This window comes from Diorhabda carinulata, chromosome 7 (assembly GCF_026250575.1).
Source record: "Diorhabda carinulata isolate Delta chromosome 7, icDioCari1.1, whole genome shotgun sequence".
Taxonomy (NCBI): Eukaryota; Metazoa; Arthropoda; class Insecta; order Coleoptera; family Chrysomelidae; genus Diorhabda; species Diorhabda carinulata.
This window is the reverse complement of record NC_079466.1, coordinates 17,675,406-17,819,584: the sequence shown is the minus strand read 5'-3', so window position 1 is coordinate 17,819,584 and position 144,179 is coordinate 17,675,406. Positions and strand designations below refer to the sequence as shown.

General features: G+C 31.5%; 4 protein-coding genes across 10 annotated transcripts; 1 reads left to right on the top strand and 3 right to left on the bottom strand.

Annotated features, from left to right (window-relative positions):
• Positions 1–30,469: 30,469 nt before the first annotated feature.
• Positions 30,470–35,828, bottom strand: LOC130896243 (uncharacterized). The gene is made up of 3 exons (XM_057804193.1): positions 35,521–35,828; positions 35,345–35,467; positions 30,470–30,730 (listed from the first exon to the last, which is right to left on the bottom strand). Exons 1-3 carry the CDS (start codon positions 35,673–35,675, stop codon positions 30,550–30,552), a joined length of 459 nt encoding a protein of 152 aa, XP_057660176.1. The 5' UTR covers positions 35,676–35,828; the 3' UTR covers positions 30,470–30,549.
• A 342-nt stretch (positions 35,829–36,170) lies between these two features.
• Positions 36,171–41,496, top strand: LOC130896594 (28S ribosomal protein S28, mitochondrial). The gene is made up of 3 exons (XM_057804787.1): positions 36,171–36,469; positions 39,613–39,734; positions 41,211–41,496. The coding sequence occupies exons 1-3, from the start codon at positions 36,242–36,244 to the stop codon at positions 41,371–41,373; spliced, it is 513 nt and encodes a 170-aa protein (XP_057660770.1). The 5' UTR covers positions 36,171–36,241; the 3' UTR covers positions 41,374–41,496.
• LOC130896593 (sporozoite surface protein 2) lies at positions 41,370–96,208 on the bottom strand. Of its 4 annotated transcripts, none has more exons than XM_057804784.1 (11): positions 96,019–96,208; positions 66,088–66,230; positions 59,343–59,533; positions 58,014–58,185; positions 56,702–56,738; positions 54,509–54,636; positions 51,429–51,845; positions 48,189–48,630; positions 46,820–47,234; positions 45,118–45,339; positions 41,370–43,480 (listed from the first exon to the last, which is right to left on the bottom strand). In XM_057804784.1, the coding sequence occupies exons 2-11, from the start codon at positions 66,200–66,202 to the stop codon at positions 43,346–43,348; spliced, it is 2,274 nt and encodes a 757-aa protein (XP_057660767.1). In that variant the 5' UTR covers positions 66,203–66,230; positions 96,019–96,208; the 3' UTR covers positions 41,370–43,345. The 4 variants fall into 4 exon arrangements, with proteins under 4 accessions (XP_057660767.1, XP_057660766.1, XP_057660768.1 ...); XM_057804783.1 differs by having other exon boundaries at positions 96,045–96,208; XM_057804785.1 differs by having other exon boundaries at positions 48,189–48,621; positions 96,045–96,158.
• Positions 96,209–106,995: 10,787 nt separating this feature from the next.
• Positions 106,996–135,543, bottom strand: LOC130896368 (uncharacterized). 4 transcript variants are annotated; one of them, XM_057804396.1, is made up of 8 exons: positions 135,450–135,543; positions 135,287–135,391; positions 126,770–126,908; positions 121,848–122,023; positions 118,446–119,203; positions 115,437–115,590; positions 114,681–114,934; positions 106,996–107,295 (listed from the first exon to the last, which is right to left on the bottom strand). In XM_057804396.1, the coding sequence occupies exons 3-8, from the start codon at positions 126,898–126,900 to the stop codon at positions 107,209–107,211; spliced, it is 1,560 nt and encodes a 519-aa protein (XP_057660379.1). In that variant the 5' UTR covers positions 126,901–126,908; positions 135,287–135,391; positions 135,450–135,543; the 3' UTR covers positions 106,996–107,208. The 4 variants fall into 4 exon arrangements, with proteins under 4 accessions (XP_057660379.1, XP_057660380.1, XP_057660381.1 ...); XM_057804397.1 differs by having other exon boundaries at positions 114,579–114,934; positions 135,450–135,496; XM_057804398.1 differs by having other exon boundaries at positions 126,757–126,908; positions 135,450–135,494.
• Between the last annotated feature and the right edge of the window lie 8,636 nt (positions 135,544–144,179).

The following is a 144,179-nucleotide window of genomic DNA, read 5'->3' as shown; positions in this document are numbered from 1 at the left end:
GTTATCCCTTTAGCTCTCCTATTCTAGACATCCTTGTATGATTTCAATCAGTGATGATTTTGTTTGCTATTATTTCTCCTCAACCTCCTCTATTTATGGCTTCTCAGTCATCTTACAAATTACTGTGTTTTCTATACATACCTATACCTCAAAAACTCGAAAGTTGGAATAAATGACTACTGTGCCACAATTCGTGAACAAAGGAATATTCAAAATATTTGAAGAAAACCGTAACAAGCCGAATGGCATGTTACAGTCGTCGTGGAAAATGATTCGCCTTCTGCGATTGATCTCCCTCATAGCAAAAAAATACCATTCCACGTTGCTCTAATGGAACGATAGCAACATGTTCAGTTATCCCGAAAAACAAACGGCCATTTGGTTCCAAGTGCTTCGTGAACGAACAAATTTTATTGGATTCTGCTCGACTTGAAAAACCTAAAACAGTTGGTTGTTGCTTAGTTTCGGGTTTATTTGTAAAGCTCCATTATTCGTCTCCTGTCACGATCCTATAGATATCTTTTGAAGTACCATACTTGAAGTTTTTGAGTATTTTCTTTCATTAATCGACTCGAGCTTTTTTCGAGCTATTATATATCCAATGCGAACAAATATTTCTGACAGTCCAATGTTCATGCAATATTGAATGTATGCGAGTGGAGCTTATGCACAAGTAAGCCTTAATCTCACAGTATGTCCCATGATGATCTTGCAATATTAGTTTCCGCACAGCATCGATGCGACCACAATTGAATTGGGTAACTCAGCGAAAGTCAAAGCCAGTTGAGGGACCTACGTTCGCGATTCAATTCCATTTTTTGTCAAAATGAAGGTTTCAAGTATCTGTAAACAACTCAAATAGCACTCGCATGACAAAATCGTTCTGATAAAGTTCACCGTGAAAAATGTTAAATTTTATTATGGGAATGTCCGATTTGACATATTCAGATAATTATTACCATGTCACAAAACTCAAGTAGCAACCCTCGTAGATTACTGTACTGTTTTTTTTCATCTAATACCAAAATTCGACTCCATGATCTTTTGACTTTTGCTAAAACGATGTGATAAAAAATGAAGTTATCCTCCATTACTGTTCACTGAAGTGAAAATGATTGCATTGAGGTAATTTTCTGTATATGTGAATGAGATTCACCGCTTACATATGCCAACGCAATAATAAGGTTATCTTCTGTTCGCTTTCTATGTATCCTGTAGCCTCCTAGAGAAGTCATATTGGTAAACTCCTAATGCTCCGTCGAATAACTTAGTAACAAAACTAAACAGTGGCAAACTGTTATTTGCAAAGATTATTTGATTGCGAAACATTTCCAAATAAAGCGGTCTAATCGTTTGACATGTAAACAAGTCGAGCTCATTCGTATATAATTGGCGACTTTGGGAAATAAATAGAATTGTATTGTAGATAGTTTTTGTTTCATACAACGTAGGAAAAAGTATTCATTTCATACAGAGTGCAACAAAGCTTGACATTAAATTTGGCTTTCCCACGTTGCCAGTTATACTGTTTTCATTATACTAGCAGCCAATTTGATTTCCAAGACAAATCACTCATTTTACTGGAAACTCCTCAATAACAATACAACCATTAGTAGCATCATTTATCACAATTTAAGAGATCTATAATTGATAAGACTGGATTCTAGAAACTCTCAATCAACTCAATAAACGTTGTAATGTAATCTACGTAATCTGTAGATAAGCCACTACATTAATAGAATAAATTATACACAATCAAGTGCTTGAAATTTGTTTAGTTGTCAAATTTTTAACATCTTAATTCAATGAATTTATTGAATCCCATATTTCTTTAAACAAAATTAATTGAAACACTTTGTTGTATTCATCCTACAAAACATTTCTGAAAAATGTTTAACATCTACAAATAACACCAAAAGTTTTATCTAGACTTTATGTAAATATAAGTACCTATATTGAAGCGAAATCCCCAATAATATAATAATATACAGAAGAAGACACCAAAAGTATTTAACATCATTGACATCTTTTTGTTTTTTGATTAGTATTAAATCGGAATTATATAAATTTATTGAATTGTTGGTCATGCAAGTTACATAGTAATACTTTTATTATACTTATATATTCAATACGTTATTAATAGTATTTATTTAGGATGTAATCGCATTTATTAAGAACGTATTTTTTATTTGTAACAATGTTCTAAATAAGATTATTGTTATTGTCAAAGACGTTGATAGTGCAAGTTAAGTAGTTTTTAACTATAAAGATGTATTGTAAGAAGTCGAAGTAGAAGACAAAGTAAAGATATAGAACTCGCAGTTTGTGATCTTTCACTTTTAAATGAATTTGTGTTTCCAAAAATAAACTAAACTAGTAGAACTGTAGTGAGAAAAAGTGGAAAGAAATCAAGAACATTCCTAGGGACAGTATTTGATGCTAATTCTCCAGATTGTTCGACGAATTCTACCTAAAAGGCCAACACTTAATGTTCATCCTTGCCAGCAGTGATGAATGAAACTAATCTTCATATTTTACATATGAATATATAGTCAGATTCCTTTGCTTCCAATCCTAGTGACTTCTCGGCAGATATATAAACAGTTTTGGTTTCAAAATTAAGAAGAAAATAATTCAAATAATTTTAATCATTTAAATTATAATGAAAATACAAAGGCTCCTCCAAAATTCGTATTTTACAAAATTTTGATGGAAATCCAAGGGAATTGTATGATTTTATAACAGTTGCAGCGATATTATTGAATTTTCATTTTGATAGGTTGCCCGGTTCCGAGAATTTTTTGCTTCTATTGCTGCAAGGTGTAGCAAAAATTACAGGTAGAGCCGTATAAATAATTAAATAATTTCAATTTAAGAATATAATAATTGGAAAGATTTTAAAACGATTTTAATTGAAAATTTCGGTGATCAGAGAAATGAAAATTCTCTCATACGAGATTTAGTTATTTAAAGTCAAAATTATAATCAACAACCTACACAGTATTATCAAAAATCTTTTTCATTATAAAAATAAAAAACAAAACAGTTCTTCCAACAACAAGCGTTGACTACATTTCTGGCAGTCCTCAGAGAACCGTTAGGCTAAAAAATTAGAGCTATGAAACCCACTTTCCCATCTACTGCAATGCAGTGTATTCAAGAAGAAAATTACATCCGTTAATTTAAAAAATATATAACAAATATAAATATATAAATATAATAATTCATTCAATTCTTTAGCATCTACTTGATATCCTGAGGAATATAATATATATATATATATATATATATATATATATATATATATATATATTTACTTTTGGATTAGGGTATTGTTTGTAAGCTACTGCTTCAAGGTTTGTAAGGATCGTGATTTCTACAGCTTGGAGAGATTTTTCCACAAATATTGCTACTCCTCTGCTAGCTATTTCAGTATATATTCTGTTCTTGCAGAAGCTGTTAAATTGCCTGAGCGGTTCGTTGTTATTGTATTTGAAATTGGTTCCTTGAAGACAAATAACTTCACATTTGTGTTTGGATAGGATGGTTTGCAACATTGGTAAGTTGTTTTAAAAGCCATTGCTATTCCATTGTGGATTAGATGTGAGATGAGAATGCATAGAGAAAAGTAAAAAAAATATTGAAGTAAATTATTGGTTCAGTTAATTAATATTTGTTCGGGATTCACTATTTCTGAGAGGTCTGTTTCTGGTATGCTCATTTGTAGGTGAGAAAACAGTTTCTTCTTGAGTTTAGTGCATCTGCTTTTGATAGATCTGTGCTCAAAGAAAGGATGAATTTTTGTTAGCATGTCTATTAATGCAGCAAAACCATTTATGTAGTTCTTTATAATACTTGGATCACATGAACCAAAAAGGTCAGATATCTGGATGTGGTCCAATATGAAAGGAGGTTTCTGTAGAGATGTCTGGTTTATTTTTAGACTTTTTACTTGGCCTATTTGGTTTCGGAAATGAAGGTTTCTTAGGGTTCTCTGATTCGTTTCCTTCTGGTTAAGGAGGAGGCGTAATTATTTGCTCGTAGTTGCGTTTAATGCTGTTTTGCGGAATTTCTTCTATGTTTATGGGAGATACATTCTAGGAGTGAGGTGTTATAGGGGTTTCTGATGGGATCTCGGTGTGTACTTGGGGAGTATTGGCTTCGGTATTTGGGGGCTGACGGGAAGGTTGGGTGCGGTTTTGTGGTAGTACAGTTATTTGGGGTTCGTCATAAGGTTGTAATTGAGAGTTTTTACAGTTTTCTGTAGTATGACATGGTTTTTTGCATGTAAAACATAGTAGATGGTCTTGGGATTGATAAATCGGGTATTTGGATTGTGGATGGAGAAATGAAGATTTGTCTTCTGAAGCTGTAGATGTGGTTATATTCCGGAATTAAGGGGCTAATTTTGAGGATCGACATTGGTGAGAGTGTATTGAGGCCTATTTTGTTAAGTTCGTCAATTAGAGCTGATTGTGGTATGGTGGGGCAAACATTTGAAGGAGATGTTATAAGCTTTCGGGCCTGGATCGGAGTGTTGTTGATAATTATCAGCCCTTCATGATAGGTCATGAAGCATTCTACAATGTCCTCATTTGCGAGGTACATGTTTATTCAATTGTCAAAAAAAGAACAACCTCACCCATGAAATAAACTCCATCGGGTGTATTATTTGAAGAATCACTCGAAGAAATCGCCGCTTTTGGGCTTGTAATCTATTTTCCAGAAATATAATTAGTTCGAAATAATTTGGAATATCTTCCATTCCATGAATCTTGAATACGCGTTAGGTAAATTTTCCGCGATTTAGCTGGCAATAATTTTTGTGACAAATAAAGTTCGGAGTCAGACATTTCTTATTTCTAAGTATTGAAAATAACTTCTAACAACCGCTATAAGTACAACCTTCTGATTTCAAATTTCACATCGATAATTTTCAGAATTGAATATTGTGAAACAATTGTGTATTATACACGAGAAAAATTCTAGATTCTAGCTTTTAGTTTTTTTGTCTTCTCCACTGGGCGTCGGAAGTCAATCAAACCTCAAACTGAAATCTAGTACTTTTTTCCCTTGTATAAAAATATCAATTTATTATAGTTAATCGATCTGAAAAAAGTATTATTGTTTGACGAAAAGAACAAACGCGTTCATAATTAATCATTCTGGAAAGTGAAAAATGATTTCCGATATATTAACATGACAGATGTAAAAATCAATTCAATTGTTCTAAGAGCGTGTGGTGTTCAATAATGATCGTTATAATTTCTTATTAGTGTCATTCCGAAAGGCAGAGTTGGTTTAAAACAACTTTAATAAATCACCAAACTGACATTAACTTTCTCGTCATTGTACTTAACAATGTTTTCTACTTTTTAGTTTGATTTATGTTGATTAATTAGAAACGCGTGTTTCTCAATTATAATGCATTCCATCAAAAATATCAGGACTGTTGGCTTTTCATGAAGAGTATTTTTGTTAGAAAATAAGAGAAGTCCTTAAAAGTTCTTGGAGTTCGAAGTTTAGCTTATTCAATTCCCCAGTTATACCGCCTTTATTTCATTTTATTTTATTTCATTTCATTATAATAATAAGATCCAAGATGTTTCTAGTTAATGCTTTCTGTTTTTTGAATCTAGTTGCGTTATTCTGTTATTTGACCATGTTCAAAAAATTACATCATCGTATCTTCAACTGCAAATATGGGTACAAATATTGTGTGTAATCCATTTGAAATCCTTGTAGCCCCATGTATACTATTTAATTCACATTGTCGAAATCAATAAGCATTTGTTAAGTCTTTTGAGAGGAACTACCTCCACCAGATGATCGAACTGTTCTATTATATGACAGAATTTCTTTTCAAATGGGTCTTGAACGAAGAAATAGGAAAGGAAATAATATTTTCTGATTTCAATGTAAGAATGCGTGGTTTGGATTCAAAACTATCAATTCCAATTTCTAGTATTGGAATTGATTTCTCTCCATCAAAAATAAGGCCTTACCCGAAAGCTCCACCACGAAAATTGATTAACCGCCCTCAACGTAAAAGAAAATGCTGTGTTCTCACAAACACGCCAGAGAAGAACGAGTTACAAAAAGAACCCGGAGAAAAGTTAAATAAGACAAAGAAAACACAAAAGACTAAGAAGATTAAAGGAAAAGGCAAAAAATCGATGACAAAAGATCGAGAGAAACAGATAAGATAAAAATAGCTAAAAGACAAGGAATAGAAAAAGTAAAAAAGGAAGTTTTAAATTCTGATTCGGAATCTGAGGCCGAGGAATGGTTTTGTTTAGCTTGTGGGGAAAATTCAAACGAAAAGTGGATATACAATGCATTATATGTAAGATGTGAAATGTGCAACAGGAGATATGATCTCATTTGTTTGTCTCAATTGTGATTCTGATGAAGACTGATTGCATATTTCACCTACGACAATCAAAACACTGATTATTTAAGAAATTAATATTTTGTTACTGGCTGTGAGCTTAATATAGTTTAAGAAAGGCCATGTTTTTGACAATATTTGATTATTTTCCTATTAGATTAAGAATTAACTTTGTTATAACGTTTATAATGCTAAATAAATAAAAAGTCTGATTATTGAATCAGTTAAGATTATAAATGGCTGTAAGCCTAAAATTCCTTAATAGTTTAAATAAATAAAGAACATGTTATATATTTGTTTATTTTTGAATATTTTTTTTTTCAAAGGCGTTTCTACCAAAAACCGTTACAGGTTTGATAAAAAATTTATTTGGGATCGATAGTTGAATAGTTTCTAATTGGAATAGTACTGCTAGATTTCATAAATACGAAACATAGCCAAGAAGCGACAAATTGTTACAACTAGCCCCCCGCTCCCTTACCTACTAGCAGTGTAACAGCAATTCTAAACTCTAAACTGATCAATTATTTATTTTCATTAACAAACTCCATTCTTAACTTATTTATATAATAGGTGACTATTTTTTCTACTATTGTGATTTCAATATCTAGTTTTATGACAAACTAATGCACCTGGATCGTAAATTATTTGGTCCTGTATGTGTACAGAGAGTTTCAGAAAAACTGAAAAATATTTGGGGTCTGCTTAGTAAAAAATTTCCGTAACGTCATCCGAATTGAAGATAAAGGGAGTTGAAGCAAAAATAAATATATACATTTTTTATGATTTTGCCGTAACTACTGGCAAAATTGTATTGAAATTTCAAACGAATATGTTTTGGTAGCTGATGTATCCAATGAATTTGTTTATATGTCTGTCTCTCATAGAGGGCGTTAGTTACAAGTAGTATTGAACATAACTTTTTCAATATTAGATTTATTGAGCAAAATTTCAAGTGAAATTTTTCATGATTTAATTTTACACCAAATAGGTACTCTTGATAAAACTCGATACTGTGTATCGATTTCGGAATATTTAGATTTGAAAATTATGAAGAAATTCGGACTGAGGTCTATAATATTTCACTCAAATCCCTTCTAATCAGTATCGATTCTTGTTTTTTAAGGTTAAATAACTATGAGCACTAAGCCACTTTTACGGGACAAGGTATGTTTAACTCCCATAATATACACAATTGGTGTTTTATTTAGAGCCATTGAACGACGTTGTAGAGAAACAGGGGAATTTGAGACCCAAAAAAATAAATTCTGGTAGACCAAGAACAACGAGAACCATTAATGGAGAAATATAATTAAATTTAGTTGCTCAAAATCCAAGAGTTAGAGTAAGAAATGTGACAAGACAAACAAATACGTCTCCTCCAAGAAGAAGTTCTTGCCAGACGATATACCAGTTAGAAAGGATTTTTATCAAACATCACAAGAAAGGACAGCCCAGCCCTCAATCAATTTTTTTAAAATCATTATTTTTTCTGACGAGTCCATTTTACGCGACAAGGTTCGTTTAACCATAATGCACAGTACTGCAGTAATGAAAATCCACATGTCAAAAGGGTATCACATTACCAACACTCATTTAGAGTTAATGTTTGGGCAGCAACTTTAAGTAACAAATTAATAGGTTCTCACATTTTACCTGAAAATTTAAATGGTGATACGTATCTGGATTTTTAGAGCAATCACTTATTCGAGATACTAGAAGATTTAACGCTAAACGCTTAATGAAGAAAAAAACTTATATTTCTAGATATTTATTTGAGTTAAACTGGAAAATCAAATATATATTTTGATTTTGATACGTTAAAGATATATGATAGGGTAGGCCACAATTACAATAATAGAGGTCAATATTTCAAACAATATATTTATAGTAATAACCTTTTTATTTTAAGTCAAAAAATAAAAAACAAAAACAGAACAAAGTGGCATACTTTATATTATTTCAGTATTTGTACCCAAGAATTTATACACAGTAGCTAACGGGCGGACTTGTTAACTAAAAGCGGCTTTCAAGAAAAGTTTTTCTGTTGGGACCTAAATAGCCGAAACGCTAAATCTTGTGCTTAACTCTCGCTGAGGTACACGTCGTATATTGACTCAACTTTTCCCAAAGTTTTTTCTTTTAACATAACTCCCCGTGGTGCCAAATCGAAAGTCTCAGCTTTATGACTGAGATCAAGTATTAGAGTTAAGCAATAAAGCCAATTTGTTTTCTTATATCACTCAATAACTTTGTCCCTTACACATTTTCGACTTGGTTTCGATAAACATTTCCATCCATCCGTTTAACGCTATATTCTGTTTTGTCTATGAATCAATTCATCGAAACTATCACAGAAGGAAGGTATATTTACTCCCTCCCCTTCTCGACTAATTTACTTGTTAGTATTTCAAAGCTTACTTTAATACTTAACACTTGTCAATTTTTCAGATTATTAACCTCAACCCTGCTTGAATAAATCGTTATTTCATTAGTTCAGATAAAATTTAATTTCAAAGTAACCTCAAACATTATATGTGAGAAGTTCCACTTTTAAGGGCAATCTTAAACAGTACTAAAATTCGCAAAATTTATTTTTTAGAATTTCCTTTTTTCTAAACCTGTATATACGAGTAACTGAATATAATTCAGTTAATGGGTTGTCCAATCAGGAATTTAATAGTGTCTCTGCTGCCTTCTCCTTCGTTCCCACTAGCTACTACATTTGGTTTCTTTTTCCAATAGTATTATTAGCGTTTCAATCATATATAGAACTAGGCAATAGATGTGCAAGTCATCAGGATTTAAATCTGTAGTAGAAGTACCTCGACAAGTTCACTCATAAACTTTTAATTTGTTTTATTTTTATTATTAAAAAATTGAAATGATAGACGACCAGATCCGTTATGAAATACATACAGTGTCATAAGGTATAGATTGGTTATCAATTTATTATTAAAATAGAAATAAACAGCTTTAAGTATAATTATTCACGAAATTGATGGATGAAAGTGTGAACGTTTACAAATTAACAAAGCTAGACTAAAAATATCATACTACTGCTTTACAAAAAAGGACTACACCCTCAGGGAGGATATGGATACCAACAAGGTAACTTCCAAGAGGAACATCCATCAGTATAGGAGATGCGACAAGTCACTAAGAGGAGGACAAAAAAGAAACAGGGAAGATGACCAAGAGGAGACAAAGGACAAAGCTATTAACAAACGACTCAGTAGGAATTACAGAGAAACAATCCTTGAGAACCAGCAAAAAATGAACGAACTAAAACAATTGATTATTCTTTCCGTAACCAGTACCACACCGTAATCCAAAGGATTACCAAAAATGAAGAACAACAGCCCTAGAATCATTCAATAACATGGGAAATGATAAACATAACAAAACAAGATCAGAATGATCAGAGCCGAATCATATATACTAACATGCAAGAAATAAAAACGATTTTAATAGAAAAAGATCACCACAGCAACGCGAAGGCAGTAGTGCAAGATAACAAGAAAGAAACAATTATGACCATAAACCAAACCAACCAAAGTATACTAGCAACTGTTGAGGACCCCAACGAAATCAGAACTACCCTCTGCTTGGACATCGACGGAAGGCAGAACTTATGATCCAATGATCAATCTGAAAACAGGAAAAAAAAGCAGAGCGATGGACACCTTAAAAACAATCATAAGACTCGAATATTTAGATAAAATAATACTAAGAAAGACTAGAGGAATTAAATTAAAGGAAATTGAATGACAAATAACCATCGCATGCGGAAATCTACAATCCAGGAACGCCAAAGACTAGGGATTTAGTAATTATCCTAACAGGACTACAAAAGGGACAACCACTAGAAAAAATGAACCAAGAACTTGCACTACAAAATGAGTCAATTGCAGACAAATATAAAGAGAGCCTGCACAAACTTGAGATCCTAAAAAGGAAACAATGCCAAAACCCATGGAAATAAACATTATAATTTAAGGACCAAATAAACTGCTTAAAGATATAATCAAACAGGGATAAATATATTATGATTTAACAAAAATCCACGCAGAAGAATACTTAAGGGTCACCATGTGCTTCCGCTTTTGTGGATATGGATATGTAACTAAATACTGTACAAAAAAAATCTATCTGCTGTGAATGTAGTAAAATTGTCAAAAGTAAAAGATGCGAAAACAACCAATATAATTGCGCAAACTGTGAAATCATGAAACAGACCACTAACCAACGATGATGACCAACACACAAAAAGACGAAATTAAAATGACACTAAAAACGATAAAAAATAAAAAAAGTCACAGCAACTGAAAGTATAAACAAATAGATAATAGAAAATATACACAAAATAAAACAAAAACTTTTGACAAAACTCTACAACGAACTTTCCAGAAATAAAATCAAAAATTACCACACAGTTAATCGAAACTTTGACACCAAACGAATTAAAAAACCTATGCTTCCTACACCTTCTGCTGCCCTCAAAGCTCAAGTTTAGGGCCAATATTATGACTATTAATCATAGAGAGCTGGCTTAAAACAATGGATATGACACAAGTGACACCCGTTTTCCTCTTATACCATGTCCAGATAACAAAAGAAGGGTGAAAATTGTACATGTTTAAAATGTAACAAACTGAAATATCAACATAGTTAAATTAAAAACTGTAGAAAGCAATATAACTATAGTTTATTTCGAAAATGTTTAGCATTATGTGTCTTAAAGTGCTCGGTATTGTTGCAAATATTTTTATAAATATCGATTCATGTCAATGCTTGTCTCAAATTTTCTAGTCACTCCAATCAACAAAAATCGGGTAGGTATTTAAAATATATATACAGCTAGAAAATATTAAAAATTCAAAATCAATATAAATAATCCTTAACCTCCTCAATGATTGAGAATTGAAATTTCCAATCGGAAGATCGTAAATGTTTTTAGTTGAGATTTACATTATATTTATGGTCTTGTGACTGTATCACAGTTGTTAATTTTGTAACTCAACTCTATTAATTTAATCCGGACAACTGAAGGAATTTGTAGCGGAACTGATAAAACCTTTAAACTTCAAGATGCTCGTGATAACTTCTTATCGGAAGAAAACGACTCATTTATAAAAGTACGTAGCTCTTTATTTATTTTGTTACGAACTTGATGATCCGGTTGTATTCCAATGTTATGGAAGATAGAGTTTGGCGGCTGCGCCGGCTATTTTTTGTCACTTGTTTACCATATTTATTTGTCACCGTTTTTATGGAGACAACTACCTGACCCGATAAACGTTGTTCTCCCATATACATTATTTCTAAGAAATATTTTATAGGAAATATTTATGAAATATTTTGGAAATATTTGGACCATATTTAGGAAATATATTCCAAAATAACTAACACTGTAAGTTTGTGTGGATGAATAACACATCCTGACTGACTCATTCTTTAATTTAAGTATACAATAATGCGGACAATCCTTGTCCGGAGTACGGATGACTACATTGGAATGAGCATAATATTCAACATCAGACTCATACTTGAATATTAGTTGAAGGAATTAATCTAATGCAAATGCTCGAAGTTGCTTCTCGCCTTTCCAATTGTCTTTGTCGATTTCGTTCATTCAGTGCCTCTTGCGATTGTGATTCACATAACTGTTTTGTTTTGATGGATTTGTTCACCTGATCTTCGTGCTCTTATATCTTGCATGACTCTAGATTTGATTGTTCGACGACTCAAATTGGCTACTTCGCGTCCTGCTGGCATTGTTAATTGTACACAGAATATGGTTTTAGGAGACTGAAAGTAAACTGTTCACCTCTGAAGATAATGACCTGTATATATTTTGCTACAAAAGCTGTAATGCATTTTCATATGAACTATAAAACGCAGAATCGACAAAATGCTTGTATTTCCGGGAAAAAACTGAAAAATAAAAAAAAATATTGCATACGGTTTAACCTTTCATTCGCTATATTTGTGTGTTCAATTAAAAATATCAAAGTAACTACAGATCTACAACTAGTTTACGTTCAGAGCACAAACTGAACATCTGGCATTTACAAAGTCCTTATTCGCAAACATGATTTCGGATTGGCAACAAACGGAAATACTAATCAATCAACTACATCAAATCAGTTAATCAAATCTACCAGTGATATTTTGTTTTCGAAAAAATGAATGGGCAAAATGCTTTACTTCAAATATTGAAATTTCACTTTTAAATAACTGTTCAATGGTTAATGTAGGATTTAGCTTTTTCTTACAATTCATAATTATCTTTTCTTTTCACTTCAATTTATCTATATTATAACAATTGTATTTTATGTAAAAATTAAGATTCTGTGCTCTATTCGGAATGTGTTTTTCATAAATAAGATAAAAAACTTGTAATTACTTTTCTTTGCATTTTTTTATATAATTGCCTTGACAAATTTTGAGCTTTCTCGTTATTGAATGTTCTGTATATTTTTACCTGATAAAAACATTCTTTTCAAACATTTTCTTTGCCTCGTAATATAATCGTGTATTTAAATTAGACGCTTGTCCAAAATATTCTCTATAAAAATATGATAATTTCTAACTTTATTATCAAATTGTATTTCAATTTGATTGAATATTTTATTTATAAACAACTGTTTTTAGTTTAGTTAGCTTTAATCTGATCGCAAGCTTTGCAAATAGTCATTATATCAGACGATAATGTAATATACGAACCGCGATTATCATCATTATCATGATCTGCTTCTACTTACATATTGAAACTGAAACTAATACGCATAATCTATTCACGATCATGGGCACTAAACGGAATGTATAAGTGTGACAGATACATATATGTCTGCACCACAATGTCCCTTTTCCTACTAGCAAGATAGGAGGAATACATATTTGGTTAAGGGTATACTAAATAATATTGTCTAACTCTCCGTGGATTATTATATTTATAAGTTGTGATCTTTATATTTAGTCGGGAGCTGGCTACATAAAACGGCATCGATAAGGTACATGACGTTTGAGCTTGGAAACGGGGGGCCTGTAATTAGTACATCACCAAACGGCATTTCTGGCACTCTATACAGGTCGATATGAGAATACTCGCCGGTTTTCCTGGGCGAATATATGGACTGGAAAACCTCATATGGTACACGAGTGAAAACACTTGCATCGAGGGGTCCGAACCTTAAATGAGAACGCTGTAACAACACCAGAAGTTTTAGAGGTCGGAAAAGCCTTGCCAAAATTGACTGAAAGTGTCGGAAAATTCATCCTAAAAAACTACAACTTCGCCGCCGCGAAAATGGGCTTCTAGCTTTTTTTTATAAATTCATTTACAGCGATAATTATTAACAGATTTTCATGAACTTTTTAAATATCGGCGAACAGTTGCATCTTTGCGAAAAGTCCTCCAGTAATGTTTATCGGCTCATGGTGCCCCAAGAAACTTTGGAGAACGTTGGGGTAAGATGATGCTCGCTTCTCAGAAATCCGTTGACGTGTTCGCTCATTTAACGCGCCCATTCCATTTATAATTCCTTACGACATTTTTTGCACGCAATATAATAATAAAAGGATTCGATTTGAGCTGTATAAACAATATATAATTAAATAAAATTTCCTAGATAGCAAATTGTTGTGATTAGAACGAAAATAATCCATTATTGATTCGCAAAGAAACTAAGGCTATGAGCGAAAACTTTTAATTGCCGTAGCCTTTCACATATAGAATGACCCTCGCTGTACGACCCACCCTAAAAATTTTTACCCGAGCAAGTCAAAATTTTTGACATGGGCCTTACCACCTGACCACTTCGCTGCTGCCAGTCAGTTTGACGCTTGTACCACGTGAGGTTTTTCGGATGAATTTTCCGTTACTTTCGGTCGTTTCTGGCGAGGGTTTCCCGAAAAACTTCTGGCACTATTACACTGCTATTAGTTGAGAGTCCCACCTCACTTTCCACAAGGTTTCACTCGGGTTTTTCCCACGCATTTTCCGGCACTTTTGGTCACTTCTGGCTAGGCTTTTCCGACCTTCAAAACTTCTGGCGTTATTACAGCGTTCTTATTTGAGGTTTGGACCCCACGATCCAACAGTTTTCACCATATGAGGTTTTCTATCCCATTTTTTTGCTCGAGAAAACCGGCTTGCATTTTCATATCCGTATCTGTACAGAGTGCCAGAAATGCCGTTTAGTGATGTACTAATTACAGGCCCCCCGTTTCCAAGCTCAAACGTCGTGTACCTTATCGATGCTGTTTTATGTAGCCAGCTCTGGGACTATTTATAATATTCAGGGAATGATAATGTGAAAATAATTTCAGAGTTCAATGCATATCATAAAAACATCTAAATCTGACTTCGAGTTTGCAGTTAATTTCAATTGAAAATCTCTTAAGGTCATCTATTTTATATTATATGAAAAAAAAATTTCGAATTCTCATTCAGTTATTTTAATTTTGTGGCGCCTTTTATGTCCTGGGCACCCTACTTTAACGCTGCTATTGCCTCCAAAAATTATTCTCTCGTACTCAATTGAACCCATAAATCCTCCTACTCATCAAAGAGGCTACAAATTAACTTCAGTATTCACTGATGATTTTTCGAGACTTTGCATGGCTCACCCAATGACAAATTGAAGTAATAATGGTTATTGTTCTGAACTATTGTACGCGAAATCTATTAGGTCGTGTTCGTTATTTACGATCTAATCAAGGAACTGAACTTACTAGAGGCTTTACGTCTTGAATAAATTAGAAGTAGGTAACTTTGTATCGACAGTTCTGAGCAGTGCTGACAAGAACCATGGAAAATCTCACAAGAAACAATTGAATCTCGCTGGAAATTTCAAGATAAATGTACAAAGATTGCAGAATACGTTTTAATTATAAATTAGTTATGAATGGGTTAAAGATAAAAACATTAAAAAGTTTTGTACTCTCTACATTGTATAAAGTAAAGCAAGTCCCTAATATTTCAAATTTTGTTATTCACTTGCAATAAAACCCTCCGAACGAAGTAAACGTATCGCTGCGTCACTCGTCGCTCGTCAATTTTGCGCCATCAAAATATGGCATTACTTAGTGATTTAAATTATAGCATATGAAAAATTTTACAATGATGGCTGCAGAAGATTTCAAGAATATGATATGTTAAATAGGTCCTAGAATAGCCAAAAAGATACGGTATTTCGAAATACAATTCCTGTACCAGATTGCATGACTGTTACACTGCGCTTTTTAGCGGCTGGGGACTCGTACAGTAATCTACAGTATTTATTCAAAGATTTATTTTTAATATCATTTGAAAAAATGTTCTTCAATGTCATTCACATACAATATCTTCCATATGTATGGAATAAATAAATAAATAAATAAACGTGGAACAGGTAGATTTTTATTCTTAAATATTATCCCCCTACAACACTCCCTCTGATTTATAAGGACCCCTTGAAGATTTTGAATAAGAAAGAGGGTCGTGTGGCACCTTGGAAAGGAATTTCAGTTCTTTGTTCAGCAATATGGAGTTTTTTACGTAGAATGAAGATAATAATATCGCATAATATTTAGAATGTATTTTTTAATGCACCACCATTCACTTCTTGACAATAACAGAGGCGTAAAACATTTTGTACGACCTCAAGGGATATTTTATCAATTTCTTCTGTTATCCTTACATATAAATCAGCAATATTGTCTGGTCAAGCCATCAAAGATTTTTCCTGATATCTAGCAGATCAGAAACGAAAATACCTGATTATTTCTAAAGAATATTTTAATAGACTAGACAATATTGCTGATTTCAAAGTTAGAATAACGGAAGAAATTATAGTTCTTCCAATATCAATTGCAGATTATAAAAAATTATTATAAAAATCCTTTCCGACAATTTTGTTTGATTTACCATAGGGATAGATACCTACCTCATTTTATAAATTTATAATGATTATTGAATCATTATAAATTGGACGGCATTATACGCCGTTATTTAGACAGATGCACATAATTGTATTCCTACTTGGAACTTGGAAAAAAATAATTATTATACCTTGCTACAACTGAATATTAAATTTTAAAATGTAAATAGACGAGTGGAATGTTCCTGCCTGTAAGGGAGTTTGTTTAAACAGGGTGAACTGAGACGTGAACATTATCTTTCATTTTTTAATTTGATATAAGTGCCGTGCGTATTTATGAAATATTGATTGTTCCTCGCAAAACTATCTTCTACAATTGATATTGGAAGAACTATAACAAAATAACCCCTGAGGTCACACCAAATGTTGTACGAGAATTCCATAATCGCCTTGCTAATTGTCAAGATATGAATAGTGGTCATTTTGAGCATTTAATTTAATCGTGATGTACATTGAAAAATACATTAAAATATTATGCGACATTATTATCTTCATTCTACGTAAAGTTTTGTGAGAGAGATATAATCAAAATTTTACATTTCAAAAATTAATTTACTCAATTGTGATTGCACCAAATTCAAATAAACTTCATATTGCGGAATCCGTTTCCAACAAAGTGCCACGCGACCCCTTATTTCAACTGAAATTTTCGTGGACTAATAATTCAGAGGTGGTGCAGGAGAAGGATAATACATATTTTCATACCGTAAATTGTCAATTTAAGAATATGAATCTACCTGTTTCAGGTTTTTTTTTCACATAGTACATAATAACGTTAAAATTGAATTTATTGCATACATATAGACCGCATTGTGTGTTTGATTAGGAGTGGAGGGTTGAATTGAAAAGGAATGTAGTGAGTGTGATGTTTGACTTTGCATAAGAATTATATTAGAAGAGGGTTGGTGTGAATGAGATTGTGAGTTTAGGGCTATGCTTCGCAAAAGAATTATATTAGGAGAGGGTTGGTTTGCGTAGGAAAGTTGCGATTGTGGGGAAGGACTATGTGTAGGAACTATGTTAGGAGAGGGTTGGTATGAATAAGATTATGAGTCTGTGGCTTGGCTTTGCATAGGAATTATAATTAGAGAGGATTGATTTGAGTAAGAAGGTTGCGGTTGTGGGAAAGGACTAGGTATAGGGAATATGTCAGAGGGGGGTTGGTGTGAATAAGATTGTGAAAATGTGGAATTTTGATAACAGGCTTTCAAATAATAATTATGCAATCTTATGAGTTGTATTTCTAATTTGACATATTTTGAAACACTAAAAACAAAAACAGGTTTTAATGTTTGAAAAATATGTTAATAGGTTATTCTAGAGTAACAATGCAACCTGTGTGCTACTAAAACACTCATTCTCATGGTCTGAATTATTTGAAATAATTTTGAATCAACATTCTTCCTGCCAACCCAACTAAGCAACAAGTGGTAAGACTGAAATAATGAGCATAATTTGAATACCATCTTAGGTTAGGTTGGCGTTTTAGATATGCACAAAGTGAACCTTTCGATGTTTTTCATTAAAATTGCACATAAATATTATCAGCGTTGTTTTTATTTATCAACTCATGTTATATTTAAAGGGATTTAAAATAACACTAGGTACATCAAGTGAATAAATTGATATCAAGTTAATAGTTTATTAATTAGAACTCAAATTATGAAGATAATAATTAGGAATATGTAACTTGAACGGAATATTTGAGCTGTTTGTTTAAGAGTCGGTTTAAGAGTCTCGGTAGGCGATCGTGTTCGTGGTTACTAGCTTTAATGTTTGACGAAGTCTTACCACCTTTCAAAGTTTTCATTTTTCCCTCATAATTTATTACTAGGTACAAGAGGGAGTGTTTTCTGGTTTCAAGAAGGAAGAATTTACTCGAACTCAAATTAAAAAGAGAAGAGTGGTAATTAGAAATAAAAGTAAGTGAGAATTACCATCCTTCTGAATATTCCTTCTACTGGGAAAAACCGAGGTAATGAAGCAATTATCTAAAGATGTTCTGAAAACGAAGATTTCGCAAAATGAATTAGAAAAGGGGCCTTAGCAGATTAAGTAATATTAAACTGAATAAGTCGGCATCTTATTAAGATTCAAATTTTACAATTAAAACAAATATGATTTACAAAAGTGGACAACTATACGATGTGAAAAAATGTTTAGCAAGAATAGTTTAGACATGAGGGTATTATAAACACGATTCACAGGTAAAATTCTCGAAAATAAAATGAAACGAAAATTAAATACGAAATACTTAAATATTTGTATTTGTAAACATCCTCCCATAATCAATTCTTATAGTCTTCAAATTAATCATACGCTATTAGATAGCGGAATAGGTACTACTGCGACCCCTTTTGCATTGCGAACAAGAGAGGATTGCGCAGTATTCACTAGTACGGTACGTACTACACAATCATCACTTGGATAGCACTTGACAATTTTTCACAAAACCCTTTGAGTTGGTGGTATGTTGTCCTCCCTTAATAATACGGCGGCGCCGATCACAACATCAGGTCCGGTCTTTTCACGACCTTTTAATCAATTATTACTCCATCTTGACCAAAATCGCTGTTCAATTGCAACAGAATAGTACCGCATCGTATTGACGTTCACTTTTTATTTCACTTTTGTCTAAATTAATGAATAACAATGAATGATGATAAAAAAGAAACTTTCAGTCTTTGACATACGAATAACTATTACAACATTACGGAATATTGTTGTGATGAAACAAAACTCTTTTTCAACGAGCTCGGTCTTTTTTTATTTATTTTTACCCCTTTGCTAAATAATCAAACAAAATTTTCACCTTTGAAATATGAACATATTGTGGCTCATTGGCCAAATTACTGTCTAGGGAGTACGAGTGTATCTACTAGCACATACATACGGAAAACCTCACTCGAATTACGTTTGAAGTTATCCAAACATTCAAATTTATATTCAAAAAGTGAGAGAGCTTTTAAACAGCATTTATCAATCGCATCATACGTTACTCTTTTTGAAAACTACTGCATACTGGTTTGTTAAAAATTTATTTTATTATATCACGTTCTTTTATTATTATCGTTAAGTACAAGGGCACAAATTGTTTTAACCGTTTTTGAGTATTTTTAGTGAATGATGGTCTCTATATAGCTACTTTTCAAAAGTAGAGAACCATTTAAAATTATTTCATGGCACTGAGAAATTCCAGGATAATATTTGCGATTCTTCAATTGTTTTGCCTCGTAAAACATAATGTTTAATTAACACTTGGAATACTTTTTCGCCCTATTCACCCAACAACGAAAACATTTTTGTTAAATGATTATCAAAACTTATCTATTTGTCAGTTGTATGTGAAATTTTGATATCGGATTTTATCGGACCTACAATATAATCACCCTAACACAAATATTGATATGAAAAGTCGCTCTTCTGTCAAATTGTCCTCTGGTATAGTAATTATTATTTTTGCTTCAAGAAGTTTAAAAAATCGAGTGCCAATCTAGGATGATTCAGTCAAATATATTCAACATAGTAACAGATAAAAAATTAGGCTGACTTTTTTTGGGAGGGATGCATGAGACTATGAGAAAAGAGATGAATAATATCGGAAAATAAATGGAATGGTTATAAAAGCAGAGCAAACAAAATTTCATTTAACAGCACTTGGAACTTGAGGTTCCAAGTGCTGTTGTGTCTTGGAAATAAGTATAAATTGAATATAATGAAAAGCGTAGCTTTCAGTTTTCCTTAACTTGATGTCCAGGAAGCAAACATAGGTAAAAAATTGGATGCAATTAAATACATATATGTTTAAAAAATGCATATATTTTTCACTTTTTTTATATATGCCAGCCTACAGGCAATTTGCATAAAGAGAAAAAATGCTGCATCAAAATAAATTTGTTAAAAGAAATTCCAAGAGGAATTCGAAAAAGATTTATTGTACATTTTAGCAAATACAGGAGTGAATGTCGAAAAACGCACAAGTTAAAATGAGAAACTATTCGGATGTCATATGCCCTTGGTGAATTAGTACCGTAAATAATCTAAGTACTAAATTCTGTACCCCAGAATAAAATATATATTAAGTAACATTTTTTTAATTATTAAGGAGACGTAAATGAAGATATTGATATAATACAAGTCTTTAAGAAATAAGAATGCAGATATTTACTTAAAGAAACAGGTAGTGAGAATTCCAATATTTTGAACTTAATCCGTATGTATGTTAGAACAGGCATTCAAACCCTTCGAAAGCATTAAAACAATAATTAGAAATACACAATTAAAGTACGGATGAAATATTTATTCACTAAATTAATTCAAACAATAGATATTTGTACTGTACTACGTATACTTATATATGCAACAGTAGTTAACAATATAATAATAAATATCTTCAGTTCAATGAAATGTTCATTGAGTTGTGGATCGGCTGTTTCTATTTACAATCTTACCTCCAAGTTCATTACTATGTATTAACCATGAGTAAGAAAACTCTATAAAATAAAAATTGATAAAAATTTTATTATCGATTTTCACACTAGTCTCAACAGAATGATAAACAACACTGCTCCCACAATTCGAAGTATCCTTGGCAATCGTATTAACCCTTCATAACGACGGTAATAGCTTCTTTCACTTCTTCTAAACTATGATGGTTCGAGATGTGAATTCATCTTGGAAAATAAAAGGGCAATATCGGAACAGGGGACGGCGGTATCTTTTGAATGCCTTTTTAGGAAAGAGGGAAAATGAATATAAAAAAATGATCAATATTACCATCCTCACTTTTGTATGAGGTCCCTACCCTTTACTACCCATTGCTGATATTGTGATTACTTTCTAGATCATATTCGAATATCCGTATTCATTCTTAGTGAAGATGACCTATCTAGCTTCTGTCGTCACTTTGAATGCTTCAGAACAAATTCCTGCCGATATCTTTTCGCATTTGTTTTTGTTCATGATTGAGAAGTTTTAGCATATTGTTTGTGCCAATCTTCCGTTTATTTGAATACTCCTACAACAACAATATTTCTTCATATTTGATTAATCAGATAATGCACAAATTGTTGAGCGGCAGTTAGATGTAATTAGCTTGCATAAAGGGTCGACGTTCACGTTGCTACGAGTTTGAGCCGCCTCGCTTAGTTAAATACGAATATTTTTGATATACACTAACCGTCATATACCAAATTCCATTTGTGAAGGATTTACGAGGGTGTTTCAGTAGATTCCTCTTAAAATTGCATAACGACTTATTGACTGTAATGTGATGCACTCATTCTCGCCATATTACTGATATAGTTGATTGAGGAAACTACGCAACACACAAACTTCATTGTTACACCTCATATTTGAAATACTTTTCTCATAATTTCGTTTTATTGAGCATAATCGAGTAAATATCGTATATTCTTCGGAGCGATTGTATATAGGCTATTCATAGGCTAATATTTAGATAACGTCATTAATATTAGATCCATTTAATTCTCAGTTAACTGATAGCTTTCGTATTATTAGTTTGTAAGTTATAATATTTTGAGTAAAGGAACTTTTGTTAGTTTGAAAATATGGATGAAAAGGAATTTCGTGTATTACTAAAACATTGCTTCTTGGCAAAAAATACTATTGACGCCAAGGCTCGGCTCGACAAATATCATCTAGAATTTGCCTAAGGCAAATTAACCGTTGGAAAGTGGTTCGCGGGGTTTTAACTAGGTGGAATAGGCACCGAGGGCGATGCATGCAATAGACGTCCCAAAGAGGCTGTCACCGACGAAAGCATTAAAAAAGTACAGAATATAATATTGGATAACCGTAAGGTGAAGCTGATTATGATAGCTGAGACCCTAAGGATAGGAGCTCACAATCGACCTAAAACAACAACATAGAACAAAATTATGAGCCATTTCCATTGCGTGGAAACACTGATAAGTTTATGAAATCAGTATTTTGGAATGTGCTTGGTTTTATCTTCATCAAATATCTCAAAAATGGAGAAAACCATAAACTGTAACTGGTACGTAGCATTAATAGAGCATATGAAGAACGAATTCGCGGAAAAGGCCCCATTTGGAAAAGCAGTGATGTTCCAATATAACAATGCATCGTCTCACTAAGTTGCTTCCACATCAACTATATTTTTCAGATCTATCCTCCAGCGACTTTTTCGTGTTCTTGGACTTCCATAAGAAACTCGCAAGATAGAAATTCTGCGTCGATGAAGAAGTTAAAGCTAAAGAAAAATCGTAGTAATAAAATAGTATCGTCAATTTGTATGACTGCTATAATCATTCTATCGCCTTCCAAGGAAATTATATTGAATAATAACATCAAATTCAATTAAGAAAAAGATTTTTTCTATGCTAGCCTACCAACTTTTCATCTCACCTATTATACTTAATGTTGTCCAACGAAAATCCTAATTTTGATTCAACTACGAAAATATATTTCTTTTTTATTACACACAACTTTTGGCTAGCGGACCATTGCAGGGTTTTGGCTGCACTATTACTGTTTGGTTGTGTATTTATGTGTGCTTTTTGTTGTAGTTTACAATACATAAAAAACAGATTTTTTGTAACCCAGCTATTTTAGGTAAAGCTATCTACAAAGTTCATCAGAATTATGTCACTTTTATCTTTGTTTGAGCCCATGTCTGGAAAATATATAATTTATCTTCACCTGTTTCCGGTCCAAATCGTTTTCTCTACATTTCCGTGACAAGTTCTTATAAAGCCATTATTTAAAGCTTTTATGTTTGTTTACCACAAACTTTCATTGTGCTTTTCGTCAGTTTTTTTAGTTTTGCTTCCTTTATAAATTCGTAGAGAAGAGGGTCTTAACGGTGTTTCCTCCACAAAACGTCAATAGTCGAAGCCGCCAGTTATTCAAATATTTTTTTAATTTATGGGTTTACAGTCGCCTCAAACAATTTTTATTCCAGCGCCTTCGGTTTTTAATCTCGAACTTTTGCAATATTGGATGAAATTTTTTGGTTGGAAACAGATTTGATTTGTTATACTATAATTCATCAAGTTTTCTATTATTTTTTGGCTGGAATACAAAAATATCCAAGAATAAGTGTTTAACGTATCAATTAAAATAGAATAGCATATTTTCTCTTTCCTATAGTGTTAACAAAGCACTTTGACATTATCACTATTTGAAAAAAAGTGTAACAATAATAATAATTCATGCAATACAAACGTTTATCTTATTTATCTTAAACCACTCCCTATACTCAATAAAAAATATAAAAAATACCTTTTTATATATACACACCTGTAAATTGTTGATCAAATATTGAATACATATTATCCACTCAAGTAGTAGAAAGAGAGACTAAGAAGACCAATAATGAGAATACCACCTGTCAGATTTTTGTGTCGAAAGGTGGTAGGGAGTTTGGAGTTTTTCCAGGGTGACTGGAGCAGTTGCATTGGAGACTTTTGTGGTTTCCATTTTCTTCGGACAACGGGAGTGGAAAGCAGGGTGAGAGCAACCACAATTTTTACAGATAAGGTAATTAGATTTATTTCATTTATCGGATTTGTGAACCGATGTACTACAAGATTGACAGATAGGTTTAGCCTTGCAAGAATCTGCGGAGTGGCTGGTTGAAGAGCAACGGATAAAGTATTTGGGAACTGCGGGAATGAAGTTGGAATTTGAGGCTTGGCAGTAGTGCGAAAATTGATGCACTTGGTGAGGGCGTGGTGATAGGCTGTTTCGGAATCGGTGATTATCCGAAACATTGAGGTGGGTATATGAGTCGACCTGGCGATGATCCTCTAGAATTTGAGAGAGGTGAGGATTTCAGGAAATTCCTCGTCGGAGTAAGAGTGGTCTACATTCTTACAGACCAGGGAAAAGGTGTTTTTGTGTTTTGGAAAAGGGAGTTGAGCGCGTTGAGCGGAATTTATTTTGATGGCGTGAATTTTCTCGTTAGGATTTTCCTCGTCAACGTTTCGGGATGAAACGTGGAAGAGATTTTCAGGAGGGCGGTACCGTTGGGGTTAGCTTTGAAGAAGTTCATTTGTCCACTCAACAGCTCTTGAGTGTTGAGGTGATTGTAGAGCTTCCTCTGGAAGGTGAATTTTTAAGGAAAATTCCTCAAATCAAGGGTTTGAAGTTAGGGTAGGTGGGAGAAGGTCCGGACTTGTTGTTGGGGGCTCTGAGAGGCTGGGTTTGTGTTGGTGTTTGGAATTTCTGAGGTTTAGGGGTGTTTTGGATGTGAAGTTTAAGATTTTGGGGTGTTTGAGTGGATTGAGGTATTTGGGAATGAATATTTCTATTACTTTTTGAGATAGCGTCAAGACGGGTATAATTTATCTGTAGGATTTTTAAGAGGCAGATTTTTGTAATATCTGCGTGACACTAGTGGAATAGGATCTCGCGGAGGATGCAGGAGAAGAACTTCTGTTATTTTGGGCAATATTTTTCTGTAAAGTTCACAAATTCGATAGCTTCTCTTTCTGTTCTGCCAAAGAGTCTTTTTGGGTAAGTGTAAGAAAATCACGTAGTTGACGTTGTCCGTCAATTGACTGGGCTCAGATAGAAGAGGAGAAAATTCCTTGCAGGCTTGCTCCGATTTTGTATTATATGCTGAATAGCTCATTGGTCACTTTTGACAAGATTGTAATATTCTAAATACCTTTATGAATGTTTAATTCAAAAAAATAGACAAAATGATAAAAAAAGGCATTGATTTTGGAATATTCAACCGTTTACATTTACAATTACTCAAGAAATTAAGTATACCGTTTCATTCTGCTCCAGCCTTAAGATTCCAGTAAATAAGTACTGACAGGAAAAGCAATTCATGAAAACAATGAGAAACTAGTAGGAAATATTTCGGCTTAGTACTCTTCGTCTTGTATTGCTCTTCCAATGACAATAACGTATAAAATCGGTGTTAAGATCAATATAAATGTCTAGGGAAACTGAAAAAATATGCCATAAGCGAGGAAAAAACATTGGAATAATTTGACGACGTTATACATAATTAGATAAAATGGAATTAGTTTGGAAATGGGGTTTTTAGGATCAAAATCTGCATCATTTATATAATACCTTTCTCACAAATTTATTCCATTATGTAAATTTATACAAGTTAATATTAAATGAGAAAACACAGACAAAAAATTACCTATCCACAAGAGTGTTCCTATTAAACACGATACCAGAAGTGAACTGAGCCCGTATTGTACCCTTTTTCTGGAAAGTGAAGTTTGAAAGCCAACAGCATGAACAAAAATGAACTTTGTATTGATAAAGAATCCCCAATATTTGTAATTATTGCTCATATCAGTGAATGATTTCATTATATTTTTTTCCGGATTGGTGATACTCATAAAATATACGATATAACCCACAATATGCAGGTAAAGCAAATCTTAACTACTCCAAATGTTGTAATAAATTCATATTGTGGAAATAGACAAGCAAATATTATTGCGCAATAATTGTGCAGCATTTGGAAAAAGACAAAGTCGAGAAAATGTTCGTCATTATTCCTGTAGTCTATTTCAGAAATGTATAGAGCAATAAAATGGGGAATTCCGTCCAGTTCGGCTCAATTTCGGTGTCGGCCATAGGTGTAGGTCTTGAAATATTGTGTAGGTATTCCTTAGGTAGTAGATTGTACGTTTTGCGTTTAACATCTACCATTTAACCTTATGTGCCTCTGTCTAATTCCAACCCTATTTCAGTTTCGACTTAACCATGCGCCATAAGGGCAATGGTGCCTTACCCAACATTTTTAGACCTTTAAAGTATATTTATTTAGTTTACCAAATCAGTATTTGCTGTTAAGCCGTAGATAGTGTTCACAGTATTATAAAATTAGTAATAAAATGGCGATATTTACACCAACGAAAAGATGTTCCAATAATTTTCCACTATCAGTGAATGAAAAACTTTATTTTGAAAAGTCCACCGTTTTTAAATTATTGCGGAGGAGAAAGATAACAGGCAAAGTGATCCTTCCAAGAAAATTCCAGGCAGCCCAGTAAAAGTGTAATAAGAAAAGTTCACTCTTTTTTTAATTTTAAAGAATAAATACCCTCCCTAGATAAGATTTTAATGGAGCTTGGCCACTTTGAGAAATATGGATTTTGCCTAGAAAAAGCATAACCGCAAAGCACTTTTACTGGAAAGCGATGAAATTGTTTACTGGCGACGAAGTATAAAGCAGTACAGAACAGAGCAGAAGAAAATCTTTTATCTTGATGAGACGTGGATTAATGAAGGTTATACAGTACCAAAAATGTGGCAAGACAAAAATATAACCAGTGCTCGCCAATCTTTCGTGGAATGCCTATCAATGGGTACTAAGGTGCCTTCAGATAAAGGGAAAAGACAAATAATCGTCCATATTGGAAGCGAAGAGGGATTTTTAAAAGAAGGTTTGCTAACCTTTCAGTCGTGCCATACGGAAGATTACCACAAGGACATGCATTCGGATGTTTTTAAAGACTATTTTGGTGAAATTATAAAATATCTTCCGGCTGCTTCAGTAGTAGTTATGGATAAGGGAGAGAACAAGAAATTATTGACTGGTTAACCACCAAAAGTATTGAATTTGATAAAAAAAGAGCTATTAGCTATACCAAATTTATACAACATCGTTTTATGAAATACGCCGTGGAAGATATAGAAGAAAAACGTAGTGTAACTGTGCTACGCACACCGCCACATCAACTAAATCCTATAGAACGTATACGGGCGCAAGTGAAAGGATTTGTAGCAAGACACAATACGACATTCAAAATAAAAGACGTTAAACTACTGTTTGATCAAGCCATTAAGGAGGTGACACCAGAGAACTGGCGGAACGCAGTCCAGCATGTCATTAAAGAAGAGGAGAAAATGTGGGATCTTGACTACTTGATCGATCGGACCGTCGACCCGTTAATTATAACGTCAAGAGGAAATAACAGTTCCTCAGATGACGAAAAATATTATGATTTTTTATAATTTAATTTCTGTATAATGTATTTTTTGCATAATGTTAAAATAATATTCTTTCCTTTTTACGAGTAATTTACCGGCATGCCTTTGGCACAATATTTTCAGTGTTTGTGAATGAATAACAATAGGCTAAACCCATATATTGACCCCAACCCGGGTAGTACTACCTGTACTTGATAAAAAAAAATTTTTACAATGAAATCAATGCCAAATTATGCAAGTAGCTTAAATATTCGTTAGGTCACTCTGTGGTCCCTTTGCATACCTAATGAGATTTTATTACTTTATACATTTCTGAAATAAACTATAGTTTCTCTAGTTCGCTCTGTGTTCGTTTAACCAATATTGAAATAAACGAGGAAGAAGATGCTATATTTCCATTTATTAGAAAAAACAGTTAACATTCTAGTGTACTTTGTTTTAATGATGAATGAGAATTCTTCTAATACAAGTCGTTTCTCTGCTTTGTTCTATAAAGCCTAGATCTGGAATAATTTATGAGTACTGTTGGGTTACATCTCCGTTGACGTAGAGCCTCAAAAACGGACACAACAAATGTTGTTTGACTATTATTCAACTATTGAACAACTATTTCTTATGGTGTACTGTCATCATAACTCGTTTTCTCATGTATTCATACAATCATCAATAGCTTCAAAGATACGATTTTCTTTTATCCTCCTTGTTTCCAGCCACTTCTCGCATCCCAAATACTCAGGGCCGGATTAAGATTTATAAGGCCCGGGGCTAAAATAATGACGGGGCCCCCTTAAGGAATTCGAAAACCCGGAAAAATTCACAAAATAATATCAATACGTTAGATTTGTGGTATCAACACATCAAAAAATACAAAATGATTTCCAAATGATGGGGCCCTCTTGGACCTGGGGCCCGGCGCTATATCCCCCCAAGCCCCTAGCTTAATCCGGCCCTGCAAATTCTGGTTTTCTATAAAAACTATTCTTAATACTTCAATTTATTTATATATTACCTTATTAAGAAGTATGATTATCAAAACACTATTTGATTGATAAAAATAACTATTTTCAAGTTTCTTTTCGATTTTTCAACAGTTCTGAACAATCTACCACACTTAATTTGAAGAGTTTTCATATAATCCAACACATTTTAGAACAGGATTGATTAAGAGAGTTAAAAAGAGAAATTCGTCCATTTATGCTTATGATCCCATAATATCGGTTAATACCGACCAATCAATTTCATGGTTAGCGGGGAGAGCGCGGTCGTTTGCTCTCGGGTTTAACCTAGTAGACGTACCATCGCTTAATATTATTTATTAGATTTAAATCCTCGATTGATTGCACTCATATTTTTCAATGAAGATTGTCAGTTTTAGGTCCCCACATCCCGCGAGTTGATTGCTCGTTTTTCTGGAATAAATTATCCAGTCCGACCGTGTAAAATTTACGTTTGAAGATTTATGAATTGATGCAAAAGTTTTATCAATATCAATAACTATGCAATAAAACATAAAACTTTAATAATACTATCAATATTCAGCATTGTACGTTTTACGACTTACCGTTTTGGTAAAGAAGCTTGCAATGGAAATAATAATAATTGATCAAAACTGTCAGTGTAATTAATGTATTATTGTCTGTAATTAAATATTCAAAAAAGTGAAGATGATTGGCCATAATATAACTTTTCAAATACAGATATGGGAGATATACTTTTTGTATATACATAAAAAAATTTATTCGTTTTGTTATTGCAGAAAATATGCAGTAATCAACTACAATACAAACAAATCACCAAACTTTTTACAATATTTCAAAAAAAGTTATGCATAGAGCAGTGTTCGAATGGAGAGATAGTCATAGTTTGTACATTGGAAAGCCTCATTTACCCCACGAGAATTATTTCCACTATACAGGGCATTGATTAGTATAATAAAGTACAGTGTCTCCTTTGTCCTTTGAAATATCAATTTGAAGATTGATATTGAAATTATAGTCAATATTAGTTTTACGTAAATCAAACAAGAGTGTCTTTTTTATGTTATATTGAATGTTTTTCTTAACCACCAAGTCCTCCAAATCAAATTTTAAAAAACTTATGTAGTACTTACTTTTAAAAATTATTTACTTACTAACGTCGAGGAAATAGAAAATGTCGAATTCGTAAAAGTTTTACTATCAATATCATGTTTTCACTTTCAGTAATTTTCCTGTTTTCAATGTTAATTCTTTGATTACAGTCCTTTATATGCTTTCGCTAGCAGCTAATGGCATTATATCTTTACTGCACTTGATGCATATTGCTCTTTTTCCTACTTTTGATGAACGAGCTTTAGTCTCAGCATACTTAAGAAATTTCAAAATCGGATATTTCCTTCTCCCGTGAAATTATAAAATTTCCGGTTTTGTATGAAAATAAAGGTTCGTTCCAACCCATCAAAAAACCGTCCTTGGTACGGTGACGATTGTGCGCAATAGAGATTACGTGTTCCAACCGGTTATTTGTGTTCGAACCGAATTAGGGATCGTTTGTGAACCGTTTCAGGGACGGTCTTTTCGATACTTGGTTGATAACAAGTAGTGTTACAAGAACCGTGCAAAGCCGGAGTTTGCGCAGAAAATATCTATAAACGCTTCCAATAACCGTCCCAAGAACTGTCCAAACTAGCAGGTTGGAACAAACTTTAAATTAACTCTAATTCACAGCACAACGCGAACGCAGTATAGTTATTATATAACTGCAGGCGGCGAATCACCGTCCTAGTAGATAGGGAATCCAAGTTTGTCAGGCGTCAGATGCAACTGACTGCATATAATAGAATAGAGATGTGATGTTTAGTGTTAGGGACTAGAAATGGGTGTAAAACTCGTAATATTGATGGGCAGCAATTTGGTAAAAAATAATTTATAATATTAATTTTCTTGGTTGACCGATTTAAACGTGTTCCAAAAACGTTTTTTTTTTTTGAAAATAATTTCAAACTGTTTGAAACACAAAAAAAAGTTTTCAACAAAAAAAAACATATTTTTCGTTTTTCACAAAAAAATGTTTTTTTCCAACTCTGTTGTAAGCAGAAACAATAATACCTGTTTCCAATATGTTGTTAGCTTTTGAGTTCTGTTCTGTTCCAATTTGTAACACTTATACAATAAGCTTCGTAGAGGATCAAATTACAAATTAAACTAGGAAAAGGTGATTTTCTAAGTATTAAAAACGTTTATTGAATCCAATCTATTTCACATACTTTAAATAAATATAACTAGTCAAGAAAAACTATTATACTGCTTTATCTACCAACGAGTCAACATGTTCTGTGTAACTTCTCGCAATTGTTATCATTGCAAAACCAGATCCAATACCACAAAGAGTTCCTAAAGCTACATTCTGGGGTACAACACTTCTTAGAATTGCCCAAAACAACACTGAGCCCAAGGAGAATGTAACAGCACCAAAAGAACTGAAAATAAAATGGATTTATATTAGTTCAATATAACTACAGACCTAATAACACAAAAGAACAAATTGTATAAATTTCTAGAGTGAGCCAACATTGAATTTTTCACTTATTTGCCAAAAAGAACTGTAGCCACACTGTAGCCTAATTTACAAATAGTATAAGTTTACTGAGAAAAGATAAAATAAACCAGGAGCAAACTGCAATTAACTAATGGCAAATAGTGTTTTAATTTATTTTTACACCAAATTCTTTAATACAAAAATTATAAAATAATGATTTTATTTAATGAATTATTTGAATCAGATTTCTTTCTATACTAAGGTAAAAAGAAACATGACAATTATTCAGAACAATGGAAAAAGCTGTCGACAATTATATTAGCACAAAGATTCTGAAGTGGAAACCTCTCCGTCCCTATCAACTTGCATACCAAACAGGCAAATCTACGGAGACTGCTTTGGTACAATTGACAACAGGAATTCTGAACTATCTGACGAACAAAAAAAACGTAATATGTGCCTTCTTAGACATTAAAGGAGTCTTTGACAACACTCCGCACGACCCTGTTAAAAAAGCATTAGATGCGAGAGGAGTAGATAGGACAACCTCTAGATGGATGGCACAACTACTGTAGGGCTAAATGTCAATCCGAATAAGATATCTAATTTCCTTTACTAGGAAGAAAAAATTCAACCTCAAGCACATCAAGCTAGAAAGGCAAGTAATCGAGTGGAAAACAGAGGGGAAATATCTGGGACTCATACTAGACAATAAACTTCTCTGGAACAAACATGAAAAAGAGATAATCAACAAAGCCACAAAAGTCCTGATGGTGTCCAGAAACAATGCAGGAAGGAATTGGGGTTGTGACCCAAAGATCCTACGGTGGATGTACAGGGCAATTGTAAGACCAATCATAACATATGGAGCAGTGGTTTGGAGAACTAGAACTAGTCTGAATACCACGAGAAACAACCTCTCAAAGGTACAAAGACTGACTTACTTATGTGCAACCGGGGCCATGACATCTAGTCCAACAACTACACTAGAAGTGATTCTAAATCTCGTGGCAGAGAAAACATCACTTAGAATGTTCAGAGACGGATTCTTCAAAGAAAACCCGTTCCTAAATAATGATCAACCCTGGGACATGCCTCAGGACGTTACATCGAAAAAGTTTACCTTTGAGGAAAACTTCAACTCAATAATAAACTGTAAAAGCAAGTGGGACCAAAGCGCCATACTAGAAATGAACAGAAATGCCATTAAATGGTATACGGATGGATCAAAAACGGTTGATGGTACTGGAATAGAAGTGTACGGGCCCAGAACCAAACACTCTGAAAGTCTGGACAGCGCACCAAGCATTTGTCAAACAGAAATTTATGCAATTGAAAAATGTGTTCGGTTCAATCTAGAAAGGAACCGTCGCAAACAGGATATCATCATTCTGTCCCATAGTCAAGCAGCCAGAACTCTAAGTTCCAATATCATAAAATCCAAACTCGTTTGGGATTGCCTAGAAAAATCAAACAAGCTAGGAAAGAAAAATAAAATTACCCTACAATGGATTCCGGGACACACCGGAGCGAAGGGAAATGAAATAGCTGATAAGCTCGCTAAAGCAGGGGAAGACAAGCCCTTCATGGGACCTGAATCCTTCCGTGGTATCAGCTACAGAGCAATGGAAAAAGCACTGGAAAAGAATGTAGATAGGAGCAAAACAAATTATTGGGACAACCTACAAGGGCTGAGACAGGCGAAGACTCTTCTGGGAAACTATAACCAGAGTAAATCTGCAGAATGTATCAACCTAAGTAAGAGCAATCTATGAATATTAACAATAGTTCTATCGGGGCACTGTTGCCTCAATAAACACTTGAAGACGCTAGGTCTAGCAGTAGTATAAGAGACCTCAAATCCATACATACAATTTTACACTTGATTGTGGTAAGATAATAAATGAATTCATTTCTTGCGGCGTTACCTTCCAGAAATGGTATATATAATTATTTTTTCAATTATTTGACTATTTTGGTACATATTTGTGATTTTTCTTGATTAAAAATTTAAATAATCAAACAATTATGCCTCGTAGTTGTGTGGTTGGTGGAAAAGTGGATCATTTATTTACAGATTTAACATTTCATAGGTAAGTATGGTTATGTCGTATGCCAGGAAAATAAATTTGTTTATTACCAGTGGAGAGCCATTTTCTTTGTTACTATTATTGAAATATTTTGCAACTCTAAGCCGACAAAGATAATCCTCTCCTTTTTGCACTCAGTACTTGTTCACAATAATGTTGGATCGCTTTTAAATGCATTTTATCAACGAAATTGTGTTATTAGGTCTGTGAATATAAAAATACACATTAAAAAGTTTTATTAGTTTTGTAACAAAAAAGTGTTAAAAATTGGTTGGTCGCAACAAAAAAATGTGAAAAGGAGGAAATAGATAAGAATATTTTGTTTTCTTGTTTGGTATTTGAGAAGAATCTGAGAACTTCTCTTAAAATAACTAATCCATTACAACTACAATGATCAGTAACATATTATGTTTACTAATTAACAAATTTGTTTTTCGAATACAATTGGATTAATTTATATGAAACTGTATTTTGTTACTCTAAAATTGTCTAATTTATTCTAGTATTAGGATTATTATAACCAAGTGCGAAAGAGCTAAGCCAATCCACACTATTAGCAAAACGCCTCCATAACCTACTCTTGGAGAAAAATGGTTTTAAAATAAACATTTATCAAATCATCATTCATCCAAGATACACGCTGTTTCGGCAGTGTCAGATGCTCCTACGAGAGAGATCATTTTGGTTGATACAACTCCATTGAACTATTTCGACAAATAACTGGACGAAAGATTTTAAATTAAAGTATGCAGCCAAAAGCAGAAAGGAAACTGTTGTTTCATGTACGTTTAGTAGTGCTCATGAACCAAGAGATGGCGCTAAAAAGAAAACTTGAGTTGGCTATCTATAAGATGTGGTTCATCTATGTTTACCACTACCCCGACTTAGTGAGTTTCCCTCCTATATATAATGGTGGAAGAAGCAAACCCCACTTGTTATATAATACAAAAATTGTGTACATTTGGTGATGTCTGATTTTGGTCATGCCATGTCTAGTATAGCAACATTTGCACTTTTCATTGAAAAGATATCCAAAGAAATAAAAATCTTCAGAACTTCTAATTATATCAGTTTACTTAGTACTATCTACCTAATAGCCCTGCATTGAAAATATTCTTTTTTTTTTAATGAAACCTCCTCACCAAAGTGTCACTAGTGCTTTCACCTTATATGAGAAAAATATTAAGCAAGTTGACATTGAAATAACAAATTTATTAATGAGCAAACTTCATCAAAACTTTAGAATATGCTAATACTATGTTGCTTCATGGAAGTTATCTCCTGCATGAGATAATATAAACTTTCCAGGAAAATCCAAATGATATTTTCTCTCAAGTAAAGAAAATTTTTAATTCCAGCATTATAATAGAGATTTAACAATTAATCACTCATGAGTCTTTAATAGAATAGGATTTATTTTGAATACATGACACTTATATTAACTGGAAATATATCAATACTTTTAGTTAGTATAAAGTAATCTAAATACCTAGGATCACTTATTCGTAGAGAAAATATGGTATGTAAATGTCTACATATATAAAATACGAAACTAGCTTCTACCTATGTCTATTACACAGAAACCGTCCAATCAATATGCCCTAGGCAGGTTTTATTAGGAAAGCAATAATGTGAAGATGGTTTTACACCACTAAAATTATATATTATACAAATGTCCACACATTACGTCGAATTTCAACTTATTCGCTGAACTTTTATTAAGTAATTAATTGAAAAAGTAATGCCGAAAGTTGTTTGTTTTATATCTAAACAACATAAACCATCAAATTCAATGGAACCCCTTTAATTTAAAAAACAATCATATGTCATCTTAAAGCAAATTGCTAAGTGCTGCTGATTTCAATTTAAAAAATTCCTGTATTTAGCACAACAAATTATATGTACCTTGTTCCAGAGTTGAAAAATACTTTATTTTTAGAAACTAAAAATGTAAAATATTACATTATTAAAAATAAATACAAAAAACCACAATATGGAGGTCAATCCTAAGGTTCGATATGTTTTTACATGTCACCTCATTGACAATTAATTGTCCCTACACAACTAAATAGTTTAATAGAGGTGAAATCATTGACACCCATTAATTTTGACTCAATAGTCAAGTCGATAGAAAGTTATATGTATACACCAAGCTTTATAATCTTAAATGAATATAGAGTATCACACTTAAGCCTGCTAAAATATCTGGATTGAAAATAATTTTTCTAACTGGACTAATTTATAATTAGCAAGAATCAATTGTTAATGGAAATGTTTGCCCTATATAAATTAATTTGAATTACAACTATAAAACATTTCGTTTTCCATTGAAGTATCATTCAAAAATAAACTCTTACAAAATCAGATTTATTGTAGCATACCACTTTTAAAATTCTGATAAATTGATTTGTCGATTTTCTAACCTTGCAGGTAAACTTAAGATTTTCAAAACTTTGTATAATTACCTGTACAATATTTTATCTTTAGTTGGAAGAGCTTTTAGATGAGGTCTGCTGTACAAGAACATTGCAGAACCAAGAAGGGTTTGTCCAAGTAGAATATTTGTTACATCTCTTTTAGAAAATATTCTGAAAAATATAACTATTAACAATAACCAATAAGTGCGTTACAATAGTATTACCTTAACACTAATGACGGGTTCATAACATTTATGGATAGTGCTGTATAACTAATTACCCCCTGCAATGGTATATAATACGAAACCAAATTTTTACCATTTAATGGCTTTACTCCGAACGAATCGCAAAAAGAAACTTTACTGGAAGATGAAGACATTTTGACCGATAGGTATTAAAAAATAATTTCTATTTTTGTACTTGTCTTCTCAATAACTATAAATGTGATAAAAGAACAATATCTTCTTCTTTAACAACCTATGTTATAGAGGTTATCTATGCATTATACTACTATCACATGAGATGTCTTATGATGATTACAAAATTACATGTTTCTTCAAATACTCGCATAATGAGCACAAATTTAATTTTTGTAACTTTATTTAACACACAAATTTAATAGTAAAAAGTCAAATAAGATGTCATAAAATGAATGGGACAGATCTTAAAATATATTTTACAACAACCAACGTAACTAATGTCAATCACCCTAAATCACTATATTTTGTATAAGTGAAAATAGCAAATATGTAATACTAAGTATTACATAATATATGGAAAATAGGATGTGATTCATCTATGGTGAAAACTATTTAAAAAGTATACGTGCAAAATGGAAAACATAAAATCAATTGTAACCTATATATTAGTAAAAAACAGAAGATGAAAATTTGAGGTTAAGTTTTATTTCTGTTTATATTTAGTCTCCAATTAATAACTGTAATAATGTTTGCTAGGAATGTTAGCAAAATTGAATGGCTATATAAATCACGACCTCAAGTCCTATTATCTTCACACAATAAGTTATGCTCATCGGATGCAACCAAAGAGGACCATACAAAAAAGTCAGGATATGCACAAGCTTTTACAAAATTTGAGAATTTAGAAGGTGATATAAAAAGCAACACATCGCAAACTTTTGCATCATTACTAAGAAACTCCAGGTTGATGGACGTAAGTTATCATTTAGTCATATTATAATATAAAAGGCACATTCAGAATTTGAGAAATGTAATAGTGAAATTCCAGAAGTAAGTAAACTGGAATTGAATCTTTCTGTGGTCGACTTAATACTATCAGGTTTTTTCTGAGTTGGCAGTGCTCTGAAAGAAAGCCAGTGAGGAGGTGTAATATATTTTTCCTTAGATGCAAATACTTTTCCGATCTAATGGTATTAAAGTTCCTTGAGAACTTATGAAGTGATCAATAAAGTACTGCCAGAATGCTTATTTGTAGGTTTGTTTCCTCCAAAACTCTTTTAACACTTTAAGTGAAACACCAATATTTAAAACTGCTGGGAAAATGATCCTTTTGCAGTGATAATATCCTCCTCCATGGAGACGCTGATTTCCCTAAGTATGTTTTATAACTTTTACTTTTATGTTTCCAGTTTACTATAGACAATAGCAAACCGTCAAGCATGGATAAACATTCAAGCTTAAGTAGGGTGAGCCAAGATCCAGACTATGATACAAGAATCAATAGGATGATTTATGATGAAATGTCAGAAAATGAAAGTTCACTTGAAGAAGTGTACAATTGTCTACTGTGGACCACTAACCCGGGCTCAAGAAATGTGCCAACTGCAGCACAGAGCAAAATAGGAGATCAAAGGGCCATCTCGAGAACAATTCTACAAAAATTGAGGTGTTGAGGATGCTATTTGATAGTTGATTAATCAAAACTTGCAATATTAGAACTACTTTGGGGTCTTGGACAAGTAAATCAAATGACTGTGATACAGATAGGGTAGAAATAAATGCCTACCTTGGCTTACAACTACTTGCAAGTATCTTGAAAACTAACCATAAGGATATGACTTCACTGTCTTAAAAGATGTAACTAATAATACCTATTTTACATGCACAATGTGTTATAAATGCTATGAAGTTTTGACAGCATGTTTGAGATTTGGACTCTGATCACAAGAGCACACCACAAACAATCAAACAGTACCTACTTAACCTTAGATGAAATGTTCGTTTCTTTTTGAGGCTAAGCTTGGCATTCCCAAGGAATTATTAGCTAGTCCTGAATGACCAATGGGATCATCTTACTTTGCCTTCAATAACAACATAACTTTAGTTCCATTTGTACTAAAGAATAATAGGTCTGTTGTTCTAATCTCGAGCTTGAACAAAGGAAGAGAAATTGACCTGGTAGAAAAGAAACCTGGGGTCATTGTTCTTAGAACAAAACCAATTATGGTGTAGACCTCATAGAAATGAAGATCAAGATCAAACAGGAGAACTAGACTCTAACTCTGTTCTATAGGCTTCTAGTTGTTCGCACTTTCAATGCATTCATCTTGTTCCTTTCATAAAAAGACTTGCCACTGATAACAAGGTTCACGTTCTTGAAAGAACTGGTACAGGAGCAGCTCAACAAGAATCCTGGCCAAGTGAAATTCCCGATAATAAAATACAAAGAGGAAGATATACTGTTATTGCCCATTTGTGAAGAAGAGAAAGACAGCATATTGCTGCATTCTCTGCTCAAAACCAATTTGCCATAGAGGTAGCTTTTAAGGACTGTTTCGACTGTGCTCCTGGCGAAAACATGATTTTCAAAGTATTGCTATACTAGAGGTCTAGAAGATGGATTTGTAAAAAATTGATTTTTTTCCAAGTTTGTATTTACAATATAAATATGAATCTATTCTATGAAAAACAAGAAAGATACCATGATAAACCATCTCTGGGATCTCTAATCATTAAAATCTGTGATTTTTTGATTCAGTGAATTTGAAAATAACAAGTCTACTGGAATTTGAGTGTTCTGCTCATCACTTGAGACGTTGCTGGCAATGGAGAAAAAGCGCTCACAAGGAACAGTTGATCCCACGATACTCCAAATATCAAGGCTATTGAGTGAACATGGTATTGAATAGAGTTTTTTGTTTTTGCCATTAAAGTGTAAGATCAAAATTTAGGGGGATATCTGCCTGGGATGATAATTACATTCTTCGTTTAAGCCCTTTCCAGTGCTAGTGTATTACATGTAGAGAGTTGCTTTTTTTTTCAAGCGACGGAAAATAAGCACACAGCGATCTCGCCAATTTTAGGGTAATTAACTGTTTAACCGACAACACTGAAATATTACGACTACATCCAGCTAATTGTAAATAATTTTATAGTTTTCATCTAAACAGAAAAAATCGATTGTCAATTTTCAAGGGTGAAATATCGATTCACTGAATTGATTTAGTACAACATATCGATTTAAAAAATCGATTTATTTGGTCCGAGGAATCGATTCTTCGATTAATCGATTTCAGATTGCCTGTCTAGATAGAGCGGACATCTCAGTATTTAGAAAATAGACTAAGAGGTCATCAATATGATAAAAAAAATTAAACTGCATTAACCAACTATGAAATATAAAAAAAACATAGATTAATTATAAAGATTCAAAAAGTTTTGAAACGGAATTTTATACAGGGAAAAGAGAATTTTTAGAAATGGTTCACATTCATAAGAAAGAAAAAGGTAAAAATGATAAAATAAATAATTTAAGTAAAATTTATAGCTCTATTTATATATTTTTTGAAAATTATTAGAAAAAAATTTATTTTGTAAGACCTAAAATCAAGAACATTTAGGAACATAAACATATCAAGAAATAAGAAATTAAAGTAATTCAAATGTTGAGCCAACATAGGCTGAAATACCATAATCCTTAAAAATTAATACAATGTATGAAAACAATGTTTACTGCTCTTCTAAATATACAAACAATTCAGGAACTGTTTCCAGAGGACAATTCTAAAGGACTTTCGTGAAATTACGATTTAAAAACAAACACAGCATGAGGTAAAAAATTATTTGGAAAATACTTTTCATGAGGTAAATAACCAATTATCGACATTTGAAGATAATAAGATTAGTTATAATTCAATACACGTTATAGAAAGTACTTTATTTGATTTCCTTCTTTGTTATATTTGATGCATATTTGTACTGTAGTTATGCCATTATGTTATATTGAATTTCACCATTTATATATTACATTGATATTCCCGTATTATGTTCTTTGAAGTATTTTCCAATACTATATACATAAAGCACTCTTCGATTCTTAATTATTTTTTTATTTAGATGGGAGATCCAGAGGGAAAAATGGTTATTGGAAAAATATATCATATAGTGAATGACGATCTATACATAGACTTTGGATGGAAATTTTATTGCGTATGTCCTAGACCAAAAAATAATGCCAGGTAAGAATTATGAATAAAATTTATGAAATTAAATCTATTGAGACTATTGAAATTCTTGTCTAGCTACTACATATTCCAAGGGAATTTAATTTCTTCTGTTCTGACAACTTCTGATATAAGTTGGAGAATAATTAAATAACAATAAGTTAGTTCACTTGAGAAGTATAAAGTACAATAGTTTATTTCAAAACAAAATATCACAATAAATATGCTTGAGAATGGAAATATTCAATAATCTTATTATACAATCTATTATTTAATCTTTTAGCACCTAATACATTACTAATTAAGAAAAATAGATGAACAAAACGTTGACTTCGCAATTTATTTTTAATATGCGAAACTAAGAATAATTCATTGGGTGCCAAACAAAGACTGTACGGCGCGGATGGCTCATTAATTCGATGTTTTGGCTGTTCAAAAACGTTTTTGTTTGAACTGATTCAGACGATTGTTGTTAAGTTTCAGGTTCAGTGAGTGTAGGCAAAATTTAGAGGCTATACTGGGTGAACAAGCAATTCGAAATCGTTTATTTGTGATTTTTTTCTTCAGTAGGCCTAGGAATTAACAGCAGTAATCATTCTTAATGTTTTTCCCTTTTTTGAGTAATATGTCGTGTTTCACAAAATAAAATTTACTCACCTATTTTAATTTAGATGTATAATGGTAAATGCAGGTTTCATCTATCATCACTGTTTTGAATCTGTGCTAATAAACGGAGAACAGGCACTCTAACAACGTCGAGAACAAGAGTCTCACACCATTCGAACACTTAAAACCACTCAACATACAACGATAATGAACAGTAGCGTATCAATATTTATAGCATTTTTGTAAAAGATCTATTAACTATTTTCCCTTTTATACACCATCAGAAAGTCGAGATTTCATCGAACCAAAATCTTACCGACTTTCTAAAAAACTAATATTTTGATAAAATTTTCGATTGAAAATTAAGGTGCTTTTCCGATAGTAAGTCAAAAAAGGTGAAAAAATAGATATTTCAAATCAAATAAATTACAGTATATTTGGGACATGAAAAGGTAAATCTTCACTCAATTTCGTGAAAAAAGTGTTTCTTGTAAAAGGTAAAAATAAAAAACTGAAAACGTGGTATTTCATAAATTTTGAGGTTGTGTGAAAAAAGTATGAATACATAATTTCTTTTCATTACCCAAACCTTCCCTTCTTTTTCCGATGGGTTTCATGCTACTATTATTTTTTTTGTTCCAAAAATTATCGACTCTGGTCTATGTTGCAAAAATGACATAATATTGTCTTTAAAGGTCATATTTTTATTTTTCAGGCATTTATATTCGCTCAACACACTGTATTACTGTTGCAAAAATGCCAAAAAATAATCATTCAATGTCATATTTCTATTTGTCAGGCATTTGTATTCGGTTATATTGTATGGGATTACATTTCGTGTTGTTTAGAACACTAAAAGAACTAATTGGAATATTTTTTTTTCAGTAGTTACATAAGAGGCGCCAAAGTCAGGTTGATAATTAAAGATTTAGAATTATCATCAAAATTCTTGGGATTCGAAAAAGATTTGACTCTGTTAGAAGCTGACTGTCAACTTATAGGATTACAACAAGATAGAGGTTCGAGTGTACAAAATGTCAAAAATTAGTGTTTTAAATTATATATTACGAATAATAATTGTGAATTAGACACTTTTTTGTTAATTGGCAAGAATTTTGTTACAAATATCTACAGTATTTTGTGTTCATGTTAATATAAATCAAAAGCAAAACATATTATTTGACACCCCCTATATCAGAAATTATTGTTTATATTTCAGATTAAAAATGGAAGTTATCTCTTCAAATATTTTAGTAAATTGAAACGACAATAGTTCATTTAATACAAGTTCTCAAAACCTATCCTTTACACATTTTCCTCTGGAAACTAATCACGAATATAATTGAACTAATTAAATAAAATATTTATCAATATCAACAATGTTCTGATTCTGATTATTTGAGAGGCAAATGAATAAATCAACTCTTGACTGTTCAAAATTACTAATAGTTCAGCTAAATATCATTTCCACAGCTTTTGTAGCTTATTGTTTTTATTTGTCATGTTTTTATTTTATTTTATGATTAATATATGATTTATTTACAAGAGCAAGAGTATAAAGATAGGTTCATTATGCAATTTTTGACTAAACTGATTTTTTTGATTAGAAAATGTTCGAAAAATCTTCTGTCAAATCAAACTACTCTTACTAGATGTAATTTTATGCTCACCTAACTTATTTCATCTTTATTCAAAAGTTCATTATAAGTGGTAAAGTCAGTTGAAAAAATTAAGTTTGGTACATCATGTATCTAAGCCTACAGTGATATTTTTTTATATTACTCGAGTTTTTTATATCCAGCGTTCAACGTTGAAAATTACTCCACGAGTTTTAGAATTTTCATGCAACTTTGAACACTTGTTACGCCAATAAATTCAGGTTCATGGTAACAATTTATTAGTAATGGCTTATAAACTTTACCAAGTTTGTGGTTTGCAGATACCAATTTGAGATGTTCGTTCCAACCAATCAAAAAACCATCTTTGGTAAGGTGACGATTCTGCGCAATAGATATTATATGTTCCAACAGACTTAGGTATCGTTTGTGAACCGTTTCTGGGACGGTCTTCTCGATACTTGGTTAATAGCAAGAAACCTCATGAATATCCTTACAGGGGAAAGGTGAAGAGAAATTTTAGAATTTGAGCCACTGGGGAATAGGGTTGGGACTTCATTAGTTATATTTACCTAACATTTGAACCACATTTTCTCTAAATAAATAAAACGCAAAGAAACTAAGTTTTTGCAATACTTAGTACTTGGAAGCCAAAATTTGACGCAAGATTGTAGAAATACAACTTGCGGTATTGCATAGCTATTAGCTTCAGTAGTGGGGCCACATACCGGAAATCATATTAGAGAAAAAATGTCTTCGAAAAAAAATTCATAAATATTGAAAAAACAAATTGTTAAATTTCAATTAGAGTTCTCCGTCTCTAAAAAAATTTTTCATTTTATAAAATAACATTAAGACTAATTATTATTATTGATAACAAAATTAAGAAAAATTATTAATTGTTATACTATTTATAATTCATGTGGCCTACTTGAAAGTTTTACCAAGCTATGGTTTTTAAATCGTATAAATTTCACAATATCAGTAATCACCATTTTCAAGTTATCACAAAACTAAGTAAGTATTTAGCAACTACCATATTGAACTGAATTTTGGAGTGGAAAAAAAACATGCATAGTACAGAAAGTAGTTTTAAACAATTTACTCTTGTTCAATGCACAGTTAAAGGAATATTTGATGTGTTTTGTAAGATGGCAGTTATCTCTCGCTCTCCCCTTATTAAAACTTATTATCTTAACACATTCCAACAACATAATCAGTCAGTAGAAAATTGCAAAGAAAATTACCTGGATGTTGGTCTATATTCACTGTTCTTGAATGTTGACAAATATAGAACACAATAAGTTAATAAAATATTGTCGATTTCAATTTTGGTCGTATAAATAATATATTAAAATATTTAAGGCACTTGTGAATTCTTAATATAACATATTAACATATATTTTACAAAAGAGTACATGGAAGGCCGCAACAAAGGGGAAGGCACACTGGAACTACAGTTGCACCGCTGCTCATCTTGGATTTACTTTTGCTTTCAGCTTCATACTGATATTTTCCAGATCCTCTCGCATACGCTCCCTAAAAATTTAATTATAAATACACAAAATAATAATTGTTATTTATTGAAAAAAAATTAAGAAATTAATCGATAAAAAGTTCATTTTCATCTGAAACTATTTTTAATTAACAGACTGGCAGGGTTTTATATTGTGACGGGTACATTTACCAGCGCAGGTCAAAATTGAATATAATGAAAACTATAAAACATGACATCTATTATTGAGAAGCCGTGAAATGTGTTCTAGATATTACTGAAGACTTTAACTGTAAATGGACAGAAGTTTCCAGGCAGAAGTAATGTATTACTAGACACTAAAAGCCCACAGTAGGGTGGGTTAATTGAATACTGAATATACGCGAGAAATAATATAAGTAAACCGGGTGGTAAGGAAGTGATATCTTAGTGCCGTGTTTATTACTACATTGTTTGTAGTGTTGTAATTAGTGTAGTAAGTAGTGTAATAAAGTTTTAAGTATGAAATTAACTTTTACTAGTTTATCTATGATTCTTTATGTGAGTAATGTTACAATATTTAGAATGTGTTTTGGATATTTCAATAGGAACAGACATAATGTTTTAATTTAACTAATTTATATGCAGTTATTATTTTTTTTTTAAATTGGAATCAGTTTTTGAGTTCATGTGCAGAAAAATTATAAATTCTTTTTGTCAGATACAGCTGTTTGTCAAATGGTCTTTGTTTATTTCTATTAATTACAACTGAGATTATAAGTTTTAAATTAATCTCCAAGAAATGGTAAAAGAACAACGAGGATATACGAAAAAAGTGGAAAAATTTATACAAAACATCATAATAGATAAATGCTTTTCACTTATTGAGAATAGTTTATCGAATGATTCAATATACTCCTCCACCTGTAGGATGACAACAATTTTGCCAAATAATAATACAAAATGACAATATTTTAAAGTGAAAATTATGCCATCAACAAATGTAAGGAAAAATTTAGTTGAACTTAGTATTTAAGATTCTTTTTCGGATTCAAGTAGTTATCTTGGAAATAGTAAGAACAATTTCATATGATTTATTATAACATGAGACTCTCACAGAGCTAAATAGGCAAGTTTTCATTAATATTATGTCCAAGGTTCCACATCCATATTGTGCAATAAATGTTTCTATAAAACAAAAATAATTGTATGAAACGTTTCCTTGAATTGGATTCAAGATTGATAATTTCTATGAATCTATCAAAAAATGAGCAGAAAGTATATAAGGGCTTTAAGGAATATATGGGTTTGTCATATATCATTTGTTTATTCATTGCCTATTTAGAAACGTTACTGTTTTCAATTTTATTGGAAAAATAACATAAAAAATAATCCTTCATTCATATTACACTCAAAATATTAAACTTAAAATCTATTTGAATGTTTATAATGTAAAAAGCAAAAAAAAAGGATGTAAACGAAGCAGATATTAAAAATGCTCACCACGTTATTTTTGCAAGCTTGAAATGGTAACGTGACTGAAAAGTTAATAGACTAATCAAACAAAATATCACAAGCCCAGACAATCACAAATTTGATGTGATTTTGACTTTTTTTATGCATTATGCACAGTAACCAAAATAATGAATTTGTTCCATTTGACTTTCCACACTATATATTTTCAAGCAAAGGAAATATTTACCTGACTTCTCCATGCTTCTCCACCTTCTTCATTTTTTACAAACATTTCTCCTGGTGGATAATAAACTGGAGGTCCAGCAATATTTTTGGATTTTGGTGGAGGTTCTTTTTTTTGTGAATCCTCTAATTCTGATGATCTTTGCTTTAAGTTTTCCACCTTTTTTTGTTGAGCTATTTCATGTTCATGTTGAATAAAACCTGCATTCAAAGGACTGGTTGGAGGCTAGAAAAATTTAGAAAATATTAACCTAAAATTAGACAAAACTTTAATTATCTGTCAATTTTGATGCGAGTGTGACAAATTCCTTGAAAACTTATTTAATTTTATTTTAATACGTTTAAGTTTAGAAAACACAATGAACGCGGGTATTGATTATGAACTGAAATTTAGGTTTATAACTTGAAATTCGACTGGCAAATTTTGCACTTTGCCTTACATGTAGCCGCAGAATATTCGATTCCTTCTAAAATAATATCGGGGGATCTTCGAATATAGGCACCCTAGAGACTAATACAGACTATTTCATAAGTGAACCATATAGAAAAAAGATAGACAAAAGTTGCAAGGGTATGAAGGTTAACTTATCTAGCCCTGCTCTAATATATCGTCGACTTTGTCGCAAACCTCGTTATTCCATGCACCGAATTTTACAGTAGACACCAAAAACGTTGAAAAAAATTGAATGAAAACTTGACCAGATATAAAATTTCGAGAAAATAAAAGAAGATAAACAGTACAAGTAAATTAACACGGAGTGGGATTAAATTCAAACAAAATGGAGATCTGGAATAGCGAGGTCAGAGTTAGAGTAGTAGCAAGAGTACTACAACTTTTTTTATCAGACGATTTTTATTGATTGAATTATTAGCTCAAATGATCGGATGAAGCGATTCAGGAATTTTGCCCTTGTTTGCAGAATGGCTACTGATCGCGAGGAACGTTGCTCGAGGCTATGGGCTACACAAGAGACAGATATTCAACATCTCGATCGATCATAAATTATTGAATGAGAGGTATATTCAAGGGTTAGTGAATCCCATTTTCAAATATGAAAATGTTACGTCGTATATAACAAGGGCTTCATGACATTTTTCTTAAGACGCTAACATTGCCCTGCCTGGTCACTTGATTTGTTGCCCAATAAGTACGTGATACAATGAATAAGGGTCTAATTAATTTCTAAAACCTGGTAACTTATACGGATACAGGAATCTTGCGACGATTTGCCACAAGAAGCTATAGATTACTCTTGGTCCATTTTTTTAAATTTTAATAACAATTCCTTATTATTATACGTACTATTGAATTTTTTATAAAATTATGTGTATTACAATTTTAATAACCTCAATAGAAAGTTTGCATACGCACCTATCTAAGCTAATAACGCCTACTAAATGAGCTTATATTCCGAAATATCTCCCCTAGCCAGTGGTAATGATATTATGAACTGACGCTTTATTAAACTGGTGAAGAAAGTGTCATGTAGACTAATCTTATAAATTTTAAGAATTCTGGCATTTTAACAACCAATAAGGAACATAATCATTGGAATCTCTAGATATATCAAATATATGAAAAATGATGTAACACCTGCGTGATTATTTATATTCTACTTCAAATATATTCCAATCATGGGAACAACAACGACGAAACTTATGTACATTTCAGAATACAATCATGGTTTTAATAGCTGTCAACTTACCTCGTTTCCTATTGTAGCCATGAGCTCATCTAATTTTTTAGGAGGTCCATCAGTTCTATCGTCAGTTGGAAACTTTTTGGGCAACAAAGTTTCCGTCTCCTCGTTAGGTGGATATCCTCCTTTGTAATTATTTTGCGTTTTACTAGTAGATTTGTATGAATAATGAATATTGATAGGTTCATTAGGATGTTTCTTTATGTCATATGGAGGATTTTTTGGGTCAAACGTTTCTACTTCGAACGGTTTGGGATTATTAGGACCGTAATTGTTGTTGGTTGAATGCGTTTCGTGTCTATAGATAATAGTTTTATTTTGAGGTTCATTTGGTGGACGTCCATTTTGATAAGGCCCATTTGAATGATTGGTAGTAGTGTTGGTGGTTTCTTTTATAATGTACGTATTAGGTGGATCTCGCCTAGAATAAATATTTATATATTTACAACAATGAATATTATTCAATTTAAAAAAAAGTTGCATACAAAGTCTCCCTTGGTCCTTACATAATTTTTGCGAAATTTTTTATTGAAACAATATACATTCCATCAAATTTAAGTCGAAAAGAAATTAATACTCCATATTTTCTCCATTTTATATTTTCAGTATATTTTTTTAAAACAACTGTTTTACCTTTTTAAATTAGTAGATGAACACAATCTCAACGGACGGTCGCTATCATTATTCCGACTTATCAAACCGTCTTCTTTCTTCAAGACAAGTTTATTATTAACAATGAAATATCTTGACTGTTTTTTTTTGTTTCATCTTCATTTATGAATCGACGCAAAAAACCCGACTCATTTTGCTTAAATCGCGTGAATAAGGCCTTGACAATATTCATTCGAAGTGAGCAAACGCGACACCCAACGCTCGGGTAGTTTACTCGTGCATAATTCTACAGTCACTACCTTTTGATATTTGGATAGCCTCTTCTATCCCTCAATTCAACGGCTGTTTATTATCATTTGGTGAACTTTTTGGATAATATCGCTGGTTGTCACAGTTTTGCCTGTCCCGAACGCTTGTTGTCACTCTAGCTGATACGATTTTACAGTTGTAAATGATGGCACAGAATATCCAAACACAGTGTTTAACTCCTTTTTCTCTATCATTGTCGATGAGTTTTCAACTGACGTTCAGAACAGATAAGTTCCCAGATTCTGTCGAAATTTTCATTGGTTGTTTCAGTTGAATGCCTTCCTCTGTGTCGTTCATATTTTATCAGCTTCCATTCTTATATGTCTTAAATCACTGAAGAACATGGGCCAAGTGTATATAATGCAAATTTCGCTTAAATTTTTATCTTAATCAATAAATTACTCTTAAATATATCTAAATAAATTCTAGTAAACATATGACATATTGAACTTACCCATCTGGAGGATTATAAACAGGATATCCTCTTTCTGAGAAAGGTTTATCATTGGTGGTAGTCGTGTTGTGAACCTCTTTTATAATATAAGTTTCTTTACCCGGATTGTATTTATCATTTCGTTTAGGGTATGTGTCCTCAGGATAATGGGGATTTTGAGGACTTACTACATCATTAACAGTAGTTCTATGGGTTTCTTTTAGTATGTATGTCTCTTTACCTGGTGTCGGCCTATCATTTTTGTTCACGTTTGTCTCGGTTCCATTAATAATATAAGTATTTTGATTTGGCAGTGGTGGAGGTATTGGTGAGAAGCGATTATCTACATTTTTCGTAGTAGTTTCATTGTAGATATACGTTTCGTTTATTGATGGGGGGTTTTTGTCAATTCTGTATCCTGGTTGGTAGTTCCGTGTTGTGATGGTTTCTTTAACTAAAACACCTATTACAATAAAGATATAAATACGCCACGCAAGTTTATATCTATATTATAAATGAAAAATACACTTATTATTAAACAGCCGAAGGTGATCATTCGAGAAGCGTTGTATTTTAAGCTGCTATAATTTTTAACGCTAGAATATAATTAAGAATTGAAAATAACAATTTGAAATAAAAAAGATCATTCTATAAATATGAAAATAGCATTTTTTCACTGGGAAAATCTACGTAGATATATGTCGTTGTTGATTGATCTTTTTCCAAAATAAATATTTCCATTTAGTATTTTCTTATTGGTTCCAAAGAAGAAAATGTATTTTTTTGGTTATTTTATTCCTCAAATAATCTGTATGTCAAGGGGTTCAATCGGAATCAGTACAAGATACATTTAGTGAAAGAAATGAATGAATATGATCCAATTTTGTGAGATTTCAGTGCTTTTCGAAAACATTTTTCAGATTATTCCGATTAAGGGAAAAGAAAATTCTTATTCAAATAACCTTATATCCTTAAATACCACCCCACATCATATGAAATGAAATAAATTTCTCCAAACTGTATTTTTTTTTCAATTAATGAAATAACTTTGAAGATATTTTGGGTCAACTAATTTATTTGTTGAATATTTTTTAATGACGCATTTTGCTACAATGTGATTTTAAATACAAAAAGCTTTTCAAGTCTTTATACAAAGTTACATTTGATTTGAAAATTGTCAACGACTGACAGATGATTGTCAATAATTACGAAAATGGTATATTTTACTGAGGAAAGAATATAAATCGTTAAGCTCCTATGTAAATTAGTTATCAGTGGCTCAGGCTCCGGCAAGAATACTTAATATCAATACGATGTTTTATTTGAACTATTTTCAAATTATGCAATATCGAACTCTTCCAAATCTTTTTGACAGCCAAATGTTCATGCAATATAGAATGCATGCGAGTGGAACTAATGCCTAAGTATACCTCAATCTCACGGTATGTCACGTGACGATCTTGCAATATCAGTTTACGCATATTTTCTGGCACATTAGCCGATTTTGGACGACCTTCACAAAATTCATCTTGTGGTGAAGTACGACTTCGATTGAATTCGGAAAACCAGCAAATCACGGTAGCAACAAATTCAAAGCGAGTTGATCGGCAGACAGCTGTTGGTTTGATCTACGTCGAAAGTGGTAGAAAATCATCTCACGAAATTGTTCGCGATTCAATTCCATTTTTTGACCAAGATGAATGTTTTAAGTATCTTTAAACAACTCAAGTAGCACTCGTACGACAATAGATTCTGATAACGTTCAGCAATAGAAATGTGAAGCTTTTTGATGTCATTGTCAGATTTCACATATTCACATCATCTTTAACGTATCTTATAGCTTAAGTAGCAACCCTCGTACAAGTATAGTTTGGACGAATAATTTGGTTCTTGCCGAATAATCGTTTGTAAGGTTTGATAAATCATAAAGTTCATCCTTACAAGATAAATTTAGTGAAGGAAATTAATAAATATGCCAAAGAAAGTCGTCTATGGATTGGAGAGATTTAAGGGTTTTTGTAAACTATTGTCGGGTTAATCCGATTCGGAACATAAAAAATTTTTGACCAAATTAATTTTGAAAAATACAGATCTTTAGAGTACTGCATTGAGCTTAATTTTTTTCATATAGCAACCTCGAACTAATTTATTAGCTAAATATTAGTAGTAACACACCAAAACAAAAATTTAAAATGATGTCTTTACAATGAATTAATCTAGTTGCTAATTTATATCACTTACCAATGGATTGAAACGACTAAGAGATGAGATTGTTAAGCTTCTATGTGAATTAGTTGTCAGTGTGCTAATGTACCGGCAAACATATTTAATATCAATCATTTAAAAAAAGGTAAGTCATCAATAATACATAAGGCAGTTAAAAGAAAAGTTTCAAACTACAGATGATAATAAAAACAGGGAAACAAAGTGAACAGGTTACAACCCTTTGATGAAACCCATTATACCCCAATTTAACACTGGTCAAATGAGAGGGTTGTTTACAACGTTTAATTCAGTTAATTTTTGTTCATTACAATTAATTTTCATTTTGTTTTCATAAAAATTTTCTATCATTTTTGAGTTGGTTTAATAGTGCTTTTAAGAGGTCTTTCACATCAAATTAAAGCTTTTATTTGCAAAGACAGTGTAAATATCGAAAAAATACTTATCTAATGAATACGGTGAAATAACGATATGGAACGTTTTCTCTTGCTAAATATGTATCTTATAAGAAATGCCCTCAATATACAATTAAACTTCAAAATACATACAAACATGAATTATTTTTAAGAAAGGGCAGAAAAGCAAATATACGATTTAAATATATTAAACACATTATTCATTTATTTTAAAAATAAGATAAATATATTTGTATAATAGTAATAGCAGCTTCTAAAGTGTAGTTTTCATTTATTTATAAACTATCATAGCGCTAGTCTTTTTCTTTCTCCAGACGCAAACGTTTATAATTTTCATGTATCATTAAATCAAAGTTTGAAACTATTTTTCATTAATATGAGTATTCCATGAATATCTATCAACTATTAACAATTTATAAATATTCTAATAGACTTTCGTTTAGCACTTTTACATGCCTGAAGTTTGAATCCCAAAATAAAAATACGAAATTAATGATACAGTCGATGATTTATGAGTCAGGCTAAAGTTATTTAAAATATTTTTAATCTCCAGTGACAACTACTTATAACTCAACACCAAGTGTGAAGTACTCAAAAAATGCGATAAAAATAACTTAATTACCTGGTGGATTTGGCTTTTGATATAAGGGATAATTAGCATTTTCCTGGTACAAGGTATTTTCCTTATTTTCAATAGCATTATAGACAAAACTTTTACTAGGAGTACTGATAGATTTGTTAGGCGAGTACACATATTTTTGTTCATTCGTGTCGATCAGATTCGTGGGATAGTCGCCAGAGCCGGGTATCTCGTACGTATAAGTCTTAATTGTAGTTGTGACTTTTGTATTTCCTGGTGGTCTCAAATTAGGATCCAGTTGAGCTAGTACTTCAGGATCTATATCGGGAGAAACGGTTTCAATTACCTCTACGGGGTATTCGTGTATATTGCTAGCTTTGGTTTGTTTGGTCAGAGTAGATGTTCTAGAGTTAACAACTGGAGAAGTTGGTCGAGTAGTCCGGGTGTTGGTATAAGTACCTGAAAATAACCACATTACTATAGTAAGTACATATTGTATATACAAATATCATTCACATATTATTTGCTTTGTAATTATGCATAGATAAACATTGAAAAAATAAACTTTTTATACCTATATACTGCCAAGTTCACTGTAAAATGAGTTTAAGAAGAATTCATAATAATTTAAGAAATACAAGAAAATATTAGTTCATTTCAATGGAATAACCTGTGTATTTTTCGTTTATTTCAAAAATATATTCCATTTTTCAATATTTGAATAAATTATTCGTTGCGATGATAGAATATAAAACTAAATACAGACAATACACCGCCCGCAGAAATATGAAACAATGGGTTGCTAAAAGTCTATAGAATGTTCACAAAAAAAGCAGCGAATCATACATTCAATACAAAATTTACAAAAGTACATTACACACCGAGGTGGGAAGAATTTCATAACTGTCGAAATCTATCTAAACTTCCTTGGTAATCGTGGGTGTTGCAGGTTTGCTGCGGTTTCCCTGCAACCTGGTGAACCGGTTCTCCAGTCAATTGACCGACGATTGGAATAACGCAACCGCAGCTGTACCCGCCCGCCCCCTTTTAAATTTGAAATAAACAAGAAGAACTCAACATTTTTTCAAAAAACTAAGAGAGTAAGAAAAAAAATTATTTTTTTCAAAAATAAGAAAATAAAACCCAATTCGAGGAGAGCCGTTTTCGCTTTCTCGTCCAGAAAAGTTAGGTAGACACAACCCCACGCAACCACCACAATCCCGGCCTTGCAGAAGAGCAATTCCTATATCAGGGCCCACTCCAACAAACCCTGTTCCTTATAAAAATCCTCCTTATCCTACCAAATTTAACCAACGAATCTCTCTCTTTAACTTTCTCCCTCTCTCGTGAAATACGTAATTTATATTTTGTTGCCATATCTGGTTTTCTCCTGTGTTGATGACTTTATTTTATTTGGAAATGGTGCATTCATGCGTGTGGGATTACGAAGGAACATAGTCGTTATAAAATTGAAGTAGCTTATTTATCTAAATAATATCCGATTAATTTTACATATTCTCTAACCGTACTTTTTTATAATAATTATTAGAATCAATCCACTACTCTAGGTATAAGTTTACCAAAGAAGAAAATAACTCGATTGCATTAGCTTGCTACCAAGAAAACATAAACTCACTGGCCCTTCATGTGTTGTTTCCAATATCATATTAATATATTTAGTTGATAAAATTTATACAAAAATTCATTTTTTTGGAATGAAGGAATAAATTCAAATTTTCTATATTTTCTTCATTTTATTCAAAGATATATTTGTTAGCTGTATAAAGCATATATTTTTCCTTGCAAAACTAATATGAATAGTACGTCTATGAAAGACGTGAATATTACGTCTAAAAAAGACATCAATAGAACGTTGAAAATGACATCGGTGACATATCAACTCGCTACCTGGTAAGTCATAGAATATGTACAACAATTAGTAAAAGATATAGATAGGCTAGGCAGGAGAGTATGAAAATTTGGTTATATATAAATGAAAGCAAAACAAAATGTATGCACATTGTGCGAAAAGTAATTAGTATAAATTTGGAACCAGAACTCCAAGACTTAAAATCATTAAAAAAGTAGATACTGAACTGGAAGCTGAAAACATTATAAGATTCATAGAAAAACAAAGATTACAATTGAACGGACATAAAATGAGAAGAAAACAATCGGAAATAATCAGAGATACAGAGTGGATCTTAAACTGACCTAGACAGAGATTCCTGAAAAATTGGGAAATATGCAATTCAAAAGAGTCAAAGAATATGAAAATGAGTATCTGAGTGAAAACTAGACTGTAAAAAAAGAATAGAGTGGCAGAAGGTAACGAGAATACCTTATATCATCAAATTAATGAGAAGGAGAGAAGAGGAACTTCAATGAATATATCAAACGCAATGCCTTAGAATTGATCTTTACTGGCAAAGATTGAATTTTAGCTACATCATCAATTTTGCTAACAAAATTCTAAAAACTGTTATTAATTCTTCCCGTAGATTTTTTAATCCTAGGTCGGAGAACAACAGGATTTCACTTTTACTTTTCTTCTGTCATGCTGATGTAATTAGCAAACATAAGAAATCCATTAGAATCAGAATCAGCTTACAATAACCTAAACAAAACGTCAGAAAATCTTTATTTCCAGCTTCATCTAAATCTACCAAATAGCATTCCACATATAACAAATTTCGATTATAGTAAAAAAAGGTTGTTTTCCAGTGCATCTTTATAAATTGGGTATTTTACAGTTACCATTTTGCAGCTTCGAGAACGTATCGATAGGCGATTCTGATCATATTGGCATTTATCTAATCTATACATTTTTTTGATTGATCGTAACTTTCCTCTTCCAATAAAGACTAGCTCTCTCCTGGCAAGCTCAAATAAAGCTATTTTAGATACTCTAATAAACTTTCTTCCTCCCCATCCCTTCTCCTACTCATACACACACTCTTACTTTCACTTCGTTGACTAGAAAAAATTATGTATAATCACAAATATGACTAATTTAAGGTGAACAACTACGAGAGAACTCAAAATATATACTATTAAATTAACTTATCATCAATTCACTCTTTCTTCACTTCAATAGATCATTACATATACATATTACTCACCTTCGTTGATGTACTCAATTTCTTTTTGTAGCGAATTGTCTCTTTCAAGTGTTCTATTTCTGCTTTGACTTGTTGGAGTGTCTCCGTAATGAAGCTCTCTATTTACTACTCGTTTCTTTATCGAACCCCTAAAAGAAAACTGATTAAACATTTCAAGAAAGAAAATAAAGTACAAATGAATAAATGAATTCAATAAATAATTTGTTAGATATGATGTTTTCGCAGAGGTCCCTTCTCAATTTTCATAACTTTTGAATATCTATACAAAATATTTCTTAAGCTCATTCTTTATTAATATATTAGATACCAGAACGGTATGATGGCGGATTAATACATCGTGACATTTTGAAGAGTGATTCTGTTTGGAATGATTTATTAATTCCAATTTATAAGTCGAAACTAGAGATCAGTGTTTATCCAAAACTAATGTATATTATGGAATGTGAAAAGACAAAATTGTTGAACGATATTTAGAGCTTTGGAATGATAGTAGTTCGAATTTTTTGATGATCTGCAACAAATTTTTTTCTTACGCATATATAATAGTGAAGTGATCAGGAGATCTATGGAGTTCTTTAGTCCTCCAAAGTCTGCCGACAGTAACTCTCCATGTTTTTCTTGTAGGGCTATTTAAAAGCAAAATGTGTACTTTCAGAGTCTATTGATTTGATTGATTGAATTGGGGATATTGATAATGTCGAAAGAATAATTAGAGAACTATGTGGAGCTATAAAATTTAATAGTGGAATATTAATATTCTACATAAAATGTTCTGCATCATATTATAATCAATGATAAGGATTTAAATTTGTAAACTATTCACTCTACTCTAATTTTTTTAATAATAAAAAAGACAATTTCCTGCCAGTATACGGAAACTAATAATAATTTCCTGCAGCTTTCAAGGTAGAGGAGTATTTGGAAGACAGTGAATCTGAAGAGAATTTGCAAGAAATATCACCTTTGGTGAAATACACGGCCAAGAAAGCAAATCTATTATAGGCATGCTGCAAAGAGTGTACAGGCAATCTGCCTAAAATGGAGTAGGAAGAAGAAGATTTCTTCCAGAGGAAAATGAATAAGTGATGTGAAATTAGTTTCACCACTATACTTAACTGCGGAATACATCATTCAGTTACTATACAATTGCTCTCGACAAATGAGATATACACACGCTTGTTCACTTCGGGAAGAATTTTCTAACACCCACTCATTCCATTCGTTGGCTTCGTCAGTCTTCTTCGATGTTCGTTCGCTTTCCTACTACCATGAGTTGATTGGAAGTGTGCGATTGTCTTCCTTTTCTCATAAGGTTAGTGACATGCAGGCTTATTACGGCTAAAAACTACCTTAAAGAGAGGACTCACTTGTTGGACAACTTGTCACCGCTCAGCTTGATATTGGTTAGGTTAGGTATTTCATATTACGTTGGAAATGAAATGAAAAGTTCAAGTATGAATCACTATTGGAATGATTCTCATATATTTTTTTGTGATATGAAAATCATAAAAAATTGAGAATCAGTAGGAATATAGATTTCGTAGGGAACGCATGACTTAAGATTTAATCTTAGCACTTGAGCAAATCTGCGAAAAAGGACTTAACAAAATTCTATATGCTCGATTTTAGAAAAACATGTTCTCAACATCTGTTTGAAGAACCTCGATCCAAGCAACTTTAATTTAGTGGATCAACTGTGTCAGAGGAACTCAAATCTGGTGCTGGGTGGCCGAGATAAGACATTAATGTGAACTTCTTTTAGAAACTTGAAGCTCGACACCCAATAAGTGGATGTGCGTTTTTAGACTTTGGGAATATTCATTTAGACAATACCAAAAATAGGTTTGTAGAACATCATCAACGTAAGTTGCGTATAATTGAAACGGTGGACAAGTTCGTGATAGGATATATTAACAATTCGAAAGGCTACAATTCTACCTTTGTCAAGTCGCCAACTTTGTGATAATTCATTCTTTAAAAACATCTCTTGTAATTTCATTGATTATGAAAATGAAATGCTTTCCAATTTCAAAATAATATATAATAATGTTTATGGGAAGTGTCCTTTGAATAAATTTGCATTATGAAATTACTAATCATTTTTCTATGAGTATGATAAATAATCTAACAATTTTTTGAACCTCGCTGTATAGAGAACGATAACCAATATACATTTATAAAACAAGTACTCACCCGTATTTTGGATCGGTTCCAGAGGTATTAAAAGATTCTGCGAAACAAATAAAATATTTTTAGAAAATTATAATTCAGCTTATGTAAATAAATTGTTTCAAAATAAATGGATGTTACTTTATGGTGGAGCACTTTATAATCTGTTGGTTAAAATAAATTCGCACTTTAAAATATACCTCCAATTTGTTATCGACTAGCAAATAATCCACAACATTCGCTGAAATATTTTATTAGATAAAAGTTGGATTGCAAATTTATTTTAATTACAAATTCTAAATTCCGTCTTGACTTGTCACCAACAATAATGTCTAAAAGGTGTAGATTGCAAATAGTAAACTTGATAAAATTCGGTATATTGTTCTTTCAAATTTTAATCGATAGTTTCTGGTAGTACTTTGACATGAAATTTAAAAACAGAGAGCGAGGAGAACCCTGCAAAATGATTCCAAATATGGCATTTACACATTTCAAATTAGTTGAGAAATGGAGTTCAGTTTATTATTTACAAAAATAGTTCGTATCAATACCAATGAATACCAGTTTATCTATCATATTCTGAACATTCACTGAAATATTGAAAATGGTTTCGAATTAAATAATATCACTATCACTATCACTATTAAAAGTAATATAAAATTATAAATTGATACGTCCAAGTTTTAAAATGCACGGAAGATATGCACGAAAATATTGCTGCGGCTTCGGAATTAATGAACATGTGTTGTGCCTGCGTGACGCGATTTGTTTATAACAGCCAAAGCCATAAAACATTGATCAATTATTGCTTTAGAAATTCTTAACTCAACAGGCTGAATACCTTGTATTCATTCTTAATATGAAACTAAGTGTTTGACTATTTAATCATCTGTATTATATTCATTTACAAGAAGATATCACGTTTATGATAAAATGTAGTAACACATTTTTGCTTTCTTTATTTCAGGAAATTATATAATTACTTAATTATATAGTGCGACCCATTTAGATTAAAAAAAATTAGAATGTACACTGAGTGTGTTTTCAATATAAATTAAAGTTAAAATTAATATATTGCTCATAAGATAACGAGAAAATACATGGGATATAAAAAAGAGACAAGTTTTTGAAAGATGAAACTATCTCAAGGTAGTATTGTATAAGTAAAAAAAAACCCAATTCTGATGATTACTCATCAATGCATCCAAATAAATAGTGAAAATTACCATGATATTTCGGAGACATCAGTTCACACATGCAGTGGCAAATTTCAATGCAGTAACCCTTATTTTTTGTAGATGTATATAAAATTTTTCGGCTTTTCAATTTTACATACCTGAATCCAAAAAAGAAGATTGTTTAACTTGTTGTAGATCATCTAGTAGGGTGTCCAATTGATTTATACTATTTTGAGCTCTAATGTTTTCTGGTGTAACATCTTCACTTGTAGTTTTATACATATACTTTTCTCTTTTATATCCACTGATATGCTGTCTTCCATCTGGACTCTGAAAAAAAGATTTCTCATATTGTCAATCATAATTATGTCTTCTAGAATATTCTACATACACATGTTGATGTTCAATTTGATGAAGGACAGCTTTGGAATAGTGATGATAATTTTCTCGAAAACATGGAAACGGGAAAGTTTCCAATTATAGACAATAATTTTAACATGTGCTTTCAAAAAACTCGTTTACTACTATCTATTACTATCTTACTCTCTATCTATCCAATGCCCATCACAATTGAATTGAATTTCTAAAGTTTCTACTTGAACAAAGTTAAGGTACGAGTTGTGTAGAAGTAGTTTTTGTTTCGTTCGTTAATTATACATATTACGGAAAATAAGAAATAACATTTTAAGAAAGAAAATAAAAGGTTTATTCGTTTATTGTATTTGAACATGTTCAGCTTTAAAAGTAAAGTTATCTTCAAAATGTAAGAACTTACTATTGTAATATTCAATCATTATTCTGTTTTAAAACATTTTCTTCATCATTTTATGAATTGAAATATTGTAAGGTTTTTCGTACACTGAATCACTTTTTTCTCTAATATTGACATTGTACTTAAAAATGGTATAAGTCTAATAGAGTTCGACAGTTTATTTTAAAAAATTACCATTGTTAATGGATACAACTTTATTTGTTAATGTCAGTATTTTAGGTAAATATTAGTTTCTGATTTGTGAAATAAGTATAAAAACTTAGAAATCATAGTTTGGTATAAGGATAGCCATATAAATGATTCTAAGCAACTTTCTCAAAAACTTTTTTTCGTATTTTCCCCATATATGGCACTTTATTATAAAGAAAACGAGGTTTTTCAAAACTTACATAATGTTAGAAATTATTCTTTAACCAAGCAGAGATTTAAAAAATGAGAATTCATATCGAGTTTTTCATCTTTTTCAGCTATACGGGGACACAGTATACATTTTTCTTAAATTGTCGTTGCCATTTGGGGTAATTGATTCAAAGGTAGATGAACACGGTAATTTTCAATGATTTTCTTTTTAATAAAATAAAATAAATGAATGAATAAACGTTTTCCAGTTACTTTACTTTTCATTTTTAATCATTATTTCTATACCAAATGCTAACGAACGTTAAAAATACACTCAAAAGATTTAAGGAGAATAGGTAAATAAAAAATTTCTCACCTGATAATTGTAAGCGTCATCTGATGAGTATTCTGTAACTGGATTTGATTTAATACTAGAAATAGTATTTAGAGATTTGTTATTGTCAGTAGTTACTATTCGAGACGTTTCTTTCGATCTACCGCCACTATGATAATCTAACGAGCTTCCTGGACGTGATACGGAATTTTGAAGATCTTCAAGGAGGCAATCTATAAAAAAATTTAGTATTAGTTACATTCATATATAACGTCATCGTAATAGTATTTCCGATTCTTATTTAACTTTTCATATTTTTTTCTCTATTAAAATAGATGCTTTTAACGTAACAAAGTTAGGTATGTTTGTACATAATCCAAAAAAGGTATTACAAATTCAACATCATGTATTTTACTTAACATTGTTTATCCACCGAACATATAACCTCATTATCGAAACAAAATCAAACGGATACTGCACAATTTTAACTTGTCTGAGATATTGCGGCAGTTGCAATGGCGAACGTATGTCTGGGTGCGTTGTCCAGAAGCAAAAGCAGCTTAGGCAATTTCTTTCTCTCTTTTTCTGTGATTTTTCAACTAAAATGTCATAATAAGCACCAGTCTTTGAGGTTCTTATTGTAGGTAAACTTATAAACTAAATATTTCCGATAATGGCCAATATAAATGTTTCCATTCCTTACTCCAAATTTTGGTCTTTGCGCATTATAGTAATGAATCCATGATTCATATATTATTCCTAATCTTGCAAAAAATGTTTCTCTTGGTCTTGTCTATACTGGAATAAAATTCGATCGCAATTCTCGAGTTTGTTTGTATGTATATGTTAACATTCGTAGCACTAATCGTGCAGACACAACCATCTTCATCTTCAAACTAATTGTCTTATAGTTCATTGAGATAATTGACAACAGTTTCGTAATTATCCGTTTCGTAATAAAAACGGCCAGATGAATACGGATTAGATAAAGGAAATAGAACAAGTGTGTTGATAGTTTACCCGCACCCATGGAGGATAGAGGTAAGGAATCAAATGTGTCCGTCTGAAAGCAAAAAATACCATTAACATTCGAAAGCATACAAATTTCCGAATTTTGATACTATAGCAATAGTACACACAAATAGATATCTGCATACAGAACAAAAGCTCATTAGACGGCCATTAAAATGATGGCAGGGACAGTTGGCAATCTAAATAAGATGAAACGCCGACCTAAACCAGAACTAAATGTGGAAGAAGTACTTCAATGACCAGGTATGATTTTTTGTTTTGTTTTTAACATTAAGAGTAACTAGGAACTAGGGTAGCAACTTTCAACAGGTTTCCATTTGAATAAATGAAATTATCTTATATTTATAAAATAAATACATTTATTTTGACTTTGCAACATTGTTCGAGAAGTACTGATCGTATGAACAACGATTTTAATATTTGTCTTTCAACTTCTTCGAATACAAATGGATGTTTTGTTCTATAATTACAAATTATAAGGTAATATAATAATGATACACATGATTGTCGTAATTTGCAGTGAACTGCTTGCACTCCAATTTTTATTGAATTTAATCGTGAAAACTAGCCAAATCAGGTTGATAGAATATAAGATTTGCTTGTTATTTAATAGTAAATGCAATTTTCACGCTTTAATATCATAATATCCTTATAGAAAGATTCTATCAACGAGTATAGATATCTGCTTTCTGCAACACGATTGTTTTATTTTTGTTTGGTAGCTGTGTCAACTTAAGAGATGTGAAGACGGTTGTGAAGATTTCGAAATCGTTCTTAGCTGTATTGCCCCCATTTCAGGTATAATTGTGAATTAATTCCTACTAATTAGATAAGAAAAATATACTAATGTTATACTTATTCTTAATAACATCACATTATATGAAAGAAAAATTTTACTTCTGCACAATTTGCCAAAGAAAGATATAAAAAATTATCTAGAATTATTAAAGTCATCCAAATTGTAATAAGCATCCTCTATTATCGGCCCAGAGATTGTATATTTTTTATACATAAGGTCTAAGAAATGATAGCAATTAAAAATTTATCACTGTCCTTTTTGTATCTACAGTTCTATACGTTTAAAGCGATTATTAAATTAAAATAACACATAATTTTTAATATTTTCGATCTTAGATCTCTAGATGAAAAAAAATGTAGGCTTGAAGATTGTTTAATACAAATGATTCCGTAGCTAAAAATATCGAGCTAAATTAATGAATTTTACCGTAAAACAATAATTTCATAAGTTTATTTAGAAAACAGGATGGTAGGATATTGTCAATGTTATCTTATTTTCACACAAAAAGCAAACATTGTTTTTAAATGTTTGTACAAAAATAATCACAGGATATACATTTAATCTATTCATACAGAATTTTCAACCTAAAGTAATATGATTATCGGAAGATGGTTTGTATTTCGAAAACTCATCCATATCCGCTCGAGGGCTTTGATATATTGGAAAATAATTTTTATTGTCTATTTATATAGGGCGATATTTTTCGTTGGAGAATTGGAGCTTTTTTGGATACTTAATAATTTGTATAAGATCTAGAATCACTTAGCTTGGATACCATTATATCGAAAACTAATTTCCGGAACAAGGCTACATATGTAATCTTTCATTTATAGTAGTAATAGACATTGCATTTGGAGCAAACCCATTTCCGTAGCACTGTCAGTTTTGTTATAAAATAGACATACCTCGTATCGCTGATTTTACATTCCCTATAACTAATTTAAACTGTTATACTCATTCCAATCGAAAAGTTTAAAGTCATTAAATTTTTTCAAGGTTCTGTGACCTACTTACATAAATCTAATAATAGGTACTATTAGTAAGGAGCCGATTGTAAAAACTTCACGTCATCGAGTATCATATAGGACCCATTTGTGGTGATTGGTTTTCTATAGGATAGATCCCATTGAAGTACAGGTTTGCCTAACCAAAACCTGGAATGTTTTGTTTTAAAAAAAAGCTGCTGATGTTTTTTGATAGAGTTATGGAAGAATTTGCGAGCTAGCACATTTATTAAAGTCATCAACAAGCGTATAATAATGATGGGTTGCCTCATTTTGACTTGGAAATCGGGTTTATCCAAAAGTGCTGAAAATTTTTAAAATACACGCCATCGAGTACCAATGAGAAAATAACATCAAGGAATAATATATTCATAAAAAATGTTCTATAATTAGCTCCGGTGCGCAGGAGATACAAGAAGCAAGAATACTTGTTTAGGATGAAATACAAATTGTAATAAGAACTTACATTCAATAATTAAAACAGGGTCACTAAAGCAGTACGTGATCATAAATCAACATAGATATTATACTTTCAGATGTACAAGAAAAGGCGTTTTCTCATAATTTGAAGAACGACGTCAAAACACTGTTTTAAAAAAAATATTTCCAAATTTTTAGTTTGACGTGCTTTAAAAGCGTGTTTTTTAGTTTTTTGAGCATATTTATTTTTCACTTTTTAGTTCGATTTATTGTCAAAAATAATTTTTTTCAAGTTGTAGTCATTATTATTGTAAATCTCCAACAGAGAGTGCACGGATGTAAAATTCTTCTCGCACAACATATTAAAATTCAAGGTGTTAAATTTTACAATAATACTAATGCAGGTAGTATAGTAAATGTTCAAAAGAGGGCAGACAGTTGTAAAATGTGTTTCGATTTAAAGATAAAATTTGCAGTGATATTTTTTTTTTAAATTTGCCGAAAGAAAAACAAATTGTGAACGGAATTTGAACTCACGACTGGCGAAACAGGAGAATAAAGTGTAATAAACCTTTTATAGGTTAAGTTCTGACATTATTACAAAATCATGTAAAAAATTTGAAGCTTAATTACTATAAAATTGGATACTAGCAACAAAAATAATTACGCAGGATCGTCAAAACACTTTCAAACCATTTTTGTTGTATATTTGAATTTCTTGGCATCATTAAAAAAACTTTATTAAGTGTTTAAGTCGTGGTATTTTTACGGCCTAGCACAAAGGTTAATAATAACGCTTATTTTAGAATAACCGAGAGAATAACTGTGGTATTTATTTTGCATCATATGTTCAGTGTTCGTTTTTTTTTAGTCTATAAATATTGATAAGAGAATTAAAGAAAAAACTTATAATAAAAGTTGTATATAAACTATTTTTTTCTCAAACCATGCGATTAAATTCGAAAAATTTCATTGTCGAATGACACTGTTTCGAATAAATATCTGATGCTTAAAAAATGTTAAAGAAGTCTTATGTTCGGTATTGTCAAACATTCCACCAAAGTTTAATTCGTTACGTATTAAGAAACAGGCACATCCACTTCATTAAATTTTTTTTTTAATTTTTATTTAATAGTCACTACCTAACGACTGGTTCGAATATATTAGAGCGAACTAAGACAGTTAGAATTCCCTTTTATTCATGTTATTGCAAAAAATACAATTTTGATGAAAACTAATATAGCCTAGTATTACAACTCTTGGTTGAACACTCATTATAAAAACATCTTGTTGTTGTTCATAATGTTTTGTATTTCAATCGAATTATTCAACAAATTTTAGGTGTTGCAATTTTTATCGAAGTATATAAGTAGCCAATTAGTATCAATAAAAAAAATTTGGGGTTATCTTCTGATAGCCTTGTTACCAGTACCTAATTTATACAATAGTCCATGTAATATTAGGTTTTTTTAATATAATAAATGAGCAAGACATATTGACATATTGGAACAGAAAAGTTTTCGGTATCTAGTCGAAACTTATTCTGTGCAATGATTTTGTGCATAATAAAACGTGCGACACTTCAGCCCCTATATCTGCTCGCGATTTTACAAGATTAAAGTAACATGACGCCCATTTGGGTATATTGCTAACATCAAAACTGAAGGTTTGTTTTAATTTGTTCAATATCGACTTCGTTTTTCTTAGCTCCACAACTTTGAGAAAGTCTTATCCGCATTCACATTCCTGCACTTTCAAAAGCCTAGTACCTTTTTCCCCCTGCTGGACTGTATAGTAAGTTCAGTTCTACGGCATATTTTATAATTTTTTGGGTTGCCGATTGAGTTTCTGTCATCTGGTCTCATAAAAACATACCTTGTTTGTATTTGCAGATATTTTGATGTTACTACATGACCTATTCGTCTTCGTCTGCCATATCCAATTCCGTATTGTTGTGCGTTTTCCACTCTAATATTTTGTTTTCGTCCAATGCGTAATAGAAAAATATGTTCAATTATTTTATTGGTAAAAAATGAGGAGTCAAATACTATTGGAATTAATCTCCTATTCTAATGTTGAATCCATGACAGGAATTACTACTAGAAGGTTCTCAGTATTAGGAAGAATGAAAAACTTTTCCATTTATGGAACAGTCAAACGTCACGTGTGATTTAGGTAAATGTGGAAAAACTTGAAATCTTTCAGCGACTTGTCCTACAGCGCGTTTAATGATGAGGAAAGCTGTTGGCATACTTTAATGTTCTAAATTTCCGCACGTCAATTGAGATACATTTCATATTTTTTACCGTTCCATATACACTAAAAGTACGAGTTATATGGAACGACAAAAAAACTAATACCTGGTACATATAACTTAAACATTAGCTGTATATTAAATGCACTCGGAGAAACAAAAAAGTGAAAAAAGCTTTCCATATATCCCCACTCGACGGTATTTATTCGATTCTAGAATCTAAATAATTTTTGGCTATGAATGAATGGCTAAATTTAAATAAGAATGGTTATGACGCAGATGATAATGCTACAAATTTTTCTCGGGCAGGACAAAGTATTGAAAAACAGGCATCTAATGTATGAAACGGAAAATATGATGATTCTCTTCTTTAATTTGACTTTATATTTCAATATGTCAATAAACCAAAAGAGTATTTTGAAAGACGGTATAAACCTTTAAATAAAGAAAAAAATCCTTCTAAAAAATCATGACCGTTAATGGAAAATATTTACTAGCGTCATATGAAGTTTCATACCGTATTGCTAAAAATGAAAAGCCGTTCACCATTGGAGATCTTTTATTACCTGCTGCTATTAAAATGGCCGAATTATTACAGAGAAGTAAATAGGGTACGTGCATTTTTTAGAAAGTATTTATACAGTTTATCCATAACATCTTGGGGTAAAGAATATATTCCCACTCGCTGTTTAGTTATAGTATCACTAATTGGGAGTACTTTTATAATCGCTCATTAACAGTGCTTACTATATTGAACATGTTAGTTATTAGAATGGTGGAAAATAGGAAAAGGCCAACCAAGTGGGGGGAAATCCTTTTGAAATAACAAAGTTCATTATTTTTCCGGAAATAGAAAAGATCTGACAACAATGTAGATACCACCAAAATACCCGCCGTTTCACATGACTCTTACGCTCAAAAATTTATAAAAATCGTACAAGTCGTTTCCGAGATAATTAAGGCATTCCATATATAAAACTTTATACCCGTAGAAGGTTTTGTTTCGTTTATCTCCACAATTGGGTTAATTTTTTTCTTCAGATATGAACTTTGGCACACAAAGTAATAATAATTATTTCTAGATTTCTCTTGAGGCTAAATTTATGGTGGTTTTTTCCTATAGCTGTACTATAAACGCTTGCAGAGAACTGTCTCAATTCATAGCACAAATATAAATTGACGAACACCAAGAACGAGCTTCATTCACATATTCCTACTACTTTCTGTTAATTCTATAGTCTAGGCCCTAGGGGATTTTTTTTAATTCCGTAAACTTACCTAAATTACTATCAAACTTTGATAAATTTTGATTGGAGTTGTATATTTGTCGTTGCGGAGAGACGGTTCTCATCACTTGCGTTTCTTGATATTCTTTCCGTTCGTATTTTGACATTTCTAAGCTATTCTATTTTACCATTCGCCTGTAATTTAAAATAATATATCAAGATTTTTATAAAGAGCTCAAAGAGCTGCCGTTATTTCAAGCATAAATAAAATTAAAATTAGTTATAAGAAGTTATTATCAGTATTTAAAGAGTAAATAAGGATTTATGGTGTAATAAAAAACACCATCCGCATTTGTATTTCTTTAGCTTAAATTTTTGTTCAAAGAAGAAGTGGCCGTTCATTTTCATATTTTATTCGACCATGTTCCTTAAAAGTATAATTACAATTTAATAATAAAATTTAATAATGAACTCAATCATTTTTTTTATAAATGATTATCAATTATCAATGTCAGAAAGACGATTTTAATTTTAATATGATCTATAATGGTGTTATTTACTTTTGCTAGAGTTTTTGTTTTTCTAGAAATAAAATGAACTATTTCAAACGTCACACATATTTTTATATTGTAAAATCTGAACATTTGTCCTGTGATATGATCTATACCTTGTATTGTAAAAACTATCAATATTAGTGTTTATTTGTTGTAACTGGTTGTGTATTTACGGAAAAACTATTTTGCGATTTTATTGATAGTAGGATATGATGAAGTGCGTAGAATTTTACACGAATTTTTATCGTTAATTACATTTTTCGAAAAACATCCACAATGCTAATAGAATCGAGATGATTTAATATTTCAAAAAAGGATTAAACTATTCGGCATCAATTGAATATCATGAAAGTAACCTTTTTTTTCTAGTGGTCTGGAATTTTCTTTTTTTATAAAATACCAAAAATATAAATTTCCTAATGGAATCTTTGTCCTTGTTCGTCACTACCTTCTGAAAAAAATTCAAATTTAATCGAGTGTGAAATAGTGATATTCGGCATAATACATATTGTTAGGACTTGAAAATCATTTCCACTGGGATGTTTCTAATTTTGTTGTTTCTCAAAAACTATTTACCACTTTCACACAATTTACCTCGATGCTAAACTATGGAAATGAATGGGATCACAACATCACTTTTTATGTAAAAAACTAGCACAAGTGAGTAAACCCTGTAACACTCGAGTAACTCTTGATCTTGAACTGTAGGTTGTTGTGTTCGGGATAGACGTGCCTTGGTATCTGATTCCACAGGATTGCAGTTTCCCAAAGGAAAGAGTTTCTGGTCAACTCTGGATCTTCTGTAAGTCGGATTGCTCTCTTCTGGATTGAGTCGATCATCCTCAGGAGTATATAGCTTTTTGGCCTGAAAGAGGGCTCAAAGTTTTCGTGAAGCTGCCTTAACGAAATTAGCCACGTGACTATGCCAGGACATATTACTTTCAGCCTCAACACTCAATAAGCGAATTTGCAGTTATGGTAATAATTAATTTGTTGGATAATCTACAGAAGTTGATACAGGCAAAGATACTACTATAACCCACAGAAGTCCTCTCGAGACATTGTCGTTTCAATGGCCACTATAAATCTAAATAAATAACTAAATAAAAGAATTCAGCGTGAGGACGAAACCGAAATTTTCAAATATTCAAATCTGTCATCTTTGTTTATTCATAGCCTTCAAACATGATTCAAGTCCTAATTTAATATGAAACGGAGGAGGAAGAGCTCCTTCCGATTTCAAACTTAATTTTGCTAGTTCCATACCGAAAAGACATTCTGTTTGGTCATAATTTTCTCTCGATAACATATATTTGCTCTTTTGACTAAACATTTATTTTCATTAGTCATAAAAATGATTTGGAAGTTCCTGCCACACCAAATGGCCAGAGAGCTTCCGGTGCATTTCATTAACAATACAATTTACATTGTACACATTAGTAACCTAACTATTATATCGGTCACTAATTTCGCACCTGTATTTTATAAGAAAACTCCCACAAATGTTACTGAAATTAGATCGTTAGATAAGGCCGGGTTCCCATTATGATGCCATGAAAAATAGTTGGATAGATTGCTTTTTTCATTACACACTAATAAGACATGCTGAGACTTTTTTCCTGTATAGACTGTATAATACATATTTTGCAATATGTATTATACAGTTTTAAAAATCGCAATCTTTTTGTGTTGAAGTGAAAGAACCGCATTTTGAACACACGAACTACCAAATTTGCCTGCATCTCTAATGTGTATCTAAATAATAGACTTCGTTAGTTGAATTTTTTCAAAGGTATCTATCAAGCAGCAATTATGGTGGCATCAACTTGTAGATAAGGTTCTCAGGGTTTCATGTTGGTTAACACGATTGTCTTATTATCCTACTTGCACCTCTATTCATCAATATCCGTCATCCAGCAACGCGATGTGTATTCAGTAATGTAATTGGGGAGTCATTTTAAAAACTTAACGTAAAATGAATCAGTTATAAATCGTTTAGTTTATGGTTTAGTTAACCAGAGAGAACGTCAACAATTTGTATGGGAAAACAAAATCGTCTCAATACATTATGTGTTTTCAGGAATTCAAATGTTTCAGTACAAATTAATATTCAATAACGCCCTAATACAAACCAAAGTAACTAAAAAGTTCCAAAAGAACTTACAAAATGTTTAAATCTATCGATGATGATAAAGGCGTTTACAAACAATATAACTGACCTGAAATTGGAAATGAATCAGTCGGGAGATAAATTGACTTCAAAATCAGATGAAAATGTGTAAAAAGGCGATTGCTCTTGTGAAACTACATCTGAAGAGAACAGATCTGAAAACGAACATCTTTCTTCTTCTTCATGACAACCCACCGCACTACGAATTGCTTCTGATTCAATATCTGGAGCATATAGACCGAAGAAAACATTTTTTCAATATGCCTAATGTTGAGAGGACCATTATAGTAAATTATAGGATATTACGAAAAGATCTTCCCAAAGACAGTACTTTAAGGAAGTTGAAATCAATTTGCAGGTACTTTGTTCTCAATAAAATAATTCAAATTGCCTTTGAATAATAATAAAAATTTGCTTCAAATTGGATACGGCAAAATGATTATTGCTCATATTCATTTATATTTTGGTTTGTCGACTGTTGATCTAAAAATCTACGAGATTATTGAACTATTTATCATGGTTCGTCAACCTACTTCTTATTCCGCCTAATGATCATAACTAATTCGATAATAGAGATAAAAGAATTTTAACATGAAAAATAAAGTAATTCATTCGATACTATCAATTATAACTCCATTCATTTCCATGAAAAATTACGGTTATAATATGCGTTTTGTGAAGTCATATGGTACATTTCATTCAAGAAATATCAAATTACCTACAATTATACATTTCAAAAGATGTGTGCTTTCAAGCATTGTGCCCACTGTAAGAAAATTCTTGTGGCAGTAACTTGAATTAGCACTTTATTTTACTTACTTCCTCTACTCAAATTGGCAAAAGGTGAGTTAAGACTGGAATTTATTCCTTTCATCAAAGTTGCTAAATAAATTTTCCAACAGTTAAATTTTATGCTTAAATTCATCCAATCGAAATTTTAATGTTTTTCATGCATTAAATTCCATTCGTTAACCCTACAACGACAATACAAACTGAGCGGTGTTAAATAACAACATGGGATGGCGCGTCACCTCTGCCTCTAAAAATCCTAAAATTTATAGTTGATTAAGTTTTATGTCTTGTTTTATTATATATATTAGACTATATTTTTATTAATATATTATTGACTGTATTAATGAAAATTTATTAATGTGTACCTCCTTAAGTACGTATTTAATTTCCGTAAAATATGTTATGGAAGTGAAGTAAAATAATTGTTGTGTCATAGGTATACAAATGGATGACGAATTAATAATGTGATTACAGTATCTTGAACATATTAGGATGATATTATAAAAATATCAGGACCTTTTACACCCTGAAAAAACAGAAAATAAACTGATCACGAATGACAACAGGGGTTTCGCGTCACTCTATGCTATTTTTCATAGCACTTGGAGTAACTGAACCTTCGCAGTTTCCTACAGGCAGACGCCAAACTGACAAAGGAATTCAAAAATCCTCAAGGTCACACGTGGACTACTGCCACTACAACGACAACAAATTTACGTACGTGGGGTGACACATCACCCTTGTTGCCGTCGTAGGCGAGATGTCCGATATTCAAAAATTTTGGCGTTATTAGATCTACATTGATTTGTATTTAAACATTTCGGTCCTTAAAAATACATGATTTATTGAATAAAGGTCGTGAGTTAGGAGACGCTTGTGATTTCCCTCACAAATTGGAGGCAGCTTGGTTTCATTATGTTGTCGGACTCACGTCAGTATCGTGTGTGTAAAGGTAACCACTTTTATAGTAGAATTGTGTTTATTGAATGATATTTAGGTCTAAAATATCCTATAAACCATAATTGTTTTTATCTTCAATAATTTATTTAAGAAATATCATCGTTACTTGTGTCACACGTTTCCTAGTTCACAAATTATGTGACCTAAGAGACCAACTAAATGATTCCAAGATACTTTAGTGTCAATTACATTAAATATTCTCTACTTATAGTTACTTTAAATGTATATTTTTGTGTCATGTATGTATTGATAGCATTGATATTTGTTGAATAAAAGTGTTCTTTATATACTCATTGCCCGCATTTCCAATTAATTGCACTCCTGTACATAGTACGTTGATTTTTATTATAGTGCGAAAACACAGAAAAATTATAAAACACAAAACATAAACTTAATGGGTATGAAGAAATAAAGAAAAAAAATTATCATGAGAAAAAGTAGCTTGTGAAAGACTTGAGAACCAGAAAAAAATATATAGCACAAACAATTTTGGAGCTCAGACAACGTATCTTTAAGCAAAGCAGGAAAAACTTGACCACCACCAAGCTCACCCTCAATCTTGCTCCCTCAGTGAATTCAAACTGTCGCTAATAAAGGTAGTCTTACAGATCCATCTGTTGTTCAACCACACCAAATGTCTTCGAGGGTAAATAAACTCAAAATATGGCAGAAAGGGAAAATATATCTCTCAACAGTTTATTTTGCCCTGGGTTACGAAAACTGTCTTGTCTTTTTGTTTTGAAAGGCATCTATCTAACTGCAATGCAGTTTTATCGTTGTTTTTGTTGGAGACAAAGATAAATTGAAACTAATACTCAAATTATTCGTCGTGTGACTGAAGGAATGACTTATATTTTATAATAAAGTATATTGATAAAATGTATTACTTAAATTTACAATGTTCTATCAGAATCTAGAAGTACTTTTGCACATTAAGATGGTATATTTGATAAATTATAAATTACAAATTGAGTCTTTACAAAAAATAGTTGATCAGTCTATGTATGTATGCCTTAATATCTATTTTCCTGCATTGATTTAAATTAAATATTATGACGCATCCTTGCACCGCTAAAATTTGTCCTCCTTAAGATAAAAATCTACATATTGCAACATTTCGATCTAATGAATACTGGCAACTATCTAGATTTTTGTGGTCCACTCTGTATAGATTCACTCAACGCATTTTTTGGTAACATCTCGTAAAATTGCCATTGTTTAATTACGTCATGTTATCCTCAGTTCAGGATTATAAATAGTCTCAATGTTTAATGTGTATTTATCAATTATCAAATTGAGCTGTAATAATGTTCTAGAATCGTTAACTATATAGAATTAAATTCTCTATTCATTCTTTATTAATGGCCTGACTTGTTGTACTTAATTACACACTGAAACAAGAAAAAATATGTGAAATTTAATAAATCTTTTCAGTATTAAATCTAGCTGTCAAATAGTTTTATGTTTGAAAATATAGCAGATCTCAATTATGCAGAAATGTCAAAAATGTCTTCTTCTTCTTAAAAAAAAATAATTTATTAAAATACAGCTATAACGAAGAACAATAGTTTATATAGACTATTATGGTACAGGAAAAAATAGAAATGTCAACATTGATGATAGAAGAGCCATAGATAGTTCATGAAATTTTAAATTTTTTCAACATGCTTATGTTGGCCTCACCTATATGTGGGTCTGTTTGTTTGTGAGTTTTGTAACTCTTCATTGGACTAAAAGTAAATGACTAAATTCATAAAAATTTCATTACACAGAGATTCCAACCTCCGATCTCCGTGTTGGAAATTAAGCACTTCGACAACCTTAGAATAGGACTCAATACAAGTTTCGACGAGATGCAGATGTACAAGCAGTGAAGCCATTATATGAGGATGATATCAATTAAATGAATACATATAGTTATAAAAAGCACGCAACTATAGCATATGAAACTAAAAAATGAAAAAAAAAAATAAAAAAAGGGCTTTTAAAGCACACCAGATTAAAAACTTGAAAATATTTTTTAAAATAAGCCATTCTTATATAAGGTACTACTAAATATGGAAACCAAATGGGCCAAGTTTGTTTTTTTTTCTCTTCTTCTTCTTTACTTCTTGGAGATCTGTCGATTTGTTAATTCTAAAGCTGCCTATGCATCTTTTCCTGAGAGGTGGATTACCAACTATCTTTCCACCTTTTAGGTGGTCTCCCGGAAGGCCTTGAGCAGAGCGGGTTGTTTTATAGGACTATTCTCGGAAGTATCTGTTCTCGTTCATTCGTCTTACATGGTTGTACCACTGCCTCTTACGTTGTCTTCTCCATCTCACAATGTCTTGTATCCCGCATTGCTCTTTGACATCTGTATTTCTTACTCTGTCTCTTCTTGTTTTCCTTACTATTGTTCTCAGTGTTTTCATCTCGGCCACCCTCAGCATTTATTTCGTCTTGTTGGTGTCCTCGCCGACTTCCGTGCCGTACATCATGATGGGTCTGATAGTCTTGTAGATTCTAATTTTGCTATCTTTGCGCATGTACGGGTTGGACCAGACTATATCTCGTAGGCATCCTGATTGTGCAGATGCTTTGTTAATCTGGCTTCTTAGGTCTTTAACTGGGTCGTGGGTACTTGATATGTCTATGCCCAGATATCTGAATTGCATAACTTGTTCTATGGGATTGTCCTCCACCACCAGCTTACATCTGAGCGGATCCTTCGCGATTGATTGTTTTTTTACTAAATTTCAATAATATTTTCATGAAAATATTGGTAATAACGTTTTAAAAATCACAAAATGTTATTCAAAAATATATACCGATATCCTCAGAGTCATAGCTGCATCAGAAAGCAAATATATGTTTTTTTTTAAATACATACAGGATAATTGTGTTTAATTTTTGGAAAGAACTATAGGTAGTTTTATGAGTATATTTCAAATAATAATTTGGACGTATGTATACTACCAATATTCTCTGTATTCAATAATCAGCAAGTTAATAAAAAAAATCCTTATTGAACAAATATGACGATGATCATTGTTTTGTGTCATTAATAAAGTCAATGTTGTCAAGTCAATTAAAATCTTTAGAACGAGTAGAAATTTGTGAAGGTTAAACATTCAAAACATGATAATGTACTATAGCCGAAAATTGTGTCAGTGTTATAAATAGCGCTCGAGCAATTTTTCTATCTTCCAATATTTATGAATACTTTTTAATAAAAATACACAGATTTTACTTCGTTCACCTTGGAATTCATAATGATCATTGCGTAACTTCAATTTAGTATGAATATTTGCTTTAAATTATAGAAGGATTCAATATTCTACATATTCACTACCAACTTAAAATGAATGGAGATTTATTCCATACTCGTTTATCGAGAGTTACTAGCTATAATTCTAGTTATTCATTTGATTCATTTCCATATAAAAACGCTTTAGGATATTTTTTTCCAATTTCTAATAGAATAATTTTTATGATGTGTGTTCACTATAAATAAAATAATATTTCTATTGAGATTTCTGTTCTACAGAAATGAATTTTATAGCAAATATATAGGAGAAAATATTTCAAGTTTTCAAAGAATATATTTTCACTATCTTTATTTATTAAAAAGTTGTATAGATGAACTATTTCTATTGATGATTACTGTTATTAAAATTAGGGTTAAACGAATGTAGTATCATATAGTACTCAATCCATTGTTTCGTATTAATACACAAACACAATTACGCGTTTTGATAATTAAGTTATCATCTTCAGGAACTGTTTGTTATAGGTATTATTAATGTCAACTATCTATCTAGACCAGGGGTCGGCAACGTGCGTCTCAGGAGCCACATACGGCTCTTTGGATGTGAGAAGCTACAACAACAACAACTTAGTTCCATACGCAAATAATATTTGCGTATATTCACTTTTTGCCTCTTCTTCCCCGTGACAAACGTCAAGGATTACGTGCACCTGAAGAACTGTTTCGTAATTTCAAAAACAAACCATAAATCTTGAAATAGATCAAAGATTTTCCATTATCCGCTGAAACAGTACAAGATCGAGTAGCTAAAGTCCCTTCATATTTGCAGATATATGTCTTTCTAAGACCAAAATAAGAACTTATAGAATTACTACCACTCTCGGGACAAACTAAAAGGGAATATATAGCGAATTGCCTTTCAAAAATGTCTTGAAGACGATGGGATTAGTTTAAATGAAATCGTTTCAATAGTAACTGATGAAACCAGAAGGAAAAAATGAAGGGACGATAAAGATACTTCAGAACAAAATAAACTACGAAATTTTGAAGTTTCACTGCATAATATACCAAGAAGCGCTTTGTTGAAGTTATGAAATTGATAATAGAAATTGTTAATAGCATCTTGCCAAAAGCTTTCTACACATCTCCAGAATTGTTAAGCGAAATGGAGACTCAATATTCCGACCTCCTTTCCATAAGGTGCGATGGTATTCCTAAAGTAAGTTGTTGAAATGTTTTGCTTTATGCTTGAATGAAGTAAATACAATCCTAAACGAAGAAGGCATTTATCACTCTGTATTAAAGAGCGACAAAATGTTGTAAAAATTTTACTTTATGGTGGATATCACATCAAAATTAAAAGAACTAAATCTAAAGTTGCAAGGGAAGGGAAACCCAGACTTTTTTTGAGGGAAAATTGATTATTTTTGCAGGAGATATTCAGAGTGGTAAATTCTTCATTTTCAAATTTTTAAGCAAAATCACGATAAAACCAGTGCAACTGTTGACACGAGTCACTTTAAGTTAAAACCAACTTTAATTTGCTTGTGTTTCATGAACGATTTTATGTTGGGTATCTTTAGTTTACGCACGTTTTATTAGTGTTAACACGATTTAACAGGTAGCAACGTGTCTATGATTTTTGAAAATTTTTGCCACTTACTGTTGTGTAACGAAGAAAAAAATAAAGTAGCTAATTTTATCAAAGATAAGTGTGGGAGTTTCACTGTTAATAAAAGTGGTAAAAGGAAAACATATTGTAGAATATGAAACTACAAATAAAGTATCAACAAGTAAAAAATGAAAGTGAAAAGGTTTGTTGAAATATAATTGTTAGTGGCATGGTAAATTATTCTTTCTTTGGAGAAAAGCCCGAGACAGGATTGCCATGAGTTTTCATAGCAAGAACTTGTTAACTAGATCTGTGGAGTAGTTAAAGACAAAGTTTGATAATTTAAGAACCTAAAGAGATAGTGGCATTTGTAAAGGAAAATTATATTAGGACAGGTGATGGTCTTCTTAAAGGTGACGGCATAGATCAAATAATAGAGGCTGTACTGAATATTGTAAAAATTGTGTTTGTGTAAGGCAGCTAAACATTGTAATTTTGTTATTTGTTTGGTGGAACATATTGTTGATAATATGATGTACATACTTTGAGTATTATAACTAGGGTGAACCTAATAAAAATGATATCATAAATAATTCTGATATGCCTGCAGGTTCTGACAATGGTTATAGTAAACTGGTTACCGACAGTCTCTAAAGACGATAGCCTGGTTATCGAAACGCGCGTCAGATAGTGTAATTGTGAGTGTTGGTGTAGTGGTAGTGTAAACAGAGTGTTCAGTATTCCCTTCTCCCATAAAATATGTTCAATACACTTATGACGTAATAAATAAATCTGACACAAGACCGATCTTCTTCTTTAGAACTAGAAAACTAAAATAATTTTCTTTCTTTCACCTCCAACGTCTTCCCAAAATTTCCTTTAGCTGCTGTAACTCAAAATAAAAGCCTTGGTATAACTTTTAAGTCTCAACTGTTGATACAATATTCATGAAATCAATGGTGGAACATAGTGAATGTAATTGAAAGCTTCAGTCACTTTTATTGGCGTTACGACTCATATCATTACTAAGAGTTTACGAAGTTTCTAAGTTCGACATTTCTTTGTAGTCTCGATGTTTACTACTTTGTTGAAACTTATTAGCCACCCCTCTGCCTTAGAATCCTGTATTCCTCCCAATCCTGTTTAATCCTCTATAATTACAATTATTTTCCTCCCTACCAACTTTACAAGCAGCTATTTCTAATTCTATTTTTTTATTGCTCATACCTTCACACAAAAATATTAACCTGACCTCTCCCGTACCTCAATCGCCTTGGGCCACGAATATCCTTGTAATAGAGACACACTGGTCACCACGAATCCTAAAACGGATTGGTAAAGAAGTTATTACTTTAATTTAATCTTCTATATTGATGCCTCAAAAACTTTGATCCCGGTGCGCGGTAATTCAAATCATTAAGTTCATCCTGTTTACCTGTGACAAAAAGTTTTAAATTTGCGAATTATAAAACCTCCTTCAGACTTCTCAATATATTTACTACTCAATCAAAACATCGACGTATATACTGATTTCCTTTCCTTCAGTCAATTGAAACCATTTTCACCGATCACTCAATAGACCAAAACATATATGACATCTATCAAACTGTCTTTGCTCATAATGTCAAAGAAGCTTCTAGCACACTTGAAAAATAATTAAGAATGCAAACGATGTTCATAAACAGTCAGTACTAACGACGCCTGATTAAGAAGCTTCGTGAATCATGAAGAATATAGTATATTTATGAGAGGTGGAAAACATCACGGCTATCGACATGATGGTTTCTGTAAGGGTGGGTAGATGCTTCCACGAACTATATTCATCAAGTCCAGAGTTTTAAAGGTTAGTCCATAATAATAATTGCATCTAGCAACAATGGTTTTGTTTCAGGTGCTTGATGGATGCAGATTTCTGGATATCTGGTATATAAAATTTGATGGAACATGTTGTTGCAAAAGTTGAGAGTCCACAAATATTGTTCTCGATTTATAAAAAACTTTGAAAAATATTTAATAATTTATATAGAAATATTATTGGATCAATAAATTAAATTCTCGGTAAAATATATTTGAACTTTTGTGTTAGTCACTGGTAGACGTAGACTCGGCACCTTGCAATAAAGCTTTTTTTTGGTTTTATCTTTTACTTTTTTCAACGAACTTTGAACAAACATTATCTAGGTGTGATAAAAATAACTTCGTGTGAAAATTTAACAGTTTTATCATTATTTTATAAAGAAGGTACTTGATCATAACATTTTTTATTCCCTATTTAATGCGAGTTTTATAATAGTAGACAGGACAAAAAATAATTCGATTTCTAGAATGTAAGCAAAGAAAAAGGAATCTGATAAATTTTCGGTATAAAACCAGTCGCAACACAATGTAAATAGCCTATTAGAACAATATTAGAGATGCGGCTTCATAAATACCTTCTAGGAAAGATAGGCGCATTCGCCAAGCTTTACATTACAATAACATAATTAAACAGTACTAGTAGCTACATGGTCTATTTCAATGGTTAAGTTCATGACAATACTGGAAAACAATGAACATTTATCGATGCATTCGAAAAAAACTTCAACAATAACGATATCCCCGATCGATGTTTACGTCATTATCTATGCAAAACGTTCTATAAAATAGCGATTCTGCATAATTGAAGAATAACCATTCGATGGTCCTTAACAACGTATTCCTCTTAGGACTAAACCCTATTTCAAACACGGCTAGTAATTTAATAAAGTAGGGAGTTATTTATTGCGTGCGGACAGTACAAATTAGTAGAGTAGTTTGGTATAGAAGCTTAGTGAAGTAGATAAATCCGATTCTATTTTTGTGATTGAGTAGAGTTCTCCACCACGTGCAGCTAACTACTAAAATGTCACTAAATCAAGTCTTAATATACGTGTTTATTCAAGCGCAAACGAAAATATCTCGCGGGAATAAAGATATGACATTAAAGTTTGTGTATTTGAAATACGAGACATTATGAAACGTGAATAAACAATGAGCATCGTTGGATTCACGGAAAAGTAAGACCAAAATAAAAAATATCAGGTCGACATAATGTTTATGAAAAATGATTAGTGGATATTGGCTGCTCCGCTACTTGACTAAGGCCAATAGGTAAGATGGGTCTCGATGTCTAAATCATTCTTTACAATTTCTTACATATCCAGAGATTCCCTCTCCCTAAGAAGATTATTGTATTTGTGGCGACTGATCTGAACAAATATATATTGACTAACATCTTAGTAAGTTAACAAACAAATTTGCTGTTACAGAGTGACGACATAGCATTGAAAAAACAAATTTTTAGGCTTTTACGGGTAAGCTTAACAAAATTTAATCAGAGAATTGTTTTCATATATTATATATTGCAGTTCAGAGAACAGATTTTACTAAGAGGTTTACGGATCTCATGGATTTACAAATACCTCAATAAATAATAAATTGCAGATATTGAAGATACAATACATACAGAGTTGATCGCTATCAGAACAGACTAAGCAGGCCCGTCTATCACATCTTAATTTTTATTTTTTTATTTTCCTTTTCTGATGTTTTTTTTCAATAATTACTTATCTACGTATCTATTGAAGTACATCTATTTAATTTGTTAACTTTTGTGGATAAATAAGGTCACGTTTCCTTCCCTAAATAAGTGGTGTTTCTCATTAGGTAATTATTTTATATCAATAGAAAGAGACCTATATAGGATTCTCAAAGTGATTACTATATGCGTCTGAGGTATCAAATATTTTGGAAATCGTATAAAGGGTACTAATTGATACGTTAAAGTTGTTCAGTTTGTGATAAGAGACGCGGATCTAAACCTCCGAGAGCTTATATTTTATTCAATAATCTGAAGAAAACTAGGCATAAATTACACCCCATATAGGCATCTTGGACCTCAAGTTGAAGCACTGTAAATTTAAACAAATATATTCTCATTCTTAAGAATTTCTTTCCTTCCAATCTCTCTTTACATTATAATTTTAATCTATTTATCATTTTAAATAGTTTTTTCATTCACTTTTAATGTGAGTTAGAATAAAACCTTACTAGATTTTTCGACTGGCATGTGTTTTGCATGCATATTTTAGTCGGCACGTTACATAAATGAATTATCCTATTAAAACAAGTTATATAAAAACGGATGAATAACGTCATATGTTAATTATTGCTCGCTGCTAAGACATTTAACAGCAAGGTACTTCAAGTTAAAATCAGATTAGTTGCCTGTTGTAATAAAGTTAATTTCTATATTAGTAACAACTGCCAGCTGACACAAAATTACGTGACGTTGCTCTCAAATTATTTAATGTGCGATGAGGCAGTTTTATTTAGTTTTTACAATTGTTTTATGTTCTTTTAATTACAATTTAAGAATAAGCAGCGGCATCGTTTGAGCAACATAGACGGAAAATATTAATTTTATTTGAATATTAAACAATTAGACATTATATATAAAGAGAGGAGGTGCAATATTTTCCAAAACGAGTCTATAAAGACGTTTGCAGCTCTGCAACTCACGGCTTGCTCGCAGAATCTGTAGTTATCTTCGTCAGCTATGCCTGTTCTCGTAAGTGGTATTTAACGAGGTATTAACCTCTAATGAATATTATGAATTGTCTTGGGCCTGGAGTATTTCTCCATATTTGCCATCCGTTCACTTTACTATTATAGTAGAGTTATGAAGCCATTGCCTGGTATGATCAGCCACGTCAGGGTTACTTTGTTTCTGTTAGCTAGTACTTGTTGAGTTTGTATGGCTTTCCACATTAGCTTGGACGTACACTCAATAGCCTTCAAGGCCATCAAGGTCACTTGGCTATTGGAAAGTATATGAATGTACCTAGGCAGGTTTCTATCCAAACACTGCTGAGTACATACGTCTTAATAGTTTATTACTATATGTCATATGATTGTCACTTATCTCAGAGATTTCAGTACCATTATAAATAATTCATTTCCTATGGTCAAAAAAAAAACAGAAACAGAACTAAACAAAATAAAGAATAATATTTTCTTTTGCTCAAGCGCGTCATTATCTGCGGCCTGATAAAAAGTGTCAATACGTTTTTACTTATGATTCACCATTTTGAATATATTTAATAACAAAAATTTTGTGATTTAACGAACCTGAATAAATTCCTCACACATACCTTTCTTTCTGTGTTTTGTTATTGACAGTTTGAACTTTAATCAACATAATGGTAATTCAATATACAGGATGTTTATGAATCCAAAAATTCCTCAACATATCCCTTTCCAAGAAAACACTCTTAAAAATTGATGACTAAAATATTTTTGAGCTTTTTCTTCTAAAATTTCAGTAAAGCTAGAAACTTGAATTTCTGTGATTATCGTACACTTGCGAAGGACTAACCACGGTTATTTTTTCAAGTTTCCTGTTACATTATACGGGGGTAAAATTAGCTACCCTCACTTTATTTCATATTAAATTTTTTTAAGATGAAGTTGTATGGAATAAGATTATAATTAAAAATGTTTTATTTAAACATTTTTTTTCCAAAACCAATAGGTACAGAAAGAAAAAAATAAACCATAATTTATACTTCTTTTCAATAAATTGAGTGGGAAACAGTAATACGATTTATTATAAATGCTGGAGAAGTAGCAGGAATATTGAAAAAATGCCCGAGGGTTAGGAGGGTTAGTCCTTCGCGAGTGCAAGAAAATTAGAAAAGTTTCTAGCACTGAAATTTTAGAAAACAAAAAAAAAACACCTTGTATATTAGCGTATATATAGAAAGCTTTCCCTATCTAAAGATAGAGCAGTTGAGAATAAAAGTACAATACACAAAATTGCAAATTTGTTTCAAAATTACTTTTTTCTTCTTTACTGTATTATAGTTTTATTTTTCAATATTTGACAAATGAAAATTATTTTGATACGATCGAAATTATTGACTGAGTATATAATGTTTTCGTAATTATAAATATGAATATTGGAGTTGAAATTTATCCCTCTAATAACACAACTAGGTCCGGTATATAGTCTGAAATATAATCCCGCAATTTATACCCGTTTCAACACTGAATCATTCAACTAAATTGGATCAAGTTCAAATATATACACAGTTTAAAAGTCTAAACTCTGAATGTATTTATTTATATACATGAAATACAATAATGAACCAAATTGGTGTTTGTATAATCGTTCTTTTTAATTTATACCGAGAGAATCCTTTCTATTTTCGTGCTTGTCAATACATTAATGAGTATTGGCGAAGTTGAGTAATGTAGACTGAAAATATATTTGAGGGTCACACCAATGGCGAATACAATGAACGAATAAAACGTAAAAGTTATTCTTGTTGTGTGTGACATATTTGTTAAATTTAAGATATTTTTACACATACAAATAGAAACGTTAATAATAATGGGTGGCATGAAAATTGTATATTTTTATTAATGCTTTTGGGGGGTAGCGACGTAATGATGGAGGATACATGGTTTAATTTAAACTCACAATATCAACTAATAATACAGATTATTTGTTATTATTTATTTATTTCAATTTAGATGATTTTGTGAAAGTTTCTTGCATTTACATTATTCCATATTAAGAAGTATCATCAGTAAACCAGAAACATTTATAGAGGGAAAAGTAAATTCAATTATTTAGGTTAGTAGTTCATTAGAGAGAATACATGAATTTCGTAGCTTTTTTTAAAGTTTTATGAATATTTATAAAAAGTGGTCTTGCTCCAGTCGCGTTTTTCCGTTAATGGAAATGCTTTTCACAAATTGCAGTCTTCTTTTCCTAATTTGGAGGTACCTGCATGCCTGTGCATGTAAAGGTACAGTTCATGTACATAATGAATATTGCTTTCACACATTAATTTTACTGTCAATTCTTCTATACCCCAAACGAAACTGAAGCGTTGGTCATTAGCCGCAAAAAAAGAATTTCAATAAAAATCTTGAATTCATTGAATTAGTTGTCGATTGAAATGGAAATCATACTATTCTGGAATATAGTCCAACTTTCTTCCAGATTTTCGCACATTAGTGATTTCCTTAGATCAATCTGGGAATTATGAAATAAACAAACTATTCATTCCGATTATATAAGTCACATTCGTTTTCTGAAGTGAAGATGTTTGTTTGTACCTCTTTGAATTTCATATGTAGAATAAGAAACCTCTCCTGTTAACTTAATTCTTGAAAGCTATAAAGTATTTATTCGCTAAATATGTTACAGGAACTTTTTCTCAATTCATCTCTCCAGAACATTATTCAACATTGATGATATATTGTGTAGGAACCAAAGAACCTAAAGTTCTCGTTTGGGATCGTTGAAAACTAACATTTTTTTTTTAGTTGGGCTTCAGCTCTTCTATTTTCTTTCTGGTAGGCTCTTACCATCTTTGTAGCTTAGTTTATTCTCCGATTATGAACTTGTTTGTTGCTAATAGAATTGTTTGATAATTATCGGAGTTGATACAATGCTTCCTAGAGTTTTTCATTAGTATTTTATACACTTTTACCAAATGCCAGTACACATGTGCCGTCTACAAAGGTAACTACCATAATTTTTCCTGCAATGAATTTAAGTCTACAATGACTCCAAAGCACTGTTATCTTCCGGATATTGATCGTAGCATGTAAAACCAAACCTGTTCACCAATATAAGATTGGAACAGCTTTTTTCAGTTCAGTATATGTATTTGGTTTAGTATTGCGTGCTTTTCTGTGATGCCAGAGAATTATTTCTTAATAAATCTTTTCTAAACTATTTTATCAAAAAGTTTTTATAAGTTTTTTTATTTTTTTATTATGACTAAGAAAAGTCATATCACTTCCGTTCTAGAAACGGCTAAGCTTATGAATCAACCTAATCTGCGCAGTTTCTGCTGGTTTTGCCTGTCTATAGGATTTTTTTATGTAGTGATATCAATATTAGGGTAGGCATCAAAATTGACAAACATTTTTTTGCTGCATCAAGAATTATGGTGGTCTATAGAATATCCGAGTAGTTTCAATCAGAGTCGCAAAGTACCAACAATATTAATAATTTTATTCAATGTAACTGTAATTCCTAACTTATTGAAAAGAAGACGTAACCATTCGGAACTCACTTAAGACAAATTTAGAAAACATCCCATAGTTTTCCGTCTTATGGAACGAGTAGTTTTGAGTTGATAATTTTCTAATATTAATAGAAATATGATACTTTTTGTGCAATTATCGTTGTTTTTGTTTTTTTTTTCTGTCTGGTTTCTATACTATAAATACATTGTATTGGAAATACTTAATATACAGAAATTTTCATTTATTCAAGTTGGATATAAATAACTAGCACTGCATAAATTTTAACACCTACAATATTCAACAGGTACATATTCATTAAAACATTTTAAATACTTAGTAAAACTACTGATGTCCTGTTTATCAACTGATTCGTGGATGAAAACTAAATGACGTGAATCACCAACTCCACGCTTCTTATTTCTGAATAATCATTTGAGGTCGATGAAAGATTATTCTTGTTCTTGGATGGAAAAATTCCAACAACCAGAGAATATAATTCAAATTTTATGTTAAGTGTTCAGATATTGTTAAGATGTCGATTCGAGTGAATACATTCCTAAGATATTTGTTTTAGTTTTGAATTCAAAATGACTTCTTTATTTAGAAATATATGTGCACTAATTGCTACCCATTTAACTGCTTGTGATGCTAGCAATGATTTTAAAAAATATTCAGTAAGCGAAGGAATTCACTAGAGTGGGCGAACGGTACATTTGAGTATCCGTGAAGTAGCGGTAAGAAATGGTGGAGCATAATTTTTTACTTGGTTGTTTGATGTTTCAATCCAAAACGAACGGAATGCGTATTTATAGGCTTACCCAACAATTTCACAAATAAAGTTTAGATTCAATATAGCAATCTTCTTAAAAGTGAATTTACAGCCTATTTAGAAATCAGGTTTGATGGTTAACTATCGATAAAATAAATGTATTCATTATTTTTATTCACAATAACACTATTAATTCTGTCACAATTTCATATTTTTACTGGTACGAATCTGTTTTCGATGGAAGGGAAGCGCTGATACCTTTTACCGTTCAACAGGCTTCTCTTGCAGGCGCGTATAAAAATTAGAAGTTGCCTCTAACCGTGTATTTAATACTTAAGCAACATCACTAAACACATAAGATGAACATAGCTCAAGTATTACACAAAATAGTTCATATAAAAACTTTAAACTCAATTTTTTTCAACCGTTGATTTAGTAATTGGTTTTCTTTAGAGTATAGTTTTGTTTTAAATTAAATTTTTTAGGTACTTTGAATCAAAGCAGATAGGTACAGAATAACACTGTAACATTACAAAAAATCGGCAGAATTCTTTATATTCAGAGCCTCGTCCTTTGCAATTAATTCTTTTCTTATAAAAATTGAAAATTCAAAAAGTTAGTCTTGTATTAAGGATCCTCAATTTCATACTATCAGACATTAATAAATCTAAATTATTAAGAGAAGTAATTATATTTATGGAGAAATTTTTTTATTATTTCTACTCAAGTAAAACTATTTCGTTAGCCAAATAAATGAACTATAATATTTACTATCATAATTATTTCTGTTGGAAATTAAAAACTATGTTTAAGGGAATTATTGATCCAGAAAAATTCTTATTTATAAAGATAATGAAGACTTTTATTTTTGAATCGTCTTCTTTATCCTTTATATATGACTGTATGTTAGCAGCAAGTCGGTCAAGTGAAAATAATTTACTCCATTGGCAAATTCATTAGCATAGCTATAAATGGTTTTTTTCGTGGAATCTATAGTCCGTAGGCGCCAAAAATTGGTAAAGGTGTGGTATGTTATGTATTAAATATTTATTGAAATATCTGTTATGCTTACATAATGAAAAATTATATACTTGTTCGAGTTGGTGTACGTCATTCGTAAACATTGACTATTTTCATGTATCCTGATTTGGAAGTTAGTTCAGTGCTAAGAATGATAACCAAAAACGTGTGAATACTGACGGCTGCGAGAAGATGCAAATCATTTCACGTGATTCTAGTTCTATGTATTAGAAATTATGAAATTCTTCACACCACAATTTTATGTTTTGTCAATATTCAGTTAATAGAAAATAAAATACTCAACTTCCTTTTTTTTGCTGATAATCTGCTGGAATCTCAAGGTGCCGAATAAGCTTAGAAATATTAGAAAAAAGTTGACTGAAAACTGCTTGAAAGTTGGCAAACTGACGCAGTCAAATCAGATATTAACTCTGGCGTCAAAAATATACATACATACTCATATTGCTTCTCTTTGTATCATTTTAAAACGATATTCTGATGGTAAAAAAGTGTAGACTAGAACAGAATAGTAAATTTTCATTAAAAAAATGGATATGTGATTTTCCATTTATTTACACTAAACAATCATCGCGAATTTTTAATATTTGGCCCAGACATTGCGAAGCCCTCTTTTTTATATTTATTACAATCACAGCTGAGATTCAGTAAATTATTATAAGCTATGTAGTGTGTAAATGTACTATGCTTTATTCAATCCATTTCTACGTTGCATATTACGAATATCAAAGATAAGAGTTTTATGATTTGTTTTCAAACAGTCTACTCAAACAAAAGTACTTCATCTCAACCAAGTCCAACTTTGGGTCAAATATGTGCACAAACTAAATACATTCTTGCGCAGGGCATTGGAAGATTTCCACCTAAATTTTTATGAATAATGTTGGATAACAAAAATCAAAAAGCTTATCGAGGTTCTTGGAAACACTGGGATTGACGGAAAAAATATCCGTGATTTCGCTAATACGTGCTGGAATCAAACTGCAAATATAAAAATAAGTAACTAGTAAACAAAACATATGATTATTAGTAAAACTCAATATCCTCCAGCGCATTTAATTATAAACGGTTAAGACATAGATCGGGTAGAAACATAGACATATCTTGGAACCACAGTAAACGCAAAATATACCAGCAAATATATTTCTTTACAGAATGGTTTATGGTTCTATGGTGTAGAGGCTTGGACCACAACCGAGGCTACTTTTAAAATACTGGAATCTTTCTACATGGGGACACATTGGCGTATCTTGAAAATATTCTGGACGGAGCACATCACCAGTATGAAAGTTATGCAGAGACTAGGAAAAGAGATAAACAGTAAAAACTCTGAAACTGGAGTATTTTGGCCACATAATAATACATGAAAAATACCGCCTTTAACAGCTGGCCGGTGGTTTGGAGTGTCATCTGTTGATCTGTTTAGAAACGCAGTAAACAAGATAAGATTCTCTTTTTTATGACCTCCAGGCATCTTCAATTTCGGAGTATTTCATTTTCGAATTACAGATACATCTGGATATATATATGGTGTTTATATCTCATACTAGCCATAATTCCGTGGAAAGAATCAAAACATGAATCCAGAAAATGTATTTTCGATTTCAGTATGCATTCCAATTTCCTCTGACATATTACGGAAATTTCCGATTCTCTGAATAATTTCTTTGATAACAAAAGATGTCCTATTATTTAAGCACAAAATAGATACTAAATTTGGAATTACCTCAATTACCTAACAATATTTTTCAATTAATTTGGACCTCATTGATAACTTGACCAATGACAATCCTTTTTAACATCTTTCAAGACATTTATAAACCACGAAGGATTCGGCATCCACTTATTTAAAGAGTATAACAACCGGTTACTATACATGAAAAGGGTTGATTATCAAAATTTTGCACGAAATCGTTTAATCAATTGAAGTTTTTAAAGACAATTGATATTGTGTTGTAGTAAAACTATTGCTTTAATGTCAGCTATCATTGGTTATATATTCCAGATAGGGATATAAAAATGTTTTTCAGCTTATGGTACTAAATTTTTTTAATTGATTTGTTGATAAATTTTGACAAACATGAATAGAAAATAAAACAAAAATTAGAGGAAAATGGTTTACGAGATTCTGACCATCTATTCATTCAGTATTTCTCAAGTCAGAATAAGTATGGCATCGAAGAAAGAAGAAGAAGAAAGAAAGTCTCCCTGCAAATAATTCACTATTATTGTGAATAATCCGGATCAATGAACTTTTGTTGAAAGTCTTTTCCTATTTTGCCATTGCTGACTTACGATTCACTTTCATATTAAAATATGTAATTTTCAGTCCTACATTGTTTACCAGGAATTTTAACGTTTATTTAGAAAAAAGTCGGGTGTTTAACATGATTCTATGAATAACTGCACATGTGAGGTACCATAAATATTCACATTTCCGAATGTAAAAGATCATTATATTACAATATTTCTCTCTGGTTAAGCAGTAAACGTTACCTTTAGAATAAATTTGGTTGGTTTAAAGTTTCAAAAGAGCAATTTTATGAAAAAAAAAAACATAAAATATTAAAATTTATTTCGAAGGAATCACAATGCTTATTCATAAATATGATATTGGTTCATAAAGTAAAACTAATATTTAGATTTCTGTTCGTTTACAAAAAAAGTTTTAGAAAATAATTCCGGTCAACTACTTGAGTAAGATATAGAGTGTGCGCCGTTACTCAAAAATAATCTATTAATCTATCTTCCTGAATAATACAGCCTGTAGATAATTTCACCTTTTTTGATCAAAGCATTGGACTTTCAGTTTTGTTTTTCTCCTTACTGTTTTACTTGTTCTAGTCAAGTTTTTCTGGGTCTAATTTTTCTTTTTTTTATTGCTTTTTTCATTAGGTTTTACGTTCACTTTATGTATCCGTCCCAAAATGTAAACATCTTTCAATTATTTTATTTCCTATTGGTTCCTGTTTCTTTAGTTTTTCTATAATTACCTCATTTGTTATTTTGTTCATCATCGTGTTTACTGCTATTTTTCCTCATTTATTCTTTGTCCTTCTTCTTCTCCCTCATATGCGCTTTTTTGGTTTACTATTATTTTTTTGCATATTTTTGATGTTTACTTCCATTTCAGGTCTTCTATTCACTTTATCTATATATTTATACTTTCTTTTTCATTATCTCAAATGTATCTATTACTATTACTATATCGTCTGTATACATTAATATCTCTTATTCAATTGTTATTGTAGCCGATTTTTGTAATAATTTGTTTGTAGTTACAAATACAGTTGCCGAGACTATTCATAATTTTATGTATTCTACAAATATCCAAGTCTATTATACTCGTGGCATTATGTGATCACTGATTTGTTATTATTATTAATAAACGTGGATTATCAAGTTCTGCCTTGTACATATTTTTTATAATAGATAATAAATTGGAAGAGTCTACTAGCTTTGTGCCCTTTGATATTCAAAAAAGAATGATCCAATAACTGTACCCAAACATTAAAATTCAATGGCATTTTTTGTGCATACATCTAAGATTTGTATTATTCTAAAGCTAAAGTCTAGAATTGTAGCGAATAATTAAAATATCAAACATAAACATGTCTTGATTATGAATGCTTATTTTACTTGTAAAATATATCTGCACCCACATTTTGCATAACGGTTTCTCATACTTGCTTTCTGCGTACTTGAACATCTTCAGATGATTCTTGTATTTGTATTACTTTATAAGATTGAAACTTATTACTTTTTATAATGTTACAAATGGATTCTACACTAACATGTTGTTTTTATAAATGGATTTACAAGGATTTCCTATAAAACCTGTCAATCATTTTTAAACATTAGTTACGGTATTTGGGCAGCCAGCGATTTATAATTGAATTCACTACACAAGTTTCATAAGTACAATATTGTTAATTTATCATAAGTTCTTTTGCAATCAATGTAACCTCATCATAAGAATCGTTATTATTTCCTGATCGGTGAACTAAGCTAAATTTTTAATAAACACATTTCGTCAAAGACAATGAGAAATAATTCATGAGTTTTGAACACAATTAATGTCAGAAAAACCCACTAGTTTTTTAACATAAACTATTATTTTTTCTACTTTTAGTTTTCAACGATTGCATCTCTGGAATAAAGAACGTAGAATTATGCGGTCTCTCAAAAAAGAAATGTTGGAATAACTTCTATTCAATATTTTTTCTAAATCTAACAAAAATTGAAATATTAGCAAGTTACGGTACTTTATGAACACATAAGTAATAATAAATATACTCGAACCACGCATTGTTAGAATCAATATTCAGTGGGTGTTTCGCTATTTCGAATGTTTTGGAAGAAAATTATCTACATATAAGTGAGAAAGAACTAGTAGGCGTTAAAACGTACAGGCTGTGTCTGTTCGTGACATGGTTTTATTAATAAAGAATTATATCCATTCAGAATCGTTACTATGAATAGAAAAATGTTTGACATATGGCTGAGTGAACCTTCTGCACATTTTAGATTGTATAAATGAATACAGTTTCATCGAGGATTTTAAACTAAAGATGGGACGTACAATAATAAATAGATTAAAATAATATTGACCAAAAAATATTCGTTGAATGCCTGAGTCAATATAATATTAAAAAATAATAATAATCAAATATAGTTTTTCACAAAAATAGTGGAGTAATATTTGGTAAGTATTTATTTTCATGTTAATAATGTTGGAATAGTTTCAAATGAAATTGATTTGAAGCACTGACGGATCTAAAGGGTGGGTTTTCGGGTAATAGGCTTTCCCTCTCACGAATCTCTAAAAATCTTTCATAAGAAATTCTAACCAAAACATCTTTTCAAGATTGTTGGTTGCATAAGGAAGACTCAATTTTGTAACATTGGATAAAAATAAATCCTTCTTCTAAAATTACTCATCACCAACGTATTTCACAGAGTAAGTTATAAGCAAAACATCCTGAACTAAGTACACTACTATATACATGGTGTTCTTCCAATATCAATTGCAGAAGACAGTTAAGCGAGGACCAATCAATATTTCATAAATACGCACGGCACTCATACCAAACTAAGAAACATCGAACAAACCGTCAGTCCACGTGGACTCTCATCCCCACTGTTTACCAATCAAAACTTCGAATTGTAAACACAAATGCATTTTTATTGGCCGAAGCTGTATTTACACAATTTTTTCGAAATATTCCTGCTAGACATTAGGGTCGCTAGGTAAAATTCATTTAATTCATAAATTTCTTCAAATAAATAGAAATATGGCGTTTTTTACACCATGGGAGAATGAAGACCATGAAATTGCGCAGTGTAGTGAGAATAAAGACAGGTCTGAATTCAAAAATAAAGATTCAAATATACAAACACAGCAAGTTAATTTGAATTTATTCGATTGGTTAAAAAAGGAAAATATTCAGCAATCTGATAATTCAATCATACTAAGAATTGCTGAATTCACTAGAGTAAATAAATTTTCCATTTATCGAGTAGTCACGAAAGGCGTTGCTGTAGATCATTCACAGAACCGAAAAACATGTGAAGAAAAACTGAAATCAGTTGATAAAGCTACTCAAGATTTTATACGTAGGACAATTTATAGTTTATATAAGGAGAAAAAGGCTGCAACATTAGAAGTAATACAGCAAAATGTAGCAGATTATTCAGAATACAATTGTACCAGTTTAGAAACATAGTTTTGTCAGCATGTGGTTTTAAACAAACAAAAAAAATGAATAAACGGATGGTAATAACCGAATCCTCAAGGATCGTTCGATGGCGACAAGATTATTTGGTTCAGATAAAAGACTACCTAAGTATTTATAAAAATAATAAATTTATAAAATGACGTATCTACGCCTATGGCAGATCAAACAAAATTGTCGTCGGTAAAGGTTTTTATAATCTACAATTGATATTAGAAGAACTGTACCTATGGATACTTGCCAATGAATTAAAAATACATTATTTTTGTGAAAATATCACGTTTTGTCACAGTACGAAATTAAATGCAACAAGAAGATGAATCTTCAGTTTCTCTAGTGTTAAGTGTTATCTTTGATTTGAGAATTGTCAGTAAATTATTGATCAAATAGATTATTGTTCATGTTTACGTAAATATTTTATGTTACTGAATGAAGAATAGAAATCGTTACGGTTTAATATGAATCGTAAGATTGAAGATTGGAGTTTGAACCCTCAGAAAACAACGTCCAGTGCGCAATATAGCTTTTGAAGTGAAGATATTGGACTAAGAAGAATCGACATTCATATCAGACAACGATCTTTTATATCACTATCTAGTGTTTCTCTCATTATGAATTTAATCCTAATAAAATAAGTTTAACGCATGATTTACAAGATGTTCATTCCCTTCAGCACCCCATTATGACACAGTGTAACCAGCAACTTGAGCTTAAGACTGGCAGAAGGGTTCAATAGTTAATGCGAGTAAAAAAGATAAGAGAAATTTCTAGTAGCATTTTGTTGATGAACCACGGATTTACTTACAATTTTGACTGTTATACTTTCAAAGTAGCCCAATAGGCTTAATATGGTTTTTATAGGTTTTCAAAATAGTTTGAATTAATCACAATGCAATAAGCCATCATTTAACAATGTATTATTGTAAAATATTCAAATTAAAATACATAAATAAATTAGGCAGATGAAATAAACAAAGCAACAAGTTTCATTATCAACCCACAATAAAACAACTCCCAAGATTTGTCACCCGATGACATCAGCGGAGCAAGTGAAACTCATAATGAGATGCTTGTTGAATGTATCTTATTGGTTCCAATATTCCCGTGATATATTTAGATATATTACAAAAAAATTCTTTATTTATATTACCACTGTGAAGGTGAAAACGTTCTATTGAAATACGTTGAAAACTTTCTATTGAAACACGTCGACTCTTATTCCAAGAAACACTTTTACTATAATATATTTTTTATTAAATATATTTTTTTCCAATTTTGGATTTTACAAATTACAAGCATAGAGAAAGAATTCAAATTTTGGTATATGTAGTTCAAAATGATATCCATTGGTTCCCATTGAATATCAATATCTATTTTCAAATATTTTATAGGTTTTTCTAAGAAAATCTGGAATCTCAAACGATACTTTAACACAAATTTTCTTGATATTCAAGTTATGCTACCAATGCCCGTTTCAAATAATCCCAGAAAAAAAAATTTGAGGGATTTAAACCGGTCGACCAGCTTGGATATTTCAGAGATTCCTTCCATTTCGTTTAACAGGAAAGTGCTTATTTAGAAATTAATGGATCGGTTCGAAAACACTCCGAAAAAATAGTTTGAACTCTAAAAAGTCCTTTTTGTCTTTTAATTTTTGGGACATTCATGGGATCAATATAATTTTTCAAGGTGGCAGAACTTTTCGTGAACAGGAGTATCAAAAAAAAGAACGACCAATAATGTGTTCCCATGAATCACCAGCTCAAACATTTGATTTCTAATAATTTTGGGTATGACTTTCACGTGCTGAATATGTAGTTGCCATTCAAATACATGTAGACTCATTTCTCTATTTATATTCATCTGAAAAATATTAATTCTATAGTAGATTGGCAGGTCCCTTCATTAGATATATAAAAGTTTCGAAGAATTCATGTCATGACATTGATGAGACTTTGAAATTCGATTAACACAACTCTGCAGTACACCAGATGACTAAATAACTTTCCATCTCGACTACCTCAAAACTGATAAGTCGCCAAGAAGCCTGAGCTAGTTTACCCATAGACTTGGTATTATCCATGTCCAAGAGATCCAAACCTGCCACTTTGGTAGACGCCTGGTCGATTGTCAAGGTTTTTGTTGTCTATAATTTCCAGAATTTCTATTTTCTATGTAATATGAGAAGCTGTTTTGTCATTTTTTTCTTAGTTATCCCATCTTTTAAAACTGTAATATTGTCTGATCTGTTAAGAAATTTATTAAAAATGATTATGTTTATCGGTTCTGCTAATCATGAGATTATGGAAAATTGAACAAAAATCCAAATAAATAATTTGAATTTAATAGCCTTCTGTAACTGAGATATTTATTACTGAAGCACGCACTATGTGTGTGTTTCAAATTTAATTATAGCTAATTTGTCCGTGACTCAGATAATAGAGATTTCAAAATTATGATCCGTTGCGATTATAAAATTCAGTAGTTCAATTGTATTTTCCATAATAATAACATTACATTTCGAACTCAAAATTTAGAATAAAATTCGATAGATTGATAATGTAAAAAATATTGGTACAGCAGGGGCCAACGTGCGTTCAATAAAACTTTCACAAGAAGTTTTCAATATATAACAGGTATCAATTCAAATTCAATAAAAAAAACAATGGTGAAAATCAGATTAATTAAACAATATATACCTTGTTTGTTCTGCGACATTTTCAAAAGTTTGTATATATCGTAATATTCGTTACCTGAAAAATAATACGCTCAAAATCGAGAAGTGAGGCTTACACATCGAAAAGTTCAAATTCATTGAGAGGTTACGAATTCCTTCAATAATTGCTCAACGTCTGCATATTTTCAACGCATTCAATAGCACTCTTAGATGTCGATCATGCTGCATAAAAGTTCCTTTATACTACCTCCAATCGTTATGAACTTATAAACATTTTACTCAAAATAAAGTATTTTTCGAATGAGTAGTACTTCATCAAGGCGCCTTATGCCAGTTCTGGACATAAGGTATACTTATATTACTAATTAATCAAGATAATTAACTTTTGTGAGATAGCAAACAAAATAGTAAATCAAATGAATAAATTTTAAAACAATTGAATAAATAACAAAAAATAAATTATAACACACCAATTGAGCACCAGTTTTTGTAATACAGAGTGTAACCTAGGCTTAAATGTTGTATAACATCTATTGAAATGTTCAGTGTGACTGCAGTAAGCGGGGTCATAATTAACATTTTTATATCATCGGGATTAGTCGTTGGAGTACTATAGACGATATTTTTCATACTAATACACTAATAGAAATCTATCAAAGTGAGATCTAGGATTCTGGGTGGCCCACTGCAAGAAAATCTTCTTATTTTCCATCTGTTTGGAAATTTTATTTTTACATAATTTATGACATCTGATTGTAAATACCTCGATATGCCATTTAACTGCAGCCACATTTTTGCTCTGAAATTTGAAGGAATATAGAAATCCCCAACTCGATTATCAAATTACTTTTCAAAAAATAGGGATCTATTACGTGATTCTCCACAATCACACATTCATGGTCCATCCATTCATTCTGATGGTGCACAGTAAGGAGACGTACTTATTTTTAGTGTCATAATAATGAAAGTTATTACTAGTCCTCAAACTATAATTGTGGAAAGCAGATTTGTCTGTGATTAACATAAATTATAAATGTTGGTAAAAACGTATGCAGTTGGATATTATGTGGATGGTATTCATGCTTTCTAAGAATCCTACAAACGCTAGATGGATTTATAATTGTATATCTGTCAATGTTCTGGTACTTGTGCTCTCAGTTACTGATCTTTACAACAAGAATTCATTGTCCTCATCGGCAGTATCTTCCATCGTTTCCTTCTGCTTCGTGTAAACAATAGTATCCAGACAATATAAAATATTGCCAGCACCGGATGGTTTGGTTCAGGATATTTTTACGCACATAGCCTCAATGCCAGAAAGATGTTTACATGATATCCGCTTATGATTTTGTCATTTGTTCCGTGAAGAGAATTTTCATGCAACATACACGAACAAATATCACTATTGATAGTGCAAAGTCACGAATTAAATTTATTCATTGTGATTAAATTACTACGCTAACTCTTCATTTAAAAAAAATGGAATATCTTAATAACGAAGTTCCCATGTAGAATTAAAAAAATTAATCAAATATAAGGTGCCCCATGTCAAAAATTATGCTCGATTTGTTGAACTACCGTTGGGACAACCTGTATGGCTAGAAATAACTTTAGATAATAGTCGAATTTATTATTTCTTAGACCTTTTGATATGTTTATGTTTCTAAATGGTCTTGATGTTGGGTGTCTTTTGTTTCAAAATTAGTTTTTTTTAATAATTTTTTAAAAGAAAGATAAATATTGACGTTTCCACTAATTTTAAGTCTTTATCAAAATATGATATTGACATTGACAATTTGCGTATTTATATTGATCAATAGATCGATCACCTTTATCATGAATATCAAAATAAGAATAAAATCAAAATAGAACTTTGCATTGATAAGAAAAATTAATTTTTCTCAATAATATATACATATATATGTACTCTAGTAAGTACTGTCCTGTAAGTGGGAACTTCGGACAACATAATTTGAACCATAATAATTAACATGAGAGCTTTGTTACTACTTAATTAAATAGTGATTATAATTATGTAAATATATCTACTGTTCAGATATATGTATAAGTATATGTTAAACATATAGTTGAAAAAATTATGCATAATCTAGAATACTATTTTTTAATACTCCCATAATAATAATTTTTTAATAGGTATAATATAGAATATTATATATTGTTTAGTTCATACATTTATTTATTAAAATTGTCAAAGTATATAATTCATAAATACCTACTCAATAACACTCAATATACCATGTTTGGAAATGAAAAATGTTGCAGGTGTGATAGTGAAACACAGTACCAGATGTATTATGTTACATTGATATAACTTTATAGAAAAAACAAAAATGTTTACCTTATCAATTCTTGTTTTAACATTACCTTAAATATTCCAATATCACACACAAAAAAACCGCTTCTCGCACTAAAATTCTCAATTACGAATAATCATGTGTACGCGGCCGCAGACGATTTCTAGAGTTCTATTCTATTCTCAGATCAGCTTACGGAGAATCAAACCATGTTTCTCCGCCTCGCGCAATGTTGCCAAGTCGAGTTTTTAAAAAATCTTTTCATTTTCTTATAATCCGTCTAAGAATTCAATGAATAAGTACTATATGTTTTGTTAAATCATTGATTTTAGAATAATGTTTTCAAATTCCTATCAATTTCATCAATTGAAAATAGCAATTATTGAAAGTTATTACTTTTTTAATAAAATTATTTCAGTGGTGGAGCTGCTATGGTAGTTAGAACTAGTGTAAATTGTACTGAAGTGTTTTTTTTTTCAATATCTTCTACTACTTTACCGATTAGACCTTATTATTTGTGTGTGACAGAAATAGTTTCTAAAAAAATTACAAACTATAAATTTTTCAAATTATTTCAGTGGTGGAGCTGCTGTGGTAGTTAGAAATAGTGTAAATTGTACTGAAGTGTTTTTTTTTCAATTTCTTTTACTACTTTACTGATTAGACCTTATTATTTGTGTGTGACAGCAAAACTTTCTAAAAATATGACGATTTGAACTATTTCGATCATTATCAAAATCTGCCATACATTGACAATTTGCATAGTTATATTATGAATCCTACAATATGAATATCAAAATGAAAATCATTTCTACCAAGAAAATATTTCCTCAGTTGTTACAATTTAGAAATATTGTAGCGGTCATCAACTAAATCATTTGTTGTTGCATTGAAATTTAAAAAATCGAACTATAAATTTCACTTAAATTGTTTAGTTTTTTTGTCATTAACAGTTTGCTAGAACATATGTGTGTAAATCATTTCTAAAAAGCTCCCCTTCTTGTATGTGATTCCATTTCCAGAATTTTGAAATTGAATGTATGTTTTTTCATATTTCATGGTTCTTGATGCAGCTTTTTTTGTCTATCGTACTGATGACCTTTTAGTCTATTTTCTAAATACTGAGATGTCTCTCCTATGTAAACAGCAGAACAATCATTACATGCCACTTGATATATATATTAATTTTTTCGTTATTGGGTGTTATAGATTTTAGTTTAGTGGAATAGATTATCCAGATATTTCGTTAAACTAAATTCTAAAACACCTAAAAAGAAAAGAAGTAATATTATATATTAAGTGCTTTGTAATGATTGTAACGCTGTTTAATTAGAACAGACATCTCAGTATCAAGAAAATAGATTAAAAGGTCATCAATACCATAAAAAAGTAAAACTGCCTTAACATACCATGAAATATAAATAAAACATATATTCGATTATAGATTTTAAAAATTCTTGAAACGGTATCAAATACAAGTAAAAGACAATTTTTAGAAATGGTTCATATAAATAGGAACGAGAAAGCTATCAATGATAAAAAAGACCTAAAATATTTCATTACAATTCTAGTTATTATTTATAAATTTCAATGCAACTACGAATAATTTAACTGCTGGCTGCTTTTTCAAATGTAACAACCAAGAAAAATTATTTATGTGGTTGAAGCAAATTTTTATTTTTATATTCATGTTGTAGATGATCTATTGATTAATAATATAATTATGTCCACAGCGAAATAAGTGGAATCGTCAATTTTTTCTATTTGAAACTAATTTTTGTCAAAAGAAACTTCAAATCAAGACGATTTATCAAAAAGAAGTATTTTATATTCATATTTATGAATTTAGAAAACGATAAATATTTCTGCTTTTGTTACTTCTTTGTTTGTTTCAATTTTTTGGATACTAAAGCCTAATCGGATTTAATTCAAATTGACATGAAAGAAAAACGAAAATCTCTTTTTGTATGCCTTTTCTCACCAAACTATTACATAATAAATTTTGACATGAAAGCATCAGCCATTTAGAAAATATGAGTATTGATGTGGTGGAAAATTTGAAAAGGATCGTAATTTTCAATGCAATATAAATCAAATGAAGTTTTGTGTAGCTACAACGATAATAATTATTGACTAGTTATATGCAATATCTATCAGTGGTATGCTATATATCTTTTATTACCCCTATAAAAATACAACTGTAAATTAGATAAGTTTATTGTTCATTAAATTATTAACATTGAGACAGGACAAAGTAAATACATATGATAACATTATATAATCATTCAAAATATTGTTTGGTATTTGCGGTATCATCTATTAGGGTTATCAGCAAATTAATTACTTTAAATTAGATGAATGAGGTTTGAATCGAGTAGATAATTATCAGTCAATAGTCTATACTACAATAGCAATCAAATAATGAATCTAGTTTATGTGGATAATTGTGCTTGTTTTTTTTTTGAAAAGGATTAGAAGGTAGCGTTTCTCGTCGTATGAATGGTGCAATAAAATGGAGAATACCGAAATTACTGTTAAAAAGATTAATGCTCATATAGAGTTTTCATAGAATTTCACAATACTGAGTACAGAAGACGTTTCAACTGAGTATTTTAAATATGATTGTGTCAGTAAGCACTATAAGGAAAATTAATTAATGAATCCTTGAGCCTCTATGACATAGAAAATTTTCCAAAAGGAAGTTTCATTTTATTTCTTAACATCTAAACAAAGAAGATTATGATGACAATATTCTCAATTGTTACGGGGACCCCATTTACCACCCTAAAAGAATTTGGGTATCTTTAAAATGTAAACAAGGAACTCTTTTCTTTATTTCATTTTTCACAATAAAATTGTTACCGATGGTCAAGATTTTCATGGAGTCTTCTCATATTATTTTATCTATGATAATAATTTATAAAATATTAAATTTTTGAGTTTTGTGAAACAATTTATAAGTTGAGATAACTTTTAAATTAAAACAGATTTCTCAGTGTTTCAATATTTCATTTAAAATTATGTTTAAAAACCAAATAATTCAATCATCGGAAAAGTTCAACAAGTTAGAGAGATTGAAGAGACTATCGGCATATCAAAAGAACCTATTACCAATTATTATTAAAGAGTATTTGGAATAGTTCCGCTAACATTCTGTGGTGAAAGATTATAATCGGAAAATACATCCACTTAAAATATAATTTTTCAGTATTCCAGTGAGGCCAAAAGTAGAGAGCTGCAAATGCTTCCAGAGAAGAGATAATTTAGTTCTGTATTTCTGAAAATCAAAGTAACAAGCATGCAAATCTCACCGGATGGCTACAAACTTAGTTATATTGGCCGTCGATCGACCAGAAAATGGAAAGAAAAGTTTCAAGTGCGTCTAGTACAGGTCAACGAAGTATACTAGGACAACATTTTAAGAAGATGGAGAGATGCGCCAGTGTGTTACAGATATTGAAAAAGTAGTAGACAGAGTAAAAGAAATGACAATGTAATAATACAGAAGATTTGATATTAGTGGCAGAAAATAAGAAAACTTGAACTTTAAAATATAAAATAACAGTGTACAGATAATGGATATGAAACGGAAACAATACGATAAAGTATGATATTTCAATTAATCAATATTTCCGTCATACGTCATTTTGATTATTGAATTTTGAATCCCATGAATTTCAAGTCTTTACAAGAATTAACACAATTTAAAGCCACCACAAATCTTAATCAATTATTTCAATTAATCAATATTTCTATCACACGTCAAATGAATTTTAATTTTTGAATCCCATGAATTTTCACCATTCGGATAACCTCTCACAAAAGTGATAGTAAATTATATCCTGATAGGTATTCATTAGCAACACATGTATATTATGAAGGATATAATATGAATTATGAATCTGCCGAAGTTTTGACAACTGAGAAAAACAAAAAGAAAACGTCTATTTTTAGAAACAACATATATTGTATATATGATATATGTAATCTATGCCTATTTTTTACATTTTTAAAAAACAAATTCTATAAAAGAAGCTCAACGCCATCGACAACCAATTGATCTTATCTATAAAATTCAACTTCACTCTTTACGACCTAGCCTATAACATTTAATGTCACTCATAACCGAACCAAAATATTCAGCTCCAACCATAAGGACTCTCTTAACGACTTCGCCTATTGAAATTTAATGTCACTCATAATCTAACCAATGAAAATTAACAACGATTTCTGTTACAAGTATAATCAATAACCTTGATGTTTATATCAAGCGTCAATTTGAAATTTTTGAAATCTATGAATTTAAAATTTTGTAAAAGAATTAACGAAATTCTAAACTAATTATTGTAAGTAATTTTTATCATTGTCATACTTTTGTACATATTCTTATATGTACATAATCTATACAGCTCAATTTTGAAGACGCACGTTGTTTAATATTTGTTTGGCAGCCATCAACGTGAACGTTTCTAGGGAAAAACATGGAAAAAATTGGTTATCGTTATGTGATACCATACTTTTATCTGAATGAACTTAGCTCAACCGATATAAAAGCTGAACTGGTTTCTACTCTGGGTTAGACTGCTCTTTGGTTATCAGTAGTAAAGTACTGAGAAGCAGTGATTAAACGCGACCGTACGACATGGCGTCGGTTCTTTGGAATGCGCATGGGATAATTTTCGTTGATTATCTTGAAATAGGAAAAACTATCAACGGCAATTTTTGAGTGAAGAAATAAAGCAAAAACGGCTGCATTTGGTTGAGAAGAAAGTGTTGTTTCATCAAGTCTATGCACCAGCTCACACATCCGTTATTATAATGGCCAAAATTAACGAATTGAAGTTTGAATTGTTACCTCAAGCACCCTATTCGCCAGATTTAGCCCCTTCGAATTATTTTTTGTTTCCAGTTTGAAAAAATAACTCTATTGTCAAAGATTTTCCATCAATGGGAAGGTGAGGTTGGCAGTTAATGGCTATTTTCAGTAGCGCGACGATTCTTATTATAAAAAGGGTATCGAACTCATTGAACATCTCTGGGAAAAGTTTATGGAGCTAAAAAGATATAATGTTAATAATAAATAAATTTTTTTTTCAAAATTTTTCTGTTTTTTCTTGTTGCGCCAGGTACTTCTGGGACAATCCTAGCAACAACCTAGAATTGCTTGTGATTATTTATTCAGAGATTAAATGTGACCTGAAGTTTTGGTTTCATGCCACCGTTAACAATAATGAATTATGTATTAACTATACTTTCATCACACCTCAATGACATAATGTTTATTGTCGGTGGGTTTCCAATTATTGTATTGAATGTTCAATTCACTATTTCTGTTACTGTATGATATCCCTCGTTATCGGTCTTGCATTTGTATGGTTTATTGGTTTCTTCCTTCTGTCCGGACTAATTGTCTACATATACATCCAATATTTTTCATCAAATAGTCTTTATTTTGTATAATACGTTGCCTTAGTTTGCTATATCTATAACATTAATAAAAACCAATTAATTGCATTTCAAATTGTTGGTGTATATTAAACTTTAATAAATCAACGACCGATTCATTAATGAACTGAAACCATCCTTATTTCTTAATATTGCTTAGTAATTTACGATTTTTAATTAATTTGTGCACTACTAATGATATCTTCATTTTATTGAAATCATCACTCTATTCAGTCAAACAGTTGTACTTAAGGAAAATTATTAAATTAAAAATAAGTTGAAGCTATTACGTATTTTGAGTCTCACTAAAATGTCCATACATATAACTCAGCATATGACTTCGAATAAAACGACCTTGCGATATACCTGTTTCGGTTATTCTCAACTATTGTACCCAGTTCTTCGCCTACGCCAACATTTAATCGCCTTGGAGGAATTGGCACTTATATGGGTACCTACGCCGACTTAACTTACTGTGGTGCCAAATCTTAAAGTATACAAACAAATTTACGGATTTTTAACTATTTACAATGTAACACCAACATGTTCACATATTTAAAATGGATTGTGAAATTCATCAGAGTTACAAGAAAATTATACATATACGGAGTTTGCGTATTGTATACGAAAATGTGAAATATATATTGAAACAGACTATACTTTGTACGAAGTTAGTTGAAGAAAGCTCCATGTATGAGGAGTATATTTTTAGATTTCCTATTAAATGTTTACAGTATAATCAACATTATCGAAAAGAATGAGAACATTTTTGTCTGAACTTATTTCCAGCTAATAAGTCAATCCATTATTCACTTTTCTGATTATAAAATCGCCTGCAACACATGCTTGAGGGATTTCGGCACATAAATAATTTTTTGTATTATGTGTATAAACGTGTGTTCAAATATTTTTCAATTAAAATCATTGAGTTGTTATAATATTGGATTGTCCAACCATAATCATGGTATATTTGAGAAATTTTGATTAAATTCAAGGTTTAGATAAAGAACAAAAACACAACGACGTGGAAATTTGAAAATATGAATTTACAAATATAAAATAAAAAATTGCTCAAGAATATTTTTGATAGCCTTATCATAGGGTTTTTTATTGTTCATTTTAAATTATGGAATGGAATGACGAGGTCTTCTTCATCCAAAATTAAATCTTTCATTAATTCGCTAGCCCTGTACAGCTGCCGTCCTCTCCTAAAGCTCGGGCGAATCCAAAATCTTCTTTGACGTCTTTTTGGGGGCTGATTTAAAGCGAGTATCACCACAGCCATGGCTGACATAGCGACGTCATAGTCGGTAATCATTTTGAAAACACACTTTAAGGACACTTTAAAAAAACTTCTAAAAAGTACTCTTCAACGAAGTCACCAGTCTTAGTGTTGAAATGTAGGTAGAAATAACCCAGTCGGCTTCGTTTTCGGTGTGGACGTCGTACGGGTCCGAATGTGGCACGTGCCCGGCTTCGCCCACCCGGGTCAACCCGCCCGGCCTACCGCGGCATAGTGTAGACCCTGCTTAATAAGCGATCAGTCAACAGAAAAAAAACGCGATTTCCAACATCAGACTATATCACCAGACTTCGTATCTGTCGATGTTATTACAAATTCCGTTTATATCAATTTTCCATTCGGAAAACTTTGGATAATATTTCGGAAAGTTCCCTGAGTATGTACTTGCTTCTGCATGTTCCTATTATCCCACACTTGGTAAAGAATGGATACAAACTAAACTGTCTGTTAGTATTAAAATGAATTTTATTCAGTTTAACATGAGACGTTAACAAATATAATAAAAAATTGAGTTTCCATATTAGGACTAGTTTTCAATGACCTACTTAATTCAACTGAATTCTCCGCATGACAATTTTGATGTTTTCGTGAAATATATCCTTTTATTGCGATACTTAACCATAGAACAACACATATATATGGTAAGAAAATGCGGATTCAAAGTTCAAATGAATTGAAAGAGGACGGTTATATGATTTAAACGCAGGACATAGGCGTCTCCAATATTTTGTGAAATGTCCTTGGGTGAAATATTATATGAAGATGAATTACTAGATAATAATAAGGTTTGACTTAAAATTATCGATCTTACCTTTATATATTCGCGTCAAAACTTACAGTTGTCGATTGGACTTGCTTTGGTTAACAGTATCTTCTGTTCGCCAGAAAAATTTCGATCTTGATAAAATATCTAAACAAATATATATTAAGCTTTGCTTCAATCGTGTAAGAACAGCTGGATTATTACTATTGGTGAGTTCACGACTATGATTCAATAAACAGAGCAATAAACTTCCCAGTAGAAGCAGTGTATTATATTATTATAAGGCGACCGCATCTTTTGCACCGATAGAGAAAAGAAAGCGCTTACAGTAATAAAAGCGGTGGAATTAAGTCGAAAAGCGAAGTCGTTCCGCCGCCATCATCAAAGCAAGAAGACAACCAAGAAATATTATTGTAAGTGAAAATATTTCCTTACTGGATTCCGCGCAGGTCCAACGGATGGGTAGAAGACCGGTAGCAGTCTTAATATTTGGAAGAGAAACGGCAGCTCTCGAAGAACCAGCAGCCTGTCACCAACGCAGTCTACAGCGAAGAAAAGGCCAAGAGTAAGTGTCCGAAATTTTACTAAGTCTGTAAAAGGGTTTCTGCGTAGTCCGTCCGAACTAAAGTGGAAAACACCTAGGTAAGCCAATATAACTCACTGAAATGTCAGAAGTAGGTCAGTAATAGTGTATGCAACAACCACCAAATACCTCACCCGAGAGCTCAGGTTTAAATCCGAGGAGAGTTTGTTTTTAGCATATTTATGGGATTGCTGTTATCAACCGCCGAGCTTTAGGTTTCGTGGGTTAACGAAACTGCCACTGAGGGCGCTGAGTATTCACATCTCAGTGGTGGTCGCGATAGGGCCTTTAGGAAAACTGCTGCTGGAGGCGCTGAGTATTCCAGTAGGAGTCGCGGAACTGCCATTGAGGGAGCTGAGTATTCACATCTCAGTGTTGCTTGTTGCATTCACTCGCTTTCGCTTTGTCGTATCGCTTAGTAACCGTTTGTGCTTCACTTGGCTGTTAATAGGTAATAAGCGTAAGGGTTACGCTTCTATTATCGTTGCTTTTTTCACCTTTGTTTTTTTTTCATGTATATTTTTTCTTTTAGTTTTAAATAAAGGTAATTATGTTTAACCATTGTTTCGCTTTTTTATACGATTCCGTACCTCAAAACCTTTGTAAGTAACACTAGCAGCAAATAATCAGGTATACAATTCAGGAGGGCAAATAAAATCTGTTCAACTAGCTTTAGCGATACCTTTTTAGCGTCAAACCGTCACGTAGCGACGAAATTTGGCGCCCGAGCAGGGAGCGTTTTTATAGTATATAGAATCCGTTGAATACGAAAATTTTGAGAAAAACCGTGTAGAAATCGTTGAAAGTACCACTTACCGCTACTCCGCCCACCACAGAAAACCGAATCCCAGCTGTAATGCCTCATCCTCTTTTGCAAACCTGCCAAACAACCGCCCCTGTGAAACTCCCGACGTTCCACATTCTCCTAACTATCCCCGGAATACATTACCGTCCGTTACTTCACCTAACAACCGTTTACGATGTCTTCCTTCCTAAAGACCGTTGCCCCTATCTTACCGTCATCGTTCCTTAAGGCACCACACATGCCTTGGTCGACACCGGAGCCGTGATGTCTTATGTCAGAGACAGAATAGTAAGGCTGTGGGATACGTTAGGTGTACCGAAAGTTCCCAACCCGACAAGTTCCGCCCGCATGGCCACTGGAGAACTGATACTGTCCCCGAGATATATAACGTACAAATACAAATGGAAGAAGACCGATTCCAGGAAAGTTTTGGACATATTTGTGGACTTTCCTCCGATATGATAATTGGAAAGGATATATATACTTCGAAGAAGGCAATTTAATCTGGATCTAGGAAGTCGACAAATCTCGGTGAACCGCCTTCCCGTAATAAACAAAACTCAGTGCTTTCCCATAGGGTTGGTTCACTGATACCGTTTGGAAAAGTTTATGCAGGAGTAATTACCGTTACTTGAGAATATTCAAGGAGTAACTCCGTTAATCAGCACAGGATCCGTCTTACAAATTCTGAACCGAAAAAGCAACGTTACCGATCTCATAACCCACGAATATAGCAGATAATAAATGAGGAAGTAGACAAGATGTTGGTGGAAGGCATTATTTTATCACAATATTTGAATAATAAAGCTCTCCACCCCGAGTTATTACGATGTTTATGTTTAAAAATATTGCATTTCACCTTCAAATTTGACTAATAGTAGAGGCGATTTTGAGATTAAACCTAGAATTAAATTGGGCGGTTTCGATTTTCTAGATTCTGAGAGATTTTGGGATACTGAATAAGTCTCCACAACTCGAAAACTACGAGGAATTCGAAAAAAATTGCTGAAACAAGAAATTGCTGAAACAAGATTGGTCTTCAATCATTTTTTCCTAACCTTACAATTTTTATCGTAAAATGGGTTCATGTACTCAAAAACATTTTCAATTGCGGATAACTATGAGGATTCGGACACAAACTGCCGGGACAAAAAATGTGGTGTAGAACGTTCTATACAAAAAAGGTTTCAGTTTTTCCTTAACCTCAAAATTTCCATTTTAAATGAGTTAAATCGTTCAAAAATATTGTGAATCACGAATAACTCGAAAACTACGTAGAATTAGAAGAAAAAGTGCCGGAGCCAAAAGTGTAGAGCACAAAATAAGTACCCACATTTTTGTGAAAGAGAAACTATTAAGAAGTCTGTGAATATTGAAATAATAATCAACCGAGAACGAAAATATTATTCATGATTGGGTTTTCTAAAAGTTAGTTCATTTAAAACCAAGTAGTCAATGTGTGTTATATACATGAAAATATTGATAATATCACGAAGGACAAATCTTTCGTTGGATTTACTTGTTTATACAGCGAGTGATGAAATATATTCATTGAAACAAGATTTTCGAAAATTGTGCTAGCTTACCCGAGTACAAAATAGAGATCTTAACCATCATGATGAATTTTGATTTTTGAAAACGAGGTAGTTATCCAAAAGTTAGAACAGTTTCCATATGCGCCTGGAATGTAAATTGGCTTGAATTCGCACTGGCGGGAATACGCGAGCGGATGCTCCGGCTTTCGTCGTTGAGGAAGATGTACTCAGAACTAGTGGCTCCAACGGAAAAATGACTTAACATCTATTTTGTAGAAAATTTTATTCTGTAAATTTTCTGTTCGTGCAGTTTTTTACAAGTTCCTCTTAGTTTTCGAGTTATTCGAATTTCAAAATTTTCTTGAGCTACAAGTTCCAAAATTTCGAAAACCCGTGCCCGTAATTTTGTTAAGAGTTAATAAGCTAGGCTTATGCAGTAACCGAAAACATCTGAGAATCTAGAAAATCAGAAGCGCCTAATTCAATTTCGGGTTCAATCCTATTTTGCCTGTACTATAATCAATCCTTATGAAACATGGAAGATTAATTTCTATGAAATAGAGGAGGACATTAACACAGGTTCTATATAAGTTGTTTAAAATAATTTTATTAGCATTTATTCGTCAAATTTCATTAAATTTTCCCATCACATAAATCACAATTGTTCTTAAAAATTGAGGAATATTGATCAGAATTTGCTATGAGGTAGGTTACATCTATATACATCAAATTTCAAGTCCTATATTATAGGTATTTATGATTTTGAGAATCGTCAACATCTGTGTACCTTATTGTAGTATCTAAATATTCAAATCACATGATTTAGCTTTTCCTATTGGTCTTGCCATCATAGATTTGGATCGTGGTATACTAGTTAAGCTATGTGCCTAAAAAATAAAAACCCTTATCAATAAAGCCTTCACTTTTCTCAGCAAATTTTGTAATGAACTACAATTCGATAAATCAACGCACAGGTAGATTTATTTTATAAAGAATTATCGTTCAACTATTTATTGTAATAAGATGCTACGTAAAACATGTCTTATGTTTTCGGTCAAATATTTCTCCTGTTTTATAATTATTCTGGCTCTGGCACGTCAGACAGTGTAATTGTGAGTGTTGGTGTAGTGGTGGTGTAAACAGTGTGTTCAGAATGTATATCGCCAAGGATTCCAGAAATTCCAACTTACTAGACTAAGTTGTTTATGAGCTACGATCGACTTCACCAGGATATATTTTACTGGCTTTAGTAAGAAAAGTACATACAGTCTATTAGGGCGACGTTACCATTTATAGCCCAAGAGTCCACACAGGCAACGAATCATGGGTAGCTTACGTTATTCCGGAAACGAATGTCAGCAATCATTATCCCCTGGCAAAGTGAAATTGAAAGAAATAGTTTCTACTCCGATAATCATGTTTACTGTATTTTGAGACAGGAAGGGTGTACTCCAAACTCCAAAACAAAACTCCAAGACAAAGCTCCAACGCGCCATCCAAAATAAGACATGCCGCTTAGTGTGGTTGTCTCCTTGCTCAGTGGTAGTGCGCCTGGAAAATCAACACAAAGCCTTATCACATATTTTTACTGAGAAGAATTGGACCACACCTTAGAGTATTGAGCGACTACTACTTGTTTTTGCCCTTGAAGACGGGGGTAGAGACATAATGATAATGTCAAAATTGAGACGACCTTAATGAAATGATTATTCAATAAAACGAATACCTCCTTTGATTAAAGATTACAAAAGCTAATATGTACATGATACCATAATAATAAAAATTATTTAGAAAAGGGAAACATGGTGTTTTAAATGAATAAATTATTATTGGTGAATATTTACCCGTTTTTTCTATTTTAGATCAGAACTTATTTTAAAAACATGCCACGTACATGGACTGCCTTTGTAGGTGCAATGTAGTGAAGTAGACAAACATGAGAGAAATATTTTTCCATTTATAGTTATATTAAGCATGCAATTAAGTAATAGCAGAGACATCAAGTATGTTCAACAATGCATCTATTCATATCTTGTTTCGTTAAAAGCTGAGAACTCGGTTTTCAATAAATATTTCAACCATTAGATGAAACAGGATCGTGCTACTGACTTGAGTAGTCAATCCACGATTTTCAAAAGTGACCATATTTCTACATGGGAAACATAAAATCCCTAACAATCAACTCAAACATGACACTTGTTTTACAACTATTAAAATAAAAACTGAATATTCAATGAATGAGTTACTGAAAAACGAACAGAAAATTAAAAGGCACAAACTAATTTTTCTAGGTATTACTTATAGTAAAGCAAACAATTTATTGAAAATAATGTTGCTGTATCCTTTTGCAAATATATGCGAAGGTTATAACATACATTGGTATCCTATCGAAATACCAGACAGTTATATTTCAAAGATCAAAATAATTGGGAGCTGGGATGAAGTGCAGTTGAGTTAAAAAAATAGTCAAGATTACCAAAATATTTTGGGCGAAAAAATGTATTTGGAACGATGTTTAGCATGATAGCAAAAGACTTTAAATTATGATAACTCCATTAGTCAGTATTATCGGAGTACTTAAGCATTACTCCTTGCTAAATCTAATCTTTGACCCTCTCTTAGCCATATTTGGAAGATTCTATCACTAGTTTACATCCAGTGAGCGAACTATGTATATACATTGGCAGAATTCATCTATTTGGGGCGAGGTAAAAGTAACAGATAATGTATTATGGCAAGGGATGATAGTATAATGTACTGCGATTTCACGCAGAATAGCTCCAACGATCGCTATTTTCAACTTCGCCAGTCTACTTGATAAATGGAATAATGCCTTATGGGCTAAAGTTCTGTTTAAAGATTAGATACAATTCAAAGTAGTTGATAAAAGAGAGGGCTATATCGTCAAAGAGAAGAATAGAGCGAGCAAATCAACTTCACTCTCACTCTCTTTTTTCGTGATTAACTAATGTTCTGGACAGGGGTTTATTTGGCTGCACGCACAGATTTAATGGTGAACGCTGATGCTTTGGAAGTATAAGAAGATATTTTGCATCAACAAGTCGTGCCATTCATTCCTTTAATCGGAAAAGCCTTCTTGCTCATGCATGATATTGCTCGCCATCACATGTCTCTTTGTGTAAATGACGTGGGAACAAATGCAATGAATGCCTATTCCTTAGTCTATAATGAAATTGAGGATATCTGAGGTATAATAAGTAGAAGGCTAAGGAACAGAGTCCCTGCAGTGATAAACCGAAAGTCTTTCATAAATCATCAGAATTTACGTACTTCAATACTTCAGATTCAGTGTATTCATGTTTCAATTTGTACAGAATGTACTTATGTTACTAAAACAAATTGTTTCGCGTTGTATTGGTTACTTTCCATATCTATGTTTTCACAAAACTTCGGTGTTAGGTCATATTAGTCGTCCAAGAGTTGATTTTAGCATCATGTGTTGACCCGTGTTATCAAATGTTAAAAAATTTAAAAATCACCCGAACCTACAGAAATAGTAATATTGGAGGGATTCAAGAAAACGTTAGATTATTAACAACTACCCAGGGTTTCAAATTTTAGTATCTACTACAAATTTAACTCATCATAGATTTGCTTTTATTGATCCAGTCGCCAAAACTACCATGAACACAAACAAGATCAGTATCCTTGGATAGGTATTTTCAATACATTTGGAAATAGGGGTGAGTTGCCGTTGATAATTATGTGAAAACATGACCTTATCTCGTCATTTTTGATTATTACGTTCTCTGTCATCATTAATAGGGAGCTTTGTAATCTCCATATTCGAAAATTTATTCTTTCATGTTCCGATAGTTCCAAGGATAAAAAACCAGTGAAAAACAAAAATTATTTACTTCATTGAGATATTGTCAGCTCCCATAATTGTGCTGATGTATAAGTTGCGGACACTATTTCATGCATGATGGTGGGATAACGTAATAAAATGGAAAAATGGTCATTTGGAATATGCGCTAATATTATGACGTTTATAGAAAAAATAATATTATTATTTTATTAATAATATATGTGTAACTTTTTTATTCGAATAAAAAGTGTCTTGTAATTTCTGCTAACTTCATAACTTATATATCAATTAAAATTTAGCATTTGACAGAGAATTATTTCCAAATTGGTTTTTGGTCCATTTTAATATACATATAATGTGGTATGTATCTTCAAACGGCAACATGGAAGAGAAAGAAGTTCATTCAGTTATGAAAATTGAAAAATTCTTGGAACAGAAATGAAAAATCACAAAAAAATTGAGGTCACACCCTTCTAAAATCACCTCCAAAATATTTCATATTTATTCGGTGCATTTGATATAGGCAAACGTAAAATCAGAATAAAAAAATGTAATACAACCCATTTAAAGAAAAATAATGATTCTATATCAGACGATTCGTGATGTTTATTTATAAACAACCTTTGGAATTAAAAGATTTAGATTTTTATTTAGCGCTGTTTTAATGAGTGGGATTAATTAGAATTTTCTATCTGTGCAAAGAATTCATTTTCGTAAATAATGCTTCTTTAGAATTTACGTTTTTCAAAAAAATCGAAACGGATTCAATTGGGGTACAATAAGGGCTCAGCTTACGTTTGATAACCTATTTAAAAAGAATGCACGAATAAGTAGGATATCTTTCTGTAGTATTTTTTTATTAAGTAATTACTTGTATCGTAATAAATACTAAATGAGAATGTTGCCATTAAACCGGTACTATACAATGCGTCCAACGTTTGCACCAACATTCACTTTCTAACGTTGGCTGAAGATTGGACGAAGGCTGGAATTTAACCTAAAGAAATGAAAATGTGACAAAAAAGTGATGAACATCATACGACAGATATAAATTGTTTTAAATTAAACTGGATGATACCGGTAACTTTTTTTTTATACAAAACACGTAACAATAACGAGCAAGAGGAATAGAAGTGTGTGTAGTTGTACAAGCTTTGGTTCCAACTTCGTTCCAATGTTGGGTAGGTCAAAAAAGCCGACTTTTTTGACCAACGTACGTTCCAATGCCAACGTTGGAAGCAGAACATTCGTCGAATGACATGTGCACTTCGACCATACGATGCTACCAGCGTCCAACATTGGTACCGGCTTTAAATAGAGTGTGCAGATTTAATTAACTTATTTTTTTCATTACAAGTTTTTTTATTAACAATCAGAATATTTTTTACATTCTATGGGTTAATTTGCTAGCATCTATAAGGCTTATATCCAACTTTTTTTAGTCTTTTCGCGTTGCGTGGCGTTTACAACTCCTCTAGTAGTTTATTTGGGTGGGTTTCTATGGTTTTGTAGTATTTGATGATCCTCTTTTGGATAACTTCTTGTAGAGTGGGCACTCCCAGGTCCACGTGAATGGTAGGATTTGTTATATACCATGGAGCATATACTAGTTGACGGAGTATTTTAGATTGGGATCTCTGAATAATATTTGTATTATATTTGGAAGCGCAACCCAACAGCTCTATTCCATATGTCCATATAGGCTTGATGACAGATTTGTAAATAAGGATTTTGTTTTCAAGTGAGACTCTGGATCAACCATAGTTATTTTCTTTTTTTTTTGATGTGTTACTTCCAGTTAAGTTTTTTGTTTAGGTGGATTCCAAAGTATTTGGCACTATCTGTTTGTAGTATTTCCGTATTGTTTAACTTAACTGGCGGACATGGACCATTACGTAGCGTGAATGTTACAATTTTTGATTTGGTCTCCTCCATTTTTATAGCCAGCGTTTGATCTTTTTATTACATTGTAATTATAATAGAGGAATATGTGGAAATTAAAATTTAATTGAGCGATCTAGTTAAATATTCTAATGTTTCTAATAATATAAACTACGCCATTTTCATTTGTGAAAAAAAAATGTAAATATTTTATCAATTTCAAAGAAATGTCTTTGAATAAGAAATAATGTAAGAGTTGGTCAATAAGTTAATAATTGATAATTTGTTTCAATGTTCAAAGTTTAAAATAAGAAATAATTTAATTATTTAATTCACAGATTTAAAAATAATAATAAACATATTTATCTTTCTAATTATTATTCTGAATGTAATTATACTTGCACACATAAAATTTTCAATATACAGTGTGTCTAATTAAGTTTAAACTATATGGAAAACTTTATTAGTGTTTTTATGAAAAAGAGATATTCGTGATAAAAAGTTCTGCATGGTCCAGAAGTTGAAATGCAGCCATCAAATATCAAGTTTTTGAAGCGATATACGAGGTTTGGCAAAAAATTTGAATTTTGTACAAGAGAAAGTATCTTTATTTTTTACAATTCAGAAAAATGTTATGTAGTAAAGTTGTTTTGAATTAAAAGCTATATTCAAATATGCAATTACAGATATTTATTATGAAAATTCAGGTTTTGTTATTATTTACTAATCATTCCGTATTAATTATGCTGGCGGGATAAAATTTAACGCAATCTAGAATGCCCTGTCATGAAGTATGTGACAGTGAATGTCAGTGTGAGTTGTTGACAATAAAAATGGCAAATTTTCCAAATCGTGAAGAAAAAATAGAACTTCTGTTAATTGTTGGACACAATCTAATCTGCAATACCAACGACTTCAGTAACTGAAGGTACAGTGACGAATATTTTGAAAGTTAATGAATATCATGCATACAAACCGCAATTTGTATACACGTTACTATCAAGGAATTACGATATTTGTTTTGAATTTTGCGCTCTGATCCAAGGAGAGTTAGATGAAGACCTGTTTTTCAAGAGAAGTATAATATTCTCTTCAAGCCGAACCGTCTCATCACAAAATTGTCGTTAACAGTAATCTAAACTTTATAATAAGAACTCCAAAAATAAATTAGCTGGACCTTTTTTTTCGACATTCCTTAAATGCCGCACAATACTTACAATTATTAGAAAATCAAGTAAGTGATTTTTTACACGTCCTTCCGTTACAAGTAAGTATGACAATTTGGTTCCAACAAGACGGTGCTTGCAAGACTCCTTGAAAATATGTTTAATGGAAAGGTGATTCACAGGTATTTAGATATTGTTTGGCCTCCTAGGAGTGTAATTTGACTCCCCTTGACTTTTTTTATGGGGTTACTTGAAACAGCAGGTTTATCAGTGAGGATCATTTAATGATGTGGACCATTTGGAGAGTATTATTTCTGAAGAATGCCAAAAAATTACTCCAAATATGATATGGAGAGTAATACAAGAGTTTGACAAAAGAAAAATTAAATGTGTACAAAGAGTAGGTGGATATGTGGAAGCTGTAGAACATTGAATTAAAATATAATTATGTTTGTTACTGTTTAATAAATATTCTTTGTATGTGAATGTAAGTATGTACGTATGTAAATTACAAGGTTGTTCAAAAACAGTAATACATAGGTTATCATATTTTTAACAGGTAAGAGAGATAAATTGTATCCAGCCAGAATAATTAATACGAAATTATTAGTACATAATCACAAAGCCCGAATTTCCATAATAAAAGGCTGTAATTACATATTTGAATATAACTTTTAATTCAAAACAACTTTACTTCATAACATTTTTCGTAATTGTGAAAAATAAAGATACTTGATTCTTGCACAAAATTCAAATTTTTTAACAAACCTCGTATACTGCTTTAAAAAATTGATATCTGATGGTTGCATTTCAACTTTTGGACCATGCAGAGCTTTTTATCAAAAATAATTTTTTTTCATAAAACCACTAATAGAAAAGTTTCCCATATGGTTCCAACTTAAGTAGATACACCGTATGTGGTTTGGCTAATATTTGTCTTTGGATACCAGAAGATGAAAGAAAGTGATTATTCACTGACCGACTGACACTGACATTCATTCAATTAATAGAAAATGAGAAATAAAAAGTAATTCGATAAATTGGGTATTTAACTGTATGGAATCGTTTATATTTACCTGTTATGTTTCACATGGTAGCGCAATTATATAACATCAGTAACAGAAATTCGCATATATTTGAAAAATAATACAGCATATGACAATTTAGTGAAAACCGTATATTCATATTGTTTAGAAGTTACAAGCAGTAGTAAAATATGACGGGACAGTTCGTTTTTATTCCATGCAAGTCTATAATATAATAAAACAAAAACTAGTGAAGTGAAAAATATTACCCATTATAAATTTAGATGTAGTAGAAAAAATAGCCATTACACCTTCACGCATACTGTATATGTATTCACGTACTTTCCTTTATTAAAGTAATATATAGTTACCTCCAAATTTCTTGGAGTACGATACTCGCTTGCCATTTTTTTCATGACACCATGTTTGTAAACATTAAATTTTTTGGAATTTCTGCCTTTCGACGAACTTAATAATACTGTATCTATATCAATTTGTTTTCCTCTTCTATATTCCCAAAACATCTTTTTGAAGGTTACTCGAAACTTCTTGCTTAATAAGCAATAAATTAGGAAATTGCAAGGTGCATTCATCATCACCATGAAGTTACAGAAATTTCCTAAAACTGATTTTTGAAATAGTTATCAAATGTCAGATTTATTTTTTTTTTGAGAATAATTAAAATCCTAATATTCCAGATATGTCTATTTGTTATCCGAAAATACTGATTCAGAACTCAATTTCACACAAATAACCTTTTGTTACAGGAAAGGCCCATCACGATTTTATATGGCAATCACCTTTTGTTTATGGTCTCATGAATTTAGGAGGGCCCTCTGTATATCCACCCAACAAATTATGAGTGGATTATTTGGTAGAGTAATTTCCAATACATATACGAGACCTCCTTTCAAAGTTGGAGGCATATTAATTTTTCGAAATAAGAACAATTTTTCCCAATACGACACTTTATAAGAATGTTTGCCACAAATTGTACTAGGGTTGTTACTTAAGTAAGAGCTATGAAACCTCGATATAATTTTAAAAATACTTATATATGGTAGCCTTATTTGTAACTTGATAATATAATATGAAAATAATTCTATATAATGTTGAATAATACTCACTTAAACGTATATTTCTCTCTCTTTCATTCACTGGCTCATTGAAGTGATAATAAATCAAATGAACAGCTGTTGGAATTGTACATATTAGGACGGTAAAAACAATGCCTATCAACATTATGGTTATTCTCTTCTCCTGTGTCGATGTAACATTATCCTAAAATACGAAAAAATAAAGTTCAAACATTAAAACATTAATTATGAATCGAATATCCTCTGAAGATATGAATAAAATAGATTAATTTAATATTGCTTAGTGTAAGATATAGAATATGGTACAATATTCCAGCCTATAGGCTGAATATGATTTATGCTGTCTATCGAGTCATTATTTCAACTGCCACCAAGAAGACTCCACAACTGGTAGCCCCAATAACATTTAGATGATCTACTCGAAAGAAACGAAATCAATTTTATATCATTCAACTAAACATATAGCATGAGCTTAAAACATAATCAATGGTCAGTAGATGAGAATAACGTGTGTGCCTTATTAATTTCGGTTATGGTCCTAATCCGTAGATGATTTCAACAGATTGAAAGTATCAGCTGTCTTTGTAAAAGAAAGTGAAGATAATGACAACGAGAGCGTTTAGAGAATCGTTCAAAAGGCTAGTTGTGAATTAACAATGCCTATAACAACTGTTTGGGTAGTTTCACAGTCCTTATCAGTCCGTGACAATTTTAAGTTTTTACGTAGAATAAAATATTGGCATACAGTGTGAGTTTTATGTTTGGAATGCTTTAATTATCTCTGAAACGGCTTGTATGATTTTTATAAATTTTTGTAAGCAAGGATCTTGTGATACGGCCGGTATTATAGTTGCATCTACATTGTTGTCAAATCTTTTCTTTTTCCGGAAAAATAATGAACTTTGTTATTTCAAATAAATCACACTATAAATTTTTTGTTTTTAGAAATCCTTGAGAAATGCTGATTATTTTTCATATAATATTCTTTATACTATCTAATCTATCGTTTTGGGATATTGTTATTGTCTGAAAATTTCTAATAATGGACCTTTTTTTTAAATGTAATTGAAAATAATTACTTGAATTAGGAAATATCCGAGTCAACTCAAGTATAATACTAATTTCCAATAAATCTAAATACGCCGGACCATTTAAGTTACCCACAATGGTAAAAGGGACCAATTATTTTGTGGTATTCTAGCCCAAACATTCAGTTTTTCGGGATATTGGGTGTGGGATTCACGCATCCAACGAGGATTGTTATATGACCTGTATTTACAATTATGACGATTTACGTTTCCATTGATACAAAAAGTGGCGTCATCGCAAAACATAACATTTGGATTGTTTTTTTTTTGTAACATTTTTCCATCATCTGAAAATTATTTAACTAACGTTACTTTGAATGGATGGAATTCATTATCACGTAAAATTTTCATTACGGATATTTGCGAAATATCAAGTTTCCTGGATATTTGTCTAGTGCTCAAGTTTTGATCGTCTTCTAACAGGACACAAACATCTAAAGATTATGCAGTTTTTCTGCGCCGTGACTTAGATAAATCTTTTAATCGTTTCGTTAAATTTTTTTACTAATTTATTGATAGTAGATGGGGTTTCGGTTAGGATATGAATTATTAAGGATATTACATGTTTCTTGTTGACTTTTACTACTATCACCATATCATTAAAATATCAATTCGTTCTTTTTTATATAAACGATGTTATTATTTTAACTTCAGCGGAGATAACGTAAATATAGCTATAACTCCAAAATCATGGCATTTAGGTATAGAGAACATTGATGAAAAATAATAAGTATTTCTTAAGGATTTCGAAAAACTAAAAATATTACAAAGTGATCCATTTGAAATAACAAACTTCATTATTTTTTCAGAAAAAGTTTGTAACAGCCGTTTCCGAAATAATTGAGGCATTCCATACATAAATCTCACTCTGTTTATCACCCAATCGGCTTATTCTGTCAAATTCCAACAAAATTACATTTTCGTTAGCTTGAGATGTTAAAAAGTCATTCTCAATAGTTTCAATCAGCAAAAAATATGAATCAATAACCAACCAAATAACCAACGAGTAGTCGATTCGTGGCTTCAAGGCAATATTGTGAATCTGTTCAATAAACCACTCCAATACATGTCTTTATCAACTCATCTGACATTTTTTCCCGGAAATTTGGGAGCTGTCAGTGATGAGCAGAGTGAAAGGTACCACCAAGATATTAGAACAATGGAAATTCGGAATCGAGGACTATGGGATTCGGCTATGACGGGTGATTACTGTTGATTTTTAAAAAGAGAAAGTGCGACCCCTCATAAAAGTAGAGGTAATTAAATTTTTTGTATTTAATTGATATGAGGCATGTTTATTAAATGTAAACTATAAATATCGTCAATATAAACGATTTGAAAAACGTGAAATTATTTTTTTAATAAATATTAAATATTTTATCCATGAATATGGTTCTATAAATGTAACATAAAAACCTTACGTGTTACAATTATTTTTTTCTATATTTTCGTATTTGTATAGGTCCATTTTAAAACAATATGCTATTCATTCTTGTGTTACTACAATTTTTTTGTCGACCAATGTTATTTGACTTCTTGAAAAGTGGATTTTTTTACATAATTTGTTTGAATTTGTCCGACAGATTTGATTTAACACATTCTCATTCATCTACAGATATGGTGATGATTACAAATCTTCAAAAAGCAGTAAAAAAAGTCAAAAAATCGCTTGCAATACTAAGAACTTGTGAAACTTGGAGGTGAGAAAGCAAATATCAATTTTCGCGGTTACCAAATGTATCTATCATAAAAAATTACCCACCGAGAAACTTGATATAAATATAATTATGCTCATTAGATAATTTTCAATGAAAACCAATTAAGCATGCAATGAATTAGAAACAAACCTGTGTGTTTGTCATAACTCTTCTCATCTTCTGCGATAATTATACAGATTTTATTAAAAAGCAGTGAAAGCTTGACATATTTATGCAATTGATGAAAAACAAACCTGTGAGTTTGTCATTACTCTTCTGATCTTCTGTGATAAATATACAGTTCTTATCAAAAAGCAATTGAAAGTGGCTATTAATATTAAAGGAATTATAGCGAAAAATAGCGCACTGTACCAATAAATGAAATCTTGATAAGTTTTACTTTTCCCCAATTCCGTATTTTCTACATCGATTCTTAAACTCTCCTCACAGCAATAGGTTTTTTTGGGAATAATCCTGTGCTCTTCTTGTTTGGTCTCATTTCCACCGATATTTTCATTTTCATTTTTGAATAAATGTCCTATTTGCGTTTCTACGAACTTTGAGTATTTTTGTACCTCTTGGGTTGAATTTAAAACTTGAGGATATATAGGCATGAATATTATATGAGGATGATTCGTGCAATTCGCTAAAATCTTTTTCAATTGTCTTTTTATGTGTTTTTCATATTCGTTCAAATCATTCGGTTCTGAAATAGAATTAGTACTCGAATTTAAGTTCGTAGGCTCTAAATCAGTCACATTACTGACATCATCAAACTTCACATTACTATCATTGAATTCTTTGAGAGGACATTCTTTTATACACAAATCGTCGAACGTAAGTTGATATTCGAATGTTGTCGAAATTGTTGTTAAAATACAGAAGATATATACAATTACAATAACACTTTTAGCTCTTCGTTCAGTACAGATCGCTTTCCCCTTCACAGGATGGCATACGGCTATGTATCTTTCTACAGTGAATGAAACTGCTAACCAAGCCGATGTTGCACCTGAAATGAAAGCAAATTAAACTTAGAATTGTTTTTTCATTACTAGTTCATATAAAGAATTAAATTTTTGCGCAAAAATGGTTAGAAAAGTTGAAAATCACAAGGAAGGCTTATTTGAGGCAGAATGAAAGCAAAAGGTATTTGTTTTTTCAAAATTTTAGAAATTATTGTGAACCAGAAACTCGCCACGTACGCTTGAATATTGCATGCAAATTAATTTTCACAATAACGTGTGTATTCCAAGGGTCAAAAGATCTGTGATCCAATTGGGTTCTGTTAGTCAGTGAGTGTCAACCTGTAACGATGAAAACCTTTCGAGGAGCTCTCCAATAAGGCCATATTTTGCAAGAATGGGGGTAAATCGATGTATGGGTGGAAATCACAACCGTTCCCTGCAATTATTTTGAGACGCAAGTGATAAGTAAAGTGATAGTTAACCTTGTGCAAGCTAATATGTGAATGATGAAAGCCAAAATTCGTCCAACAATACCGTGACTCGAGATTTTGGTGTAGTGATTGGAGTTCATTCCAAGAAAAGTGTCTTCATCCGAAATCAGGTCCTTGAAATATTCAACCCAGCAAATCTTTTTTTTAAAGGTTGCAACATCGAAGCTCCTGGAATCGTGATGGTGAGAAGGCGCATCGTGGCTACACAAGGCTGAAATAGACTGGCCCTAGCCTTATTTTATATATTTAGAAAAAGAAGTCATGTCAGAGAGGAGAAAATCCACAATTTCTTTCTGACTGGAAGCGAAGAACAGTTGGCTCTCAAATTATTTGCTCTAATTCGTATGAATGGTCGTCTTCATGAAAAGATTTGCTCACAAAAGTTGCAATAAACGAAGACCTTTGCGTTAAAGCGCTCTCCACTGCTGAAAATGTGTGAAAATTGGTATTGGAAGAATGCCTTTCCCATCACGTTTCAGAGAACAATTGAGACCACATACTTCAGAATCTAATTCTGTTTGGAAAGATATTCAGGCAGAGAAAACGTTATTGAGGGGAATAATCTCAATCAAAGATTATGGTATCGTTAGTGACTGTGTGCTTCGGATCCGAGCACCTTGGGTGTTTGATCTGGACCCACAAAGAGGAGCCTGTGAAAGTTGGCAAGATTATCTTGTTGGAATTTGACGGCATGATGAGATTGAATTGGCCGTTAACCAAAGTCTGGAGAGTAGAAGATGGAAATACTCAAGTACTACACCTAAAGTTTGCCACAAAGAGTGTTCTCATTTAATATTGATGTTGTTACACCTTCTGATGACGTTGAAGTCTGCAAACCGGCACAATCAGCTCACTTAATAGTGCGGGATGCTCTATCATTCAATGAAGGACCTCTACCTGATGATAAGACTGATAAGATCCGTATCTTTTCCACCACTTAGATCTGCAAGTTACCCATAGTAAACATCATGTAAGGAAACCAGCTAAGCTTGATTTCTGAAGGCTTTAGTTTTCTGGAAATTTCTATAGAAAATCAGATGCGCGGTTATAGAGAGCTAGAGACATCAGCGCCACCTGCTTCTAATCTATATATTTGAGCGTCTTGTTATTATTAATGTCTTTATGGGTATATACCATTAACTAAAGGGCCAAACAGGATATGTTTTAATCTAAAATTTATATTTGATATAAATAGGATTTTTCTTTAACCATTTTGGTGCAACTTCTGTTAGTTTTCTTTTTCTTCCTGGTTTTTCACCACTAGTAGTACTAGCTACAACCTCTTCACCAGCTTCATTTTTCAATCTTTTGTTTCCAGTTTCCCCGGGTTCTGCTTCATTATTTGCATCCACCAAACCTACAAAACCGTGCTCTCCTGATTTCAATATTGCATCAAAACTTATCTCGTTCAAATTTAACTTCTAGTTCAGCAATACTCAGAAATTTGTCACCATTATCTACATCATAATACAGGACATAAAAAACCTTTTTATATTTTAGAATTTGAACTCATAAATTAACCGATGATCACTTAACATATGAGACATAACCAAAAAATTGGGATAAAGCTCACTTGTCAAAAGAAATGAGTCACACCCACGCTTGGATAAATTTCGCTGAGGATCCCGGTATCCTTAATATATATGATATCTAATTTTAACAGAAGAAAATAGGATTTATGAACATCCTAATGAATAAAATAATCATGGACTAATACTAATACAAGACTAATGAATTTGTTTGTGGCGTGAAACTAATATTGCGAATCTATTAGTTCAAAATACATGAATCTATACACTAATGTGCAGAATCTCACAATAACTTGTAGATTTCAAACAATTATAACTTCGATTAAGACCCTTATTTTCGAATATGAAAGTAAGTGTTACATTCAGAATATTAGAATTCAGAATATCAGAACATTCAGCTTTTGTTTTCACTTCACAGGTTTTTAGAGAACAAGATGATACTTCCTCCGAATTGCCCAGAAATATAGTGTATATTTTATTTGTAATTTTTTTCCATGGCAAGGTCAAAATATTGTTTATGGAATCACAACTAAAAATTTCTGATTTCAGGATAAATTTGAAAAGACAATTGAACATTCTCGTAATTAACGTGGTTTGAATTATATATTTGTATGTGATACTCATAAGTTGTTAATTATTTTTTTAATAACTCTAGTTTACATACTTACTCGCTGCATCACATAGCCAGTGCGTTAATCCATAAAATCTCCAGTAAAGTTCATATTTTCTGTCATGAATATTAGCATAATGTTCGAACGATAACAGAAATCCGAAGATAAGATGAATTATATCGGCAACGGCAAGTGCAGATAAGTATATGTTAGTGGAACTCCTCATTCTCCGTCTGAAGAGAAAAATATAATTTATTTCAATTAACTATTCATTCAAAAAAATTGTACTATAATTTCTGAGACCATGTAACATGGAAAAGGATGATTTCAAATAATATGTTGTGAATAATAATTTTTAAGAATTTATATACAGAAAGTTAAGTTTCGAATCACAATCTTCTGGTCGGATTCTCCACTATATTGTCATATATTATAATAAGTGATGAGTAAACTTGGTCTTGTAGTTTTAGTCTAGATCTTGCGAATAGGCCTAGGCCACATAAGTAAGAACCAAAATTGAGAACGAATATGTGATATCAATGTTCAATGTTTAAAATTGATTGAATCATTTGAGAAACCTCCCATTATTGGCCACAATTGAAATATACATATTAAATTGTTGGTGTTGCAACTTTTTGGTGCTTTATTACTCTAATAAACATGTAGGCCATGTTAAAGGGGAAACATTTATGATGGACACAATGACAAAACTTTTGACTTGAGAAAATAACAAAAACGGTTATGTTTTCTATAGAACTACAACAAATTTAAAAAATAAGTAGGATAATTTAGAGATTTGCTCTTGAACGAATAACTTTTAGTTTTCTCGGCGCGTCGACAATGTTAATAATTTCTTCATTATAATCGTCAAGTTCATCAAAAGTAAACTGCAAATCTTCAATAATTCTACCAAAATCCTTTCTAATATTGTAAAAGTGTAAACAATTTGAGAAAGTTATGTTCGGATCCTCCGTTTCATGTTAAACTAAAATTTAAACTACCCCCAGGCCGCCGATAAAGTTTAAGCCAAAGTTTGTTAGGAAAAGCCACCTATAAAACGTGAACAAACGGTATCTGTAGTTTGAATCGATGTTTGAAATTCAAAGATTGGGACTATATTCACTTAATAAATCATCTAGGGGATGCAGGTACACAGATGGATTAAAGCAACTTGCATTGACCATATATTTTCTGAGACCTCAATCATACCAGCAAATTTCCACAATATACAGGTTGCCATCAAAAAGTACTTTCACTAGAAAATGGGCAATACTGCATTACTTGTTTGGATGGAATTAGCTTGAAATCACATTTTTTATGACATATCCCAAGACAACATAATAAGTTTTCAAGAAGGAAAAAATACAAACAATTCCCAAGTAGTAACCTCTGCATTAGTTGTAATGGTACGAGGTATTGCTAGCAGTTGGAAGCAAACTATAGCTTATTTTTTAATCATTCAGCAAGTAAAGATAATGTTAGAAAACTGAACCGTGTAATTGTATTGGCAAGAGTTTGAAATGTCTACTTGTCATATCTCGTTTCAAACAACTTCAAATTAGAGTATGGTGAAGGTGACAGTATTATTCTCATATCCCACACTTTTTGGAAAAGAGGTGTCGGAAGTATATTTGTGAACATAAATCTGCTCTTTTTCAAAGCTACTCGACTGATATATTCTGATTTATAACTTTGCTAAGGAACTTCTGTAATGGGAGTATGAGTCAACATTTCCTCTCCTGAGGAACGTTTCCAAATAAAGAACGCATTCAGTAATTTTTCCAAATAAATCAAGAACTCTACAGTTTGAGATATCAAGTTTGAAGAATTTTTATTTTGGTATCAAATTACGTCAAAATCATCGACTTGCATGTTAAAAACTATTGAAAAATATAAGCTTGCTGTAAAAAAGCCATACAATAGATCAACGTGAACGAAAACAAAATATCAAAAAGGATCAAGTTTGAGTTTCACGTCTTTAGATTTCCATCCAACACTTCTTAAGAAGAGGAAAGAACTTCGAGTGGCTGTAGTACAGTGAAGTTTGGAGAAAGTGAATTTATTTTTCTTCGCAATTTTGGATAATATATAAGGTGATGTGAGACAGCAAATTACCTTTTTAGTTACTCTGCATAAAATGTAAACCCCAGTAGTTTTTTCTAATAAGTAGGTACCACATAATATGAGAAACCACTATCTGCAACCATTTGTCTAACAGTCACTCATCAAGTTTGCAATATGAGATCATTAACATTTTCACATTTCTGAGTGTGAAACAGCTTTTGGGTGCTTCACCTGCATTTTCGTATGTACGCATGTTCAACTGTAGACTACCAAATTAAAGTTTAATAATAATTTAATATAAAAATGAAAATTGTAATTATTAATGGGAGTTAAACTTGAAATAACGGAAATCGACGTGATCCGAAAATCGAATTTGAGTAATTTTACACGGCTTATATTCTGATGCATCATGATATAAATAGCGTTTTCCACGGGTGGAAAAATATAATCCTATATTTATTAGAGATTCGCTTTGTATATCTAACCTTAAATCCAATCTGCTATTCATCGTATATATATTTTGTCGAGTGTTTTGATTCTCATTAAAAGCGAATAATTATAGCCTATTGATATGTTGAGCCAAAAAAGTTTTAATTGCAAACAAACTCTACGTCAACTACTTGAATCATTGGCATTTTGACAATTACACTTACAAAAACTATCAAGTTAAATTCAGCTGATTATTCTTCAAGTAACTGGAGTAGAATTTTCTCACATTCTAATAATGTTATAACGAAAAAATCTAGCAGTATGAAATCTGGACATCTTGGTAGCTAAGAAATGTTTAGTTATCTATACATAGCAAGCCACATTCGATCCTCCTCAGTCGTAATAGTATAGAACTAAGATATATAGCAAAGCTCCGGAGAAGGGCCATACTAACATTCAGAACATACTGTGAAGCGAGCTAAAATAGCAGACAGACTGGCTAAAGTACGGGCGGATGGACCTGAAGGCTTTAGGTGAAATCGGCTACCGGACCATATATAAAACAATAGAAAAGAAGAGCTAAGTATAGCAGAACATGTAACATGTAGATTTTACAACAGGAGACAAAACCTCTATCTACATTCGCATTGTAGGTACTATGTTTGAAAATAGTGGAATAGAAAGATCAACTGCAAACACTAAGTACCCTTAGTGCCTAAGCCAAAAAAAAGAACGTAGGCAGAATAGAACTTTAGGTAGCTGTGTATATGACACCCTGAATTATAATAACACACATACATTGTGAACGATTGAGCTGATGTAAAGTGAAATCAGCACTGAGAGGCATATTAGCATAATATTCTATTCAGTGACAAAAAGTGATTCTGTTTTGGTTCTCATGAAGGTCGTGGAAGGCCAAGACGCCATCGACAAGTGCTTCTGCTTGTTGGATTTTCTGTTGAATAGCATATTCAAGTAGTGTTTTGTATAGAGTTAAGTTTCCCAAACCATTCTACTGTCTTAACAAAATGGGTGTATACAAAAGTTCTTTTCCAGCAAATAAACACACGTTTACAAACTGCACATTGCAATATGCAGATTTTCCAATAAGCTGGTGTTATGCTTTAATTATTTCGGTTACCACATTTGTATCCCCTCGAACATGTTCGGTATATGATAATGAAGAGACCATCAAATCTACACCAAAAAACGGATATGACTAGTTACTTCAAATATGTTATAAATATTCAGGAAAGACATAATATTTTATGAAAATCCTTTTGACATAATATTTGAATTATTACAATTGAGGTTCGAATTGACCTAAATAATTCTAGTTGACCTATGAAAAATAGAATTTTCTCGAAGAAATGTCCTCAGTTTAACGCATCGCGTTTTCAAGAACTATATTTTTTCTATTGTGAGATAAATAGTGATATTTGTAGGATTATCTTTTCTCCTGAATTCCAAGTTCATTTAGTTCGTTCAATATTCACTTTTTCCATTAGTGCTTGGCCCTGTCTAGCGCCATATGCTAGTTTTTCCTCATTTTCGTTCATTAAGGTTTTCAATCTTGTTTATTCAAATTTTGTTCAACTTTTTATTGTAATAATTCTTAATACACATACTAGCACGTTTTCTTTTTGAAATCTTCATGTATTTTTCCATACCTACATAATTTTATAGTGTTAATCTTCCACCAGCTTGCACTTGTACTGAAATTCTCAAAATTGTATATTAAATCTCAAATAGGACAAAGCAAAACAACTAAGCAGTTGATCACAATCACCTTCTCCCTCGAATTATATCAGTACATGAGTACCGAAAACTATCCCACCTCACTTTTTCTATGCGATCCTCTTCAAATAGCCCTACTGATGATATAAATGCATCTTGCCATGAAACAACCCCATGCCATATTGTTTAAACCGAGGTTGTTTGAACAATTGCAAGGAATTGTTGTTTTCCCACCGGACAAATTTGTTGTATATTCTTTCTTGGAATAATTTTTCGAAAAATCTCGATTTTCGGTACTTTTGACTCAGGAAAAATATATTAAAAAAAATTAAATAAAAATAATATTTTCTTTCATTTCTTCATACAATAGTTAATGATAGTCCTAATGGAAATTTGAAAAAACTTCTCAAAAGCTTCAGTAAAATTTTCAAATAATTACACAATCGTTGAATTTCCTTACACATAAATAAATTCAATGGTATAAAAGTGTACTATTTGATAATTTCCTGTCTGTCTAATTTCGAAATTTGCTAATGATAATTATACAGTTATAAAACATCACCACTGATTTTCGAAAAAAAAAATTAATGAAAAATTCCATCATCTGAAATTTTCACTTGTAAATTTGGCAACTTGAATGAAAAAATGTTATCTAGCAGCTGTAAATGATAATATACGTCTAATTATTTTTTCACGATATTATAGTTATACGAGTATTCAGCTTATTAAGACATACCAATAATGCTAACCTTGTAAGTACCATTACTGTTATCGTATTACCAATCAGCCCTAGACAAAGTAAAGTGGGAACCATAACCTTTTGAACCCAGAATCTGGAACTTCTCAGTATAGATTGAGTATATGCTCCATTATCATCCATGTTATATCCTGAAACAAAATATTTAGCCGTTAAACGATTACATATTCTAGTCAAAGTATGTCAAAATGTGAAAAAATTTCTGGATAAAAACTAGTTCTTTTGTGAAACTTGATAAAAGTCAATTATATGAATATCATAAATAAATTGTACTAATATGGTTATTAATAGATATACATATGTGAATATTAAGTCGAAATTTGTTTAAATTCAAATTCATAGCACACATACTATTATGTAATGAATATAATAAAAGAAAATTATTTAGTCTGTTACACTAGGATCAATATCAATGATTGATATTCGCCTCACATCGAGATAAACAACTTAAACAACATTGTTTTGCTGAACTGTTCATACACTACCATACATCGAATGAATATTAATAAATATTTACCTAATTTATAAATAATGTAACAAGTTAGTGCAAATATCATATTATATACAAGCTATAAACTGATGATAAATTTCAGAAAAAATTATGAAGATTAAAGTACAAGTCGATACTAAGGTCTTCGAAGCGTTATAGCCAAAGATCTTAAAATAGATCCAGTAAATTAAAGATCAATTATCCTCAAATCATTCACGCCATTATTTTTATTGGTATTTAGACTTTGGAATATTGAATGAATATTACCGAAAAGAATAATAACAATCAATAATAATTCATAATGTCATAGAAACTAAAACGAAAAATAATTTACAATCTATTACTTCGCATTGATCTAACTACAGTTGTTTCAGGTTGAGTTTCGTTTGAAAATGAGTAACAAAATTGAAAACAGAATCTTATATACTTTTTGAGAAAATAATACACAGTTTATCAAAGTGATGGAGGAGATACATATGACCGAAGTGTACTTGCTAAGCTTATGAAAATGTCGAAGCAATACAAAGCTTTCTATCTATTCGAAATTGCAATTTGTGGTACGATGAACGAATTGATCTATATAAAAACTTTTATGATTTGTGTAATTAGGAATTATAATTTATGTATATGTATTTGAGAAAAACGATTATTTGCATTGAATTGTGCAATTTATGTTTGCTTAACATCGAGGAGGAAGAAGACGTATAGCTTAAAACTAGCCAAGCTCTTAAGATAGTCGACACATTACTGTTGTCGACAAATGCAATTATTGGTACGTATTGGTGTTTGGAAACAACGTTTTAACACAAATTGAGTGATATTAGTAAAAATTGCAAACATTTGAATAGATATTTCTCTTATAAAAATTATAACCAATAAATCTTTTTAATACCTAGAGGCCGTTAAGTATCTTCTTTACTTGTACACATACTTTTTTATATCTATTTCTGTATCTATTCCTCCCATGTGATTACATTGATAAACTATCAGTTTACTTCAATAGTTTCGATCCTCGTATATTATGGAAAAATTCTTACGTTTTATTGACAATGAATTTATTAGAAATGGATAAAATTGAGTTTTAATCATCTCGTGAAAAAAAACCAATAAAAACTGAGAGATTTAATCATTATCTTTCATATTAACCACAAAATATTTAGATTAATTAAAAATAATAGATTCTCGAAAATTTATAATTCAATATTTCATGAAAAATACCTGGAATTATTTTTTTATGATAACTAATATACCTCATATCTTTTGAAACTAATTCTAAAAATAAGAACTTTCCTATTCGTATTACTCTTAAAATTTCGGTAAACTTTGGATGACATAATATAAAAATTCATTGCAAATAACACTTCACTATCAATTCATTTTTCAGTATAATCGAAGAAAATAAACCAATTAATAAATTTACTATTAAAGGTTGTGAAATTCGTTGTTTAAACGGTAACAAGAAAGTGTATATTGAATGCAGATTTATGTACCACAGTAGAGTTATGACATGTACAGCGAACAATTTTAAATATTGTACACCGTGTGTTCTTAGGTTATGTTTTGGCTGGTCTGCTTATATGATTCTTTCAGATGCCACGCAATGAATCGCCTGAAATTGGTGCCTAGAAACGTACGCAGTTTGACCCTAAACTATAGCCGCAGCAGTTAATGTAATCAAAACTGGAGGATTCCTTAAAGAGAGTAACAAACATTTCAGTATTAAAGTAATGACACTCAAGAAAATAATCAAAGAAGGAGAAAACTCCTTGACCGGATTTAAAGAAGAAGAATATCAATTTTGTATTTTATCCACTCGCCCCGTTTCAATTAACTTTGAACAAATTAGTGAACATGCCTTTAGTCTTTCTTGATTATTCCGATATCCATGTTAACATTGAAGTAATCGTTTTTTTTTCAAGCCAATGGCTTTATCTTACTGCTCTACTACATACATTGTACAGATTTTTGCCGTTGTACCAAACAGTTTTTGGTCCTATGAAAACGTATGACAACTGCGTTGCATCTGTTTAAATCACCAACGATAGAGGTAAAAAACATAACTCTTCACGATATTTCAAGACTTTTTGGATGAGCTTAGGTATCAAAGGGTAAGGCTCTAACAAATATAAGTGGCTTTAAAGTATCTGAAATATTTCCATGTAACTAATATATTTCAAGATCATAAGTTCCGTTATGTATAGTGACTGATAGGCCTAAACCTTTTGAAGAGATTCTATACCCTATCTTAAAAAAACGATTAATTGCCTATTGAAAATCCACTATCAATAATTTTGGTCTTCCTAAAAGGATAGAATATCCAGTTCTATCCTCTTTCAAGGCTTCACCAAGGGCCAATATGTAAATAAAAAATCGCCAACGAGGTCGATTTCCAGTTTTATTTGATACAATTGACAAACTAGAATTAGAGGCAGAGCAAGGAGATTGCGATTAGAAAGCTTCGATAATAAAAAAATTCACAAAAATAATTGAAATTAGTAGAAAAAACTAAAAAACTAGTGAGAACAAAAAAGTGAGAGCTCAAAAGATTAACTTATTCAGGAAAGTATGGATGATAGTATAGATGAAGTAGACCCAATTTCAGTTTCAGATAGGGACAGCGATACTTCGGAAGTGGTACAGTTTCTTTGAAAAATGCACTCCTGAATTTGTCAACTTCGTATTACTTGATTGAGTTTGTGGAAAAGAAAAACATGAAATTTTTGAAAGGCCAAATTACTGAAACACTACATCTTTGAAGGTAAATGTTTTAAAAGAAAAACAGAAAATTCTTTCTAACTTTCTCACAATTAGAGCCGACGGACTAGTCTTACAAGAAACCATAGGAAAATTTCATCAGCACTGCAGATTAACCGTGACATGACTTTAGAAGAGTATGTCCTCATAATATTGGCTCCATAACCAATAACCAAATTTTTCAATCTACGATGGTAAATATTCGAAAGCTTTGATTATAATTATATATTAAAAAGAGAATACTTTAGTATTTTATACTACAACCTATAGCAATTAGCTCGCTATTAGATCTTTTCCATTTGTATAAGGACTTTTTCACTAGAAATTACTTTTGATGTTTTGACCTTATTTCGCTTTTCATTATAATATTGAAGATTCGAAAAAACAAGCAACAGTAGAATATAAAAATGTTCTCTACATCACTGTTTGTTATCAAAATGTATTATTATTCATTTGCATTAGCTTGCTGTTCACATAGCTAAATTAATTTACTCCAAATCTTTCTTACCATGTAATTTGTACGATATTTAAATATGACAAAAAAGGATGTTGTTTGTCCAATTATCGAATATAATTATTTTATTGGAGGAAGCATAACATCGGCTTAAATTGCAAACCACGTAACTCCGCTTTTACTTATATAAATATCTTGAATCCATTAGATTTATAATTTCTGAACCCATCTAACAGAAAAACTCGCCAAGGTTTAATGTTATAATTTATTGCAAATGCAAAACTAGTCGATCCTTTGCTGCCATAAAACAAAAGAGTATAATCAGGTAATATTCAATATATTTTTTAGTTTCTTTTAATATAAATCTTTGTTTGCTTCACGTTCAGAATTCCCAACGGTTTTGAATCGTCAACATAATCTAATATTACCTGACTGATTACACAAATTTTAAAATCCTATTATAATAGAGATACAACAACAAACTTGATCTTTAAATAAATTCCATGTACATAATCCCTAATATCTGTATTTATAAAAATCTGTGTGAAATCTTAGATTTTCAAGGGATATATTAAGTTTATAAAAATTTGGAAATGTCTACATTATTATTCTATTATAATGTACTTACGTAGTCGACAAAAAGCTATATTTTTTTGACATCTTCCATTACATAAATCTTGACTAGTTTCGTAAACTTTCCGTTATTTTGCTTGCCTGACCAGACATCTCCAACGATATAACATTCAAAATAACTTTTGAGGTTTATTTTGCCACGTATATCTAGAATAATCACTATTGGTATAGCAGCGAACTGCTTTAAATATTTTCTCATTTTGATATACTATAGTATAGTTATTTTTTCAGTCTTCAAATAGAATAAATAATGTATTTATTCTCGAAATAGATTTGAGCTCTCACAACTTCGAAATATAATAAATAAAAAACTTTTTTGATGAATGAAAAGGTTCCCACTTTATTACTACGCTCTTAGAATTTAGGACACATAAAGTGCCTAATTTATTGCAAATAAAATTTCTAGTTTTTAAACAATTTTGATAAAAAAAGTTTTTTCAAACTAAACAGTCGGATCGAAAATTAACATTTTTTTGAAAAAAAACAAGAAGATTTCAAAATCTTTGGAAATTTCTCATAAAAATTATACGAGTTCGGAAACGAATCGAATAGGTACGATTGGAAAATGGTACAAACTCTCTTCAAACAGCTATTCAATCTATTCTAGACACCATCACCAACACCTTAATCTGAAGATGGCAGATCTCATCAACATAAATTGGTAAATATGTTTGCACATGAGTTGTGTAGTTATTACGAACATTAGAGCAATTTTGGACGTTTAGTTTATGTTTGACAATTGTATACGTTAGTCGATGTAACAATTTTCTGGTTATTGCAGGTGGAGATATTGCTGCTCCTAAGCTACAAGAGGCTGGAAGAGCAGGTCGCTAACAGAAAGCCACTCAAATTATTCTATCAAGCGAAATGAATAAGGCAAATGAAATACTGCAGTGGGTAGAGAAAAATTCATGAACTCTTAATAATATTTAACATACATCATCAGACACTTTGAATGCAGTCTATTTTGATCAAGAGTCAACACCATCAGTAATAAATATAACTAACTGCACAAATGTCACGAAGAATTTTATCCCAAGGTAAATTTAAGCCATACCTAGGTATCTATTTCTTATATATAATTAATATTTTTTCATAGAGCAATTTTTTCTTTGTGTAGTCGTGGAGAAAGTATAGTCTTCTACTTGCGTGTACTGGCTATTATTCGCTCGGATTTTTACAACAATCTCGTGATTGAGAGCCATCAATAGACGCTCGTTGTAGAATATACTACCTATTAACACCGACACAAAATGATATCATATATTTATTCGATGACTAATTTTGCTCCTTAAGGTATTTGTTTTTTCCTTAACTTTGCCGGGTCGTTATAAGTTTTATCAGTCCTATCCGAGGCTACTTTCTTCGTTCTCTGAGCAAATGGCTGTTTTACATGAGGTAGGTAGCTAGCCTTGCCTTACAACCCTCCTCTTTTATCCGGGCTTGGGACCGACAGCATGGTCGCTGAGCTACTCAATCCGCCCAACGGCCATACTGGCAGAAGGACAGCTGCAGAAGAGGCATTTGAGCAAACGAAAGGTGAACCTAAATGGAAAGCCCAACACGTAACCATGGTTCACACACGAAATCAAATTACTTGCGGAAGAAACAAGAAAAGCATATCTTCAATATAGAAGTCAAACAATTACATATGCTGATTACAAAGTCGTGAGGAATAGGACAAATATGGAAATACAAACGATTAAGAGACAATTCTGGGAGAAATACTCATCAGACATGGAAAACGACTTATATGGGGGACAAAAAAAGATCTGGAATATGATAAGGAACATCAAAACACCAATCAATGAATACATCCACACGAAAACAATAACGTTAAAAGAATGGGAAAGGTATTTCCATGAACTCTACGGTGACATAATAATAAGCCAACCCACAGAACAGAAACAAGAAAATATATCTGGGGAAGGAGAAGACATCCAACAACAATTAATATAAAAAGACAAAATTGAAGCAACAATGCGCAAGATGAAAAATAGGAAAATGACCAGGGCTGGATAACATTAATAACGAGCTTCTTAAATATGGTGGCAATGAATTAATAGACCAAATGCATGTCATGTTCAACAAGATATACGACCAGAGAAAAGTACCAGAGGAATGGAAAGTAAGCATAACGATCCCCGTCTTTAAAAAAGGGGAAAAGAAAGATCAAAATAATTATAGAGGGATCAGCCTCCTAAGCACGACTTCAAAATTACTAACAAAAATTATTGCAGAAGAAATCTCAAGTAGCGGCATGAGCGAAGAACAACAGGGATTTAGACAAAATAGATCAACCATAGACGTTATATTCATCTTAAGACAGATTGCCGAAAAGGCCATAGAGTACAATAAAACCGCGTTTATGTGCTTCATAGACTCAACAAAAGCATTTGACAGAGTGAGATTACATTACAGAAAAAACGAGGCGTAAACCAAAGGACAATAGACATCATTAGGGACATGAACAACTGAAATAGCACATATGTAAGAGTAAACAACGAACTCTCCAGTAAAATGCCAGTATCAACAGGGATCAGACAAGGAGATAGTCTCAGCCCAATACTCTTCAACATTATAATGGACGAAATCATAAAAGAAGTCAAAACGGCAGGCAGAGGATACAGAATGGGAAAACATGAGTTTAAGATAGTTTGCTACGCTGATGACGCGGTTGTGATATCCGAAGATGAGGATAATCTGCAAAAACTGCTACACAGATTTGAAACAGTTGCAGGAAAATTCAATATGATCATATCGAAACAAAAGACAATCCTTGACAATAGCGAGAGAACAAAGAAGATGCAAACTGGCAATTTATAATAAAAGTGTAGATCAGGTTATGTCTTTTAAATATTTAGGGGTTAACATCACGAGCAATAGGAACTTGAAACAAGAAGTCAAAACGCAAACAACAGCAGCATCTAGGATATCAGGATTCCTTCGAACCGTGATATGGAGGAATAAATTTTTAAGTATCGAAAGCAAAACACGGATATATAAAACTTGTGTCAGACCAGTAATGACATACGCCATAGAAACGAGGGCAGAGACTGCAACTACTAAGCGGATTCTTAGAACGACCGAGATGAAGACATTACGCTCAATCACAGGGAAAACACTAAGAGACAGAATAAGGAGCAATGAAATTAGAAGAATGTGTGACGTTCCGGATATAGTGAGACGGGCCAGAACTAGAAGAAGAGCATGGAGAGATCATGTCAATAGAATGAACAACGATCGACTGGCGAAAATCGCAAAGGAAGAGAGACCCAATACAAGTAGACCGCCTGGAAGACCACCAAAGCGCTGGTATGAGAGCTGGTCCTCGCAGTCACAACTTAGGCTGCCTCTTTGAAAACACAAGACATAGTCTTAAAATAAGAAGAAGAAGAAGAAGAAGAAGGTACTTGTTCACCACAGAATGTTTTTATTGTAGTTCCTCGTTTTATAATTTGTATAATCGTCAACATCCACGAGTAATCAAACGAATTTGTGACACACAACCTGTTCTCTATCTTCACTTTTTACCACTTAATTTTGCATTGAAATCGGAGCTCGTTAGCCCTTTATACTTTTTTATCAAACAGAATGTTTTACTTTGTATATATTCATTGTCACAAAACATTTTATTTTTATTAATATTTTGGAAATACTGCAATGAATTTATTAGAATCAATTCAACTTAAAGTCGAAAATTAAGATGAGAAAAATATAGTGAACTTATATATAAAAAAGGGATTAAGTTCCAAGCAGTTGAGATCAAATTTATTTTTATATCTGAAAAGACTTGTTCCTTTTAATGAATTATTTGTTTATCTAATAAAAGGTTCAAATATTCGATTCAATTGACGTATATTGTTTTGTCACTAAATAATAAAATATTATAATTTACATTTACTATGCATATACAAAGAAAAAAACAAAAGAATGTTGTTTAGAGATACTATTTTTATTCCAGTGGTCGGTTCTCGTTTTTTAATTTGGTTTTGTGTCATAAACAAATATTTAGGAAAGACGCAATGACCTGACTGTTATTTTTCATGTTTCTCAAGTAATATTAATACAAAAGCTTTTTATCTCAACTATTATATCAACATCTGACAGAATAACTGTTGAAATGATACAGGTATTTTAAACGATGTATTATTAAGTATATTTTATTTTCGTCTTACCTTGTTAGACTGCCTTTCGAAATGAAAGATTGTATTTTCCCTGGTCTGCAATCTTTTAAGAAAACACAATTATCGAAATATTCACCTTCATTCATCACTTTTTCCCTAAACAAATTAAAAATACATTCGGTTGCAAACGTACATCGTCGTTCAAGAAACTTACTTCCAAACTAAACTTGCATCATAAAAACTGAGTAGTCCTGATGTTTTAAAATTAGAAATACATTGAATATATTGTGCGCTCAGCATTCTAATGCAAAATTAAGCGATCGAGTAATTATAATTTTATATTTCATTAAGCTCCACATCATATACGAGGTTCAGCTTCACATATACGAGATCTGATGAAAGAATCACAAAGTCATAAAGTAAAAAGTTAAATGACATAAATCTTAAGTTTCACGTCAGATTTAATCGTTATTGGAACAGCTTATAGTTCATAGTTTTGATAGTGGGTGATAATAAACCGTTGCACATATGGGCCTACTGATAGACGTCGTATCCCACTAAACTAAACCAAAGGCTGATGTCCTTGACAAAGCCAATCGAGCATCTTGGCTTGATTTTTTTAATTATAAGCCATTGTCCATAATGGCTGCAGCAGAGTTATGGTTTCCAGAAGACCCGTCTATGACTAGAGACTGTATTGCAAACAGATTTCCCAGCATTGTGGTAGCTACACTTTTGGCACACGAAGCAAGGGCAGTGGAAACTTTACAAAAATATCTTAGGCTTCATCTATTTTACCATTTTGCGAGAAACATGGTGATAACTGTAAACAAGTCAGATATGAAAAGCAGTTCCTAATAATATTTTAATTGAATGAAGTTGAATTCTAAATACATATTGGTAAATTTCAAAAATACTGTTCACGTAAGTGAATCATGGAACAAAATAATGAGGAAACAAAATTTTGTTAACATTGCTATTATAAAAAGTGATAATACCTTAAATCTCTCAGAAAGATACTTAGATGTCGAAACGCGCATTAGTATGATTGTTATAGTTGATGTAGTGGTACTGTTAACAGTGTGTTCAGTATGAATATTACCAACGGTTCAGATCTACCAGCTTAGATGAAACAGTTTTTAGATAACGTTTTAGATAGAACAATTAGATTTTTAAAACCATGATGGCTCTTATAACTAGAAACTAGAATATTTTGTATAAAATTCACTTTTTAGATGATTGTACTCTTTTTAATAAGCATATTAATAAGTAAAAGCTTTGAAAATCAATCACCTTCTATATCCCTCTAAAATTTCAAAAGAAAATGATATCGAAATAGTATTATGTGACATAGAGCTACCTCACATCTATTTCTTATAGGTGGGTAAGACTTAGAGTCTTCTGATTTGTTTCTCTATAAAATTCAAGGTTGAGATTTAGAAAAATATGGAGAAAAGAATATCTGTGTCTAAAGAGATATAATTTTCTCGGAATTTCAGAAAGCTGTTCAATAAAAGATTGTATCAATTCTTAGAAAAAATTTTTTCCATGTTATTTAGACCTAGTAACTTAAGAACATGACGAATTTAACCTGGTAAATATAATAACCAAGATAACAACGATACTTAATAAATTTTAATCAATTGATCACCAATGTTCAAACCGAAATATCACTCTTGCAATATTCAAGTACTCATATAAATGGTGACGATAATGCAGAATCCTGAAATTTCGCAAAAAAAAAGAAAAGTTATACGATCGTATACGTGACTAATTCAATGTGATAAAAAGTTTATAAAAAGTACATTTGTTTTCGAACAAAATGTAAAAATACATATTTAAGGAAAAACAGAGAGAATTAGTAAAGAACAGAATAAACAGCCCAAATTATTGTCGAAGAACTGTTCACCATCAAGTAATAGGACGACTAAGAAAACCTCCACGAAATAAACATTCACCAGGTGACTTGTAACGTGTACAAGACAAAAATATTCCTCTAGAACGATTGACAGAAGTCAGGAAATAATGAAGTTGCACTCTTTTTTGACATATTCTGACAATTTTCTTTCAATTCTATTCAATACAACTCGAAGCCAGCTTCATCAACTAAGTCAGCTTACCAATAAAAAGGAGTTAAGGAACCATCTTCACACTAGCAGCAAACTTCAAAAATAGCATAGACCATCTGATCCAACCAGACCACCTAAATGTGAAAGAAGAAAAACACATCACCTGTCTTTATAGGACATATTCAGATTTATTTGAGACACCAAACACACCTGTCAGTTTAGCTAATTAAGTTAAACATCATATGAGAACATAGGATATACAGGTACATACCAAATAATTCCTATATCCATATGTCCTCAAGGAGAAGGTTGCTTGATCGACATATGATCAAACCAAGCCAATCTCCATAGTCTTAGCCTTATGGATAGTCTCTAAGAAATCTGATTCATCGGGAAAAATTCCGCATCATTGTCGATTACCGCAAAATAAACGAAGAAACCATGTATATATTCAACTATATATTCAAATCTAATGTAATAGACATAATGTATAAATTCGGCCGATACCACTATCCTAGATTTAACGAGCAGCTACCACCAAATAGAAATATCCAAAGAAGATATTCGTAAAACTGCCTTTAGCGTTCAGAGCACTACGAGTACGTAAAAATGCCATTCGGACTAAAGAACGCACTTCCATCATTCCAATGAGATATAGATAACGTTTTAAGAGGACTTCAACGTCTACAAGGGCATATAGTTAATTTTTCCAAAATATAACAAGATATTAGACTTACTAGATTGAAAATCCAGATCAACAAATGTGAATTGCTAAGAAAAAAATGTTAGTTCTTTAGGACATATCGTCACTTCAAAAGTAATAAAACCGAACCTAACTAAACTTAAGGCTATCGCTAAATATCTTATACCAAATAACGCAGAAAATATCACAAGATTCCTAGAACTTCTAGGATCTTATAGAAATTTTATAAATGATTTCGCAGAAATCGTTTTGACGAACAAAACTCTCTTAAAGTACCTAGACCTTCCAACTTAACTACCAACCTGTTAAGCTCGGCCCTAGTCTTCATATGTTTCACCTCTTTAATCCAGAAAAAAGTGTGTTATATATTTTTTAAAACTTTCCTTCACAATTCAGAAATTTTGCATTTCAGAATGGCAAAAACTGTAAAGTATAATATAACTAATCCGAGGATGGTCAAGTGCATTCAAAATTTACTAGAAATTGCAAATAGCAAAGGCGATTGCCCCCTTTATTCTTGTTTATATATTCAACAAGTATAAATTTTTCAAGAAAAAGCAATTGTTTCATAATTATTCATCATAGCTAAATATCCACAACATTCATTTTTTTTAACTTACTTCTGTCTTGTTTCATAATAATAAATTTATGTTTTTTCAGCAGGTGTCGTTGGTAAAGTGAAATCCGAGGTCATTGTCGGAATAAAAACTCCTCGCAAGCAACGTCAATGCATGTTTATAAATAACGCTTCATTTGAAGCGTTATTTATAAACATGTATTATGTGTAGCTCAAATAGTTGCTATCAGTGCTGCCATCTTAATAATGGATACCGAACTGATATTTCCATGTTTTAATTTAACTGTATAGTTTACATTTACAGATATGCATAAACTGTCCTGCGATGTTGCCTCTAAACCGATGTCACATATTATATACAATTCACTGGAAGGTAGACCATTTATTTTTTGACTAAAGTCGGATCACTGGTTTATTTTATGAACAAAACACTAAATTAATTTATTCAGAAAAAGTCAGTTAACTTAGAAGTTAGAAATTAAAAAATATAAACCCGAAACGTTTAGTTATATTTATATTTATCAGAGGAACAATTTTCCTTTAACATAGCTGGTAACGATTTTTTGTAAGAATAAAACTCTTGGGATGTTTTTTTATATTCACATTAATTATCAACATCGCCTTTAGAACTGATATTTGTAAGTGGGTTTTCTCAGATGGCCACAATGTGTTCATCATAGAAAAAACTCTTTCTGCTGGAGCATTTGTAGCAGGCAAACATAAAATATATTCAATTAAAATAGAAAAGTTCTCATGCTGAAGATTGTTGGCTTGAAAGTGAAAGAATATTCCCACCTAACGAGTTTCCGTGGAAACATTTAGATTATTCCATTCAGTTACTTTCTGCGATGTAATGTAGTTACAAATTAGCGAAAATTCGTGAAAAACTTCTGCATCTTTATTACAGTCAATAAATTACTTTTCATTCATACATCCAGAGATTTTTGAACGTCTTCCTATGTCTTTCTTAAATCTGCCCAATAAAATATCTCCATTTCTTTGGTAAGAAAGTAAGTCCACTGCTCAAGATATTCACGGCTTGTTCCATAAAAATTTTTAAAATCCTTTCCAATGCAGGCATAAGAGCAAGCCATCTGGTTTTGCAATAGCCGAGCATTTGTTGATATTCCGTTTCAGTTTCAGCGCAAAACCCCTTTAGAGCTTCAACTCGAATCGTGTTAATATAAAAAAATGCTCTCGTAATCTTAGGGGAAGCCTGCCTGCAGCTGATTTTATTGAATTGTGAATTACATGGGCTCCACATCCAATACCTATCAATGGTTTTTTCTGAGAGGATTGTAATTTCGTTAACACATAGTTAGTCTCGCCTAGCCGCGCCTCCGAAATTAACGTTGGCATAGTCTCCGCAAAATGCCACGACTTTTGCTGTCAAATTATTATCTGTCAACACTTGGATTAAATAATTGACGTCTTCGCCACTTTTCTTGATCTAAACACTATATGTAGTACCACCAAATATATTACACGGTCTATTGTGATCATATATAATTGGAAACAAACTAATACTGAAAAATAATAGTATTGGAATTGTCTAATGTGTCACATTTTTAGACTTTTTTCTATAATTTCATGATATCATAATTATGAGGAAACATACAAGGTGTTTCTAAAATCAGGATGTGATTCCTCGTACGAAATTAAGATGGTTCTTTATTATAGCAAAATGTCTTCAGACCGACCACCCTTTTCCAAGATATCACACTTAAAAGGTGGTGACAACTATTCAATTCTCATTTTTTTTCCAAAATTTCAGTTAGAAACTTGAAATTCTGTAATTTTCATGCACTCACAAAGGACTAACTACGGGTATTTTTGCAATATTCCTATTACATTATATACAATCGTATTACTTTTCACATCTTTATTTACTGTTTTCCACTCAATTTAATGGAAAAAATTAAGTATGGTGTATTTTTCCTTTAGCTATTGGTTTTTTGGGAAAAAAATGAGTTATGATTTTATTTCATAAAACTTCATCTTAAAAAATAATGGTTTCTAATTTCACCCCCATATAATGTAACAGAAATATTTAAAAAATTCCCCTAGTGAACACTTTGGGAGTGCACGAAAATTACAGAATTTCAAATTTCCAGCATTAGTGAAAATAAAGAAAAATGATAAGAACTGACTTTCAGTCACCACCTCTTAAGGGTGTCGAATAAATTTACAAACACCATGAATATGAAATATTGTATGTTTTATGTAAATAAATTCTGAGCAGGCTCATTATCTGAGATTTGAACTAAAACAAAAATTTTGTAAACAATTTCACCTATACGCGAAAATAATGCAAAGGTAGATGTTCAGTTCTATGAATGTACACATTGGGAATTTAGCTATGTATTTTATTCTTTGTGATTTGTTTTATTTGATAAAGTGATAGTATAATATAATATAAGTGATTGGATGGGAAGGCTAACGTTACAATTAAAGCTTATGTCTATATTCTAAACAATATATTACACTACTATACAATAGTTCTAATGAAAAAAATATTTATTAATTTGACGTTGACGTTGAAATAAAATTTCCTCCTGAATGAAATGTTCTCGTCAAATGTACAAATTATGAATCCAAAATGGAGAGCAATATTTGTACGAGTGAAAATTTTGCAAGTTCAAGACGACAAGAGCAAGACCACTATGGTAAAATAAATTTTCGGATACGAGCTTTTTTCCGTTTTTTTGGCCTTTTCCAAAAACATTAACATAGTGATGGTGATTATTTTTACACCATTAGATAATAGAAATTTAGACGAACATCAAACTCACCAACTTTTTAATAGAAACTAATATTTTGACGGGAAATTTTCGATTGAAAATTAAGGTGTTTTTTCGATATTAAGTCAATATAAGGTGAAAAAATGTATGTTTCAAATCAAATAAATTACAGACTTCTTAGGACATGAAAAAGTAAATTTACATCAAATTTCGTGACAAAAAAATGTTTTATGTGAAAAATAAAAATGAGAAACCAAAAACTTGGTTAGTTCAATTTTTCACATGAATTTTGATGTTATATGTAAAAAGTGTGAATATAAAAGTTGTAGATCTTGATATTATCTAAAGCTTTGCTTTTGACGTTCCACCATAGGACTTGTAGTTTTGAAGGAAATCGAAATAAACCGTTTTCTGCCTTTAAAAACTCACCCTCTTCCCCTTCACGCCCTCAGATCGCCCATAAATTATTTTTATTCCTATTTGTATCATTTTCTCCTCCTTTTCGAATAGATTTGATCCTATCATCATTTTTTTCACTTTTTATCGTTTTTAAAGGCTTCTACCCTGATCTAGTCAACACCTCCATCAAAAGCTTCATCACCTTTTGGGACTAATGTGACCAGCTTATCAGACAATGCCATTTGTCTGACCAAATTAATGCTTGGCATCTAAATCTTGACTACTGATTTTATGATTGTTCATATTAGTTGTATTAAATTGGAAAACAAATAAGTTTTCAAATTTATCTTTTTTCCTGAAAATATATGCACAATGCATATTATGAGGAAAACAGTGGAATGTGGAGAATTGAATTTATAAACAGTGAGCCGCATTGGAGACGAAAATACCGAGATATTGTCATTATTTTTAGGATTCCGATTTTAAGCTTCAACATAGCCATACAGTGTGTCCTAAAGCATGATTTTAAGAAATAATATCTAGTAATATGTACACAAATATTAATTTTATTTACCTAGAAATTATCTAATACTAAATATGTTAGGAGGAAAAGCGCAAACCTATGCGTTCTGAATATTGCCCAAATTTTTAACATCTCAACTTTCACAACATCACAGATTCTCTTGAATACAGGTTCGAAAAATATAATAATTGTATTCGACATATATATTCAATATATGTGACAAAAACTTCAATTGTTGGTATCTTTGAAATCTATGTGTTATGAAACTGTAACAATAGATTCATTCCATGATATTAATTATGACCATTGCTTGAGTTTTCAACCGTTGCTTTAGAACGTTTGATTTCCCTTCTGTCTATTATTTTACTGAATGTAAATTGATTATATTATTCCAATAAATGCCAGTAATTAGGAATTTAGCTAGTTGTTGAGATTGTTATAGCAAAAAAAAGTCAATACGACGACTGCAGCATACAAACTTTCCCCTTACTCGTGACCTGACCCACTTATAACAAAAAATTGGGACAAGATATAATTTTTATTTCCAAATATAGGTTTATACATGTTTTCTATTAATATTCTAAAATTTCTAATGCTTGTCGAAATGAAGATTGCTCAACCTCTGCCAACTAGTGATTCATATGACTTCCTTTCTCGAAGAAAATCGTTGAAGTCAAGATCTGGAGATTACGGCAAATGTCCATCTAATTTGATTGCATCTTAAATTTTTTCGTTGTTTTTACTTTTTATTCTGGATCCATATCGTCATGGTTACTAATCTTGCAAGTAAAGTTGCTTGGATTCTTCAAAGTGCGTTAAAAGACGTCTGCAAATGTGTTTCGAGTTTGCTTGTGACTACTAGTATTATTCTCAACGTATAGACGTTTTTTCATTTTCAGTTCGGCAGTAAATATTTTATGTTCTAAACGGTATGAGAGACCAATAACTTCAATTGTTTCCCTAATAGTCACACGTAGATTTTGCAACATGAGATCTTTTTATAACCTTACTTCTCCGTCAGGAAACTGTTCCTCAGGAAGTGGTGTTCGGCTTCAGGTACAGTATTTTCAATATTAAATTGGACGACACTCAGGTTCATATATTCATATATTCATACACTCAGTATTAAAGATAAGACTGGGACAGATCTCTCCGGGATGATTGCAGTCCTCAACTGAATTCCCAGTTGTTGGAATGCAGTTAAATTTGTTGCTTGATATCCACCGGCACCGGTTGGATCCTTATGGTGTGGTTGAAACTCCGAATCTGGCAGCTGTAGAACAGTGAATATACAGAATAATATAACCACAAACACTAAAATTAACTTTGATGTAACATTAGGAGGATTTCATTGTTGGAGTTACTTGCGGTAGCCCAGAATTGAATATGGGTTTCAAAATTATGTTATGGAGAAGAAAATTATTTTCATTGTTTAATTGTGAGCTACTGCTAATTAGCTAATCCAATTATTGCAATACATTCAAATCCTCGAGCAGCAACTAAAAATCACATGAGACCTTCAATAAAATTCAAATCTGGATAAACGAGTGGAAATTCAAGCCTAATATCAATAAGCCAACTCAGGTAAAATTTACTTTTCGCGAAGATACACGCCCACGAGTGGTACTAAATAACATTGACATAAAACACAACAATTAGAGAAAATGTCTGGATATGTACCTAGATAGGAGATTAACATAGCGGAAACAAAATTCATAATTAGGAAACAACTGGGTATTAAATTCAAACAACATATTTGAGACCAACTTTTTTGTATGCAGGTATTTCACTATTGCACGATCCATTTTATTTAGATACTTAGTTGTGTCTCTCTCAAATTGTTTCTTCTACTGAAGGCATGATTCAGATATTTAAGTTTCTAGCGTTATTCTATACAGAATATGTCACAATGTTATGTTTCGATAAATAATT

Bases quoted from the DNA above. Each gene is read 5' to 3' on its own strand.
- LOC130896368 (XM_057804396.1), bottom strand. From the start codon at position 126,900: ATGGATGATAATGGAGCATATACTCAATCTATACTGAGAAGTTCCAGA. The intron at 119,204-121,847 runs GTAAGTATGTAA...CTTTCATTTCAG, and splicing joins CTGGCTATGTGATGCAGCGA to GTGCAACATCGGCTTGGTTA. The intron at 107,296-114,680 runs GTAACTATATAT...TTTATTTTTTAG, and splicing joins GTACTCCAAGAAATTTGGAG to GCACATAGCTTAACTAGTAT.
- LOC130896593 (XM_057804784.1), bottom strand. From the start codon at position 66,202: ATGTCAAAATACGAACGGAAAGAATATCAAGAAACGCAAGTGATGAGA. The intron at 59,534-66,087 runs GTAAGTTTACGG...ATTTTTTTATAG, and splicing joins AAAGTTTGATAGTAATTTAG to ATTGCCTCCTTGAAGATCTT. The intron at 45,340-46,819 runs GTAAGTTGACAG...AAATTTTTCTAG, and splicing joins TGGCTACAATAGGAAACGAG to CCTCCAACCAGTCCTTTGAA.
- LOC130896243 (XM_057804193.1), bottom strand. From the start codon at position 35,675: ATGTCTTCATCTTCCAGTAAAGTTTCTTTTTGCGATTCGTTCGGAGTA. The intron at 35,468-35,520 runs GTAATACTATTG...TATATTTTTCAG, and splicing joins AACCCGTCATTAGTGTTAAG to AATATTTTCTAAAAGAGATG. The intron at 30,731-35,344 runs GTAATTATACAA...TTTTATTTTCAG, and splicing joins AAAGATAAAATATTGTACAG to TTCTTTTGGTGCTGTTACAT.
- LOC130896594 (XM_057804787.1), top strand. From the start codon at position 36,242: ATGTTTGCTAGGAATGTTAGCAAAATTGAATGGCTATATAAATCACGA. The intron at 36,470-39,612 runs GTAAGTTATCAT...TTTTTTATTTAG, and splicing joins GAAACTCCAGGTTGATGGAC to ATGGGAGATCCAGAGGGAAA. The intron at 39,735-41,210 runs GTAAGAATTATG...TTTTTTTTTCAG, and splicing joins AGACCAAAAAATAATGCCAG to TAGTTACATAAGAGGCGCCA.